General features: G+C 47.4%; 32 non-coding genes and 15 pseudogenes across 32 annotated transcripts; all 47 read left to right on the forward strand.

The window, feature by feature from the left end:
• Positions 1–485: 485 nt before the first annotated feature.
• On the forward strand, positions 486–661 carry LOC142689099 (U2 spliceosomal RNA; annotated as a pseudogene).
• Positions 662–6,892: 6,231 nt separating this feature from the next.
• On the forward strand, positions 6,893–7,075 carry LOC142689147 (U2 spliceosomal RNA). The gene has a single exon (XR_012858145.1). It is a non-coding gene; the product is annotated as a U2 spliceosomal RNA (small nuclear RNA).
• Positions 7,076–13,397: 6,322 nt separating this feature from the next.
• LOC142689230 (U2 spliceosomal RNA) lies at positions 13,398–13,601 on the forward strand (annotated as a pseudogene).
• A 1,290-nt stretch (positions 13,602–14,891) lies between these two features.
• LOC142689091 (U2 spliceosomal RNA) lies at positions 14,892–15,082 on the forward strand. The gene has a single exon (XR_012858112.1). It is a non-coding gene; the product is annotated as a U2 spliceosomal RNA (small nuclear RNA).
• A 6,322-nt stretch (positions 15,083–21,404) lies between these two features.
• On the forward strand, positions 21,405–21,599 carry LOC142689209 (U2 spliceosomal RNA). Its single transcript, XR_012858184.1, has one exon. It is a non-coding gene; the product is annotated as a U2 spliceosomal RNA (small nuclear RNA).
• A 1,288-nt stretch (positions 21,600–22,887) lies between these two features.
• LOC142689241 (U2 spliceosomal RNA) lies at positions 22,888–22,989 on the forward strand (annotated as a pseudogene).
• A 5,556-nt stretch (positions 22,990–28,545) lies between these two features.
• Positions 28,546–28,719, forward strand: LOC142689104 (U2 spliceosomal RNA; annotated as a pseudogene).
• Positions 28,720–30,007: 1,288 nt separating this feature from the next.
• Positions 30,008–30,077, forward strand: LOC142689272 (U2 spliceosomal RNA; annotated as a pseudogene).
• Positions 30,078–30,867: 790 nt separating this feature from the next.
• Positions 30,868–31,047, forward strand: LOC142689151 (U2 spliceosomal RNA; annotated as a pseudogene).
• Positions 31,048–37,900: 6,853 nt separating this feature from the next.
• On the forward strand, positions 37,901–38,075 carry LOC142689134 (U2 spliceosomal RNA; annotated as a pseudogene).
• Positions 38,076–39,363: 1,288 nt separating this feature from the next.
• Positions 39,364–39,554, forward strand: LOC142689041 (U2 spliceosomal RNA). The gene has a single exon (XR_012858066.1). It is a non-coding gene; the product is annotated as a U2 spliceosomal RNA (small nuclear RNA).
• A 1,288-nt stretch (positions 39,555–40,842) lies between these two features.
• On the forward strand, positions 40,843–40,944 carry LOC142689242 (U2 spliceosomal RNA; annotated as a pseudogene).
• A 5,536-nt stretch (positions 40,945–46,480) lies between these two features.
• Positions 46,481–46,668, forward strand: LOC142689111 (U2 spliceosomal RNA). The gene has a single exon (XR_012858119.1). It is a non-coding gene; the product is annotated as a U2 spliceosomal RNA (small nuclear RNA).
• Positions 46,669–47,956: 1,288 nt separating this feature from the next.
• LOC142689243 (U2 spliceosomal RNA) lies at positions 47,957–48,058 on the forward strand (annotated as a pseudogene).
• Positions 48,059–53,611: 5,553 nt separating this feature from the next.
• LOC142689116 (U2 spliceosomal RNA) lies at positions 53,612–53,800 on the forward strand. Its single transcript, XR_012858124.1, has one exon. It is a non-coding gene; the product is annotated as a U2 spliceosomal RNA (small nuclear RNA).
• Positions 53,801–60,100: 6,300 nt separating this feature from the next.
• LOC142689159 (U2 spliceosomal RNA) lies at positions 60,101–60,291 on the forward strand. Its single transcript, XR_012858151.1, has one exon. It is a non-coding gene; the product is annotated as a U2 spliceosomal RNA (small nuclear RNA).
• A 6,296-nt stretch (positions 60,292–66,587) lies between these two features.
• Positions 66,588–66,794, forward strand: LOC142689165 (U2 spliceosomal RNA; annotated as a pseudogene).
• Positions 66,795–68,082: 1,288 nt separating this feature from the next.
• LOC142689042 (U2 spliceosomal RNA) lies at positions 68,083–68,273 on the forward strand. Its single transcript, XR_012858067.1, has one exon. It is a non-coding gene; the product is annotated as a U2 spliceosomal RNA (small nuclear RNA).
• A 6,625-nt stretch (positions 68,274–74,898) lies between these two features.
• LOC142689207 (U2 spliceosomal RNA) lies at positions 74,899–75,093 on the forward strand. The gene has a single exon (XR_012858182.1). It is a non-coding gene; the product is annotated as a U2 spliceosomal RNA (small nuclear RNA).
• A 6,313-nt stretch (positions 75,094–81,406) lies between these two features.
• LOC142689122 (U2 spliceosomal RNA) lies at positions 81,407–81,592 on the forward strand. Its single transcript, XR_012858129.1, has one exon. It is a non-coding gene; the product is annotated as a U2 spliceosomal RNA (small nuclear RNA).
• Positions 81,593–82,880: 1,288 nt separating this feature from the next.
• On the forward strand, positions 82,881–83,071 carry LOC142689043 (U2 spliceosomal RNA). Its single transcript, XR_012858068.1, has one exon. It is a non-coding gene; the product is annotated as a U2 spliceosomal RNA (small nuclear RNA).
• A 1,288-nt stretch (positions 83,072–84,359) lies between these two features.
• LOC142689244 (U2 spliceosomal RNA) lies at positions 84,360–84,461 on the forward strand (annotated as a pseudogene).
• A 5,558-nt stretch (positions 84,462–90,019) lies between these two features.
• On the forward strand, positions 90,020–90,198 carry LOC142689138 (U2 spliceosomal RNA; annotated as a pseudogene).
• A 6,841-nt stretch (positions 90,199–97,039) lies between these two features.
• Positions 97,040–97,231, forward strand: LOC142689133 (U2 spliceosomal RNA). Its single transcript, XR_012858139.1, has one exon. It is a non-coding gene; the product is annotated as a U2 spliceosomal RNA (small nuclear RNA).
• Positions 97,232–98,519: 1,288 nt separating this feature from the next.
• LOC142689254 (U2 spliceosomal RNA) lies at positions 98,520–98,630 on the forward strand (annotated as a pseudogene).
• A 1,351-nt stretch (positions 98,631–99,981) lies between these two features.
• On the forward strand, positions 99,982–100,194 carry LOC142689160 (U2 spliceosomal RNA; annotated as a pseudogene).
• Positions 100,195–101,484: 1,290 nt separating this feature from the next.
• LOC142689044 (U2 spliceosomal RNA) lies at positions 101,485–101,675 on the forward strand. Its single transcript, XR_012858069.1, has one exon. It is a non-coding gene; the product is annotated as a U2 spliceosomal RNA (small nuclear RNA).
• Positions 101,676–102,965: 1,290 nt separating this feature from the next.
• Positions 102,966–103,156, forward strand: LOC142689045 (U2 spliceosomal RNA). Its single transcript, XR_012858070.1, has one exon. It is a non-coding gene; the product is annotated as a U2 spliceosomal RNA (small nuclear RNA).
• Positions 103,157–104,446: 1,290 nt separating this feature from the next.
• On the forward strand, positions 104,447–104,637 carry LOC142689046 (U2 spliceosomal RNA). Its single transcript, XR_012858071.1, has one exon. It is a non-coding gene; the product is annotated as a U2 spliceosomal RNA (small nuclear RNA).
• Positions 104,638–105,927: 1,290 nt separating this feature from the next.
• LOC142689047 (U2 spliceosomal RNA) lies at positions 105,928–106,118 on the forward strand. Its single transcript, XR_012858072.1, has one exon. It is a non-coding gene; the product is annotated as a U2 spliceosomal RNA (small nuclear RNA).
• Positions 106,119–107,412: 1,294 nt separating this feature from the next.
• Positions 107,413–107,603, forward strand: LOC142689048 (U2 spliceosomal RNA). Its single transcript, XR_012858073.1, has one exon. It is a non-coding gene; the product is annotated as a U2 spliceosomal RNA (small nuclear RNA).
• Positions 107,604–108,897: 1,294 nt separating this feature from the next.
• Positions 108,898–109,088, forward strand: LOC142689049 (U2 spliceosomal RNA). The gene has a single exon (XR_012858074.1). It is a non-coding gene; the product is annotated as a U2 spliceosomal RNA (small nuclear RNA).
• Positions 109,089–110,384: 1,296 nt separating this feature from the next.
• On the forward strand, positions 110,385–110,575 carry LOC142689050 (U2 spliceosomal RNA). Its single transcript, XR_012858075.1, has one exon. It is a non-coding gene; the product is annotated as a U2 spliceosomal RNA (small nuclear RNA).
• Positions 110,576–111,869: 1,294 nt separating this feature from the next.
• LOC142689053 (U2 spliceosomal RNA) lies at positions 111,870–112,060 on the forward strand. Its single transcript, XR_012858077.1, has one exon. It is a non-coding gene; the product is annotated as a U2 spliceosomal RNA (small nuclear RNA).
• Positions 112,061–113,354: 1,294 nt separating this feature from the next.
• On the forward strand, positions 113,355–113,545 carry LOC142689054 (U2 spliceosomal RNA). The gene has a single exon (XR_012858078.1). It is a non-coding gene; the product is annotated as a U2 spliceosomal RNA (small nuclear RNA).
• Positions 113,546–114,839: 1,294 nt separating this feature from the next.
• On the forward strand, positions 114,840–115,030 carry LOC142689055 (U2 spliceosomal RNA). Its single transcript, XR_012858079.1, has one exon. It is a non-coding gene; the product is annotated as a U2 spliceosomal RNA (small nuclear RNA).
• Positions 115,031–116,328: 1,298 nt separating this feature from the next.
• LOC142689056 (U2 spliceosomal RNA) lies at positions 116,329–116,519 on the forward strand. Its single transcript, XR_012858080.1, has one exon. It is a non-coding gene; the product is annotated as a U2 spliceosomal RNA (small nuclear RNA).
• Positions 116,520–117,809: 1,290 nt separating this feature from the next.
• Positions 117,810–118,000, forward strand: LOC142689057 (U2 spliceosomal RNA). Its single transcript, XR_012858081.1, has one exon. It is a non-coding gene; the product is annotated as a U2 spliceosomal RNA (small nuclear RNA).
• Positions 118,001–119,290: 1,290 nt separating this feature from the next.
• Positions 119,291–119,360, forward strand: LOC142689273 (U2 spliceosomal RNA; annotated as a pseudogene).
• Positions 119,361–125,778: 6,418 nt separating this feature from the next.
• On the forward strand, positions 125,779–125,966 carry LOC142689113 (U2 spliceosomal RNA). Its single transcript, XR_012858121.1, has one exon. It is a non-coding gene; the product is annotated as a U2 spliceosomal RNA (small nuclear RNA).
• A 1,290-nt stretch (positions 125,967–127,256) lies between these two features.
• On the forward strand, positions 127,257–127,447 carry LOC142689058 (U2 spliceosomal RNA). Its single transcript, XR_012858082.1, has one exon. It is a non-coding gene; the product is annotated as a U2 spliceosomal RNA (small nuclear RNA).
• Positions 127,448–128,737: 1,290 nt separating this feature from the next.
• On the forward strand, positions 128,738–128,928 carry LOC142689059 (U2 spliceosomal RNA). The gene has a single exon (XR_012858083.1). It is a non-coding gene; the product is annotated as a U2 spliceosomal RNA (small nuclear RNA).
• Positions 128,929–130,218: 1,290 nt separating this feature from the next.
• LOC142689060 (U2 spliceosomal RNA) lies at positions 130,219–130,409 on the forward strand. The gene has a single exon (XR_012858084.1). It is a non-coding gene; the product is annotated as a U2 spliceosomal RNA (small nuclear RNA).
• A 1,290-nt stretch (positions 130,410–131,699) lies between these two features.
• LOC142689061 (U2 spliceosomal RNA) lies at positions 131,700–131,890 on the forward strand. Its single transcript, XR_012858085.1, has one exon. It is a non-coding gene; the product is annotated as a U2 spliceosomal RNA (small nuclear RNA).
• A 1,290-nt stretch (positions 131,891–133,180) lies between these two features.
• LOC142689063 (U2 spliceosomal RNA) lies at positions 133,181–133,371 on the forward strand. Its single transcript, XR_012858086.1, has one exon. It is a non-coding gene; the product is annotated as a U2 spliceosomal RNA (small nuclear RNA).
• A 1,290-nt stretch (positions 133,372–134,661) lies between these two features.
• Positions 134,662–134,852, forward strand: LOC142689065 (U2 spliceosomal RNA). The gene has a single exon (XR_012858088.1). It is a non-coding gene; the product is annotated as a U2 spliceosomal RNA (small nuclear RNA).
• Positions 134,853–136,142: 1,290 nt separating this feature from the next.
• On the forward strand, positions 136,143–136,333 carry LOC142689066 (U2 spliceosomal RNA). The gene has a single exon (XR_012858089.1). It is a non-coding gene; the product is annotated as a U2 spliceosomal RNA (small nuclear RNA).
• Positions 136,334–136,955: the final 622 nt, after the last annotated feature.

Genomic DNA, 136,955 nt, shown 5'->3' on the forward strand with positions numbered 1-136,955 from the left:
AGGAAGCCTGGCGCCTTATGAACTGCTTTAAGGACGCTATATGGTTTGCCAGGAACCGTCTGATTTTGCGGAGAGAGAGTGTGTCCGTCCAGGACTGCCGCAGGCTGATCCACAGCCTGCTCAGAGACTATTCCACCTGGGACAGCCCGGACGTCGATGAGGAAGAGGACTGATACTCCCCTTCCCCCCACTCTCCCTTCTTGTGTGTTGTCTTTCAATAAAGCTTCGGGCCTGTGATTTCCCCCTTCCCTATCCCCTCCTACCCACTCCCCTATCCCATCACTTGTCTGTAATGCTTTGTTGTTTGGCTTTAGTGAATGCAAGAATGTTAGTGTAGCATGTGGTGTAATGTATAGCATAGGCTAGCCTGTACTGTGTATTATACTGTCATGTTATGTTTGACGACTGTTATTATTTATTATTTGCTGCTTCATGGCTTGCGCTGCGTCGCAGTAATGTTTGTATGATGACGATTGATTGTCAATAAAGCATTTTTCAATCAAAAAAATCTGTTCTTATCAGTTTAATATCTGATACGTCCCCTATCTGGGGACCATATATTAAATGGATTTTTAGAACAGGGAGATGGAAATAGAGCTTGCTCTGTCCACTCCACGCATTGACCTGGTATTGCAGTATTTCCAGGACCGGTGCACCCTTCCCTTATGTGTTGACTAAAATCAGATTCCAAAAGTGCTATTTGTGTTTGCTATTGTTTTTGTCTTTCTGATGGGATCTCCCCTTTTAATCCCATTATTTCAACACCTGTTGGACAATGCATTTGTACAGTCATGTGTGATAATGAGCTCATTTATTAAATGCAATTAATGAATACATTGCCACCTCTTGTTGTGTGTGTGTGTGTGTGTGTGTGTGTCTTCTGTGTTTCTGTGTTTCCGGCATTTCACATTGGAACAGCTCATTCACCTTCCTTGTCTTCTCTCCGCCCTCCCTCCTAGGTAAGTTAAAGAGCTGCACCTGAGCCAGCCACTGATTGATGCAGCACCACAGTCAAATAGTGGAGTGGAGTGGAGTAGGGGAACAGCAAACAGCCATTAAAGCAGCCAGCCGCCTACCCGCCACAATGGACCTACCTGTGTACACTAGATGGATGTGATGGAATGTACTGTCGTCCCTACATTTCAAGAAGAAGTAAGAATTGCAGTTGCAACAAACCCTTGCTTGCCTACAAAGAGAGCAGCAATTTGGATTTGTTACTTTGTTACCTGGAAGAATAACAAACTGTGCAAGGATGGAGGTTGTAGGAGCAAGGAGAAGTTGTCTGTAAAGTTGGTGGATGCTTATTTTCCATTTTGCAGTCCCTTGTCTCCCTCTTGTGGCCTCCTGGAGGCAAATAAATGTGCAAAAAAAAGACAGCCTGGCGGCCGGCTGTTGCAGTGTTGCCCTCTCAGGCAACACTGAGTGACTGACTGAGCCTCACCGTCTTATATAAAGTTCAGACGGAACTTTGCACGTGTCATAGTGGAGCCCTCAGGATTCCAGAGCCAGCTTTCTGACATCATAATGGGGCCTCAGAGATAGATAAAAGCCTGGGCCCAGGCAGTGTTGGTCAGTGCTGCTCAGCAGGCAGCACTGGACTGGATTAAAGCTGATACAAGGTGTGAAGGAACAAGGGGTGGCTGTGGGCATGCACTTGCTGCCGCTGCCAGTGTTTATCTGCATGGCAGGAGGGCATTTGGGCGTTGCCAGGAAGGCGTTTTTATGTAGATTCCTCCTCTTTCAGCACTGCATTGTGGTGCAAGCAAAAGAAGCAAATCCTGTGTAGCTTCCTCTCCGGCCTTTATTCACCTCCCTCCCGCTTAGTAGCTGTAAATGTGTGTGAGCCTGCAGGGCCCCATGGAATTGCCTAGGAGTAGGCTGAATCAATCGCTGCAAGGGGTGAACAGCAGTATGGGACAGGCTCGGGCAAGGCAAGGGCCGCTCGGGTTATCGCTTCTCGGCCTTTTGGCTAAGCTCAAGTGGCTAACCAGAGGCGTCCAGTGCTGAACTCTCGGCCCTGCAGCATCGCCCTTTGGGGCTTAAGCTGCTTGTTGCTATAGGGAGACAGCCAGTGGCAGGAAGGCGATCGACATGGGCGTTATTGTACGTCACGCTAAGGCCGGGGAAACCCGGGTCAAGTACGGCATTCGGATCGAAGTTGATGTTGGATCAGAGAAGACCCTGGACCTACGACACCTGGTGAACAACATCTTGTTTGGAATTTTGAAAGTGGAGCGGAAGAAAATCCTTTGTCTTCAGGAGCATAAGGTTGGTCATTTTACCTTGATATTGACGGATTTACCTGCCTGCCATACTTTCCATTACAATTTGATGCAAAGTGTTAACAATCCTGAGCTTGGAGGACTTACTTTTATCCTGCTGTATGATGAAGGAGAAGTCTTCCTGGTTGTTTTTCTCTACAATGCACATGTACCTTTGCAAGATATCACGGCATTCCTGTCTAGACATTGTGCATATGTTAAGTTTGAGAATAAAATCTTGAACACTGAAATGATCTGGAATGGGAAATACAAATTTCGGGTCCGGTTTCGGCAAGATATTGAGGAACCAGGAGGCTTCCATTTCCCTCCATCGAACTTCTCCATTGGAAGAGACAGGGGATATCTGTTTTTTCCCAGGTGTCCTCCCTTCTGCAGGAATTGTAAAGTTTTTGGCCACACAAGGGAAGGATGTCAAAATTCAGGGAAGTGTTCCAGATGTAACCAGGAGGGTCACAAAGCAAAAGAATGTGTCAACCGCATTGTTTGTAATCTCTGCGAGGTGGAAGGGCATACATTCAAAGACTGCCCTCTGCGGAAGAAGTCATATGCAGAGGCAGCCAGGAGCCAAGTGGCTGAGATGATAGCGAGAACTGGACGGTTGGGCGAGGAGGTACCCGCTGACTATCTGGCTTCTTTAAGCACATCTCCAGTAGAAGTACGTGTGGAGGAAGGGGCAGGCATGGAGGTAGCCCCGGTCGAGGAGGATCTTCCTCACCCATCCGATGCCCAGACTGGGCTACAGGGTGAGGGAGAAATTGAGGGCGACGTCCCCGTGACTCCTCCTGTTTCTTGGAGTCTGGATGAAGTGTTTCTGGAAGGAGTTGGAGGTCAAGGGGATTTTACCACTGTAGGCACCCGACCTGCAGACGAAATTCTGGATATGGGGGCTAAGAGAGCCAGGCTGGCCGCGTCACCCCCTGTAACCCCTGGAAGGGAGGAGGAATACCCCTCATCAGTGATTTCGTTTGATGAGCCTTTTCTAGAAGATCAAGGGACCAGTTTCTTCACATTAGGTTGCCAGCCTCCAGAAGGCAAAGGCTGAAGTGCAAATGGACAACCTGCGGTTATCTGGCTATGAAAATTAAAATATGGCATCCAAACCTACATTTGATGTCGTATCCTTAAATGTACGACTGATTCAATCTAAGCCCAGGAGGGCTGCAGTTCTGGATTTTTTAAAAAATTTAGGAGCTGATGTATATTGTTTGCAAGAATGCGGTATTAGGGAACCTGTGCCAGAACAGGAATGGCCATATGGCCAATGTATATGGTCTGGTTCTTCTATAAATAAAAATGATGGGGTAGGAATATTGCTAGGGAATAGGAATTTAAAATTAGAAAGTTATATTGTGGTGGAAGTGGGGAGGTGTATTTTGGCAGAGATAAATGTCAGAGGGTGGAGGGTAAGGGTAATTAATATATATGGAGCAACAAAAAAAGAAGAGAGGTTAGAGCTCCTAGAGAAGTTGTCCTTTTTTTTGCCAGGGAGAATTCCTACGATTTGGGTTGGGGACTTTAACTGTGTGACGGAAGGGGAAAAAATGGATGTATCTGGTAAAAAGTTGTACCAATTAATCAAAGATTTTTCTTTTATAGATGCTGCTGAGGTTCATTTGGGAAAGCCACCACCCGACACTTATAGGTCTGATAGAGGAGGGGTAACATCAAGGATAGATCGGGTGCTTTTCTCAAAAAATGTGGGGTGCATGAGTTTGCGGCAGCGCGATGTGACCTTTTCTGACCATGTGTGTATGTGTGCAACTTTTGAAGGGGATGTTCGTTTAGTGCGTGGTGCAGGGGTATGGAAGTTAAATGTAAGTTTATTAGAGGATGAAAGAATTGTGAAGGCTTTTATATATGCGTATAAAGGATGGAAATCGCGGCAGGAATCTTTTGGGAATGTGTTGGAGTGGTGGGATTGGATGAAGAATGAATGTAAAAGATTCTTTAAAAAATGGGGCTATAAAAAAGCAGCTATGCTAAGAAACCAATATAATGAGTTGAATGTTAGAATAGAATGGTTGAGAAAACTTGGCGAGCTTGGTGTGGATGTCAGTGATTTGATGAGGGACGCAAGGAATGAAAGTAGGCTTTTATTAGAGGAAAAAGGGAAAAAAATTATATATAGATCAAAAGTTGAGAACTTAGACAAAGATGAAAAATGTACAAGATTTTTTTTCAAAAAAATATGTGGTAAAAAGGATGATATGGATGAATTATTGAATGATAGGGGTGAGTGTGTTTCTGGAAAGGATGTGATGAGTGAAGTTGAAGGTTTTTATACCCAGTTGTATGGAGAGAAGTGGTATGATAAGGATTTGATGAATGAGGTTTTGAATGGGTTGGAAAATAAACTTGGAGAGGAAGATCGTGAGTCTCTGTGTGGTGATATTACCATGGATGAAGTGAGAAATGTGGTGATGAGTGCAAGTAAAAATAAAACACCTGGGAAGGATGGGATCCCAATTGAATTATATGTGAGGATGTGGGATATAATTGGTGGGGATTTGCTTGAGGTATGCCAGTATATGTGGAAGCATGGTGTGTTGAGCAAATCTATGAAAGAAGGTGTGGTTGTGCTGATATATAAAAAAGGTGAGAAGAAAAATTTGGCAAATTGGAGGCCAATTACTTTGTTGGATTCTGACTATAAGTGTTTTAGTAAAGTATTGGCCAATAGGATGCGTGAGGTTGTTGCTGAAGTGGTGAATGAAGATCAAGTGTGTGCAGTGCCTGGTAGAAGTATGACTGATAATTTGTTGTTACTAAGGGATATGATTGGGGACTGTATGGATAGAAAGCAGAAATGTATGGTCCTATCTGTGGATTTTGAAAAGGCATTTGATAGGGTGTCGCATGAGTTTATGTTTAGTGTGCTGTGTAAAATGGGTTTTCCGAGAAAGTTTGTGTATGCAGTGAAAGGTTTGTATGGGAACGTAACAAGTGAGTTTCTCGTAAATGGGTTTCTGAGTGGAAAAGTGGGGATAAGGTCAGGTGTCAGGCAGGGTTGTCCTATGTCCCCTGTCCTGTTCATTAGTGTGATTGAAGTGTTGTTGTGTATGGTTAGAAGGGAAAAATTTATGAGGGGGTTATTAATTCCTGGGAGTAATGGTAAGTTTCTGAAAGTATTGGGTTATATGGACGATGTGGTGATTGTTAGTGAAAGAGAGGCGGAGATAAATAGAGCGAGATTGTTGTTGAGTTTGTTTTGTAGTGCGTCTGCGTTTAAAGTGAATTGGGGTAAATGTAGCTTTAAGTGTTTTGGTGATAGGAGTGTGAGAATGGATGGGGTTAATTGTGAGATGGGTGCTATTAAAATATTGGGTGTGCAATTTAATGAGGATTTGAGAGGGAATGAAAGTTGGGATGAATGTGGTATGAGAATAGAACGAAAACTGAACTTTTGGAGACTGAGAAGTTTGACACTGACGGGAAAAATTTTGATAGTTAAATCTGTTGTGTTACCAATTTTACTTTTTTGTGCAGTTGTTTTCCCTTTTGCTACTCACAAAATTAAGAAGACGGAAAAGATGATTTTTACATTTTTTTGGGGGAGTAGAATGGAAAAATTGAAGAGAGAGTATGTGTATAAGATGTGTGTGAATGGTGGTTTGGATTTTCCAAATGTTGAGGTATTTTTGGCTTTGAATTATATCAAAGTGGTGTCTGTGTTAGTGCAGAGGAATAATAAGACTGGTTTCATGATTAGATACTTGGCTGGTTGGATGTTGTATGGTCTGAATTGGGTAAAGAGAGATGCAAGTGTGCCTGTGGCTTTCAAGTGTCCAGTGTGGTATATGAGGATTGAGGTTTTTGTGAGGAAAAATGACTTGCTTGCTGTGCCAATGAGTGAGTTTAAAAATAAGAATGCGGTGATGAAGAGAATACGTGCGAATGAAATTCCATGTGAAATTGCAGGTTTGAGGTCTAATGAAGTGCAGAGTGTATGGAGTAAATTGAAGGTGAGTGGTATGTCAAACAGACAGCGTGATATTGTATGGATGTCGCTGCATAATATCCTACCTGTTAGGCAAGTGCAGAGAAGAAGGGATCTTATTAGGTCTGAGGTTTGCCCGAGGAATGGATGTGGAGCAAGTGAGAGTGTGAGACATATGTTGTGGGATTGTGACTATTCGTATGAAGTATGGAAAGGGGTGGGTGGTTTGTGTAAAGAACTAGCGGGGGTAAAATTTGTTAATTGGAAAGTAGCAATGTTTGGAATGGGTGCAAGTAGTCGTATGAAAGATAGAATTATGTGGTTAATTATGGCATGTGTGATGGAAAGTTTGTGGGATGTGAGAAACTTGTTAGTGTTTAAAAGGAAATTAGTGCCTGTAAATGAGTGTATTAGGATGATTTTGTCTAGACTTTACGTCATGTATTTGTGGGATAGACAGCGTGGTGGTGGCCTAGATTCAGAGGGGATATGGAAGTTCAAAAAATGGAAATTCCTGATACGATGTAGGTAATATTGTTCTGTTTTTTTTGTGATTGTTTATGTAAATTGAAGAAAAAATAAAGAACAAACCAGAATGATGATAAGTTTGAAGCAACGTGGATTTGATTTTCAAGTTTTGAGAAACATTATAAGTTGCTTATAACTAACTGAAATGGTTTTAAAAAAAAAAAAAAAAAAAAAATCTGTTCTTATCAGTTTAATATCTGATACGTCCCCTATCTGGGGACCATATATTAAATGGATTTTTAGAACAGGGAGATGGAAATAGAGCTTGCTCTGTCCACTCCACGCATTGACCTGGTATTGCAGTATTTCCAGGACCGGTGCACCCTTCCCTTATGTGTTGACTAAAATCAGATTCCAAAAGTGCTATTTGTGTTTGCTATTGTTTTTGTCTTTCTGATGGGATCTCCCCTTTTAATCCCATTATTTCAACACCTGTTGGACAATGCATTTGTACAGTCATGTGTGATAATGAGCTCATTTATTAAATGCAATTAATGAATACATTGCCACCTCTTGTTGTGTGTGTGTGTGTGTGTGTGTGTGTCTTCTGTGTTTCTGTGTTTCCGGCATTTCACATTGGAACAGCTCATTCACCTTCCTTGTCTTCTCTCCGCCCTCCCTCCTAGGTAAGTTAAAGAGCTGCACCTGAGCCAGCCACTGATTGATGCAGCACCACAGTCAAATAGTGGAGTGGAGTGGAGTAGGGGAACAGCAAACAGCCATTAAAGCAGCCAGCCGCCTACCCGCCACAATGGACCTACCTGTGTACACTAGATGGATGTGATGGAATGTACTGTCGTCCCTACATTTCAAGAAGAAGTAAGAATTGCAGTTGCAACAAACCCTTGCTTGCCTACAAAGAGAGCAGCAATTTGGATTTGTTACTTTGTTACCTGGAAGAATAACAAACTGTGCAAGGATGGAGGTTGTAGGAGCAAGGAGAAGTTGTCTGTAAAGTTGGTGGATGCTTATTTTCCATTTTGCAGTCCCTTGTCTCCCTCTTGTGGCCTCCTGGAGGCAAATAAATGTGCAAAAAAAAGACAGCCTGGCGGCCGGCTGTTGCAGTGTTGCCCTCTCAGGCAACACTGAGTGACTGACTGAGCCTCACCGTCTTATATAAAGTTCAGACGGAACTTTGCACGTGTCATAGTGGAGCCCTCAGGATTCCAGAGCCAGCTTTCTGACATCATAATGGGGCCTCAGAGATAGATAAAAGCCTGGGCCCAGGCAGTGTTGGTCAGTGCTGCTCAGCAGGCAGCACTGGACTGGATTAAAGCTGATACAAGGTGTGAAGGAACAAGGGGTGGCTGTGGGCATGCACTTGCTGCCGCTGCCAGTGTTTATCTGCATGGCAGGAGGGCATTTGGGCGTTGCCAGGAAGGCGTTTTTATGTAGATTCCTCCTCTTTCAGCACTGCATTGTGGTGCAAGCAAAAGAAGCAAATCCTGTGTAGCTTCCTCTCCGGCCTTTATTCACCTCCCTCCCGCTTAGTAGCTGTAAATGTGTGTGAGCCTGCAGGGCCCCATGGAATTGCCTAGGAGTAGGCTGAATCAATCGCTGCAAGGGGTGAACAGCAGTATGGGACAGGCTCGGGCAAGGCAAGGGCCGCTCGGGTTATCGCTTCTCGGCCTTTTGGCTCAGATCAGGTTTATTGCCTGGTCTGGGCCGGGGGTTCGGTCTTTCGTGGAGTCCTCTCCGACGTTTTTGGGAGCGATCACCGTGCCGTTGGGCATTCCATATCAAGATGGCAGCTGTGCGGAATACTATTCGTTTTGTGGTAAATGAGCAGAGGAGAGACGAAGTGGATACTGGGCACATCATTGAGAACATCCTTCTGGACCTGGCTGGAGTTAAGTTGGTAGAGGTATTCTGTATCCAAGCTTTCAGTAATATTGCTACGTATGACGTATCCTTTTTTGAGGCCGCCTACTGTCTAAATGTTTTTCAGTTGCTCAAGGAGAAACACATGCATGAGGCTTTAACATCTATTGAAGTGCAACCTCTTTTTTCAGCAGTGGAGAAATGTATCACAATCCACATGTATAACCCATTTCTGGATAGAAGGCTGGTTAGGGCCTTTTTAGCTCACTACTGTACCCATGTTAGAGGTGGTGTGGAGCAGAAGAATCTATGGGGAGTTTTCAATGGTGATATCAAGTACTGGGTCAGGCTGAAACCTGACTCCAGCTGTATTGGAGGAGTGATGAATCCTCCTGCTAATTTTTCAATTGGTGGTAATAAGGGATATCTTTACTACCAAGATATGCCATGCTTTTGTAGATCATGTTTTTCCTACGGGCATACCAAAGATGCATGCAAAGGCAAGGTATGCAGGAATTGTAAAGAAACAGGACATGAGGCTAGTGCATGTATTTCCCCATCCAGGTGTGACATTTGTGGTTTGCCTGGTCATACCTGTAGAAAATGCCCAAAGGTGTTTCCCTTCTTAGGGCAAGAGAGAAGGACATGGGGCAGACAGGTGAGAACAACAGGTTCCCTTGCTGCCTCTTCTGATGTAATTTCAGAGCCTGCTGGCAGTGTTTCTGTGGCTGCTTCTCAGGACCCTGGGAAAGCTGGATTAGGAGAGGTTCTAACCTCACATACTGATAGCATGGAGTTGGGTGTGGTCCCTCCAGCAGAGCCAACTGTTGATGAGACACCTGTGGTTATACCTATGGAAGGTGAAGACACAGCGCCACCTAGTGGGTGTGCATACCCTGATAATGGTGCAAGTATGCAAATTTTGTCTTTCTCTAGCCCAGAGTCAAAAACGGAAGACTCAGCTAAAGTGGAGTGGTCAATATCGGAGGAGGACGAGAAGGAGGCCAGGATGCCTAGTGCCACTAGTGCGGAAATTTTCCACAAAGTTGTATCAAAAAGGGGGAAGTCTGGAAAGGCGGTGAAGAGACTGAAGATAGGTTTGTTGGAAGATTCTGCTCATGCAAATCCTTTCTCATTGCTGGACAGTGACTCTAGTTGTAGCCCTAAGTCATCTGATGTGGCCTCAGAAGTACCCAGCTCTCCTGGGGAAGGTTTCCTCAGTGAAGCCAATGTGGCGAATCTGGAAAGAGCTATGTATTTCCCTGGGACGTGATATGTTCTGGTTTTCTCATGGCTTTCTTTTCCACTAACCATACTATGCCCGCATGTCTTTGAGATTAAAGATTGTCTCACAAAATGTACGGGTGTTCTCCTCTGCTCACAAGCGTGCTGCAGTCCTGGACTTTTTGGCCTCTAAGGGCAGTGACATTGTTTGCGTACAAGAATGTGGTTTATCAAAAATGCCTAGGAAAGAAGAATGGAAGTTTGGGGAAGCAATTTGGTCCTTTTCTTCCACAAATAGGAATGATGGAATTGGTATTCTCTTCAAAAATAATGAGTTTGTCATCAAACAGACTCAAATCATTCAGGAAGGAAGATGTGTCTGTGTGTTACTATCCTATAAGGGATGGCAGTTTAGGCTTATCAATATCTATGGCCATGCTGTGAAATCTGATAGGTTGGCACTTTTTGATAGTTTAAAATTTTTTCTACATGGTAAAGTTCCTGTTATTATTGTCGGTGATATTAACTGTATCTTGGAGAAGCAGGCCCGAGCTGGATCCACAGAGTCTAATGTGGACGCTACCGGAAGTTTGTGGAATAAAATTTTGCAGGACTTTGCTTTGCAGGACGCTGTCACCAGGAAACCAGGTCCATTTACTTACCATGCCGATGACGGAAGAACGGATTCTCGTCTGGACTTTTTCTTTTTTTCTACTTCAGCAATGAAATGTGTCGATTATGCGCAGGAGAGAGTGTGGTTTTCAGATCACGAGTGTTTGTTGGGGGTTTTTGTTATAAATAATTTCTTTTATGGTAGAGGGGTATGGAAGATGAATGTCAGTTTTCTGAGTGATGAAAGGGTAAAAACTAGGTTTGGGAAAAAATATGGGTTTTGGGTTAGGAAGAAAAGTTCTTTCTCTAATGTGTGTGAATGGTGGGTATGGGTGAAAAAAAAGATTGGTGGGTTTTTTAGACAGATAGGATATAGAAGAGCGAGAAGGAAAAGATTGCAATATTCACGCTTTAATATGCGGATGACGTTCCTTCATCAATGTAAAAACTTGGGTATGGATGTAAGACACGATTTAGAAAAAACAAAAAAAGATATTAAGGAGTGGTTTCGTGAGAAAGGGAAAGAAATAATATTTAGGTCTAAGGTGGAGGTTAGAGATAATCACGAGAAATGCACTAGATTTTTCTTTAAAAAAATGTGTGGTGGAAAAAGTGGAATGAATGTGTTATTGGATAAGGATGATAAAGAGGTGTTTGGTAAGGATGTGATTGATGTGGTGTCTGATTTTTATAAAAAACTGTATGATGTGAAGAAATGTGATTTGGGTGATGATGAGGAGTTTTTGGATATTGTGTGTAATTTTGTTCCTGAAAGTGAATGTGCGTTTTTGCTTGGTGAGATTATGGATGGTGAAGTAAAAGATGTGGTGGGAAGTATGGCTAAAAATAAGTCTCCAGGGATCGATGGAATACCAGCTGATTTCTATGGGAAATATTGGGATATAATTGGGAAGGATGTTATAGATGTTATGAGAGTGTTGTTTTCTGGGACTAATATGTGTGATGTGATGAAGAAGGGTATGGTAGTTTTGTTGCATAAAAAAGGAGATAAGAGACGGTTAGAAAACTGGCGACCAATTACTTTGCTTAATACGGATTATAAAATTTTTGCCAAGCTGATTGCGAATCGTATGAGAGATGTGATTGGGTGTGTGATTGATGAGGATCAGGTATGTGCGGTACCGAAAAGGAAATTGCATGAAAATGTGGCGTTGGTGCGGGACATGCTTGAGGATTGTAAGGGTCGGAATAAGAAGGTGATTGTGTGTGCGTTAGATTTTGAGAAAGCGTTTGATCGTGTGGCGCATGTGTTTTTGTTCAAAGTATTAGGGAGAATGGGTTTTCCGGTTCAGTTTGTGAGTTTGTTGAAGAAATTATATGCGAATGCAAAGAGTTGTGTGCAGGTGAATGGGTTTTTTTCAGAATCATTTAGTATTATGTCTGGTGTGCGACAGGGTTGTCCGTTGTCTCCCATCCTTTTTATTTGTGCGATTGAACCATTGTTGCAAATGATTAGAAATGATAAGGTTGTGAAAGGTTTGGTGGTGCCCGGGTGTGATGGAAAGCGTGTGAAAGCTTTGGGATATATGGATGATATTTGTGTATTGTGTGATTCAGTGTATGATATGTCCAGAGTGAAGTTGATTGTAAATATGTTTTGTATTGCGTCTGCTTTTAAAATAAATTGGGGTAAGAGCAAATTTAAATTTTTTTTCAGTAATGAGCGGGTGAGTGATCCTGATATGGAACAGGTGAATAGTGTGAAAATTTTGGGTATTGTGTTTGATGATGAGTTGAAAGGGAGAGAAAGTTGGGATGAGTTAGGTGGTAGGATTGTGAGAAAGTTGGAAATGTGGAGAATGAGGGATCTTTCTTTTTCGGGGAAGGTTTTAATAGTCAAAAGCATTATTCTTCCTATGATTTTATATGTCGCTCTGGTTTTTCCTCCTGCTGTTGTTATGTTAAAAAAAGTGAATAGAGTTTTGTTCCTTTTTTTATGGGGGAGCGGGATTGAGAAGGCAAGGAGAGAAATTCTAATGAAAAGCAGACGTAATGGAGGCTTGGATTTCCCAAATTTGGAGATTTTCATTGGAATTAATTGTGTACGTTTTTTTGTAGAGCTTTTATTTAAAGAATCCAAGGCTTCCAGAATGTCGAAGTATTTAGCTGGAACGGTGATTCAGCGTCTAAGATGGGACAAACGTAATTTATGTAAACCAATTGCTTTTCAGTGCACAGGGTGGTATTTGTATGTTGAAAAATTTATTAAAAAGTTCCAGCTAGAGGATGTAAGAATGGAGAGATTTTTGAGTGAAAAGAATGTTGTGAGAAGTATGTGTATGAATAATGTGATGTGTTCTGTAAATGGTTTGAATTCGATGGAGTCTAAGTCTGTGTGGAAGAAGATTGTTACGTATGATGTGTCAAATAAGCAGAAAGATTTGTTATGGATGTCGGTACATGGTGTGTTGCCTGTAAGGAGTGTTCAGAAAAGAAGAGGTTTGGTTGCATCTGAAAGGTGTCCGAGAGAAGGTTGTGGGGATGATGAGGATGTGAGTCATGTGTTTTGGTCGTGTAAGCATGCAAAGGATGTTTGGAAAAAGTTGAGTGGGTTGTGTGAAGAATTGACTGGTTTGAAGGTTTTGACGTATGAAATTGTCTTGTTTGGTTTGTGTAGTTTGGGTAGTGAAAAGGATAGAGTGTTGTGGATTTTTTTGACTTGTGTGAAAGAGGTATTGTGGAATACACGGAATTTGAATGTGTATAAAAGAGAAGTATTTGAGATGGAGGATGTGGTTAGTATGGTATTGGCTAAGTTGTATTTTTATTATAAATGGGATCTAGAAAGAGGTATGGATGCGGAAGGGATATGGCGAATGTTGAAATGGAGGTATTTAGTTTGAGGAATTTTGTTTGATTTATCTTGTATTTGATGGAAAAATAAAATAATGAACCAGAGTGATGAGATTTTTTGAAAAATAGAGAGGTGGTTTGGACAACTACAGTTCTCGGTTTTATTCAAAAAAACCTGAATGGTTTAATAAAAAAAAAAAAAAAAAAAAAAAAAAAAAAAAAAAAAAAAATCTGTTCTTATCAGTTTAATATCTGATACGTCCCCTATCTGGGGACCATATATTAAATGGATTTTTAGAACAGGGAGATGGAAATAGAGCTTGCTCTGTCCACTCCACGCATTGACCTGGTATTGCAGTATTTCCAGGACCGGTGCACCCTTCCCTTATGTGTTGACTAAAATCAGATTCCAAAAGTGCTATTTGTGTTTGCTATTGTTTTTGTCTTTCTGATGGGATCTCCCCTTTTAATCCCATTATTTCAACACCTGTTGGACAATGCATTTGTACAGTCATGTGTGATAATGAGCTCATTTATTAAATGCAATTAATGAATACATTGCCACCTCTTGTTGTGTGTGTGTGTGTGTGTGTGTGTGTGTCTTCTGTGTTTCTGTGTTTCCGGCATTTCACATTGGAACAGCTCATTCACCTTCCTTGTCTTCTCTCCGCCCTCCCTCCTAGGTAAGTTAAAGAGCTGCACCTGAGCCAGCCACTGATTGATGCAGCACCACAGTCAAATAGTGGAGTGGAGTGGAGTAGGGGAACAGCAAACAGCCATTAAAGCAGCCAGCCGCCTACCCGCCACAATGGACCTACCTGTGTACACTAGATGGATGTGATGGAATGTACTGTCGTCCCTACATTTCAAGAAGAAGTAAGAATTGCAGTTGCAACAAACCCTTGCTTGCCTACAAAGAGAGCAGCAATTTGGATTTGTTACTTTGTTACCTGGAAGAATAACAAACTGTGCAAGGATGGAGGTTGTAGGAGCAAGGAGAAGTTGTCTGTAAAGTTGGTGGATGCTTATTTTCCATTTTGCAGTCCCTTGTCTCCCTCTTGTGGCCTCCTGGAGGCAAATAAATGTGCAAAAAAAAGACAGCCTGGCGGCCGGCTGTTGCAGTGTTGCCCTCTCAGGCAACACTGAGTGACTGACTGAGCCTCACCGTCTTATATAAAGTTCAGACGGAACTTTGCACGTGTCATAGTGGAGCCCTCAGGATTCCAGAGCCAGCTTTCTGACATCATAATGGGGCCTCAGAGATAGATAAAAGCCTGGGCCCAGGCAGTGTTGGTCAGTGCTGCTCAGCAGGCAGCACTGGACTGGATTAAAGCTGATACAAGGTGTGAAGGAACAAGGGGTGGCTGTGGGCATGCACTTGCTGCCGCTGCCAGTGTTTATCTGCATGGCAGGAGGGCATTTGGGCGTTGCCAGGAAGGCGTTTTTATGTAGATTCCTCCTCTTTCAGCACTGCATTGTGGTGCAAGCAAAAGAAGCAAATCCTGTGTAGCTTCCTCTCCGGCCTTTATTCACCTCCCTCCCGCTTAGTAGCTGTAAATGTGTGTGAGCCTGCAGGGCCCCATGGAATTGCCTAGGAGTAGGCTGAATCAATCGCTGCAAGGGGTGAACAGCAGTATGGGACAGGCTCGGGCAAGGCAAGGGCCGCTCGGGTTATCGCTTCTCGGCCTTTTGGCTAAGATCAAGTGTAGTATCTGTTCGTATCAGTTTAATATCTGATACGTCCCCTATCTGGGGACCATATATTAAATGGATTTTTAGAACAGGGAGATGGAAATAGAGCTTGCTCTGTCCACTCCACGCATTGACCTGGTATTGCAGTATTTCCAGGACCGGTGCACCCTTCCCTTATGTGTTGACTAAAATCAGATTCCAAAAGTGCTATTTGTGTTTGCTATTGTTTTTGTCTTTCTGATGGGATCTCCCCTTTTAATCCCATTATTTCAACACCTGTTGGACAATGCATTTGTACAGTCATGTGTGATAATGAGCTCATTTATTAAATGCAATTAATGAATACATTGCCACCTCTTGTTGTGTGTGTGTGTGTGTGTGTGTGTGTCTTCTGTGTTTCTGTGTTTCCGGCATTTCACATTGGAACAGCTCATTCACCTTCCTTGTCTTCTCTCCGCCCTCCCTCCTAGGTAAGTTAAAGAGCTGCACCTGAGCCAGCCACTGATTGATGCAGCACCACAGTCAAATAGTGGAGTGGAGTGGAGTAGGGGAACAGCAAACAGCCATTAAAGCAGCCAGCCGCCTACCCGCCACAATGGACCTACCTGTGTACACTAGATGGATGTGATGGAATGTACTGTCGTCCCTACATTTCAAGAAGAAGTAAGAATTGCAGTTGCAACAAACCCTTGCTTGCCTACAAAGAGAGCAGCAATTTGGATTTGTTACTTTGTTACCTGGAAGAATAACAAACTGTGCAAGGATGGAGGTTGTAGGAGCAAGGAGAAGTTGTCTGTAAAGTTGGTGGATGCTTATTTTCCATTTTGCAGTCCCTTGTCTCCCTCTTGTGGCCTCCTGGAGGCAAATAAATGTGCAAAAAAAAGACAGCCTGGCGGCCGGCTGTTGCAGTGTTGCCCTCTCAGGCAACACTGAGTGACTGACTGAGCCTCACCGTCTTATATAAAGTTCAGACGGAACTTTGCACGTGTCATAGTGGAGCCCTCAGGATTCCAGAGCCAGCTTTCTGACATCATAATGGGGCCTCAGAGATAGATAAAAGCCTGGGCCCAGGCAGTGTTGGTCAGTGCTGCTCAGCAGGCAGCACTGGACTGGATTAAAGCTGATACAAGGTGTGAAGGAACAAGGGGTGGCTGTGGGCATGCACTTGCTGCCGCTGCCAGTGTTTATCTGCATGGCAGGAGGGCATTTGGGCGTTGCCAGGAAGGCGTTTTTATGTAGATTCCTCCTCTTTCAGCACTGCATTGTGGTGCAAGCAAAAGAAGCAAATCCTGTGTAGCTTCCTCTCCGGCCTTTATTCACCTCCCTCCCGCTTAGTAGCTGTAAATGTGTGTGAGCCTGCAGGGCCCCATGGAATTGCCTAGGAGTAGGCTGAATCAATCGCTGCAAGGGGTGAACAGCAGTATGGGACAGGCTCGGGCAAGGCAAGGGCCGCTCGGGTTATCGCTTCTCGGCCTTTTGGCTCAGATCAGGTTTATTGCCTGGTCTGGGCCGGGGGTTCGGTCTTTCGTGGAGTCCTCTCCGACGTTTTTGGGAGCGATCACCGTGCCGTTGGGCATTCCATATCAAGATGGCAGCTGTGCGGAATACTATTCGTTTTGTGGTAAATGAGCAGAGGAGAGACGAAGTGGATACTGGGCACATCATTGAGAACATCCTTCTGGACCTGGCTGGAGTTAAGTTGGTAGAGGTATTCTGTATCCAAGCTTTCAGTAATATTGCTACGTATGACGTATCCTTTTTTGAGGCCGCCTACTGTCTAAATGTTTTTCAGTTGCTCAAGGAGAAACACATGCATGAGGCTTTAACATCTATTGAAGTGCAACCTCTTTTTTCAGCAGTGGAGAAATGTATCACAATCCACATGTATAACCCATTTCTGGATAGAAGGCTGGTTAGGGCCTTTTTAGCTCACTACTGTACCCATGTTAGAGGTGGTGTGGAGCAGAAGAATCTATGGGGAGTTTTCAATGGTGATATCAAGTACTGGGTCAGGCTGAAACCTGACTCCAGCTGTATTGGAGGAGTGATGAATCCTCCTGCTAATTTTTCAATTGGTGGTAATAAGGGATATCTTTACTACCAAGATATGCCATGCTTTTGTAGATCATGTTTTTCCTACGGGCATACCAAAGATGCATGCAAAGGCAAGGTATGCAGGAATTGTAAAGAAACAGGACATGAGGCTAGTGCATGTATTTCCCCATCCAGGTGTGACATTTGTGGTTTGCCTGGTCATACCTGTAGAAAATGCCCAAAGGTGTTTCCCTTCTTAGGGCAAGAGAGAAGGACATGGGGCAGACAGGTGAGAACAACAGGTTCCCTTGCTGCCTCTTCTGATGTAATTTCAGAGCCTGCTGGCAGTGTTTCTGTGGCTGCTTCTCAGGACCCTGGGAAAGCTGGATTTGGAGAGGTTCTAACCTCACATACTGATAGCATGGAGTTGGGTGTGGTCCCTCCTGCAGAGCCAACTGTTGATGAGACACCTGTGGTTATACCTATGGAAGGTGAAGACACAGCGCCACCTAGTGGGTGTGCATACCCTGATAATGGTGCAAGTATGCAAATTTTGTCTTTCTCTAGCCCAGAGTCAAAAACGGAAGACTCAGCTAAAGTGGAGTGGTCAATATCGGAGGAGGACGAGAAGGAGGCCAGGATGCCTAGTGCCACTAGTGCGGAAATTTTCCACAAAGTTGTCTCAAAAAGGGGGAAGTCTGGAAAGGCGGTGAAGAGACTGAAGATAGGTTTGTTGGAAGATTCTGCTCATGCAAATCCTTTCTCATTGCTGGACAGTGACTCTAGTTGTAGCCCTAAGTCATCTGAGGTGGCCTCAGAAGTACCCAGCTCTCCTGGGGAAGGTTTCCTCAGTGAAGCCAATGTGGCGAATCTGGAAAGAGCTATGTATTTCCCTGGGACGTGATATGTTCTGGTTTTCTCATGGCTTTCTTTTCCACTAACCATACTATGCCCGCATGTCTTTGAGATTAAAGATTGTCTCTCAAAATGTACGGGTGTTCTCCTCTGCTCACAAGCGTGCTGCAGTCCTGGACTTTTTGGCCTCTAAGGGCAGTGACATTGTTTGCGTACAAGAATGTGGTTTATCAAAAATGCCTAGGAAAGAAGAATGGAAGTTTGGGGAAGCAATTTGGTCCTTTTCTTCCACAAATAGGAATGATGGAATTGGTATTCTCTTCAAAAATAATGAGTTTGTCATCAAACAGACTCAAATCATTCAGGAAGGAAGATGTGTCTGTGTGTTACTATCCTATAAGGGGTGGCAGTTTAGGCTTATCAATATCTATGGCCATGCTGTGAAAACTGATAGGTTGGCACTTTTTGATAGTTTAAAATTTTTTCTACATGGTAAAGTTCCTGTTATTATTGTCGGTGATATTAACTGTATCCTGGAGAAGCAGGCCCGAGCTGGATCCACAGAGTCTAATGTGGACGCTACCGGAAGTTTGTGGAATAAAATTTTGCAGGACTTTGCTTTGCAGGACGCTGTCACCAGGAAACCAGGTCCATTTACTTACCATGCCGATGACGGAAGAACGGATTCTCGTCTGGACTTTTTCTTTTTTTCTACTTCAGCAATGAAATGTGTCGATTATGCGCAGGAGAGAGTGTGGTTTTCAGATCACGAGTGTTTGTTGGGGGTTTTTGTTATAAATAATTTCTTTTATGGTAGAGGGGTATGGAAGATGAATGTCAGTTTTCTGAGTGATGAAAGGGTAAAAACTAGGTTTGGGAAAAAATATGGGTTTTGGGTTAGGAAGAAAAGTTCTTTCTCTAATGTGTGTGAATGGTGGGTATGGGTGAAAAAAAAGATTGGTGGGTTTTTTAGACAGATAGGATATAGAAGAGCGAGAAGGAAAAGATTGCAATATTCACGCTTTAATATGCGGATGACGTTCCTTCATCAATGTAAAAATTTGGGTATGGATGTAAGACACGATTTAGAAAAAACAAAAAAAGATATTAAGGAGTGGTTCCGAGAGAAAGGGAAAGAAATAATATTTAGGTCTAAGGTGGAGGTTAGAGATAATCACGAGAAGTGCACTAGATTTTTCTTTAAAAAAATGTGTGGTGGGAAAAGTGGTATGAATGTGTTATTGGATAAGGATGATAAAGAGGTGTTTGGTAAGGATGTGATTGATGTGGTGTCTGATTTTTATAAACAACTGTATGATGTGAAGAAGTGTGATCTGGGTGATGATGAGGAGTTTTTGGATATTGTGTGTAATTTTGTTCCTGAAAGTGAATGTGAGCTTTTGCTTGGTGAGATTATGGATGGTGAAGTAAAGGATGTGGTGGGAAGTATGGCCAAAAATAAGTCTCCAGGGATCGATGGAATACCAGCTGATTTCTATGGGAAATATTGGGATATAATTGGGAAGGATGTTATTGATGTTATGAGAGTGTTGTTTTCTGGGACGAATATGTGTGATGTGATGAAGAAGGGTATGGTAGTTCTGTTGCATAAAAAAGGAGATAAGAGACGGTTAGAAAACTGGCGACCAATTACTTTGCTGAATACGGATTATAAAATTTTTGCCAAGCTGATTGCGAATCGTATGAGAGATGTGATTGGGTGTGTAATTGATGAGGATCAGGTATGTGCGGTACCGAAAAGGAAATTGCATGAGAACGTGGCGTTGGTGCGGGACATGCTTGAGGATTGTAAGGGTCGGAATAAGAAGGTGATTGTGTGTGCGTTAGATTTTGAGAAAGCGTTTGATCGTGTGGCGCATGTGTTTTTGTTCAAAGTATTAGGGAGAATGGGTTTTCCGGTTCAGTTTGTGAGTTTGTTGAAGAAATTATACGCGAATGCAAAGAGTTGTGTGCAGGTGAATGGGTTTTTTTCAGAATCATTTAGTATTATGTCTGGTGTGCGACAGGGTTGTCCGTTGTCTCCCATCCTTTTTATTTGTGCGATTGAACCATTGTTGCAAATGATTAGAAATGATAAGGTTGTGAAAGGTTTGGTGGTGCCCGGGTGTGATGGAAAGCGTGTGAAAGCTTTGGGATATATGGATGATATTTGTGTATTGTGTGATTCAGTGTATGATATGTCCAGAGTGAAGTTGATTGTAAATATGTTTTGTATTGCGTCTGCTTTTAAAATAAATTGGGGTAAGAGCAAATTTAAAATTTTTTTCAGTAATGAGCGAGTGAGTGATTCTGATATGGAACAGGTGAATGGTGTGAAAATTTTGGGTATTGTGTTTGATGATGAGCTGAAAGGGAAAGAAAGTTGGGATGAGTTAGGTGGTAGGATTGTGAGAAAGTTGGAAATGTGGAGAATGAGGGATCTTTCTTTTTCGGGGAAGGTTTTAATTGTCAAAAGTATTATTCTACCTATGATTTTATATGTTGCTCTGGTTTTTCCTCCTGCTGTTGCTATGTTAAAAAAAGTGAATAGAGTTTTGTTCCTTTTTCTATGGGGGAGCGGGATTGAGAAGGCAAGGAGAGAAATTCTAATGAAAAGCAGACGTAATGGAGGCCTTGATTTCCCAAATTTGGAGATTTTCATTGGAATTAATTGTGTACGTTTTTTTGTAGAGCTTTTATTTAAGGAATCCAAGGCTTCCAGAATGTCTAAGTATCTAGCTGGAACGGTGATTCAGCGTCTAAGTTGGGAAAAAAGAAATTTATGTAAACCAATTGCTTTCCAGTGCACGGGGTGGTATTTGTATGTAGAAAAATTTATCAAAAAGTTCCAGCTAGAGGATGTAAGAATGGAGAGATTTTTGAGAGAAAAGAATGTTGTGAGAAGTATGTGTATGAATAATGTGATGTGTTCTGTAAATGGTTTGAATTCGATGGAGTCTAAGTCTGTGTGGAAGAAGATTGTTACGTTTGATGTGTCAAATAAGCAGAAAGATTTGTTATGGATGTCGGTACATGGAGTGTTGCCTGTAAGGAGTGTTCAGAAAAGAAGAGGTTTGGTTGCGTCTGAAAGGTGTCCGAGAGAAGGTTGTGGGGATGATGAGGATGTGAGTCATGTGTTCTGGTCGTGTAAGCATGCAAAGGATGTTTGGAAAAAGTTGAGTGGGTTGTGTGAAGAATTGACTGGTTTGAAGGTTTTGACGTATGAAATTGTCTTGTTTGGTTTGTGTAGTTTGGGTAGTGAAAAGGATAGAGTGTTGTGGATTTTTCTGACTTGTGTGAAAGAAGTATTGTGGAATACGAGGAATTTGAATGTGTATAAAAGAGAAGTATTTGAGATGGAGGATGTGGTTAGTATGGTATTGGCTAAATTGTATTTTTATTATAAATGGGATCTAGAAAGAGGTATGGATGCGGAAGGGATATGGCGAATGTTAAAATGGAGGTATTTAGTTTGAGGAATTTTGTTTGATTTATCTTGTATTTGATGGAAAAATAAAATAATGAACCAGAGTGATGAGATTTTTTGAAAAATAGAGAGGTGGTTTGAACAACTACAGTTCTCGGTTTTATTCAAAAAAACCTGAATGGTTTAATAAAAAAAAAAAAAAAAAAAAAAAAAAAAAAAATCTGTTCTTATCAGTTTAATATCTGATACGTCCCCTATCTGGGGACCATATATTAAATGGATTTTTAGAACAGGGAGATGGAAATAGAGCTTGCTCTGTCCACTCCACGCATTGACCTGGTATTGCAGTATTTCCAGGACCGGTGCACCCTTCCCTTATGTGTTGACTAAAATCAGATTCCAAAAGTGCTATTTGTGTTTGCTATTGTTTTTGTCTTTCTGATGGGATCTCCCCTTTTAATCCCATTATTTCAACACCTGTTGGACAATGCATTTGTACAGTCATGTGTGATAATGAGCTCATTTATTAAATGCAATTAATGAATACATTGCCACCTCTTGTTGTGTGTGTGTGTGTGTGTGTGTGTGTCTTCTGTGTTTCTGTGTTTCCGGCATTTCACATTGGAACAGCTCATTCACCTTCCTTGTCTTCTCTCCGCCCTCCCTCCTAGGTAAGTTAAAGAGCTGCACCTGAGCCAGCCACTGATTGATGCAGCACCACAGTCAAATAGTGGAGTGGAGTGGAGTAGGGGAACAGCAAACAGCCATTAAAGCAGCCAGCCGCCTACCCGCCACAATGGACCTACCTGTGTACACTAGATGGATGTGATGGAATGTACTGTCGTCCCTACATTTCAAGAAGAAGTAAGAATTGCAGTTGCAACAAACCCTTGCTTGCCTACAAAGAGAGCAGCAATTTGGATTTGTTACTTTGTTACCTGGAAGAATAACAAACTGTGCAAGGATGGAGGTTGTAGGAGCAAGGAGAAGTTGTCTGTAAAGTTGGTGGATGCTTATTTTCCATTTTGCAGTCCCTTGTCTCCCTCTTGTGGCCTCCTGGAGGCAAATAAATGTGCAAAAAAAAGACAGCCTGGCGGCCGGCTGTTGCAGTGTTGCCCTCTCAGGCAACACTGAGTGACTGACTGAGCCTCACCGTCTTATATAAAGTTCAGACGGAACTTTGCACGTGTCATAGTGGAGCCCTCAGGATTCCAGAGCCAGCTTTCTGACATCATAATGGGGCCTCAGAGATAGATAAAAGCCTGGGCCCAGGCAGTGTTGGTCAGTGCTGCTCAGCAGGCAGCACTGGACTGGATTAAAGCTGATACAAGGTGTGAAGGAACAAGGGGTGGCTGTGGGCATGCACTTGCTGCCGCTGCCAGTGTTTATCTGCATGGCAGGAGGGCATTTGGGCGTTGCCAGGAAGGCGTTTTTATGTAGATTCCTCCTCTTTCAGCACTGCATTGTGGTGCAAGCAAAAGAAGCAAATCCTGTGTAGCTTCCTCTCCGGCCTTTATTCACCTCCCTCCCGCTTAGTAGCTGTAAATGTGTGTGAGCCTGCAGGGCCCCATGGAATTGCCTAGGAGTAGGCTGAATCAATCGCTGCAAGGGGTGAACAGCAGTATGGGACAGGCTCGGGCAAGGCAAGGGCCGCTCGGGTTATCGCTTCTCGGCCTTTTGGCTAAGATCAAGTGTAGTATCTGTTCTTATCAGTCCTTGTAAGGATAGATAGCTCGGAGAACCACTGGGGGCTATAAACACTAGCTTAGCGATCCAAGAGCGTTCCAGACGAAGCCGGCGACGAACTGCGGAGAAGAACCACCGAAGACGAAGATCCAGAAGGGAGAAGCCGCCATCGGGGAAGAAGCTCCGGGAGATCGCTGCCGGGAAGAAGGAGAACTGCGACAGAGACCTTCGGAGAAGAGCCGCTGCTGAAGGGGATCTTTGAAGAAGCTCGGCCGCAGAAGAAGCTCGACGAGGAACCGCTGCGGAAGAAATTTCGTGGAAGAACCTCGGCCAGCAAGGAGAAGATTTGCATAGCTCCGCCCCCTTCGGGAAAGAGCTATCGAAGATCCTCCCCAAGCGACAGGAACAGCTGGAAGAAGCCATGGCCTCAACCAGCAACCCTGCCACCCAGAAGGAGAAGGCTGATGGACCAGGTGAGCCGGCCCAGGCCAGGACATCTCCTCCTGAAGCCTCCTCAAGCGGACAGGCCACCAGGAAGCCGAACCAGGCTGCTCCAACCCTGGAGCCCTGGATGAAGCAGACGGTGGCCCTGAAGCTGAAGGAGGTGGACGGGAGAGTGCCGGACATGACGGAAGAAGTGTTCTGCCAGAAGATGCTCCTGGACCAGGGCTTCGCTAAGCCGGAGACCATCAGCATCCAGGCCTTCATGACCGGGATGTTCTTCGTGACCTTCGCTTCGATCAACATCTGCAGAAGGTACTGGGAGATGGTGAAAGCGGCGAGGCCTGAATCCCCTTTCTCTCGCTTTGTGGGCAACTGCCCTGTCCAAAGAGAGGAAAGGCGGGTGACGGTCTCAATGCGGAACCCACACACCCCCGGCAAAGACATCACCACGCTCCTGAAGCGGTTCTGCACAGTGGTGAGGGAACCCACCCACATCCTGAACGGACTCGGCTTCTGGACTGGCAAGTGGTCGGTAATCGTCCGACTGAACAAGGATTCCAGCGCGGAAGACGGCCTCCAACACCTGCCCCAGTCATTCTCGCTGGGCAACTCCTACGGCCTCATCTACTACCCGGACATGCCGCAGATCTGCAGGAGATGCAGCAAGAAGGGTCATTCGGTGAAGGACTGCAAGGAGGACGCCTGCAAGAACTGCCGGGTAACAGGACACGAGACCAAAGACTGCCCGAAACGGACAATGTGCAACCTCTGCGGACAAGCAGCCCACTCCTACAAGGACTGCCCGAAGAGGGATCGATCCTGGGCAACTGTAGCGGCGAAAGCTCCGGCCAGAGGGAACCCCGCCCCAGCCAGAGCTCCAGCGGCGCAGAAGACCGGGAATAAGAAGGATGGTAAGAAGACGACAGTCCCTCCCCCCCGTCTCCCGGCCCTCCCTCGCCCTACCCTTCCCACCCTCCCTCGCCCGGCCCTCCCCACCCCCCCGTCCCCAACCCCTGTCACCCCCACTGAGGCTCTCACCTTCTCCTACCCACCCATCTCAGTGGTCCTGTCACCTGCACCTCTCCCAACCCAGCCTCCCTTCTCCCCAGCTCCAGCAGCACTAACATCTTCCCCTCCAGCTGCTGGAGTCCTCTCCCTGGAGGATTTTCCCCCTCTTGTCTCCTCAGGTGCCATCCAGAGGAAGAGAAAGGTGAGGGACAGCCCAGCGGCTGAGTCCTCAAAGCGACAAGTCGTGGAAATCTGCGAAGACTCCCTTGCGCAGCAGGAGGAAATGGAGCAGATGGTGGAGGAACTCGTGTCTGAACCTGAGGTCATCGACTTCACAACAGACATCCAGGTGGCTACAATCCTGGAACAATTTCTGTCAGAGGGCCTGCTGGATCTTTCGGACCCGCCAGGCGAGGAGGATCCGCCCGACCGGACTGGTAACTAAGGTGTATCGTTTGCACTAACCTTCTTTATTCTCCCCCATGGCTGCTAAACTTAACATCTTTAGCCTCAATGTGAGGAGTGTTAGAGATAGGACTAGATGTCAGATGGTGCTAACTTTTCTTTCCAAGCAGTCGAGTGATGTATTTATGCTGCAGGAATGTACTCTCCCCTCTTCCAGGTCATACCATCATCTGGCCAGGCAGTGGACCCATGGCCCGTCCTACTGGTCTGGTGGGGGCGACTGTAAGTCTGCAGGGGTTGCCATCCTGATTAGGGGAGGCGTATTTACTGTTGACTCTGTCCAGGAGCTCGCCTGCGGCCGCTTGTTGGTCGTAGACGGTTCCTGGGCAGGAGAGCCGATTAGGCTCATCAACGTGTACGCCCCCCCTATGAAGGCTGAGCGCCTGGAACTATTCCAGACCCTGCGGACCCAGCTCGCCACCACTAGGGCAGTGGTGATGGCCGGGGACTTCAACTGCCCCATCGAAGAGGATGGACGAAGTTCCGGCACTTCAATCAAGCTGGATGTCAGTTCCAAACTGCTTATCGAGATGGTAACCGAAGCATCCTTGCAGGACGTTGTGGGCTCCATGGGGATCGGCTCTGTGAACTATTCATGGAGCCGACCCGATGGCTCACTTCGTTCTCGGATTGACTTTGTGTTCACCTCCCGGGCAGTCAAGCAGCATGGGCACTCCATGGTCCCCTGCTTCTTCTCTGACCACAGGGCCATTCTCTTCCAGGGTGCCATCGGCCACGGTTTTCCTCCCGGCCCTGGCTCCTGGAAGCTGAATTGTGCCCTGCTGGAAAGAGAGGAGGTACTGGCGGAACTTAGAGACGCCTATATTGTTTGGAGGAATGATAAAGTTTTCTTTGACAAAACCTGTGACTGGTGGGAATATGTTAAAGTTGAATTTCGTTGTTTCTTTCAGGCAAAAAGTCGCCAACAGGCGTGTGAGAGGAAGAGAGACTTCAGAGAGATGCAGCGTCAGCTGCGATCCCTGCAAGACCTCCTTCAATGTGGCTGGGACGTCAGGAAGGAGCTGGAGGAAGCCAAAAAGGGCCTGAAAGGGCACTTTGAGGAGGAATCCAAGCGAATTGTCTTTCGTTCCAAGGTGGAGAACCTGGAGAAGGGTGAGAAATGTAACTCGTTCTTTTTCAGGAAACTCCATGCCGGCCACACGCCCCTGAAGGAACTCCGAGATGAGACCGGAAACATGCATTCTGGGAAGAAGGAGGTGATGGGAGTCGTCACAGACTACTACCGAAGCCTCTACTCCCGGAAAACCACTGACCCCGAAGCCGCCGATAAATTCCTGTCAGGTATCACTAATCATCTTGATCCTGCAGGTACGGAGGCTATGGACGTACCCCTGACGGTGGAGGAACTGCTCTCTGCCGCTAAATCCTTCAGACCCGGCAGGACCCCGGGCAGTGATGGTCTCCCAGCAGAGCTCTATGTAGCGCTGGGGGACTTGATCTGTCCGGACCTGCTGGAGCTCTATGAGGAGATGGTGGTGGAGGGTAGAATGCCACCGTCCTTGAGAGAAGGCATGATCACGATCTTGTATAAGCGGAAGGGGGAGAGATGTGACCTGAAAAACTGGCGTCCCATCTCTCTCCTGAACGTGGACTACAAGATCCTCGCCAAAGTATTGACCAACAGACTGAAGGTTGTCATCGGACGGATCATCGGATCGGACCAAACCTGCGGCATTCCTGGCCGTAGGGTGGCCGACAGTCTTGCCCTGGTGAGGGACACGGTGCATTACATGCAAAGCCGCCGTACACACGCGGCCCTGGTCAGTCTGGATCAAGAGAAGGCTTTTGACCGGGTCTCTCACGAATTCATGGGTAAGGCTCTGCGTAGGCTGCGGCTTGGCAGGTTGTTCTGTTTGTATGTTAACCTGATGTATTGCGACATTTACAGCTCGGTGCTGGTGAACGGCTGGAAGACTGACCCCTTTCCTGTATCGTCTGGGGTTAGACAAGGCTGTCCTCTTTCACCTCTCCTTTTTGTTTGTGTTATAGAGCTCTTCGCAGAGGCTATCCGGCAGAATGGAGAGATCAGAGGGATCACCGCACCAGGTCCAGGACACTTCGAGGTCAAATGCTCGCTGTACATGGACGACGTGACCGTCTTCTGCACTGACCAGAGTTCGGTGACTGCACTCGTCCAGACCTGCGAGGAGTTCGGACGCGCTTCAGGGGCAAAAGTCAACTGCGGGAAGTCGGAAGCCATGCTCTTCGGAAAGTGGTACCTGCCTTCTCCTGCCTCCTTCCCTTTTACTATCAAGCCGGACTTCATCAAAATTCTGGGAGTCTGGTTCGGTAAGGAAGGTGCAGCCCTAAAGTCGTGGGAAGAACGCTTGGCCAAAGTCAACCAAAGGATCGGACTGTGGAGCCTCAGACAACTCACTATTGAGGGCAAAGCAATGGTCCTGCGTAACGAAGTCTTGCCTGTGCTACAATACACTGCACAGGCATGGCCCCCTCTTGCAACGGTCTCGAGGGCCATTACCAGGACTGTGTTTCGCTTCATCTGGGGCTCGAAAATGGACAGAGTAAAGCGGACTGTTATGTACAAGGAGCCCCGCAAAGGTGGGAAGGGTATACCCGACATTCCCACTCTGCTGCGGATCGCTTTTGCATGTGACTGTGTTCGTAGGACTCTGAGGACAGCAAACGGCTCTGCGGGCAAGGCCATGTCCCGCTACTTCCTCCTTCCCCTCTGGCGAGGTTTTGGCTGGGACAAGTGGGACAGCTCCTTCCCTTACAACTGGCACGCTCCCTGGTTCTACGGAGATGTTGTCCGGTTTGTGAGGGAGCATCAACTGGAGGGTCTTAAGCCCGACTTGTGGAAACCTAAGACGATCCACAAGCACATCAGAGCAAAGGACTCACTGGAGTTTGTTCCAGGGCTTCATGCCGACACGTTGGAGACTGTTTGGACTAACGTGTCATCTGGCAGGTTGACCAACGGGCACAAGGACATTTCATGGATGGCCATCCAGGGAGGACTGCCTCTTAGGTCATTCATGCATGCCCGCAACCTGTGCAAGACCCGGTACTGCCCCAGGTGCCCCTTCACGGAGGAAACATCTTTGCACATTTTCTGGCAGTGCCCCTTTGCACAGGGTCTGTTGAAAGCCTTGGAACATGAACTCAAGGACTCAGTACCCAGGAACAGACTGTCGTACCGCTCGGTACTTTATGGACTATTTCCTGGGAATACCACGGATGGAGCAATCCAGGAAGCCTGGCGCCTTATGAACTGCTTTAAGGACGCTATATGGTTTGCCAGAAACCGTCTGATTTTGCGGAGAGAGAGTGTGTCCGTCCAGGACTGCCGCAGGCTGATCCACAGCCTGCTCAGAGACTATTCCACCTGGGACAGCCCGGACGTCGATGAGGAAGAGGACTGATACTCCCCTTCCCCCCACTCTCCCTTCTTGTGTGTTGTCTTTCAATAAAGCTTCGGGCCTGTGATTTCCCCCTTCCCTACCCCCTCCTACCCACTCCCCTATCCCATCACTTGTCTGTAATGCTTTGTTGTTTGGCTTTAGTGAATGCAAGAATGTTAGTGTAGCATGTGGTGTAATGTATAGCATAGGCTAGCCTGTACTGTGTATTATACTGTCATGTTATGTTTGACGACTGTTATTATTTATTATTTGCTGCTTCATGGCTTGCGCTGTGTCGCAGTAATGTTTGTATGATGACGATTGATTGTCAATAAAGCATTTTTCAATCAAAAATCTGTTCTTATCAGTTTAATATCTGATACGTCCCCTATCTGGGGACCATATATTAAATGGATTTTTAGAACAGGGAGATGGAAATAGAGCTTGCTCTGTCCACTCCACGCATTGACCTGGTATTGCAGTATTTCCAGGACCGGTGCACCCTTCCCTTATGTGTTGACTAAAATCAGATTCCAAAAGTGCTATTTGTGTTTGCTATTGTTTTTGTCTTTCTGATGGGATCTCCCCTTTTAATCCCATTATTTCAACACCTGTTGGACAATGCATTTGTACAGTCATGTGTGATAATGAGCTCATTTATTAAATGCAATTAATGAATACATTGCCACCTCTTGTTGTGTGTGTGTGTGTGTGTGTGTGTGTCTTCTGTGTTTCTGTGTTTCCGGCATTTCACATTGGAACAGCTCATTCACCTTCCTTGTCTTCTCTCCGCCCTCCCTCCTAGGTAAGTTAAAGAGCTGCACCTGAGCCAGCCACTGATTGATGCAGCACCACAGTCAAATAGTGGAGTGGAGTGGAGTAGGGGAACAGCAAACAGCCATTAAAGCAGCCAGCCGCCTACCCGCCACAATGGACCTACCTGTGTACACTAGATGGATGTGATGGAATGTACTGTCGTCCCTACATTTCAAGAAGAAGTAAGAATTGCAGTTGCAACAAACCCTTGCTTGCCTACAAAGAGAGCAGCAATTTGGATTTGTTACTTTGTTACCTGGAAGAATAACAAACTGTGCAAGGATGGAGGTTGTAGGAGCAAGGAGAAGTTGTCTGTAAAGTTGGTGGATGCTTATTTTCCATTTTGCAGTCCCTTGTCTCCCTCTTGTGGCCTCCTGGAGGCAAATAAATGTGCAAAAAAAAGACAGCCTGGCGGCCGGCTGTTGCAGTGTTGCCCTCTCAGGCAACACTGAGTGACTGACTGAGCCTCACCGTCTTATATAAAGTTCAGACGGAACTTTGCACGTGTCATAGTGGAGCCCTCAGGATTCCAGAGCCAGCTTTCTGACATCATAATGGGGCCTCAGAGATAGATAAAAGCCTGGGCCCAGGCAGTGTTGGTCAGTGCTGCTCAGCAGGCAGCACTGGACTGGATTAAAGCTGATACAAGGTGTGAAGGAACAAGGGGTGGCTGTGGGCATGCACTTGCTGCCGCTGCCAGTGTTTATCTGCATGGCAGGAGGGCATTTGGGCGTTGCCAGGAAGGCGTTTTTATGTAGATTCCTCCTCTTTCAGCACTGCATTGTGGTGCAAGCAAAAGAAGCAAATCCTGTGTAGCTTCCTCTCCGGCCTTTATTCACCTCCCTCCCGCTTAGTAGCTGTAAATGTGTGTGAGCCTGCAGGGCCCCATGGAATTGCCTAGGAGTAGGCTGAATCAATCGCTGCAAGGGGTGAACAGCAGTATGGGACAGGCTCGGGCAAGGCAAGGGCCGCTCGGGTTATCGCTTCTCGGCCTTTTGGCTAAGATCAAGTGTAGTACCTGCTCAAGCTGAGGTTAGTAATCATCCCTGCCGGTGGTACGTGGGCCATCGTAGGGGGATGACAGAACGCCGAGGTGAGGGCAGGGAACCACAACGGTCATCGCTCTGGTGTACGCATTTGGTTTAAAGGTACCATTTGTAGGTGACCAGGCGACCGCCGGATCGAGGTCAGGAGGTCGGGTAGTTTGAAAGCCCGAGTTGCTATGTGCCCCAGGGCTGGTGACCCTGGGGTGCCCTAACTCACTGGGGGTGGGATCCCACTGAGTGAAGGCACACTTGCACGCACTCTTCTTTCACACTTTTAAGCACACACCTTTATTCTCCCGGCCTTCTGGCTGGGAGATGAGGAATTTTTATATACCTGGCGGATGTCCAGGCTGTATCACAGCGCACATCCACTTATTTAATTTTGTTTTTCACTGTGTGTTTGTCACGTTTGTCACAAGGATTTTGGGATGCGGTGCCCTTTTGGGACCCTCCTGAGGTCTAGGGGGAAAATGTGTGGCCTTCTGGTTCCTTTTTCCCCTGCAACCCGGCCTCCCTTCTTCGGAGGGGAGGTGCAACTAGGATGCAGGCTCCTAGGTGGACACTGGGGTGGCAGCCCAGGTAGAAGCCTAGGAGTGTGTTTGGGTCTCCCTAAGCTTCGGCGAGGGGGGACCATCGATCCTTGATCCTCTAGGCCTATGGTTTGGAGGGTCAGGGAATGGTTATGCGGGGCCTCTCTCTTTTAAGAGAAGGGCTGCGATAGACCGCATCCTTGTGCACTTTTTGTGTGGCACCTCTGCACTTTTTATGCACTTGGGTGATAGAAAGCACGGCTCGGGCTTTTAAAAAAAAAAAAAAAAAATCTGTTCTTATCAGTTTAATATCTGATACGTCCCCTATCTGGGGACCATATATTAAATGGATTTTTAGAACAGGGAGATGGAAATAGAGCTTGCTCTGTCCACTCCACGCATTGACCTGGTATTGCAGTATTTCCAGGACCGGTGCACCCTTCCCTTATGTGTTGACTAAAATCAGATTCCAAAAGTGCTATTTGTGTTTGCTATTGTTTTTGTCTTTCTGATGGGATCTCCCCTTTTAATCCCATTATTTCAACACCTGTTGGACAATGCATTTGTACAGTCATGTGTGATAATGAGCTCATTTATTAAATGCAATTAATGAATACATTGCCACCTCTTGTTGTGTGTGTGTGTGTGTGTGTGTGTGTCTTCTGTGTTTCTGTGTTTCCGGCATTTCACATTGGAACAGCTCATTCACCTTCCTTGTCTTCTCTCCGCCCTCCCTCCTAGGTAAGTTAAAGAGCTGCACCTGAGCCAGCCACTGATTGATGCAGCACCACAGTCAAATAGTGGAGTGGAGTGGAGTAGGGGAACAGCAAACAGCCATTAAAGCAGCCAGCCGCCTACCCGCCACAATGGACCTACCTGTGTACACTAGATGGATGTGATGGAATGTACTGTCGTCCCTACATTTCAAGAAGAAGTAAGAATTGCAGTTGCAACAAACCCTTGCTTGCCTACAAAGAGAGCAGCAATTTGGATTTGTTACTTTGTTACCTGGAAGAATAACAAACTGTGCAAGGATGGAGGTTGTAGGAGCAAGGAGAAGTTGTCTGTAAAGTTGGTGGATGCTTATTTTCCATTTTGCAGTCCCTTGTCTCCCTCTTGTGGCCTCCTGGAGGCAAATAAATGTGCAAAAAAAAGACAGCCTGGCGGCCGGCTGTTGCAGTGTTGCCCTCTCAGGCAACACTGAGTGACTGACTGAGCCTCACCGTCTTATATAAAGTTCAGACGGAACTTTGCACGTGTCATAGTGGAGCCCTCAGGATTCCAGAGCCAGCTTTCTGACATCATAATGGGGCCTCAGAGATAGATAAAAGCCTGGGCCCAGGCAGTGTTGGTCAGTGCTGCTCAGCAGGCAGCACTGGACTGGATTAAAGCTGATACAAGGTGTGAAGGAACAAGGGGTGGCTGTGGGCATGCACTTGCTGCCGCTGCCAGTGTTTATCTGCATGGCAGGAGGGCATTTGGGCGTTGCCAGGAAGGCGTTTTTATGTAGATTCCTCCTCTTTCAGCACTGCATTGTGGTGCAAGCAAAAGAAGCAAATCCTGTGTAGCTTCCTCTCCGGCCTTTATTCACCTCCCTCCCGCTTAGTAGCTGTAAATGTGTGTGAGCCTGCAGGGCCCCATGGAATTGCCTAGGAGTAGGCTGAATCAATCGCTGCAAGGGGTGAACAGCAGTATGGGACAGGCTCGGGCAAGGCAAGGGCCGCTCGGGTTATCGCTTCTCGGCCTTTTGGCTAAGACCAAGTGTATTTATACAGGAGGTTTTGTCAGAAGGTGCCTGGGGTACCCGGCTACTTGGCCTGGGGGGATCGTCACAGGTTTATCGCCTTGACTTCACCCCCCTGCAGCTATTGGGTAGTCGGACTAGTCCTCAGGCAACGAGAAGGGATCACTAGGCGGACGGCTTGCGCCGGACGGCCTAGAAGGGCGAATCCTTGTCGGGACAAGCTGAAAATGCCGTTTGCGTACGGATTCGTGACTGGGGAAACCCAGTTGCGACAATCTATCCGGATTGAGGTCGAGGAGAAACATCGCCAGCGGAAGAACCTGAAGTTCATAGTAGGGGAAATCCTGCTTGGCTTCTTCGGCCTCAGACGGGAGAACATCCTGTGTCTTAATGACCAGGAAGGCCGCGGACGATATACCATCTCCTTTTGTACCGCGGCCTGCTGCGACACCATCTGTGCAGCCCTGTCTGGTGCGGACCAGACAGAAGAGCGCCTGGACGGGCTCTATTTCGCATTCCTCTACGGGGAGGAATCTATTCCACTTGTCGTGGTGATGCACAGCCCGTTTGTCCCTGCCAGGGACATTGAGATCTTTCTTGGGCGATACTGTCGAGAAATCCACTTCAGCCATGAAGTTAAAAATGCGGAAGGCTTCTGGAATGGAAAGCGGAAGTATTTTGTGAAATTCTTCCAAGACCCAAATGGCATACGAGGCTTTATACATCCGCCAGCCAACTTTGCCATTGGGAGGAACCGGGGATATCTCTTTTACCCCCAGATGCCTCGGTTCTGCTGGAACTGCCAGTCGTATGGACATACGAAAGACGCATGCAGTGAGGGTCATGTCATACGCTGTAATAAATGTGGAGGCCTTGGGCACGTGGCCTCCAAATGCAGTTCCAGCACCATGTGTAACCTGTGCGGGGAGACAGGACACATGTACAAAGAATGTCCAAAGAGAACGCAGTCATTGAGGGGTGAACCCAAACCTGGGCCACCCCGACCGGGGCCAGGGCAGCAGCCTGCAACAGGTGCGGGCACTGCTGGTAATGCCCCGGGACCCACCGAAGGGTCAGGGCCAATACCCTCCGGGCCACGTGTGGAGGGTGGTCCTAGGGATTCCAAGGGGGCCGAGCAGGGCTGTTCTAGCTCTGTAATGAAGGCCCCAAGCTCCAACCCGGAGCCGGTCGGCAAAAAGTCTCGCCGGTCCTCGATACCCACAAAAGGGGACTGGGCAGAGACGGCGGCTGGTGAAGAGCCAAATAAGGAGTCCAGACGTAGGGGCTCCTTGCGGGATACCCCAAGCACCAGCCGCCGCCGATCGGCCGGGCAGCTAGAGTCGGTCCCTCTTGTCACGCCAATAGAGGGTCGGATGCTGACGGCTTTAGATGCAGTAGGCGGAATGATAAGGAAGAAGGAAGGGACCTCACAGGCTCCTGAGCAACCCAAGACGACCAGCGATCCGGAGGAACCTGTAGCCGCACCTGAGGTAGCAGTGGCCGGAGATCGTGACGGAGATGACATCAGCCAGGAGACCGAGGTGACGTCGAGTGAGGAGGACGAGGACGAGACGACGATGGATTTATCCAGTACGGGGAAGAGGTCAAGAGAGGAGGAGGTGTCTACAATAAAGAGGAAAACGTTATGCCGCAGTTCGGACGAAAGCGAATTCAGGGGAAGGGTCGGGTCGAAACATCTGTCCGGCTCTGACCCTGTGAACATCGTGGAGTTCGCGTCCCCGGATGCGGGGCAGCCTGACTCCCAGAGTATATCGGAGTCGGGCTCCTCAGAAGTGGACACTGACTCTCCATAAACTATGCCTTGTAGTACCCTAAAATTCTCCTCACTGAATGTGAGGTCCCTAAAGAGCCCTGTTCGCAGGGCTGCTTTGTTTTCTTACCTTGAGACTATGGACTTTGATTTTTGCCTACTGCAGGAGTGTGGAATCCCTAACAGCATGGACTATATGGATCTAAAACAAGATTGGAAGCTGGGCCCTTCGGTGTGGTCTGGAGCCAATGACTGTCGTTCTACAGGTGTGGGATTACTCTGCCGTGGCCATTTTATTTCTATACAAAATGTGATTGAGATTATGCCCGGCAGAGCTGTTTTAACCCACCTGCACATTAATGGACTTTTAATTCGTATTTTAAATGTGTATGCCCCTCCTGACAAACAGGAGCGGGCAGAACTTTTTAATATTTTACCACTGTTTTGTGTTGGGTCTGCCCCCCTGCTGGTAGGGGGTGATTTTAACTGCATAAGAGAAGGAGAGTGCCGGCAGGGGGGTGATGCAAATAGGAAAGACCACACTACCTACCTGCTCAAAAATTTTATTGATGATTTTAAATTACGCGATTGCTGGAAGGATCTCTTGCCAGGAGACGCAGGCGCCACATGGTCTAATGGAAGAGTGAGCTCCAGAATCGATTTTATTTTTGCCTCCCATGATTTTACCCCTCAAAAATGCATGCTTTTAAATAACATCTTTTCAGATCATAAACTCCTAAATGTGTCTCTGGAGCTGGAGGGAGAGCAAAAAGTAAGTAAGGGCCTCTGGAGGTTGAACGCCACGCTCCTGGAGGACCCTGAAATTAAAAATGAGTTTGTGCGGACCTACCAGTGCTGGCAATTACAGAGAAAACCCCACGGGACCATGCTGCACTGGTGGGAGGGCATTAAACCAAAAATTAAATTATTTTTTATCCGAGCAGGTAGGAAGAAAGCCAGAGAAAAGAAACAGTGGTTTTATGTTCTTAATAAGCGTCTACATGTGCTTTTTAAATTGAAGGATGTTGGGTTTGATGTGGATTCTGATATTTTAAACTTAAAAGCTGAAATAAAAAAATGTCTTGATGATAAAGGTAAACAAATAATTTTTAACTCCCACGTGAAGCATCTAGAAGAAGACGAGAAGTGCTCCCGATTCTTTTTTAAAAAGGTAAACGACAAAAGAGACGCTATTTTAAACCTAGAAGGGGAGACTTCCGTGGGAGGAATGTTAAAGGCAGCTTTTAATTTTTACCAACTCCTTTTTAGTAAAAAAGCCATTGATGAATCCTTTTTAAATCATGCTCTTAACTCCCTTGATTTTAAGTTAGATACTTTGGACCAGGAGGTTTTATCCCGGGATCTTAATTTGGAGGAACTTTTATTTGTTTTTAAAAGTTTTTCAGCGGGAAAGGCCCCTGGGGAGGATGGGTTGCCTATTGAATTTTATCTAACTTTTTGGGATGTTTTAAAAGAGGATATGATTTTATTATATAAAGAGGCTTTTATTGTAGAAGAGCTGCCCCCTTCTTGGAGAAGGGGGATTGTGTCCCTAATTTTTAAAAATAAGGGTGGAAAGGACCAGCTCAAAAATTGGCGCCCGATTACGCTTTTAAATGTAGATTATAAAATTTTAGCCAAACTGATAGCGGTCCGTTTTAAACCTTTTATCAGTAAATTAATCCACCCAAATCAGGTCTGTGGGGTACCTGGTAGATCTATCACTGAGTCCCTTAATATTTTAAGAGATGTTATTTGGTATTTTAAAGATCGAGGCCAAAACCTTGCTATTTTATCCCTTGATTTTGAAAAGGCCTTTGATAGAGTGTCCCATGAGTTCCTTTTTATGGTGCTTAAAAAAATGGCGGTGCCTGATTTTATTATAAGTCGTGTTATGCTTTTATATCGGTCCTGTTTTAGTGAGATTTCTATAAATGGATTTTTAACTAGTGGTGTTCCTCTTTTATCTGGAGTCAAGCAAGGGTGCCCATTGTCTCCCCTACTATTTATTTGCGCAATGGAGCCCCTTTTAGCCATGCTCAGGAACGATAAAGTTATTAGAGGCGCCCCAATACCTGGTGGGAGGGGCAACCAAGTAAAGGTATTAAGCTACATGGATGATGTGACAATTCTGTGCCCCGATTCATCATCCATGAGGAGGGCGCTGAGGAACACCACCTTTTTCTGCGAAGCTTCTGGTTTTAAACTTAATATTGATAAATGTGAGTGTTTTAATATAGGAGGCTGGGATTCCTCCCTGACCCCAGGAGTCAGAATGCAGAAGGACCAGATTAAAATTTTAGGGATTGTTTTTAATCAGGCGAACAATGGGACCTCTAACTGGGACTCAGTGATAGCAAAAATAGAGAAGAAGGTTTTAATGTGGAATCTTAGGAGCCTCACGATGGAGGGGAAAATTTTAATCATAAAAATGGTTTTAATCCCAATAATGCTCTATGTGGCCATGGTTTTCCCTCCATCCATTTTATATATTAAAAAGCTAACACGCATTTGTTTTATGTTTCTGTGGGGCTCCAAGATGGAAAAATTAAAGCGTGATTTTATGTATAAAGGTAAAGACAATGGCGGGAGAGATGTTCCTAACCTTTTTACATTTTTTTATATCAAATATTTCTGCTTCTGTTTTAAAATGTTTAAATCCGATGGCATTTTTAGCTGCTTTTTAAAATACGCAGCGGGCATGGTTTTTAAACGTTGGGCTCGTATCTCCCTAAATTCTCCTGTGCTTCTGTGTCCCCCAAAACACTATGTGGTGCTAGAAAAGACTGTTAGGCTCCTGAGCCTCCAAGAATTGGAGCCTGACATATTGGGGGACCAGAGAAAGGTGTCGATGGCGTGCAGACACGGAGAAGAGACAGTGGCAGTGTCCAATTTCTCGCAGGCAAGGTCCAAGCAAGTGTGGCGAAATGTGTACGGGAAATATCTTGCAAATGTGCATAAGGACCTTGCCTGGGCAATCGTCCACCAGTGCCTCCCTACACGTGCATTCCAACATAGGCGAGGACTGGTGGCGAGAGCCAAGTGCCCACGAGATAGGTGCGGAAATGATGAAACAGTAATGCACTTGTTCTGGAACTGCCACTATGCACAGGAGGTATGGAGGAAAGCCGGCCTTTTACTAAAATGGATCTGTGGTCTTAAAGATTTTAAGTACGAATACGTTTTTTATGGCCTTTTTACCTGCCCATCATTCAGACAGCAGATGATCTGCTGGATGATTATTAATTGTTTTAAAAATGCCATCTGGAAGGTTAGGAACATTCTTCTTTTTAAACGTGATTTTATTGACATTACAGACTGTGTCAAGATTGCGTTAAGTGAGCTGTATGTATACTACCTCAGAGACAAAAAAAATCTAGGAGCAAAAGAAGCGGCATCCATGTGGTGTCTGTCTCTGTGGAACACGATTACCATGTAAATAATTTATGTATTTGTAATTGTGATTTTACTGCTTGTTTTATCCTGCCATTGTCAGATTTTTAAAGAAACCTTCTTCTCGTTAAAAATTTATTGCTTTTATCATTTTAATGAAATGTATTAAAAATAAACATTTTATTACTGAAGTTATTTTACAAAAAGGTTTTAATGAAATGAATTAAAAAACATTTTGTTACTGAATTTTATTAAAGAAAAATGTACAAACATATAATTTATTACAGAATTGAATTACACAAAAATTATTTTTTGAAATGTACAACAAGCATTTTATTACTGAATTTTATTTTATGAAAATGTATTCTCTGTATATATATATGTGTCAATAAAATTTTGTTGAAACCTTATCTGTTCTTATCAGTTTAATATCTGATACGTCCCCTATCTGGGGACCATATATTAAATGGATTTTTAGAACAGGGAGATGGAAATAGAGCTTGCTCTGTCCACTCCACGCATTGACCTGGTATTGCAGTATTTCCAGGACCGGTGCACCCTTCCCTTATGTGTTGACTAAAATCAGATTCCAAAAGTGCTATTTGTGTTTGCTATTGTTTTTGTCTTTCTGATGGGATCTCCCCTTTTAATCCCATTATTTCAACACCTGTTGGACAATGCATTTGTACAGTCATGTGTGATAATGAGCTCATTTATTAAATGCAATTAATGAATACATTGCCACCTCTTGTTGTGTGTGTGTGTGTGTGTGTGTGTGTCTTCTGTGTTTCTGTGTTTCCGGCATTTCACATTGGAACAGCTCATTCACCTTCCTTGTCTTCTCTCCGCCCTCCCTCCTAGGTAAGTTAAAGAGCTGCACCTGAGCCAGCCACTGATTGATGCAGCACCACAGTCAAATAGTGGAGTGGAGTGGAGTAGGGGAACAGCAAACAGCCATTAAAGCAGCCAGCCGCCTACCCGCCACAATGGACCTACCTGTGTACACTAGATGGATGTGATGGAATGTACTGTCGTCCCTACATTTCAAGAAGAAGTAAGAATTGCAGTTGCAACAAACCCTTGCTTGCCTACAAAGAGAGCAGCAATTTGGATTTGTTACTTTGTTACCTGGAAGAATAACAAACTGTGCAAGGATGGAGGTTGTAGGAGCAAGGAGAAGTTGTCTGTAAAGTTGGTGGATGCTTATTTTCCATTTTGCAGTCCCTTGTCTCCCTCTTGTGGCCTCCTGGAGGCAAATAAATGTGCAAAAAAAAGACAGCCTGGCGGCCGGCTGTTGCAGTGTTGCCCTCTCAGGCAACACTGAGTGACTGACTGAGCCTCACCGTCTTATATAAAGTTCAGACGGAACTTTGCACGTGTCATAGTGGAGCCCTCAGGATTCCAGAGCCAGCTTTCTGACATCATAATGGGGCCTCAGAGATAGATAAAAGCCTGGGCCCAGGCAGTGTTGGTCAGTGCTGCTCAGCAGGCAGCACTGGACTGGATTAAAGCTGATACAAGGTGTGAAGGAACAAGGGGTGGCTGTGGGCATGCACTTGCTGCCGCTGCCAGTGTTTATCTGCATGGCAGGAGGGCATTTGGGCGTTGCCAGGAAGGCGTTTTTATGTAGATTCCTCCTCTTTCAGCACTGCATTGTGGTGCAAGCAAAAGAAGCAAATCCTGTGTAGCTTCCTCTCCGGCCTTTATTCACCTCCCTCCCGCTTAGTAGCTGTAAATGTGTGTGAGCCTGCAGGGCCCCATGGAATTGCCTAGGAGTAGGCTGAATCAATCGCTGCAAGGGGTGAACAGCAGTATGGGACAGGCTCGGGCAAGGCAAGGGCCGCTCGGGTTATCGCTTCTCGGCCTTTTGGCTAAGATCAAGTGTAGTATCTGTTCTTATCAGTTTAATATCTGATACGTCCCCTATCTGGGGACCATATATTAAATGGATTTTTAGAACAGGGAGATGGAAATAGAGCTTGCTCTGTCCACTCCACGCATTGACCTGGTATTGCAGTATTTCCAGGACCGGTGCACCCTTCCCTTATGTGTTGACTAAAATCAGATTCCAAAAGTGCTATTTGTGTTTGCTATTGTTTTTGTCTTTCTGATGGGATCTCCCCTTTTAATCCCATTATTTCAACACCTGTTGGACAATGCATTTGTACAGTCATGTGTGATAATGAGCTCATTTATTAAATGCAATTAATGAATACATTGCCACCTCTTGTTGTGTGTGTGTGTGTGTGTGTGTGTGTCTTCTGTGTTTCTGTGTTTCCGGCATTTCACATTGGAACAGCTCATTCACCTTCCTTGTCTTCTCTCCGCCCTCCCTCCTAGGTAAGTTAAAGAGCTGCACCTGAGCCAGCCACTGATTGATGCAGCACCACAGTCAAATAGTGGAGTGGAGTGGAGTAGGGGAACAGCAAACAGCCATTAAAGCAGCCAGCCGCCTACCCGCCACAATGGACCTACCTGTGTACACTAGATGGATGTGATGGAATGTACTGTCGTCCCTACATTTCAAGAAGAAGTAAGAATTGCAGTTGCAACAAACCCTTGCTTGCCTACAAAGAGAGCAGCAATTTGGATTTGTTACTTTGTTACCTGGAAGAATAACAAACTGTGCAAGGATGGAGGTTGTAGGAGCAAGGAGAAGTTGTCTGTAAAGTTGGTGGATGCTTATTTTCCATTTTGCAGTCCCTTGTCTCCCTCTTGTGGCCTCCTGGAGGCAAATAAATGTGCAAAAAAAAGACAGCCTGGCGGCCGGCTGTTGCAGTGTTGCCCTCTCAGGCAACACTGAGTGACTGACTGAGCCTCACCGTCTTATATAAAGTTCAGACGGAACTTTGCACGTGTCATAGTGGAGCCCTCAGGATTCCAGAGCCAGCTTTCTGACATCATAATGGGGCCTCAGAGATAGATAAAAGCCTGGGCCCAGGCAGTGTTGGTCAGTGCTGCTCAGCAGGCAGCACTGGACTGGATTAAAGCTGATACAAGGTGTGAAGGAACAAGGGGTGGCTGTGGGCATGCACTTGCTGCCGCTGCCAGTGTTTATCTGCATGGCAGGAGGGCATTTGGGCGTTGCCAGGAAGGCGTTTTTATGTAGATTCCTCCTCTTTCAGCACTGCATTGTGGTGCAAGCAAAAGAAGCAAATCCTGTGTAGCTTCCTCTCCGGCCTTTATTCACCTCCCTCCCGCTTAGTAGCTGTAAATGTGTGTGAGCCTGCAGGGCCCCATGGAATTGCCTAGGAGTAGGCTGAATCAATCGCTGCAAGGGGTGAACAGCAGTATGGGACAGGCTCGGGCAAGGCAAGGGCCGCTCGGGTTATCGCTTCTCGGCCTTTTGGCTAAGATCAAGTGTAGTATCTGTTCTTATCAGTCCTTGTAAGGATAGATAGCTCGGAGAACCACTGGGGGCTATAAACACTAGCTTAGCGATCCAAGAGCGTTCCAGACGAAGCCGGCGACGAACTGCGGAGAAGAACCAGCGAAGACGACGATCCAGAAGGGAGAAGCCGCCATCGGGGAAGAAGCTCCGGGAGATCGCTGCCGGGAAGAAGAAGGAGAACTTCGGAGAAGAGCCGCTGCTGAAGGGGATCTTCGAAGAAGCTCGGCCGCAGAAGAAGAAGCTCGACGAGGAACTGCTGCGGAAGAAATTTCGTGGAAGAACCTCGGCCAGCAAGGAGAAGATTTGCATAGCTCCGCCCCCTTCGGGAAAGAGCTATCGAAGATCCTCCCCAAGCGACAGGAACAGCTGGAAGAAGCCATGGCCTCAACCAGCAACCCTGCCACCCAGAAGAAGAAGGCTGATGGACCAGGTGAGCCGACCCAGGCCAGGACATCTCCTCCTGAAGCCTCCTCAAGCCAACAGGCCACCAGGAAGCCGAACCAGGCTGCTCCAACCCTGGAGCCCTGGATGAAGCAGACGGTGGCCCTGAAGCTGAAGGAGGTGGACGGGAGAGTGCCGGACATGACGGAAGAAGTGTTCTGCCAGAAGATGCTCCTGGACCAGGGCTTCGCTAAGCCGGAGACCATCAGCATCCAGGCCTTCATGACCGGGATGTTCTTCGTGACCTTCGCTTCGATCAACATCTGCAGAAGGTACTGGGAGATGGTGAAAGCGGCGAGGCCTGAATCCCCTTTCTCTCGCTTTGTGGGCAACTGCCCTGTCCAAAGAGAGGAAAGGCGGGTGACGGTCTCAATGCGGAACCCACACACCCCCGGCAAAGACATCACCACGCTCCTGAAGCGGTTCTGCACAGTGGTGAGGGAACCCACCCACATCCTGAACGGACTCGGCTTCTGGACTGGCAAGTGGTCGGTAATCGTCCGACTGAACAAGGATTCGAGCGCGGAAGACGGCCTCCAGCACCTGCCCCAGTCATTCTCGCTGGGCAACTCCTACGGCCTCATCTACTACCCGGACATGCCGCAGATCTGCAGGAGATGCAGCAAGAAGGGTCATTCGGTGAAGGACTGCAAGGAGGACGCCTGCAAGAACTGCCGGGTAACAGGACACGAGACCAAAGACTGCCCGAAACGGACAATGTGCAACCTCTGCGGACAAGCAGCCCACTCCTACAAGGACTGCCCGAAGAGGGATCGATCCTGGGCAACTGTAGCGGCGAAAGCTCCGGCCAGAGGGAACCCCGCCCCAGCCAGAGCTCCAGCGGCGCAGAAGACCGGGAATAAGAAGGATGGTAAGAAGACGACAGTCCCTCCCCCCCGTCTCCCGGCCCTCCCTCGCCCTACCCTTCCCACCCTCCCTCGCCCGGCCCTCCCCACCCCCCCGTCCCCAACCCCTGTCACCCCCACTGAGGCTCTAACCTTCTCCTACCCACCCATCTCAGTGGTCCTGTCACCTGCACCTCTCCCAACCCAGCCTCCCTTCTCCCCAGCTCCAGCAGCACTAACATCTTCCCCTCCAGCTGCTGGAGTCCTCTCCCTGGAGGATTTTCCCCCTCTTGTCTCCTCAGGTGCCATCCAGAGGAAGAGAAAGGTGAGGGACAGCCCAGCTGCTGAGTCCTCAAAGCGACAAGTCGTAGAAATCTGCGAAGATTCCCTTGCGCAGCAGGAGGAAATGGAGCAGATGGTGGAGGAACTCGTGTCTGAACCTGAGGTCATCGACTTCACAACAGACATCCAGGTGGCTACAATCCTGGAACAATTTTTGTCAGAGGGCCTGCTGGATCTTTCGGACCCGCCAGGAGAGGAGGATCCGCCCGACCGGACTGGTAACTAAGGTGTATCGTTTGCACTAACCTTCTTTATTCTCCCCCATGGCTGCTAAACTTAACATCTTTAGCCTCAATGTGAGGAGTGTTAGAGATAGGACTAGATGTCAGATGGTGCTAACTTTTCTTTCCAAGCAGTCGAGTGATGTATTTATGCTGCAGGAATGTACTCTCCCCTCTTCCAGGTCATACCATCATCTGGCCAGGCAGTGGACCCATGGCCCGTCCTACTGGTCTGGTGGGGGCGACTGTAAGTCTGCAGGGGTTGCCATCCTGATTAGGGGAAGCGTATTTACTGTTGACTCTGTCCAGGAGCTCGCCTGCGGCCGCTTGTTGGTCGTAGACGGTTCCTGGGCAGGAGAGCCGATTAGGCTCATCAACGTGTACGCTCCCCCTATGAAGGCTGAGCGCCTGGAACTATTCCAGACCCTGCGGACCCAGCTCGCCACCACTAGGGCAGTGGTGATGGCCGGGGACTTCAACTGCCCCATCGAAGAGGATGGACGAAGTTCCGGCACTTCAAACAAACTGGATGTCAGTTCCAAACTGCTTATCGAGATGGTAGCCGAAGCATCCTTGCAGGACGTTGTGGGCTCCATGGGGATCGGCTCTGTGAACTATTCATGGAGCCGACCCGATGGCTCACTTCGTTCTCGGATTGACTTTGTGTTCACCTCCCGGGCAGTCAAGCAGCATGGGCACTCCATGGTCCCCTGCTTCTTCTCTGACCACAGGGCCATTCTCTTCCAGGGTGCCATCGGCCACGGTTTTCCTCCCGGCCCTGGCTCCTGGAAGCTGAATTGTGCCCTGCTGGAAAGAGAGGAGGTACTGGCGGAACTTAGAGACGCCTATATTGTTTGGAGGAATGATAAAGTTTTCTTTGACAAAACCTGTGACTGGTGGGAATATGTTAAAGTTGAATTTCGTTGTTTCTTTCAGGCAAAAAGTCGCCAACAGGCGTGTGAGAGGAAGAGAGACTTCAGAGAGATGCAGCGTCAGCTGCGATCCCTGCAAGACCTCCTTCAATGCGGCTGGGACGTCAGGAAGGAGCTGGAGGAAGCCAAAAAGGGCCTGAAAAGGCACTTTGAGGAGGAATCCAAGCGAATTGTCTTTCGTTCCAAGGTGGAGAACCTGGAGAAGGGTGAGAAATGTAACTCGTTCTTTTTCAGGAAACTCCATGCCGGCCACACGCCCCTGAAGGAACTCCGAGATGAGACCGGAAACATGCATTCTGGGAAGAAGGAGGTGATGGGAGTCGTCACAGACTACTACCGAAGCCTCTACTCCCGGAAAACCACTGACCCCGAAGCCGCCGATAAATTCCTGTCAGGTATCACTAATCATCTTGATCCTGCAGGTACGGAGGCTATGGACGTACCCCTGACGGTGGAGGAACTGCTCTCTGCCGCTAAATCCTTCAGACCCGGCAGGACCCCGGGCAGTGATGGTCTCCCAGCAGAGCTCTATGTAGCGCTGGGGGACTTGATCTGTCCGGACCTGCTGGAGCTCTATGAGGAGATGGTGGTGGAGGGTAGAATGCCACCGTCCTTGAGAGAAGGCATGATCACGATCTTGTATAAGCGGAAGGGGGAGAGATGTGACCTGAAAAACTGGCGTCCCATCTCTCTCCTGAACGTGGACTACAAGATCCTCGCCAAAGTATTGGCCAACAGACTGAAGGTTGTCATCGGACGGATCATCGGATCGGACCAAACCTGCGGCATTCCTGGCCGTAGGGTGGCCGACAGTCTTGCCCTGGTGAGGGACACGGTGCATTACATGCAAAGCCGCCGTACACACGCGGCCCTGGTCAGTCTGGATCAGGAGAAGGCTTTTGACCGGGTCTCTCACGAATTCATGGGTAAGGCTCTGCGTAGGCTGCGGCTTGGCAGGTTGTTCTGTTTGTATGTTAACCTGATGTATTGCGACATTTACAGCTCGGTGCTGGTGAACGGCTGGAAGACTGACCCCTTTCCTGTATCGTCGGGGGTTAGACAAGGCTGTCCTCTTTCACCTCTCCTTTTTGTTTGTGTTATAGAGCTCTTCGCAGAGGCTATCCGGCAGAATGGAGAGATCAGAGGGATCACCGCACCAGGTCCAGGACACTTCGAGGTCAAATGCTCGCTGTACATGGACGACGTGACCGTCTTCTGCACTGACCAGAGTTCGGTGACTGCACTCGTCCAGACCTGCGAGGAGTTCGGACGCGCTTCAGGGGCAAAAGTCAACTGCGGGAAGTCGGAAGCCATGCTCTTCGGAAAGTGGTACCTGCCTTCTCCTGCCTCCTTCCCGTTTACTATCAAGCCGGACTTCATCAAAATTCTGGGAGTCTGGTTCGGTAAGGAAGGTGCAGCCCTAAAGTCGTGGGAAGAACGCTTGGCCAAAGTCAACCAAAGGATCGGACTGTGGAGCCTCAGACAACTCACTATTGAGGGCAAAGCAATGGTCCTGCGTAACGAAGTCTTGCCTGTGCTACAATACACTGCACAGGCATGGCCCCCTCTTGCCACCGTCTCGAGGGCCATTACCAGGACTGTGTTTCGCTTCATCTGGGGCTCGAAAATGGACAGAGTAAAGCGGACTGTTATGTACAAGGAGCCCCGCAAAGGTGGGAAGGGTATACCCGACATTCCCACTCTGCTGCGGATCGCTTTTGTATGTGACTGTGTTCGTAGGACTCTGAGGACAGCAAACGGCTCTGCGGGCAAGGCCATGTCCCGCTACTTCCTCCTTCCCCTCTGGCGAGGTTTTGGCTGGGACAAGTGGGACAGCTCCTTCCCCTACAACTGGCACGCTCCCTGGTTCTACGGAGATGTCGTCCGGTTTGTGAGGGAGCATCAACTGGAGGGTCTTAAGCCCGACTTGTGGAAACCTAAGACGATCCACAAGCACATCAGAGCAAAGGACTCACTGGAGTCTGTTCCAGGGCTTCATGCCGACACGTTGGAGACTGTTTGGACTAACGTGTCATCTGGCAGGTTGACCAACGGGCACAAGGACATTTCATGGATGGCCATCCAGGGAGGACTGCCTCTTAGGTCATTCATGCATGCCCGCAACCTGTGCAAGACCCGGTACTGCCCCAGGTGCCCCTTCACGGAGGAAACATCTTTGCACATTTTCTGGCAGTGCCCCTTTGCACAGGGTCTGTTGAAAGCCTTGGAACATGAACTCAAGGACTCAGTACCCAGGAACAGACTGTCGTACCGCTCGGTACTTTATGGACTATTTCCTGGGAATACCACGGATGGAGCAATCCAGGAAGCCTGGCGCCTTATGAACTGCTTTAAGGACGCTATATGGTTTGCCAGGAACCGTCTGATTTTGCGGAGAGAGAGTGTGTCCGTCCAGGACTGCCGCAGGCTGATCCACAGCCTGCTCAGAGACTATTCCACCTGGGACAGCCCGGACGTCGATGAGGAAGAGGACTGATACTCCCCTTCCCCCCACTCTCCCTTCTTGTGTGTTGTCTTTCAATAAAGCTTCGGGCCTGTGATTTCCCCCTTTCCTATCCCCTCCTACCCACTCCCCTATCCCATCACTTGTCTGTAATGCTTTGTTGTTTGGCGTTAGTGAATGCAAGAATTTTAGTGTAGCATGTGGTGTAATGTATAGCATAGGCTAGCCTGTACTGTGTATTATACTGTCATGTTATGTTTGACGACTGTTATTATTTATTATTTACTGCTTCATGGCTTGCGCTGCGTCGCAGTAATGTTTGTATGATGACGATTGATTGTCAATAAAGCAATTTTCAATCAAAAAATCTGTTCTTATCAGTTTAATATCTGATACGTCCCCTATCTGGGGACCATATATTAAATGGATTTTTAGAACAGGGAGATGGAAATAGAGCTTGCTCTGTCCACTCCACGCATTGACCTGGTATTGCAGTATTTCCAGGACCGGTGCACCCTTCCCTTATGTGTTGACTAAAATCAGATTCCAAAAGTGCTATTTGTGTTTGCTATTGTTTTTGTCTTTCTGATGGGATCTCCCCTTTTAATCCCATTATTTCAACACCTGTTGGACAATGCATTTGTACAGTCATGTGTGATAATGAGCTCATTTATTAAATGCAATTAATGAATACATTGCCACCTCTTGTTGTGTGTGTGTGTGTGTGTGTGTGTGTCTTCTGTGTTTCTGTGTTTCCGGCATTTCACATTGGAACAGCTCATTCACCTTCCTTGTCTTCTCTCCGCCCTCCCTCCTAGGTAAGTTAAAGAGCTGCACCTGAGCCAGCCACTGATTGATGCAGCACCACAGTCAAATAGTGGAGTGGAGTGGAGTAGGGGAACAGCAAACAGCCATTAAAGCAGCCAGCCGCCTACCCGCCACAATGGACCTACCTGTGTACACTAGATGGATGTGATGGAATGTACTGTCGTCCCTACATTTCAAGAAGAAGTAAGAATTGCAGTTGCAACAAACCCTTGCTTGCCTACAAAGAGAGCAGCAATTTGGATTTGTTACTTTGTTACCTGGAAGAATAACAAACTGTGCAAGGATGGAGGTTGTAGGAGCAAGGAGAAGTTGTCTGTAAAGTTGGTGGATGCTTATTTTCCATTTTGCAGTCCCTTGTCTCCCTCTTGTGGCCTCCTGGAGGCAAATAAATGTGCAAAAAAAAGACAGCCTGGCGGCCGGCTGTTGCAGTGTTGCCCTCTCAGGCAACACTGAGTGACTGACTGAGCCTCACCGTCTTATATAAAGTTCAGACGGAACTTTGCACGTGTCATAGTGGAGCCCTCAGGATTCCAGAGCCAGCTTTCTGACATCATAATGGGGCCTCAGAGATAGATAAAAGCCTGGGCCCAGGCAGTGTTGGTCAGTGCTGCTCAGCAGGCAGCACTGGACTGGATTAAAGCTGATACAAGGTGTGAAGGAACAAGGGGTGGCTGTGGGCATGCACTTGCTGCCGCTGCCAGTGTTTATCTGCATGGCAGGAGGGCATTTGGGCGTTGCCAGGAAGGCGTTTTTATGTAGATTCCTCCTCTTTCAGCACTGCATTGTGGTGCAAGCAAAAGAAGCAAATCCTGTGTAGCTTCCTCTCCGGCCTTTATTCACCTCCCTCCCGCTTAGTAGCTGTAAATGTGTGTGAGCCTGCAGGGCCCCATGGAATTGCCTAGGAGTAGGCTGAATCAATCGCTGCAAGGGGTGAACAGCAGTATGGGACAGGCTCGGGCAAGGCAAGGGCCGCTCGGGTTATCGCTTCTCGGCCTTTTGGCTAAGATCAAGTGTAGTATCTGTTCTTATCAGTCCTTGTAAGGATAGATAGCTCGGAGAACCACTGGGGGCTATAAACACTAGCTTAGCGATCCAAGAGCGTTCCAGACGAAGCCGGCGACGAACTGCGGAGAAGAACCAGCGAAGACGACGATCCAGAAGGGAGAAGCCGCCATCGGGGAAGAAGCTCCGGGAGATCGCTGCCGGGAAGAAGAAGGAGAACTGCGACAGAGACCTTCGGAGAAGAGCCGCTGCTGAAGGGGATCTTTGAAGAAGCTCGGCCGCAGAAGAAGCTCGACGAGGAACCGCTGCGGAAGAAATTTCGTGGAAGAACCTCGGCCAGCAAGGAGAAGATTTGCATAGCTCCGCCCCCTTCGGGAAAGAGCTATCGAAGATCCTCCCCAAGCGACAGGAACAGCTGGAAGAAGCCATGGCCTCAACCAGCAACCCTGCCACCCAGAAGAAGAAGGCTGATGGACCAGGTGAGCCGGCCCAGGCCAGGACATCTCCTCCTGAAGCCTCCTCAGGCGAACAGGCCACCAGGAAGCCGAACCAGGCTGCTCCAACCCTGGAGCCCTGGATGAAGCAGACGGTGGCCCTGAAGCTGAAGGAGGTGGACGGGAGAGTGCCGGACATGACGGAAGAAGTGTTCTGCCAGAAGATGCTCCTGGACCAGGGCTTCGCTAAGCCGGAGACCATCAGCATCCAGGCCTTCATGACCGGGATGTTCTTCGTGACCTTCGCTTCGATCAACATCTGCAGAAGGTACTGGGAGATGGTGAAAGCGGCGAGGCCTGAATCCCCTTTCTCTCGCTTTGTGGGCAACTGCCCTGTCCAAAGAGAGGAAAGGCGGGTGACGGTCTCAATGCGGAACCCACACACCCCCGGCAAAGACATCACCACGCTCCTGAAGCGGTTCTGCACAGTGGTGAGGGAACCCACCCACATCCTGAACGGACTCGGCTTCTGGACTGGCAAGTGGTCGGTAATCGTCCGACTGAACAAGGATTCCAGCGCGGAAGACGGCCTCCAGCACCTGCCCCAGTCATTCTCGCTGGGCAACTCCTACGGCCTCATCTATTACCCGGACATGCCGCAGATCTGCAGGAGATGCAGCAAGAAGGGTCATTCGGTGAAGGACTGCAAGGAGGACGCCTGCAAGAACTGCCGGGTAACAGGACACGAGACCAAAGACTGCCCGAAACGGACAATGTGCAACCTCTGCGGACAAGCAGCCCACTCTTACAAGGACTGCCCGAAGAGGGATCGATCCTGGGCAACTGTAGCAGCAAAAGCTCCGGCCAGAGGGAACCCCGCCCCAGCCAGAGCTCCAGCGGCACAGAAGACCGGGAAAAAGAAGGATGGTAAGAAGACGACAGTCCCTCCCCCCCCTCTCCCGGCCCTCCCTCGCCCTACCCTTCCCACCCTCCCTCGCCCGGCCCTCCCCACCCCCCCCGTCCCCAACCCCTGTCACCCCCACTGAGGCTCTCACCTTCTCCTACCCACCCATCTCAGTGGTCCTGTCACCTGCACCTCTCCCAACCCAGCCTCCCTTCTCCCCAGCTCCAGCAGCACTAACATCTTCCCCTCCAGCTGCTGGAGTCCTCTCCCTGGAGGATTTTCCCCCTCTTGTCTCCTCAGGTGCCATCCAGAGGAAGAGAAAGGTGAGGGACAGCCCAGCTGCTGAGTCCTCAAAGCGACAAGTCGTGGAAATCTGCGAAGATTCCCTTGCGCAGCAGGAGGAAATGGAGCAGATGGTGGAGGAACTCGTGTCTGAACCTGAGGTCATCGACTTCACAACAGACATCCAGGTGGCTACAATCCTGGAACAATTTTTGTCAGAGGGCCTGCTGGATCTTCCGGACCCGCCAGGCTCCAGAGAGGAGGATCCGCCCGACCGGACTGGTAACTAAGGTGTATCGTTTGCACTAACCTTCTTTATTCTCCCCCATGGCTGCTGAACTTAACATCTTTAGCCTCAATGTGAGGAGTGTTAGAGATAGGACTAGATGTCAGATGGTGCTAACTTTTCTTTCCAAGCAGTCGAGTGATGTATTTATGCTGCAGGAATGTACTCTCCCCTCTTCCAGGTCATACCATCATCTGGCCAGGCAGTGGACCCATGGCCCGTCCTACTGGTCTGGTGGGGGCGACTGTAAGTCTGCAGGGGTTGCCATCCTGATTAGGGGAAGCGTATTTACTGTTGACTCTGTCCAGGAGCTCGTCTGCGGCCGCTTGTTGGTCGTAGACGGTTCCTGGGCGGGAGAGCCGATTAGGCTCATCAACGTGTACGCTCCCCCTATGAAGGCTGAGCGCCTGGAACTATTCCAGACCCTGCGGACCCAGCTCGCCACCACTAGGGCAGTGGTGATGGCCGGGGACTTCAACTGCCCCATCGAAGAGGATGGACGAAGTTCCGGCACTTCAATCAAGCTGGATGTCAGTTCCAAACTGCTTATCGAGATGGTAACCGAAGCATCCTTGCAGGACGTGGTGGGCTCCATGGGGATCGGCTCTGTGAACTATTCATGGAGCCGACCCGATGGCTCACTTCGTTCTCGGATTGACTTTGTGTTCACCTCCCGGGCAGTCAAGCAGCATGGGCACTCCATGATCCCCTGCTTCTTCTCTGACCACAGGGCCATTCTCTTCCAGGGTGCCATCGGCCACGGTTTTCCTCCCGGCCCTGGCTCCTGGAAGCTGAATTGTGCCCTGCTGGAAAGAGAGGAGGTACTGGCGGAGCTTAGAGACGCCTATATTGTTTGGAGGAATGATAAAGTTTTCTTTGACAAAACCTGTGACTGGTGGGAATATGTTAAAGTTGAATTTCGTTGTTTCTTTCAGGCAAAAAGTCGTCAACAGGCGTGTGAGAGGAAGAGAGACTTCAGAGAGATGCAGCGTCAGCTGCGATCCCTGCAAGACCTCCTTCAATGCGGCTGGGACGTCAGGAAGGAGCTGGAGGAAGCCAAAAAGGGCCTGAAAAGGCACTTTGAGGAGGAATCCAAGCGAATTGTCTTTCGTTCCAAGGTGGAGAACCTGGAGAAGGGTGAGAAATGTAACTCGTTCTTTTTCAGGAAACTCCATGCCGGCCACACGCCCCTGAAGGAACTTCGAGATGAGACCGGAAACATGCATTCTGGGAAGAAGGAGGTGATGGGAGTCGTCACAGACTACTACCGAAGCCTCTACTCCCGGAAAACCACTGACCCCGAAGCCGCCGATAAATTCCTGTCAGGTATCACTAATCATCTTGATCCTGCAGGTACGGAGGCTATGGATGTACCCCTGACGGTGGAGGAACTGCTCTCTGCCGCTAAATCCTTCAGACCCGGCAGGACCCCGGGCAGTGATGGTCTCCCAGCAGAGCTCTATGTAGCGCTGGGGGACTTGATCTGTCCGGACCTGCTGGAGCTCTATGAGGAGATGGTGGTGGAGGGTAGAATGCCACCGTCCTTGAGAGAAGGCATGATCACGATCTTGTATAAGCGGAAGGGGGAGAGATGTGACCTGAAAAACTGGCGTCCCATCTCTCTCCTGAACGTGGACTACAAGATCCTCGCCAAAGTATTGGCCAACAGACTGAAGGTTGTCATCGGACGGATCATCGGATCGGACCAAACCTGCGGCATTCCTGGCCGTAGGGTGGCCGACAGTCTTGCCCTGGTGAGGGACACGGTGCATTACATGCAAAGCCGCCGTACACACGCGGCCCTGGTCAGTCTGGATCAGGAGAAGGCTTTTGACCGGGTCTCTCACGAATTCATGGGTAAGGCTCTGCGTAGGCTGCGGCTTGGCAGGTTGTTCTGTTTGTATGTTAACCTGATGTATTGCGACATTTACAGCTCGGTGCTGGTGAACGGCTGGAAGACTGACCCCTTTCCTGTATCGTCGGGGGTTAGACAAGGCTGTCCTCTTTCACCTCTCCTTTTTGTTTGTGTTATAGAGCTCTTCGCAGAGGCTATCCGGCAGAATGGAGAGATCAGAGGGATCACCGCACCAGGTCCAGGACACTTCGAGGTCAAATGCTCGCTGTACATGGACGACGTGACCGTCTTCTGCGCTGACCAGAGTTCGGTGACTGCACTCGTCCAGACCTGCGAGGAGTTCGGACGCGCTTCAGGGGCAAAAGTCAACTGCGGGAAGTCGGAAGCCATGCTCTTCGGAAAGTGGTACCTGCCTTCTCCTGCCTCCTTCCCGTTTACTATCAAGCCGGACTTCATCAAAATTCTGGGAGTCTGGTTCGGTAAGGAAGGTGCAGCCCTAAAGTCGTGGGAAGAACGCTTGGCCAAAGTCAACCAAAGGATCGGACTGTGGAGCCTCAGACAACTCACTATTGAGGGCAAAGCAATGGTCCTGCGTAACGAAGTCTTGCCTGTGCTACAATACACTGCACAGGCATGGCCCCCTCTTGCCACCGTCTCGAGGGCCATTACCAGGACTGTGTTTCGCTTCATCTGGGGCTCGAAAATGGACAGAGTAAAGCGGACTGTTATGTACAAGGAGCCCCGCAAAGGTGGGAAGGGTATACCCGACATTCCCACTCTGCTGCGGATCGCTTTTGTATGTGACTGTGTTCGTAGGACTCTGAGGACAGCAAACGGCTCTGCGGGCAAGGCCATGTCCCGCTACTTCCTCCTTCCCCTCTGGCGAGGTTTTGGCTGGGACAAGTGGGACAGCTCCTTCCCTTACAACTGGCACGCTCCCTGGTTCTACGGAGATGTCGTCCGGTTTGTGAGGGAGCATCAACTGGAGGGTCTTAAGCCCGACTTGTGGAAACCTAAGACGATCCACAAGCACATCAGAGCAAAGGACTCACTGGAGTCTGTTCCAGGGCTTCATGCCGACACGTTGGAGACTGTTTGGACTAACGTGTCATCTGGCAGGTTGACCAACGGGCACAAGGACATTTCATGGATGGCCATCCAGGGAGGACTGCCTCTTAGGTCATTCATGCATGCCCGCAACCTGTGCAAGACCCGGTACTGCCCCAGGTGCCCCTTCACGGAGGAAACATCTTTGCACATTTTCTGGCAGTGCCCCTTTGCACAGGGTCTGTTGAAAGCCTTGGAACATGAACTCAAGGACTCAGTACCCAGGAACAGACTGTCGTACCGCTCGGTACTTTATGGACTATTTCCTGGGAATACCACGGATGGAGCAATCCAGGAAGCCTGGCGCCTTATGAACTGCTTTAAGGACGCTATATGGTTTGCCAGGAACCGTCTGATTTTGCGGAGAGAGAGTGTGTCCGTCCAGGACTGCCGCAGGCTGATCCACAGCCTGCTCAGAGACTATTCCACCTGGGACAGCCCGGACGTCGATGAGGAAGAGGACTGATACTCCCCTTCCCCCCACTCTCCCTTCTTGTGTGTTGTCTTTCAATAAAGCTTCGGGCCTGTGATTTCCCCCTTCCCTATCCCCTCCTACCCACTCCCCTATCCCATCACTTGTCTGTAATGCTTTGTTGTTTGGCGTTAGTGAATGCAAGAATGTTAGTGTAGCATGTGGTGTAATGTATAGCATAGGCTAGCCTGTACTGTGTATTATACTGTCATGTTATGTTTGACGACTGTTATTATTTATTATTTACTGCTTCATGGCTTGCGCTGCGTCGCAGTAATGTTTGTATGATGACGATTGATTGTCAATAAAGCAATTTTCAATCAAAAAAATCTGTTCTTATCAGTTTAATATCTGATACGTCCCCTATCTGGGGACCATATATTAAATGGATTTTTAGAACAGGGAGATGGAAATAGAGCTTGCTCTGTCCACTCCACGCATTGACCTGGTATTGCAGTATTTCCAGGACCGGTGCACCCTTCCCTTATGTGTTGACTAAAATCAGATTCCAAAAGTGCTATTTGTGTTTGCTATTGTTTTTGTCTTTCTGATGGGATCTCCCCTTTTAATCCCATTATTTCAACACCTGTTGGACAATGCATTTGTACAGTCATGTGTGATAATGAGCTCATTTATTAAATGCAATTAATGAATACATTGCCACCTCTTGTTGTGTGTGTGTGTGTGTGTGTGTGTGTCTTCTGTGTTTCTGTGTTTCCGGCATTTCACATTGGAACAGCTCATTCACCTTCCTTGTCTTCTCTCCGCCCTCCCTCCTAGGTAAGTTAAAGAGCTGCACCTGAGCCAGCCACTGATTGATGCAGCACCACAGTCAAATAGTGGAGTGGAGTGGAGTAGGGGAACAGCAAACAGCCATTAAAGCAGCCAGCCGCCTACCCGCCACAATGGACCTACCTGTGTACACTAGATGGATGTGATGGAATGTACTGTCGTCCCTACATTTCAAGAAGAAGTAAGAATTGCAGTTGCAACAAACCCTTGCTTGCCTACAAAGAGAGCAGCAATTTGGATTTGTTACTTTGTTACCTGGAAGAATAACAAACTGTGCAAGGATGGAGGTTGTAGGAGCAAGGAGAAGTTGTCTGTAAAGTTGGTGGATGCTTATTTTCCATTTTGCAGTCCCTTGTCTCCCTCTTGTGGCCTCCTGGAGGCAAATAAATGTGCAAAAAAAAGACAGCCTGGCGGCCGGCTGTTGCAGTGTTGCCCTCTCAGGCAACACTGAGTGACTGACTGAGCCTCACCGTCTTATATAAAGTTCAGACGGAACTTTGCACGTGTCATAGTGGAGCCCTCAGGATTCCAGAGCCAGCTTTCTGACATCATAATGGGGCCTCAGAGATAGATAAAAGCCTGGGCCCAGGCAGTGTTGGTCAGTGCTGCTCAGCAGGCAGCACTGGACTGGATTAAAGCTGATACAAGGTGTGAAGGAACAAGGGGTGGCTGTGGGCATGCACTTGCTGCCGCTGCCAGTGTTTATCTGCATGGCAGGAGGGCATTTGGGCGTTGCCAGGAAGGCGTTTTTATGTAGATTCCTCCTCTTTCAGCACTGCATTGTGGTGCAAGCAAAAGAAGCAAATCCTGTGTAGCTTCCTCTCCGGCCTTTATTCACCTCCCTCCCGCTTAGTAGCTGTAAATGTGTGTGAGCCTGCAGGGCCCCATGGAATTGCCTAGGAGTAGGCTGAATCAATCGCTGCAAGGGGTGAACAGCAGTATGGGACAGGCTCGGGCAAGGCAAGGGCCGCTCGGGTTATCGCTTCTCGGCCTTTTGGCACGATCCCGTGTCAAGAGGAGGTCAGCATGTCATGCCCTTGGCCTTTTGGCATCGCCACTTCGGTGGCTTAAGCCAACTGCTGCTATAAGGGGGTAGGCTGGGTGATCAACTGTCGAGCGATCATGGGAGCTAGGCTTCGATACGCTGGGATCGGGGAAACCCGGATCAAGAATGGATTTGGCATTGACGTACCCTTGAACAAGAAGGACCTTTTTTCATTGAAACACCTGGTGAATGAAGTCATTTTCAAGACCCTCAACGTGAGTAGGAACGACATCCTTTGTCTTCAAGATCCCAGAGGTAATCGCTTCACTTTGGTTCTTAAAAGTTTGAATGCTTGTTACAACTTGTATGCCGCGATTAATGCTAACTTGCAAAACCCTGGGTTGGATGGACTTATCTTCACCGTTTTATATAACAACGATGTTCCACTGGTTGTTTTGATGTACAATCCTTATGTGATGGTGGATGATATTACTTCCTTCTTAAAGAAGTACTGCTCTTACGTCAGCTATTCTCACCAGGTGTTAAATGCTGAGTCCCTCTGGACAGGGAAGCATAAATTTTTTGTGAGATTTGAGGAGGATCCTTCAGGGCCTCTGGGTGTGAAATACCCTCCTAGGAATTTTGCCATCGGCCGGGACAAAGGCTACTTATTTTTTCCCCAGCCTCCTGTGTTTTGCAGGAAATGTAAAAGGTATGGCCATGTTCACGAAGATTGTACGCAAGAAGGTGTTACCTGTAACAAATGTAATCAGGACGGTCACCTGGCCAAGGATTGCAAAAACCCAATTGTGTGTAACATGTGCAGCATTGTGGGTCATGCCTTTAAAGACTGTCCAGAGCGTGCTAAAAACAGAAGGGTTAGGACTCTGGCGGAAGTAGTTGCAGGTGAACCTGGCAGTATGAGGTCTAATGTGATTCAGGGCCCAGCTGCCCAGGGAACTGAGGAGTCGGTGCCTGCCCTGGTGTCTGATGGGACTCTCCTTGAGTTAAATCGGTCTGGAAATACGCTGGCTGATGAAATGGAGGTAGCACCTGTTGAGAAAGACCTGCCTCACCCCTCTGATGACCTGACTGGGTTGAGAGGTGATGGGGAAGTGGATGGTTCTATATCCAAATCGCCTGTCTTTTCCTGGGAAGGAATTCTGGTGGAACAACAAGGTGAAGGTGGTCAAGGGGACTTTTCAACTGCACTTGTGAGGCCTTCTGAGGAGGAGGAAGGAGGTTCATCTTCTAAGAGACTTCGCACCATGTTGTCTCCTCTGAGTGAAGATGGAGTGAGCCCGGATAGGGGAGTCTACCCCATTTCTCACTTTCCTGAGGACTTTCCTTTTTTAGGAGAAGACGTGGACAAAGCTATCTTTGTGTCCGGTTGTCAGCCACCAGGAGGTGTAGGCTGATTAAACAGTGGGGTATTGGTGGATATCTACGGAAAAAGATCAAAATATGGACCCCAAAATTACACTTAATGTCTTATCCTTGAATGTCAGGCAAATTACATCAAAGCCTAGACGTGCTGTTGTGCTGGACTATGTTAGGAATCTTGGGGCAGAGATCATATGCCTGCAAGAGTGTGGTATATCTGAGTCACTGGGGGAGGGGGATTGGCCATATGGGCAGTATGTCTGGTCAGGATCTACTTCCAATAAGAATGATGGGGTGGGGATCCTATTAGGAAATATGGGTATGGATCTGGAGAGTTATACAGTGGTGGAAACAGGTAGATGTGTAATTGCAGTGGTATGTTGCAGGGGAGTTAGGGTTAGGGTGGTGAATACTTATTGTCCTATAGATAGAGCAAAAAGGCTGGCGTTGTTGGAAAAGCTAAGTTTGTTCTTACCTGGAAGGATTCCTACCTTTTTTTTGGGAGACTTTAATTGTTCTTTTGATGGGGATGGTCTGGATGTAACTGGGAAAAAGCTTAACCAACTTATATCTGATTTTTCTTTTATAGATGCAGCCGAATTGTCATTGGGTAAACCACCACCGCCAACATATAAATCAGATAGAGGGGGTATTGAGTCAAGAATTGATCGTATTTGCATATCTAAGGGTTTAGTGTGTAATAAGATGGTTCAGAATGAGGTACCTTTTTCAGACCATGTATATTTACGGGTATGGGTGGAGGTAAGTAGTAAATTTTGTTTTGGGAAAGGGGTGTGGAAGTTGAATACTAGATTATTGGAGGATGTTGAAGTGATGGATGAGTTCAAACGAAAGTATGATGTGTGGAAGGGAGAAAAAGATAGTTTTGTGGATGTGCTTAAATGGTGGGATTGGATGAAAGGGCAGATTAAAAATTTTTTTGTGAGATGGGGATACAAGCAGGCTGCTAGGAAACGTAACCAGTATAAGGAATTGAATATTAGGATAGAATGGTTGCGGAAGATGGGTGAGAAGGGAATTGATTTGAGTGATTTGCTAGAGGAGGCAAGGAACGAGTTAAAGCAAGTTTTGGAAAGAAAGGGAAAGGAGATTATTTTTAGGTCTAAAGTGGAGTTCTTAGATAAAAATGAAAAATGCACAAGGTTTTTTTTCAAGAAAATGTGTGGTAAGAAAGATGATATGGATGAAATTGTTAATGCGAAGGGGGAGCGTATAGTGGGTATGGATGTGTTAAAAGTGGTGGAATCGTTTTATTCAGAACTATATGGCAAAAAGTGGATTGATATCGGGTTGATGGATGAAGTTTTGAATGGTTTGGAAAATGTTCTTAGAGAGGAGGATTGTGTGGGGTTGAATGAGGATGTAACGTCTGAAGAAGTAAAGAAAGTGATAATGAGTGCGGGGAAAAATAAAACACCTGGTAAAGATGGCATTCCTGTGGAATTTTATGTGAAGGCCTGGGAGATAATAGGGTTGGATTTGGTGGAAGTATGTAAGTTTATATGGGATAAGGGGGTTTTGTGTGAGTCTATGAAAGAGGGTGTGATTGTTTTGATTTATAAGAAAGGGGATAAGAAGTGTTTGGGTAATTGGAGACCGATTTCACTGCTGAATGTGGATTATAAATGTTTTAGTAAAATTTTGGCTAATCGTATGCGTGAGGTGGTAGGAAAGGTTGTGGGTGAAGACCAAGTCTGTGCTGTGCCAGGTAGGAGTATGTCTGATAATTTGGTTTTGCTGAGAGATTTGATTGGGGACTGTATGAGTAGGAAACAGAAGTGTATGATGCTTGCGTTAGATTTCGAAAAGGCGTTTGATAGAGTGTCGCATGTGTTTATGTTTGCTGTACTTGTTAGGATGGGCTTCCCAGTGAGGTTTTTGGAAGGTGTGAAGTGTTTGTATAGGGATGTGTCAAGTGAAGTGTTGGTGAATGGTAATTTAAGTTCAAAAGTATGTGTGAGATCTGGGGTAAGACAGGGGTGCCCTATGTCCCCAGTTTTGTTTATTTGTGTGATCGAAAGTTTGATGTGTTTGGTAAGAAAAGATAAAGTGGTGAAAGGTTTTTTGATCCCAGGGAGTGGAGGTAAATACGTTAAAATTCTGGGTTATATGGATGATGTTGTGGTTATGAGTGATTGTATGGCTGGGTTGAATAGAGCAAAATTATGGTTGGATTTTTTTTGTGGGGCATCAGCTTTTAAGGTGAATTGGGATAAGTGTGTCTTTAAGTGCTTTGGGGATAGGAGGGTAAGTATGGAGGGAGTGAGGAATGAAGTGGGTGCAGTAAAAGTGTTGGGGATACAGTTTAATGAGGACTTGAGAGGGAATGAGAGTTGGGATGAATGTGGCAAGAGGATTGAGAAGAAATTGAATTTTTGGAGACTTAGAGACCTGACTTTATCAGGGAAGGTGTTGATAATTAAGACAGTGATTTTGCCTATTTTGGTTTTTGTGGCTAGTATTTTTCCCTCCGCTAGTAGGAAAATCAAAAAGTCAGAGAAAATGGTGTTTACCTTTCTGTGGGGAAGTCAAATGGAAAAGTTGAAGCGTGAGTATGTTTATAAGTCTTGTGAGAATGGAGGTTTGGATTTTCCGAATGTGGAGGTCTTTCTTGGGTTAAATTATATTAAAACAGTGGTGGGGCTCTTGGGGAAAGGAAATAAGAGTGCGTATATGGTAAGGTATATGGCCGGTTGGATGCTTTATGGGTTAAATTGGTTTAAGAGAGACGCTACTGTGCCTGTTGCTTATGTATGTCCGGTATGGTATGTTGTGATTGAAAGGTTCATTAGGAAATATGATTTGATTGCAGTGCCTATGGGTGGGTTTCTGGATAAGAAGGCTGTGCTAAAAAGATTGTGTGTGAATGAGGTTGTGTGTAACATTGTGGGTTTGCGAGGAGAGGATGTTGTGGATACTTGGAAGAAGTTAGGCGTGAGAGGTATGTCCAATAGACAAAAGGACATAGTGTGGATGGCGTTGCATGATATATTGCCTGTTAGAGATGTGCAGAGGAGGAGAATGCTAGTTAGATTTGAGGTGTGTCCAAGGGTTGGGTGTAATTCACGGGAGACTGTTAGGCATCTTTTTTGGGACTGCAATTATTCGTATGAGGTATGGAGGAGGATGGGTGGCGTCTGTAAGGAGTTAGCTGGGGTGAAGTTTGTGGATTGGAAGGTTGCGATGTTTGCTATAGGGGCTTGTAACAGAGTAAGTGATAGGATTTTATGGTTGATTATGGTGTGTATAATGGAAAGCTTATGGGATGTACGTAATTTAGGTGTTTTCAAACATAAGTGGGTACCCATTGGTGAGTGTGTGAGGATGGTTTTGTCAAGACTATACGTAGTCTATCGTTGGGATAGTCAGTGCGGTGGTGGTATAGACGCAGAGGGGATATGGAAATTTAAGAAGTGGAGGAGGTTGGTGAAATATAGCTAATTGATAAGATTTATTCCTGTTTTATTTTTGTTCTTCACAATCCTTTCTGTGTCTTGATTATTATTGTTTGGAATAAAATAGCCATGATGATGTACGACTAAGGCAACTTATGCCTTAAAATGCAAAATGGTTTGTGTACTGTTGCTTTAAGTTAAACTGAATGGTTTTAAAAAAAAAAAAAAAAAAAAAAAAAAAAAATCTGTTCTTATCAGTTTAATATCTGATACGTCCCCTATCTGGGGACCATATATTAAATGGATTTTTAGAACAGGGAGATGGAAATAGAGCTTGCTCTGTCCACTCCACGCATTGACCTGGTATTGCAGTATTTCCAGGACCGGTGCACCCTTCCCTTATGTGTTGACTAAAATCAGATTCCAAAAGTGCTATTTGTGTTTGCTATTGTTTTTGTCTTTCTGATGGGATCTCCCCTTTTAATCCCATTATTTCAACACCTGTTGGACAATGCATTTGTACAGTCATGTGTGATAATGAGCTCATTTATTAAATGCAATTAATGAATACATTGCCACCTCTTGTTGTGTGTGTGTGTGTGTGTGTGTGTGTCTTCTGTGTTTCTGTGTTTCCGGCATTTCACATTGGAACAGCTCATTCACCTTCCTTGTCTTCTCTCCGCCCTCCCTCCTAGGTAAGTTAAAGAGCTGCACCTGAGCCAGCCACTGATTGATGCAGCACCACAGTCAAATAGTGGAGTGGAGTGGAGTAGGGGAACAGCAAACAGCCATTAAAGCAGCCAGCCGCCTACCCGCCACAATGGACCTACCTGTGTACACTAGATGGATGTGATGGAATGTACTGTCGTCCCTACATTTCAAGAAGAAGTAAGAATTGCAGTTGCAACAAACCCTTGCTTGCCTACAAAGAGAGCAGCAATTTGGATTTGTTACTTTGTTACCTGGAAGAATAACAAACTGTGCAAGGATGGAGGTTGTAGGAGCAAGGAGAAGTTGTCTGTAAAGTTGGTGGATGCTTATTTTCCATTTTGCAGTCCCTTGTCTCCCTCTTGTGGCCTCCTGGAGGCAAATAAATGTGCAAAAAAAAGACAGCCTGGCGGCCGGCTGTTGCAGTGTTGCCCTCTCAGGCAACACTGAGTGACTGACTGAGCCTCACCGTCTTATATAAAGTTCAGACGGAACTTTGCACGTGTCATAGTGGAGCCCTCAGGATTCCAGAGCCAGCTTTCTGACATCATAATGGGGCCTCAGAGATAGATAAAAGCCTGGGCCCAGGCAGTGTTGGTCAGTGCTGCTCAGCAGGCAGCACTGGACTGGATTAAAGCTGATACAAGGTGTGAAGGAACAAGGGGTGGCTGTGGGCATGCACTTGCTGCCGCTGCCAGTGTTTATCTGCATGGCAGGAGGGCATTTGGGCGTTGCCAGGAAGGCGTTTTTATGTAGATTCCTCCTCTTTCAGCACTGCATTGTGGTGCAAGCAAAAGAAGCAAATCCTGTGTAGCTTCCTCTCCGGCCTTTATTCACCTCCCTCCCGCTTAGTAGCTGTAAATGTGTGTGAGCCTGCAGGGCCCCATGGAATTGCCTAGGAGTAGGCTGAATCAATCGCTGCAAGGGGTGAACAGCAGTATGGGACAGGCTCGGGCAAGGCAAGGGCCGCTCGGGTTATCGCTTCTCGGCCTTTTGGCTCAGATCAGGTTTATTGCCTGGTCTGGGCCGGGGGTTCGGTCTTTCGTGGAGTCCTCTCCGACGTTTTTGGGAGCGATCACCGTGCCGTTGGGCATTCCATATCAAGATGGCAGCAGTGCGGAATACTATTCGTTTTGTGGTAAATGAGCAGAGGAGAGACGAAGTGGATACTGGGCACATCATTGAGAACATCCTTCTGGACCTGGCTGGAGTTAAGTTGGTAGAGGTATTCTGTATCCAAGCTTTCAGCAATATTGCTACGTATGATGTATCCTTTTTTGAGGCCGCCTACTGTCTAAATGTTTTTCAGTTGCTCAAGGAGAAACACATGCATGAGGCTTTAACATCTATTGAAGTGCAACCTCTTTTTTCAGCAGTGGAGAAATGTATTACCATCCACATGTATAACCCATTTCTGGATAGAAGGCTGGTCAGGGCCTTTTTAGCTCACTACTGTACCCATGTTAGAGGTGGTGTGGAGCAGAAGAATCTATGGGGAGTTTTCAATGGTGATATCAAGTACTGGGTCAGGCTGAAACCTGACTCCAGCTGTATTGGAGGAGTGATGAATCCTCCTGCTAATTTTTCAATTGGTGGTAATAAGGGGTATCTGTATTACCAAGATATGCCATGCTTTTGCAGATCATGTTTTTCCTACGGGCATACCAAAGATGCATGTAAAGGCAAGGTTTGCAGAAATTGCAAGGAAACCGGACATGAGGCTAGTGCATGTATTTCCCCATCCAGGTGTGATATTTGTGGTTTGCCTGGCCATACCTGTAGGAAATGTCCAAAGGTGTTTCCTTTCTTAGGACAAGAGAGAAGAACATGGGGCAGACAGGTGAGAACAACAAGTTCCCTTGCTGCCTCTTCTGAGGAAATTTCAGAGCCTGCTGGCAGTGTTTCTGTGTCTGCTTGTCAGGACCCAGGGAAAGCTGTATTAGGAGAGGTTCTAACCTCACATACTAACAGCATGGAGTTGGGTGTGGTCCCTCCTGCAGAGCAAAGTGTTGATGAAGCACCTGGGGTTATACCTATGGAAGGTGAAGACACAGCGCCACCTATTGGGTGTGCTTCCCCTGATGATGGTGCAAGTATGCAAATTTTGTCTTTTTCTAGCCCAGAGTCAAAAATGGAAGACTCAGCTAAAGTGGAGTGGTCAATATCGGAGGAGGACGAGAAGGAGGCCAGGATGCCTAGTGCCACTAGTGCGGAAATCTTCCATAAAGTTGTCTCAAAAAGGGGGAAGTCTGGAAAAGCGGTGAAGAGACTGAAGATAGGCTTGTTGGAAGATTCGGCTCATGCAAATCCTTTCTCATTGTTGGACAGTGACTCTAGTTCTAGCCCTAAGTCATCTGAGGTGGCCTCAGAAGTACCCAGCTCTCCTGGGGAAGGTTTCCTCAGTGAAGTCAATGTGGCGAATCTGGAAAGAGCGATGTATTTCCCTGGGACGTGATATGTTCTGGTTCTTCATGGCTTTCCATTGCACTAACCATACTATGCCCGCATGTCTTTGAGATTAAAAATTGTCTCACAAAATGTACGGGTGTTCTCCTCTGCTCACAAGCGTGCTGCAGTCCTGGACTTTTTGGCCTCTAAGGGCAGTGACATTGTTTGCGTACAAGAATGTGGTTTATCAAAAATGCCTAGGAAAGAAGAATGGAAGTTTGGGGAAGCAATTTGGTCTTTTTCTTCCACAAATAGGAATGATGGAATTGGTATCCTCTTCAAAAATAATGAGTTTGTCATCAAACAGACTCAAATTATACAGGAAGGAAGATGTGTCTGCGTGTTACTAGCCTATAAGGGGTGGCAGTTTAGGCTAATCAATATCTATGGCCATGCTGTGAAAACTGATAGGTTGGCACTTTTTGATAGTTTAAAATTTTTTCTACACGGTAAAGTTCCTGTCATTATTGTTGGTGACATTAACTGTATCCTGGAGAAGCAGGCCCGAGCTGGGTCCACAGAGTCTAATGTGGATGTCACTGGAGTTTTGTGGAATAAAATTTTGCAGGACTTTGCTTTGCAGGACGCTGTCACCAGGAAACCAGGTCCATTTACCTATCATGCCGATGACGGAAGAACGGATTCTCGTCTGGATTTTTTCTTTTTTTCTACCTCTGCAATGAAATGTGTAGATTATGCGCAGGAGAGAGTGTGGTTTTCAGATCACGAGTGTTTGTTGGGGGTTTTTGTTATAAATAATTTCTTTTATGGTAGAGGGGTATGGAAGATGAATGTCAGTTTTCTGTGTGATGAAAGGGTAAAAACTAGGTTTGGGAAAAAATATGGTTTTTGGGCTAGAAAGAAAAGTTCTTTCTCTAATGTGTGTGAATGGTGGGTATGGGTGAAAAAAAAGATTGGTGGGTTTTTTAGACAGATAGGATATAGAAGAGCGAGAAGGAAAAGATTGCAATATTTACGCTTTAACATGCGGATGACGTTCCTTCAACAATGTAAAAATTTGGGTATGGATGTAAGACACGATTTGGAAAAAACAAAAAAAGATATTAAGGAGTGGTTCCGAGAAAAAGGGAAAGAAATAATATTTAGGTCTAAGGTGGAGGTTAGAGATAATCACGAGAAATGTACTAGATTTTTCTTTAAAAAAATGTGTGGTGGAAAAAGTGGAATGAATGTGTTACTGGATAAGGATGATAAAGAGGTGTTTGGTAAGGATGTGATTGATGTGGTGTCTGATTTTTATAAACAACTGTATGATGTGAAGAAGTGTGATTTGGGTGATGATGAGGAGTTTCTGGATATTGTGTGTAATTTTGTTCCTGAAAGTGAATGTGAGGTTTTGCTTGGTGAGATTATGGATGGTGAAATAAAGGATGTGGTGGGAAGTATGGCTAAAAATAAGTCTCCAGGGATCGATGGAATACCAGCTGAGTTCTATGGGAAATATTGGGACATAATTGGGAAGGATGTTATAGATGTTATGAGAGTGTTGTTTTCTGGGACGAATATGTGTGATGTGATGAAGAAGGGTATGGTAGTTCTGTTGCATAAAAAAGGAGATAAGAGGCGTTTAGAAAACTGGCGACCAATTACTTTGCTGAATACGGATTATAAAATTTTTGCCAAGCTGATTGCGAATCGTATGAGAAATGTGATTGGGTGTGTGATTGATGAGGATCAGGTATGTGCGGTACCAAAAAGGAAATTGCATGAGAATATGGCGTTGGTGCGGGATATGCTTGAGGATTGTAAGGGTCGGAATAAGAAGGTGATTGTGTGTGCGTTAGATTTTGAGAAAGCGTTTGATCGTGTGGCGCATGTGTTTTTGTTTAAAGTGTTAGAGAGAATGGGTTTTCCGGTTCAGTTTGTGAGTTTGTTGAAGAATTTATACGCGAATGCAAAGAGTTGTGTGCAGGTGAATGGGTTTTTTTCCGAATCATTTAGTATTATGTCTGGTGTGCGACAGGGTTGTCCGTTGTCTCCCATCCTATTTATTTGTGCGATTGAACCATTGTTGCAAATGATTAGAAATGATAAGGTTGTGAAAGGTTTGGTGGTGCCCGGGTGTGATGGAAAACGTGTGAAAGCTTTGGGATATATGGATGATATTTGTGTATTGTGTGATTCTGTGTATGATATGTCCAGAGTGAAGTTGATTGTAAACATGTTTTGTATTGCGTCTGCTTTTAAAATAAATTGGGGTAAGAGCAAATTTAAATTTTTTTTCAGTAATGAGCGAGTGAGTGATTCTGATATGGAACAGGTGGATGGTGTGAAAATTTTGGGTATTGTGTTTGATGATGAGTTGAAAGGGAGAGAAAGTTGGGATGAGTTAGGTGGTAGGATTGTGAGAAAGTTGGAAATGTGGAGAATGAGGGATCTTTCTTTTTCGGGGAAGGTTTTAATTGTCAAAAGTATTATTCTACCTATGATTTTATATGTTGCTCTGGTTTTTCCTCCTGCTGTTGATATGTTAAAAAAAGTGAATAGAGTTTTGTTCCTTTTTTTATGGGGGAGCGGGATTGAGAAGGCAAAGAGAGAAATTCTAATGAAAAGCAGACGAAATGGAGGCCTTGATTTCCCAAATTTGGAGATCTTCATTGGAATTAATTGTGTACGGTTTTTTGTAGAGCTTTTATTTAAAGAATCCAAGGCTTCCAGAATGTCGAAGTATCTAGCTGGAACGGTGATTCAGCGTCTAAGGTGGGAAAAACGTAATTTATGTAAACCAATTGCTTTTCAGTGCACAGGGTGGTATTTGTATGTTGAAAAATTTATTAAAAAGTTCCAGCTAGAGGATGTAAGAATGGAGAGATTTTTGAGCGAAAAGAATGTTGTGAGAAGTATGTGTATGAATAATGTGATGTGTTCTGTAAATGGTTTGAATTCGATGGAGTCTAAGTCTGTGTGGAAGAAGATTGTTACGTATGATGTGTCAAATAAGCAGAAAGATTTGTTATGGATGTCGGTACATGGAGTGTTGCCTGTAAGGAGTGTGCAGAAAAGAAGAGGTTTGGTTGCATCTGAAAGGTGTCCGAGAGAAGGTTGTGGGGATGATGAGGATGTGAGTCATGTGTTTTGGTCGTGTAAGCATGCAAAGGATGTTTGGAAAAAGTTGAGTGGGTTGTGCGAAGAATTGACTGGTTTGAAGAGTTTGACGTATGAAATTGTCTTGTTTGGTTTGTGTAGTTTGGGTAGTGAAAAGGATAGAGTGTTGTGGATTTTTTTGACTTGTGTGAAAGAGGTATTGTGGAATACGAGGAATTTGAATGTGTATAAAAGAGAAGTATTTGAGATGGAGGATGTGGTTAGTATGGTATTGGCTAAATTGTATTTTTATTATAAATGGGATCTAGAAAAAGGTATGGATGCGGAAGGGATATGGCGAATGTTAAAATGGAGGTATTTAGTTTGAGGAATTTTGTTTGACTTATCTTGTATTTGATGGAAAAATAAAATAATGAACCAGAGTGATGAGATTTTTTGAAAAATAGAGAGGTGGTTTGAACAACTACAGTTCTCGGTTTTATTCAAAAAAACCTGAATGGTTTAATAAAAAAAAAAAAAAAAAAATCTGTTCTTATCAGTTTAATATCTGATACGTCCCCTATCTGGGGACCATATATTAAATGGATTTTTAGAACAGGGAGATGGAAATAGAGCTTGCTCTGTCCACTCCACGCATTGACCTGGTATTGCAGTATTTCCAGGACCGGTGCACCCTTCCCTTATGTGTTGACTAAAATCAGATTCCAAAAGTGCTATTTGTGTTTGCTATTGTTTTTGTCTTTCTGATGGGATCTCCCCTTTTAATCCCATTATTTCAACACCTGTTGGACAATGCATTTGTACAGTCATGTGTGATAATGAGCTCATTTATTAAATGCAATTAATGAATACATTGCCACCTCTTGTTGTGTGTGTGTGTGTGTGTGTGTGTGTCTTCTGTGTTTCTGTGTTTCCGGCATTTCACATTGGAACAGCTCATTCACCTTCCTTGTCTTCTCTCCGCCCTCCCTCCTAGGTAAGTTAAAGAGCTGCACCTGAGCCAGCCACTGATTGATGCAGCACCACAGTCAAATAGTGGAGTGGAGTGGAGTAGGGGAACAGCAAACAGCCATTAAAGCAGCCAGCCGCCTACCCGCCACAATGGACCTACCTGTGTACACTAGATGGATGTGATGGAATGTACTGTCGTCCCTACATTTCAAGAAGAAGTAAGAATTGCAGTTGCAACAAACCCTTGCTTGCCTACAAAGAGAGCAGCAATTTGGATTTGTTACTTTGTTACCTGGAAGAATAACAAACTGTGCAAGGATGGAGGTTGTAGGAGCAAGGAGAAGTTGTCTGTAAAGTTGGTGGATGCTTATTTTCCATTTTGCAGTCCCTTGTCTCCCTCTTGTGGCCTCCTGGAGGCAAATAAATGTGCAAAAAAAAGACAGCCTGGCGGCCGGCTGTTGCAGTGTTGCCCTCTCAGGCAACACTGAGTGACTGACTGAGCCTCACCGTCTTATATAAAGTTCAGACGGAACTTTGCACGTGTCATAGTGGAGCCCTCAGGATTCCAGAGCCAGCTTTCTGACATCATAATGGGGCCTCAGAGATAGATAAAAGCCTGGGCCCAGGCAGTGTTGGTCAGTGCTGCTCAGCAGGCAGCACTGGACTGGATTAAAGCTGATACAAGGTGTGAAGGAACAAGGGGTGGCTGTGGGCATGCACTTGCTGCCGCTGCCAGTGTTTATCTGCATGGCAGGAGGGCATTTGGGCGTTGCCAGGAAGGCGTTTTTATGTAGATTCCTCCTCTTTCAGCACTGCATTGTGGTGCAAGCAAAAGAAGCAAATCCTGTGTAGCTTCCTCTCCGGCCTTTATTCACCTCCCTCCCGCTTAGTAGCTGTAAATGTGTGTGAGCCTGCAGGGCCCCATGGAATTGCCTAGGAGTAGGCTGAATCAATCGCTGCAAGGGGTGAACAGCAGTATGGGACAGGCTCGGGCAAGGCAAGGGCCGCTCGGGTTATCGCTTCTCGGCCTTTTGGCTAAGATCAAGTGTAGTATCTGTTCTTATCAGTTTAATATCTGATACGTCCCCTATCTGGGGACCATATATTAAATGGATTTTTAGAACAGGGAGATGGAAATAGAGCTTGCTCTGTCCACTCCACGCATTGACCTGGTATTGCAGTATTTCCAGGACCGGTGCACCCTTCCCTTATGTGTTGACTAAAATCAGATTCCAAAAGTGCTATTTGTGTTTGCTATTGTTTTTGTCTTTCTGATGGGATCTCCCCTTTTAATCCCATTATTTCAACACCTGTTGGACAATGCATTTGTACAGTCATGTGTGATAATGAGCTCATTTATTAAATGCAATTAATGAATACATTGCCACCTCTTGTTGTGTGTGTGTGTGTGTGTGTGTGTGTGTGTCTTCTGTGTTTCTGTGTTTCCGGCATTTCACATTGGAACAGCTCATTCACCTTCCTTGTCTTCTCTCCGCCCTCCCTCCTAGGTAAGTTAAAGAGCTGCACCTGAGCCAGCCACTGATTGATGCAGCACCACAGTCAAATAGTGGAGTGGAGTGGAGTAGGGGAACAGCAAACAGCCATTAAAGCAGCCAGCCGCCTACCCGCCACAATGGACCTACCTGTGTACACTAGATGGATGTGATGGAATGTACTGTCGTCCCTACATTTCAAGAAGAAGTAAGAATTGCAGTTGCAACAAACCCTTGCTTGCCTACAAAGAGAGCAGCAATTTGGATTTGTTACTTTGTTACCTGGAAGAATAACAAACTGTGCAAGGATGGAGGTTGTAGGAGCAAGGAGAAGTTGTCTGTAAAGTTGGTGGATGCTTATTTTCCATTTTGCAGTCCCTTGTCTCCCTCTTGTGGCCTCCTGGAGGCAAATAAATGTGCAAAAAAAAGACAGCCTGGCGGCCGGCTGTTGCAGTGTTGCCCTCTCAGGCAACACTGAGTGACTGACTGAGCCTCACCGTCTTATATAAAGTTCAGACGGAACTTTGCACGTGTCATAGTGGAGCCCTCAGGATTCCAGAGCCAGCTTTCTGACATCATAATGGGGCCTCAGAGATAGATAAAAGCCTGGGCCCAGGCAGTGTTGGTCAGTGCTGCTCAGCAGGCAGCACTGGACTGGATTAAAGCTGATACAAGGTGTGAAGGAACAAGGGGTGGCTGTGGGCATGCACTTGCTGCCGCTGCCAGTGTTTATCTGCATGGCAGGAGGGCATTTGGGCGTTGCCAGGAAGGCGTTTTTATGTAGATTCCTCCTCTTTCAGCACTGCATTGTGGTGCAAGCAAAAGAAGCAAATCCTGTGTAGCTTCCTCTCCGGCCTTTATTCACCTCCCTCCCGCTTAGTAGCTGTAAATGTGTGTGAGCCTGCAGGGCCCCATGGAATTGCCTAGGAGTAGGCTGAATCAATCGCTGCAAGGGGTGAACAGCAGTATGGGACAGGCTCGGGCAAGGCAAGGGCCGCTCGGGTTATCGCTTCTCGGCCTTTTGGCTAAGACCAAGTGTATTTATACAGGAGGTTTTTAGTCAGAAGGTGCTCAGGTACCCTCTCTCTCGGCCTCGGGGGATCGTCCAGGTTCGCCTGGACTTCACCCCCGTGCTGCTATTTGGGAGAGAGGCTTAGTCCTGAGCAACGAGTTGCGATCCCCCCCCCCCAGCCCTTTGGTGTGTCTCCTTAAAGCCAAAGGGCGCAGCGCAAGCTGTGCGGTACCGACCTGGCCACGCAAATGGCAGGCGGACCTGATGCGGTGCCGGTATACGCCCGGTTGAGGAATACTGCAAGATTTATCTTGGCAGAGGGTGGAGGCGGTCCTCGTGGTCTCAAGTTCCTTGTCCACGATATTTTGGAAAAGCGGTTGGCGGTCCACAAGAACGAGATTTTGGCGATCCAGGACTACCCAAGGCGTGGAGTGTACGACGTGACCTTTATGGGAGAAGGAATCCTCCGTGATGCCATGGGAAAAGCTGAGAGGCAACAAGGTGAACTCATGGCCTTGGGAGTCCAGGTAATTGAACACGCTTTTGAAGTAACCAAACTCGTAGTGATTAAAATGTATTCCCCATACGTGAAAGATCAGGAAGTGGCGGCGTTTCTTGCTGCATACTTTAAGAACGTTAAGCTGCTGGGGAGAGTTATGAACGAGTGCGGTGTGTGGACCGTCAAATGGAAATTTATTGTTACGCTAATAAAGGACCCCTCCACCCAAGAAACGAAGCTACCACCTGCTCGTTTTAAACTTGGGAATGTGAATGGCGACCTCTATTTCTCAGGAATGCCAAACTTCTGCAGGGCCTGCGGTACCTATGGACATACCAGTTTTAACTGCGATGTCACCTGCAGGAACTGTGGAAGTAAACAACACACAATGAGGGAATGTACAGAAGAGAAAAAATGTAATTTTTGTCAAAAAACTGGTCATCTTTATTATGCTTGTCCACATAGGTACCGAGGCGAAGAAGATGAGCAACCCGAGGTGCCCCCACGTGCTCCACCAGCAGAGCAGTCCCGTCCTCAAGGAGGAGAGCAAGCTGTTGCGGCGAAAGAGCAGAGAGGTACCTGGGCTTCAAGGGTACGGCCAGCCGAAGCCAAAACAGGTGCCTCTCAGCCAGCGACCTCAGGGGATAAAAATGAGCCCAGCGCGAAGGAAAAACGGCAGGCCAAGAGGAAGGCAGAAAAGGAGCAGGCCATCGATGAACCTGTGGCATCCCAGACGGCTGGTTGCTCAGGCGGTGCCGGGCCTGCTCCTAATCCTGGGTCTCTAGAGACCGACTCGGAAGGAGAAGACTGGGTACAGGTGGGTCCCCGTAAAAAGGGGAAGCAAGAACGTGCCAGTAGGAGGGAGACAGGGGAGGAGCAGATGGATACGTCCGTGCGGAAAGATGTGGCTCCTCCTGGGACCCCCTCCTCGCCTGCACTGGTGAGGAGGACGGGCACTGCTCCCTCCGTATTATCGGACACCCCGCCATGCGCACAACCTCCCCCTCTAGACCGGCCTTCACGGGCCCAGGGGGGAGAGGCGGGGCCCTTGGGGGACCCACCAGACATGGACCCAGTCGGTCAACCGAGAGAGACCCAGGTGAGGCTGTGCGAGTCTGGGCTCCCCGTGTACGAGGTGAGTGTTGCTGGCTCAGCTCTCAGCGACAGTAGTTCTTCTCCTGCCTCGTCCCTCTTTTCAGTTGAGTCGGATGAGGGCGGGGCCATGAGTTCAAGTGAGGTTTCGGGTATTGCTGGTGGAGGAGCAATCTGATTTTAAGTACGCCTATTATTTATTATTTTAAAATCAGAATTTTGCTTTTACTCTCCACGATGTCTGAGCTCATGGGAATCTCCCTCAACGTGAGGGGCGCCAAGTCAAAAGTGAGAAGGGTTGCTCTCTTCAATTTTTTATCTTGCCTGGCAGCCTCTGTATTTTTCCTGCAGGAGTGCGGCATTCCCCATACAATGAGATATGAAAATTACAAAAAGGATTGGAAGTATGGTCCATCCGTCTGGTCTGGATCCAACGAGTCCAGATCAGCAGGGGTCGCCATTCTTTTTAAGGGAAACGTTTTAATTGATTTTATTCAAGAAATCTTACCAGGACGTATTTTAATGGTTAAAGCTTTTATTGATGGTGTAAAGTGGCAGTTTTTAAATTTTTACGGATCACCAGAAAAGAACGAAAGAGCGAGGATGCTGGAGATTTTACCGCTTTTTATCAACACATCTGAGCCTTTTATCCTCGCAGGTGATTTTAATTGTATCCTGAGAGGAGAACGCCGGCTTACCAACAGTACAAGTAGGAACTATGACAAGACCTCTGGACTGCTCAAGGATATCGTGACTGATTTTAAATTAAAAGACATATACAAAGAATGTAACAGGAGCAGTCCAGAGGAAGCCGGCGTTACCTGGAGCAACGCCACCTGTAGCTCCAGGATTGATTTTATCTTTTGTTCTGAAAATTTACTGCCTTTTAATTGTGAAGTTTTAACCAATGTGTTTTCAGATCACAGGCTTTTATCTTTTAAAGTAAAGCATGATCTTAATAATATTGTATGTAAAAAGTCCTGGAAGATGAATGTTTCCCTTTTAGACGATCCACAGGTTTTAGCAGATTTTATTGAATTTTACCAAGAAAGCAGGCGGGTAAGAGATACACGTACTCCCATCAGTGCATGGTGGGAGAAAATGAAAAAGAAAATTAAAGATTTTTTTATTAAGAAAAGCGTGGCGAAAGCCAAAGAGAAATACGCTTTTTTTAAAATTCTCAATACCCGTCTGCAGACCCTGTACAAAATGCAAGATCATGACATAGACGTTAAAGATGACATCACCAATTTGAAAAAGGAGATAGCCCAGTGCCTGGAGCAGAAAGGTAAAGAGATTATATTCCGTTCAAAAATACAACATGTGGAGGAGAACGAGACCTGCTCCAGGTACTTTTTTAAGAAAATAAATAACAAAAAGGCAATTATCAAAAATATAGAAGGGGTGTCAGATGTACAGGGTCTTTTAAGTAAAGTTCATGAGTTTTACACTGACCTTTTTAATGTTAAGACTGTGGATCATAATTTTATGCGTGACTCACTGAAGGAGATTACTACTGTTTTAGACCCTGTCTCCCAGAATTTTTTATTACAGGAGCTGACGGAGCAGGAGGTTTTAGAAACTGTCAAAAGTTTTAAAACAGGGAAAGTTCCCGGACCGGACGGTATACCCAGTGAGTTTTATGTAAAATTTTATGACATTTTAAAAGAGGATCTTTTTAACCTTTTTTCTGATGTTTTTAATTCCAAGATGCTGCCTAAGTCCTGGCGGAAGGGTGAGGTCTCCCTGCTGTATAAGACGGGTGACATCGCAGTTTTAAAGAATTGGAGACCAATAACCCTTCTAAATAGCGACTATAAAATTATGGCTAAAATATGTGCAAATAGATTAAAAGCCATAATACCCCACATTATACACTCTGACCAGGTGTGTGGGGTGCCAGGCCGCAGCATCTGGGATAATTTAAACCTAATAAAAGACGTGATTGAGGACACGAGGTCTAGAAAAGGTAAACTAGCCATTTTATCTATAGACTTTGAGAAGGCGTTCGACCGTGTCTCTCATTTTTATCTTTTTAAGGTTTTAGAACGTATGGGTATACCTGAAGGTTTTTTATTATCTATTAAAGCCTTTTACAGAGAATGCACCAGCAAAATTTTAGTGAATGGTTTTAAGACACAGGACATATTTTTAAACTCTGGGGTGAAGCAGGGGTGTCCCTTGTCCCCACTGCTTTTTATATGTGCATTGGAGCCTCTGTTATGCGCAATTCGCCGCGATAAGTGTATCCGTGGAGTCCCCCTGCCCGGGGGAGGCGGCGTAGAGGCCAAAGCAGTGGGGTACATGGATGATGTGGCGGTTTTATGTAGGGACGCCCTGTCGCTTCAGAGAACCCTTAGGCAAATCGAGTTTTATTGCTGTGCTTCCGGTTTTAAGGTAAACTTCAGCAAGAGTAATATTTTAAACATAGGAAGCATGGCTCTTAGAGATATACCGGTTCCTGTGTCTGATAATATTAAAATTTTAGGTGTCTCCTTCAGTGAGTACGACAATGGTTTTATCAGTTGGGACATGGTGGCGCAGAAGGTAAATCAAAAAATATGCATGTGGAACATGAGGAAGCTTACCATGGAGGGAAAAATTTTAATAATTAAAATGATAATTTTACCTTTGCTTTTATACTTAAGCATGGTTTTCCCTCCTCCCACGGTTTTATTAAGAAAAATTACTAAAGCTTGTTTTACCTTCTTTTGGAGTTCCAGAATGGAGAAACTTAAACGTGAGACGGTAATGAAAATCAAACCAAAGGGTGGCAAAGACTTTCCAGATTTTAATAGGTTTCTTTTAATCAAGTACTTTTGTTTCTGTCTTAATTCTCTTTTTAAACAACATCATTGGTCTTATTTTCTACGTTTTAATACTGGGTTTTTTATGCGAAGGATGGGGTGGTTTGAAATTGTTTTAACCTCACCTTATGCTTTTAATCTACCAGCAAATTACGTGATTTTAGAGAAAATAGTGGCCTTGTTTAATTTTAAAGGGAAAAATTTTAATGACATGATAAACAGTAAGAAACTTATAAAAGACATAAGAGGAAATGAAGTCGTCACTAATATTGAAAATTTTAATAATGAACGCTGTGCTTTTATCTTCAAAATGGTTAATGTGTTTTATCTTTTTAATACACAGATGGACCTGGCCTGGAGCTGCGTTCATCAATGTCTTCCATGCCGGGCATTCCAATTCAGGAGAGGATTCACGAGGTCTGCTATCTGTCCGAGGGAAGGCTGCCAGGCTGAGGAGACCGTGCGTCATATTTTTTGGAGTTGCGATTTTACTAAACATATTTGGATAAAGATATTCCCTCTAATGAAGAAGATGGCAGACCTAAAGGACTTGAGTTACGAAATGATTTTATATGGACTCTTTGGATGCCCAACCGCGAACCAAAAGACTATTGCATGGAAGACGATGAACTGCGTAAAAGAAGCTCTGTGGAAGGCCAGGAACATCCTGATTTTTAAGCACGATGTTTTATCTGTTGACGATGTTTTAGGTCTTTGTTTTAGCGAGATGTACATTTATTATTTATTAGATAAAAAAAGAAATGCCACCCTTTCAAATAAATGGTTTGTAAAAGAATGGAACTCCAATATATAAGAATTTGCCACCATGTCCCCTTTTATGTGTTTTTATGTAAATTGATTTTATTACTGTAATTCATTGTAAAAAAGCTGTAATTTATTGTAAATGTTTTTGAATTTTAAGTAATAAATCATTGACACCCCCGCGAGGGGGTAGCCAACTGAAAAAAAATCTGTTCTTATCAGTTTAATATCTGATACGTCCCCTATCTGGGGACCATATATTAAATGGATTTTTAGAACAGGGAGATGGAAATAGAGCTTGCTCTGTCCACTCCACGCATTGACCTGGTATTGCAGTATTTCCAGGACCGGTGCACCCTTCCCTTATGTGTTGACTAAAATCAGATTCCAAAAGTGCTATTTGTGTTTGCTATTGTTTTTGTCTTTCTGATGGGATCTCCCCTTTTAATCCCATTATTTCAACACCTGTTGGACAATGCATTTGTACAGTCATGTGTGATAATGAGCTCATTTATTAAATGCAATTAATGAATACATTGCCACCTCTTGTTGTGTGTGTGTGTGTGTGTGTGTGTGTCTTCTGTGTTTCTGTGTTTCCGGCATTTCACATTGGAACAGCTCATTCACCTTCCTTGTCTTCTCTCCGCCCTCCCTCCTAGGTAAGTTAAAGAGCTGCACCTGAGCCAGCCACTGATTGATGCAGCACCACAGTCAAATAGTGGAGTGGAGTGGAGTAGGGGAACAGCAAACAGCCATTAAAGCAGCCAGCCGCCTACCCGCCACAATGGACCTACCTGTGTACACTAGATGGATGTGATGGAATGTACTGTCGTCCCTACATTTCAAGAAGAAGTAAGAATTGCAGTTGCAACAAACCCTTGCTTGCCTACAAAGAGAGCAGCAATTTGGATTTGTTACTTTGTTACCTGGAAGAATAACAAACTGTGCAAGGATGGAGGTTGTAGGAGCAAGGAGAAGTTGTCTGTAAAGTTGGTGGATGCTTATTTTCCATTTTGCAGTCCCTTGTCTCCCTCTTGTGGCCTCCTGGAGGCAAATAAATGTGCAAAAAAAAGACAGCCTGGCGGCCGGCTGTTGCAGTGTTGCCCTCTCAGGCAACACTGAGTGACTGACTGAGCCTCACCGTCTTATATAAAGTTCAGACGGAACTTTGCACGTGTCATAGTGGAGCCCTCAGGATTCCAGAGCCAGCTTTCTGACATCATAATGGGGCCTCAGAGATAGATAAAAGCCTGGGCCCAGGCAGTGTTGGTCAGTGCTGCTCAGCAGGCAGCACTGGACTGGATTAAAGCTGATACAAGGTGTGAAGGAACAAGGGGTGGCTGTGGGCATGCACTTGCTGCCGCTGCCAGTGTTTATCTGCATGGCAGGAGGGCATTTGGGCGTTGCCAGGAAGGCGTTTTTATGTAGATTCCTCCTCTTTCAGCACTGCATTGTGGTGCAAGCAAAAGAAGCAAATCCTGTGTAGCTTCCTCTCCGGCCTTTATTCACCTCCCTCCCGCTTAGTAGCTGTAAATGTGTGTGAGCCTGCAGGGCCCCATGGAATTGCCTAGGAGTAGGCTGAATCAATCGCTGCAAGGGGTGAACAGCAGTATGGGACAGGCTCGGGCAAGGCAAGGGCCGCTCGGGTTATCGCTTCTCGGCCTTTTGGCTAAGATAGTGGATCGAACTTCACTGGCTGGTGATATGGAGGCTCAGGGGATCCGAAATACCATCCGCTTCCTGGTAAAGCCAGACTGCAACCGAAGATATGAGCTTGGACCTTTCGTTCAGACCGTCCTTTTCAGGATGCTGAAACTCAGAGCGACTGACATTTTCTGCCTTCAAGACAGTGCTGCCCAAGGCTTTTTCGATGTCTCTTTTGAGACAAACGGACAATGCCTGACTGTCTTTGAAAAAAGCAAAAAGCTGCTAACTGAGCCGGAGCTGACGGATTTCCTCCTGATACCGCTGTTCCAGATGGATGAGAAGCCGATTACCCTCCACCTCTTCAACCCCTTCACGGAGCTGGCGCATGTGGTGGCCTTCCTGCAGCGATACTGTAGCAGCGTCAGAGGAGGCAACAAGCTGAGGAACGTCTTCGGGATCCCCAACGGCAAGCTTCGTTTCTGGGTGAGATTTCGTCCAGACCCTGAGGGAATCGGTGGAGTTTGTCACCCTCCTGCCTCCTTCTCCCTTGGAGGAAACAGAGGATATCTGGTCTACCCAGGCCAGCCCAAGTACTGCAGGCAGTGTCTCAACTTCGGGCACACCAAGGAGTCCTGCCCGACTGGTCGCTGCTGCCGGAACTGTGGAAGCGCGAGCCATGATGCTGGGCACTGTTCCCAACCTCGCACCTGTGACCTGTGTGGCTCCAAAGAACATTTGGTGCGAGCCTGCCCCAGAGGAATGATGACGAATCGTAGCTACGCTGATGCCGCCCGATCGGGACGAGGGCCCATCTTCCTGGAGGTCCAGCTGGCAGAGGCAGAGCCTGAGGCACCCGCAAATGAGCTACCTATGGCCCAGGCTCTGACCCTCTTGCCGCCTCTGAATTGTCCTGGCCTGGTGCCAGCTTCTACATCAGATTCTCTGAAGGACTTGCCTGCTGTTTCCCAGACGGATGCTGTTCCAGCTTCTTCTTCGTTGAGCCAGGTTACAGAGCTGCAGAAGCCGGCTGAGGTCTCCCCTGCTCCAAGGGTTGAGGCTCCCTCGCCACAGCACACCGCATCATCTGCTACAGAGATTGAAGAGTTCCTTTCTTCTTTCCAGTCCGACACAGAGGAAAGTGGCATGACCATCGTATGGGCGGATACAGAGCCGGCGGGTATGGACCTCTCTGCACCCACTACCTCTGGGTCTGTGATATCACCTACTCCCCATCAGGATCTAGATCGATCTGTTTTCTCCGTTGTGAAGGCCCGTCGCAAGCCTGGTAAGGACGGAGCAGGCCCTCCAAAGAAAAAGATGATGGACTCCATTGCCAGTCCCAACCGCTACAGTGCCTTATCCTGCTCTTCTGAAGAGGACACGGCTCTTCCGCATCACCAGGACCCGCCTCTAATTTCCCCGTCTTCCGAATTTCTGGACTCCGTTGGCGTTCAACTTCTACAGGAGGTATGTGGCTTTTCCGAAGGCCCTCCTTGACTGGTTTAGTACTTTTTAACTGTATATAGTTTATTCTAATGTTACGGGTACTTTCCCTAAATGTCAGGGGTATTGCCTCGACAAACAGACGGGCTGCTGTTTTAGACTTTTTACGTACTCAGCCTGTGGACCTGATTTGCCTCCAGGAATGTGCTTTAAATGTTATGCCCTCTAATTTGGAGTGGCAAGCTGGGCCAGCTTACTGGGCTCCTTCAGACTTAACTAGAAATACTGGAGTCGGGGTTCTTCTCAAATCTTCTGTGATAAACTGTTTCCATCATACTGTTTTAATACCAGGTCGGCTTCAGCAACTCGACATGGACTTGTCCGGGACTCCTTTTCGATTATTTAATGTTTATGCCCCTGCAAACAAGGCTGACCGTTTAGAATTTTTTCATAATTTAAAGGTTTTCCTGCCAGGTACTTTACCAACTGTACTTGCAGGAGATTTCAATAGTATCATTGACACTAGAGGGCGCTGTGGTACTACAAATAACTGTAAACTGGACAGCACTGGAACTTTGCTAAATTCTATCTTACAGGATTTCTCCTTAAAGGACATTTGTGCTGTTCCACATCACTCTGACCCTATTTACACCTACTATGCTGATCATGGCAAGGTGAAATCACGCATTGACTTTATGTTTTGCACATCTCATTTTACAGTTATGCAATTTTCCATTGTTAATGTTGGTTTTTCTGACCATGTGGGTTTATTATGTGATGTGTCCTTACAAGGTGCCATTGTGCAAGGCAAGGGGTTTTGGAAACTCAACAACTTACTTTTAGGGGAACCCGATGTTCATAAATTGTTTGAAATGCAATTTAATGTATGGGTTTCAAAGGAAACCTCCTTCGCCTCACCTCTGTTGTGGTGGGATTGGATAAAAGTAAATGTTGCCTCCTTCTTCCAGCGTTACGGCAGAAGTTTGGCCAAGCAGCATAGAAGGCAATATACCAAACTAATCAACAACCTTGTGGTTTTGGGGAAATTACAAAGAGAAGGGATTGATGTTTATGACGAATTACAAACTGCCAAACAGGCTTTCAATGACACCCTTGCCCGACGGGGTAAAAGCATTATGTTTCGTGCTAAGGTGCAGCATATGGAGGAAAATGAGTGCTGCACCAGGTATTTCTTTAAAAAATCTGTTCGTGTTCATTCTGTGTTCAAAACTGTTTTAGATGACCAAGGCAATGAGGTGCAGGGCCCAGGTGTGGGACCTGTTATATCTAACTTTTACTCTGCATTGTATTCTAATCGTGATGCTGCTTCAAGTGAAGAAATTGATGACTATTGTTCTGTCCTTGATAAGCAGGTCCATGATACCGCTGTCCCCTCCTTAGTGGCACCTGTGACGGAGGAAGAAGTTCTGAATACCTTAAAGTCCATGCAGAATAATAAGACCCCAGGTTTAGATGGATTATCTAAGGAATTTTATATTACCTTTTGGGACATCATCAAAATAGTTTTTGTCCAAATCATTCACTTGATTATTTCTACAGGGGAATTATCTGCTTCTATGAAGAATGGAGTGATTACTTTATTGTATAAGAAGGGTGACCGTAGGGATGTCAAAAACTGGCGCCCTATTACATTACTCAATGTTGATTATAAGGTGGTGGCGAAAATTCTCACATCCAGACTTAGCGCTGTGTTACCAGATCTTATCGGGCCTGCTCAGACATGTGCAGTGCCTGGTAGGCGTATTCATGAAAACCTTTTGCTAGTTAGGGATATTATTCATATGTCTTTATCTAATCGTTCGCTATTAGTTCTTACTTCCATTGATCTGCAAAAAGCGTATGACACAGTTTCACATCAATTTTTATTTTCTGTTTTACGTGCTTTTGGTATCCCTGCACAGATGCTGCGAGTCATTCAAAGTATGTATTCGGAGGTTACTAGCTGTGTTCAAGTTAATGGTTCCCTAGGCGACCCTTTTACGGTTTCTTCTGGGGTGCGGCAGGGGTGCCCTTTGTCGCCAGTACTTTTCATAAGTGTCATGGAAACTTTTATTCAGTCTGTTATTAAAGATAAAATAATAAAAGGTTTCTTTCTCCCAGGGTCTCAAGGTGAGGCAGTAAAATTACTGGCCTATATGGATGATGTGGTGTTGGTTAACACATCCCAAGCGGACCTGAATAGAGCAAAATTACATTTACGTATTTTCTGTAATGTGTCTGCCATGTCTGTAAACTGGGATAAATGCAAATACTCAACGTTTGCGGCTGTCACACCTGTACAAGACACACAGGTGCCCCATGACCCACAGGGACTGACTATTCTGGGGGTTCATTATGATCAGGCGTTAAAAGGTAGCCAATCCTTTCAGAAGTTGGGTGAAAGAGTAACACAGAAGCTGAACTTCTATAAGACCAGGCAAATGTCTCTTTTTGGGAAGGTGCTCATAATAAAGGCAGTCATCTTGCCCATGATTTTTTATCTCACCTGTGTTTTCACTCCCTCCAGCAGGTGGATACAGCAAATGACCAGAATATTGTGTATCTTTCTATGGGGGTCAAAAGCTGAGAAAGTTGCTCGTGTCAAATGTCTGAAATTACCCATTAACGGTGGTCTACATTTTCCTGACATTGCTTTTCTATCTCACATGCACTCCTGGTTATTAATACACAAGTTAGTACTATCTAAAAGATGGGCCGGTCACATGATCCGATATTTGGGTGGCTGGATGTTTCATAAATGGGGTTGGTTACCGTTAGATAGAACCAAACCTTGGGCCTTTGTTGCGCCTCCTTTTTACTTTGCACTACAATATTTCAAGAATAAATATAATCTAGAATCCTTGGGATTATTAAGCACCAGTAAAATTCATATTCTGAAATGGTACCGGAAGGATGAAATTGTAACGAACATAGCTGACCTGTCTAGCTCTCAGGCTAAAAATGCATGGAAAATGGTCAGTGCTTTGCCAGTGTCACCCAAACAAAGGGAGGTGACATGGTTATCCTTTCATGAGGCTCTTCCAACAAAGGCGTTCTTAAAACGCAGAGATATGGCGCCATCTGAACAGTGTCCGAGGGAAAATTGCGGTGACATAGAAACCGTATTTCACTTGCTTTATGGTTGTCCCTATGCCAAACAGGTCATTGCTAAGTTAAAGCGTTTGTTTTTAGAACTTACTGGCATCTCTTCTGCCTCTGTCAGCATGTTACTTTATGGGGTAGGCCTTACAATGTCTGTGCAACACAGACTAGTGTGGATGTTCACTATTGCCCTGCGTGAAACTTTATGGGACTCACGAAATATTCTGGTTTATAAAAAAGACAAAATGTCTGTTGATGACTGTATTAAATTGTTTCTCAGTAGATTGTATTTTATGTACAAGCTTGATTGTAAACGTTCTGGGTCAGATTCTGAGGGGATCTGGAAGGTTAAGAAATGGAAACATTGGGTGTGATTATTTTGTACATTACTTGTGTGAACTGAAACGATTGTATGACACTGACATTGTTCTGATTGTATTATGATGTATATTGTACTTGTATTTTGTTTCAATTGATAAATAAAAACTTTTGTAAAAAAAAAAAAAAAAAAAAAATCTGTTCTTATCAGTTTAATATCTGATACGTCCCCTATCTGGGGACCATATATTAAATGGATTTTTAGAACAGGGAGATGGAAATAGAGCTTGCTCTGTCCACTCCACGCATTGACCTGGTATTGCAGTATTTCCAGGACCGGTGCACCCTTCCCTTATGTGTTGACTAAAATCAGATTCCAAAAGTGCTATTTGTGTTTGCTATTGTTTTTGTCTTTCTGATGGGATCTCCCCTTTTAATCCCATTATTTCAACACCTGTTGGACAATGCATTTGTACAGTCATGTGTGATAATGAGCTCATTTATTAAATGCAATTAATGAATACATTGCCACCTCTTGTTGTGTGTGTGTGTGTGTGTGTGTGTGTCTTCTGTGTTTCTGTGTTTCCGGCATTTCACATTGGAACAGCTCATTCACCTTCCTTGTCTTCTCTCCGCCCTCCCTCCTAGGTAAGTTAAAGAGCTGCACCTGAGCCAGCCACTGATTGATGCAGCACCACAGTCAAATAGTGGAGTGGAGTGGAGTAGGGGAACAGCAAACAGCCATTAAAGCAGCCAGCCGCCTACCCGCCACAATGGACCTACCTGTGTACACTAGATGGATGTGATGGAATGTACTGTCGTCCCTACATTTCAAGAAGAAGTAAGAATTGCAGTTGCAACAAACCCTTGCTTGCCTACAAAGAGAGCAGCAATTTGGATTTGTTACTTTGTTACCTGGAAGAATAACAAACTGTGCAAGGATGGAGGTTGTAGGAGCAAGGAGAAGTTGTCTGTAAAGTTGGTGGATGCTTATTTTCCATTTTGCAGTCCCTTGTCTCCCTCTTGTGGCCTCCTGGAGGCAAATAAATGTGCAAAAAAAAGACAGCCTGGCGGCCGGCTGTTGCAGTGTTGCCCTCTCAGGCAACACTGAGTGACTGACTGAGCCTCACCGTCTTATATAAAGTTCAGACGGAACTTTGCACGTGTCATAGTGGAGCCCTCAGGATTCCAGAGCCAGCTTTCTGACATCATAATGGGGCCTCAGAGATAGATAAAAGCCTGGGCCCAGGCAGTGTTGGTCAGTGCTGCTCAGCAGGCAGCACTGGACTGGATTAAAGCTGATACAAGGTGTGAAGGAACAAGGGGTGGCTGTGGGCATGCACTTGCTGCCGCTGCCAGTGTTTATCTGCATGGCAGGAGGGCATTTGGGCGTTGCCAGGAAGGCGTTTTTATGTAGATTCCTCCTCTTTCAGCACTGCATTGTGGTGCAAGCAAAAGAAGCAAATCCTGTGTAGCTTCCTCTCCGGCCTTTATTCACCTCCCTCCCGCTTAGTAGCTGTAAATGTGTGTGAGCCTGCAGGGCCCCATGGAATTGCCTAGGAGTAGGCTGAATCAATCGCTGCAAGGGGTGAACAGCAGTATGGGACAGGCTCGGGCAAGGCAAGGGCCGCTCGGGTTATCGCTTCTCGGCCTTTTGGCTAAGATCAAGTGTAGTATCTGTTCTTATCAGTTTAATATCTGATACGTCCCCTATCTGGGGACCATATATTAAATGGATTTTTAGAACAGGGAGATGGAAATAGAGCTTGCTCTGTCCACTCCACGCATTGACCTGGTATTGCAGTATTTCCAGGACCGGTGCACCCTTCCCTTATGTGTTGACTAAAATCAGATTCCAAAAGTGCTATTTGTGTTTGCTATTGTTTTTGTCTTTCTGATGGGATCTCCCCTTTTAATCCCATTATTTCAACACCTGTTGGACAATGCATTTGTACAGTCATGTGTGATAATGAGCTCATTTATTAAATGCAATTAATGAATACATTGCCACCTCTTGTTGTGTGTGTGTGTGTGTGTGTGTGTGTCTTCTGTGTTTCTGTGTTTCCGGCATTTCACATTGGAACAGCTCATTCACCTTCCTTGTCTTCTCTCCGCCCTCCCTCCTAGGTAAGTTAAAGAGCTGCACCTGAGCCAGCCACTGATTGATGCAGCACCACAGTCAAATAGTGGAGTGGAGTGGAGTAGGGGAACAGCAAACAGCCATTAAAGCAGCCAGCCGCCTACCCGCCACAATGGACCTACCTGTGTACACTAGATGGATGTGATGGAATGTACTGTCGTCCCTACATTTCAAGAAGAAGTAAGAATTGCAGTTGCAACAAACCCTTGCTTGCCTACAAAGAGAGCAGCAATTTGGATTTGTTACTTTGTTACCTGGAAGAATAACAAACTGTGCAAGGATGGAGGTTGTAGGAGCAAGGAGAAGTTGTCTGTAAAGTTGGTGGATGCTTATTTTCCATTTTGCAGTCCCTTGTCTCCCTCTTGTGGCCTCCTGGAGGCAAATAAATGTGCAAAAAAAAGACAGCCTGGCGGCCGGCTGTTGCAGTGTTGCCCTCTCAGGCAACACTGAGTGACTGACTGAGCCTCACCGTCTTATATAAAGTTCAGACGGAACTTTGCACGTGTCATAGTGGAGCCCTCAGGATTCCAGAGCCAGCTTTCTGACATCATAATGGGGCCTCAGAGATAGATAAAAGCCTGGGCCCAGGCAGTGTTGGTCAGTGCTGCTCAGCAGGCAGCACTGGACTGGATTAAAGCTGATACAAGGTGTGAAGGAACAAGGGGTGGCTGTGGGCATGCACTTGCTGCCGCTGCCAGTGTTTATCTGCATGGCAGGAGGGCATTTGGGCGTTGCCAGGAAGGCGTTTTTATGTAGATTCCTCCTCTTTCAGCACTGCATTGTGGTGCAAGCAAAAGAAGCAAATCCTGTGTAGCTTCCTCTCCGGCCTTTATTCACCTCCCTCCCGCTTAGTAGCTGTAAATGTGTGTGAGCCTGCAGGGCCCCATGGAATTGCCTAGGAGTAGGCTGAATCAATCGCTGCAAGGGGTGAACAGCAGTATGGGACAGGCTCGGGCAAGGCAAGGGCCGCTCGGGTTATCGCTTCTCGGCCTTTTGGCTAAGATCAAGTGTAGTATCTGTTCTTATCAGTCCTTGTAAGGATAGATAGCTCGGAGAACCACTGGGGGCTATAAACACTAGCTTAGCGATCCAAGAGCGTTCCAGACGAAGCCGGCGACGAACTGCGGAGAAGAACCACCGAAGACGAAGATCCAGAAGGGAGAAGCCGCCATCGGGGAAGAAGCTCCGGGAGATCGCTGCCGGGAAGAAGGAGAACTGCGACAGAGACCTTCGGAGAAGAGCCGCTGCTGAAGGGGATCTTTGAAGAAGCTCGGCCGCAGAAGAAGCTCGACGAGGAACCGCTGCGGAAGAAATTTCGTGGAAGAACCTCGGCCAGCAAGGAGAAGATTTGCATAGCTCCGCCCCCTTCGGGAAAGAGCTATCGAAGATCCTCCCCAAGCGACAGGAACAGCTGGAAGAAGCCATGGCCTCAACCAGCAACCCTGCCACCCAGAAGAAGAAGGCTGATGGACCAGGTGAGCCGACCCAGGCCAGGACATCTCCTCCTGAAGCCTCCTCAAGCCAACAGGCCACCAGGAAGCCGAACCAGGCTGCTCCAACCCTGGAGCCCTGGATGAAGCAGACTGTGGCCCTGAAGCTGAAGGAGGTGGACGGGAGAGTGCCGGACATGACGGAAGAAGTGTTCTGCCAGAAGATGCTCCTGGACCAGGGCTTCGCTAAGCCGGAGACCATCAGCATCCAGGCCTTCATGACCGGGATGTTCTTCGTGACCTTCGCTTCGATCAACATCTGCAGAAGGTACTGGGAGATGGTGAAAGCGGCGAGGCCTGAATCCCCTTTCTCTCGCTTTGTGGGCAACTGCCCTGTCCAAAGAGAGGAAAGGCGGGTGACGGTCTCAATGCGGAACCCACACACCCCCGGCAAAGACATCACCACGCTCCTGAAGCGGTTCTGCACAGTGGTGAGGGAACCCACCCACATCCTGAACGGACTCGGCTTCTGGACTGGCAAGTGGTCGGTAATCGTCCGACTGAACAAGGATTCGAGCGCGGAAGACGGCCTCCAGCACCTGCCCCAGTCATTCTCGCTGGGCAACTCCTACGGCCTCATCTACTACCCGGACATGCCGCAGATCTGCAGGAGATGCAGCAAGAAGGGTCATTCGGTGAAGGACTGCAAGGAGGACGCCTGCAAGAACTGCCGGGTAACAGGACACGAGACCAAAGACTGCCCGAAACGGACAATGTGCAACCTCTGCGGACAAGCAGCCCACTCCTACAAAGACTGCCCGAAGAGGGATCGATCCTGGGCAACTGTAGCGGCGAAAGCTCCGGCCAGAGGGAACCCCGCCCCAGCCAGAGCTCCAGCGGCGCAGAAGACCGGGAATAAGAAGGATGGTAAGAAGACGACAGTCCCTCCCCCCCGTCTCCCGGCCCTCCCTCGCCCTACCCTTCCCACCCTCCCTCGCCCGGCCCTCCCCACCCCCCCGTCCCCAACCCCTGTCACCCCCACTGAGGCTCTCACCTTCTCCTACCCACCCATCTCAGTGGTCCTGTCACCTGCACCTCTCCCAACCCAGCCTCCCTTCTCCCCAGCTCCAGCAGCACTAACATCTTCCCCTCCAGCTGCTGGAGTCCTCTCCCTGGAGGATTTTCCCCCTCTTGTCTCCTCAGGTGCCATCCAGAGGAAGAGAAAGGTGAGGGACAGCCCAGCTGCTGAGTCCTCAAAGCGACAAGTCGTAGAAATCTGCGAAGATTCCCTTGCGCAGCAGGAGGAAATGGAGCAGATGGTGGAGGAACTCGTGTCTGAACCTGAGGTCATCGACTTCACAACAGACATCCAGGTGGCTACAATCCTGGAACAATTTTTGTCAGAGGGCCTGCTGGATCTTTCGGACCCGCCAGGAGAGGAGGATCCGCCCGACCGGACTGGTAACTAAGGTGTATCGTTTGCACTGACCTTCTTTATTCTCCCCCATGGCTGCTAAACTTAACATCTTTAGCCTCAATGTGAGGAGTGTTAGAGATAGGACTAGATGTCAGATGGTGCTAACTTTTCTTTCCAAGCAGTCGAGTGATGTATTTATGCTGCAGGAATGTACTCTCCCCTCTTCCAGGTCATACCATCATCTGGCCAGGCAGTGGACCCATGGCCCGTCCTACTGGTCTGGTGGGGGCGACTGTAAGTCTGCAGGGGTTGCCATCCTGATTAGGGGAGGCGTATTTACTGTTGACTCTGTCCAGGAGCTCGCCTGCGGCCGCTTGTTGGTCGTAGACGGTTCCTGGGCAGGAGAGCCGATTAGGCTCATCAACGTGTACGCTCCCCCTATGAAGGCTGAGCGCCTGGAACTATTCCAGACCCTGCGGACCCAGCTCGCCACCACTAGGGCAGTGGTGATGGCCGGGGACTTCAACTGCCCCATCGAAGAGGATGGACGAAGTTCCGGCACTTCAATCAAACTGGATGTCAGTTCCAAACTGCTTATCGAGATGGTAACCGAAGCATCCTTGCAGGACGTTGTGGGCTCCATGGGGATCGGCTCTGTGAACTATTCATGGAGCCGACCCGATGGCTCACTTCGTTCTCGGATTGACTTTGTGTTCACCTCCCGGGCAGTCAAGCAGCATGGGCACTCCATGGTCCCCTGCTTCTTCTCCGACCACAGGGCCATTCTCTTCCAGGGTGCCATCGGCCACGGTTTTCCTCCCGGCCCTGGCTCCTGGAAGCTGAATTGTGCCCTGCTGGAAAGAGAGGAGGTACTGGCGGAACTTAGAGACGCCTATATTGTTTGGAGGAATGATAAAGTTTTCTTTGACAAAACCTGTGACTGGTGGGAATATGTTAAAGTTGAATTTCGTTGTTTCTTTCAGGCAAAAAGTCGTCAACAGGCGTGTGAGAGGAAGAGAGACTTCAGAGAGATGCAGCGTCAGCTGCGATCCCTGCAAGACCTCCTTCAATGCGGCTGGGACGTCAGGAAGGAGCTGGAGGAAGCCAAAAAGGGCCTGAAAAGGCACTTTGAGGAGGAATCCAAGCGAATTGTCTTTCGTTCCAAGGTGGAGAACCTGGAGAAGGGTGAGAAATGTAACTCGTTCTTTTTCAGGAAACTCCATGCCGGCCACACGCCCCTGAAGGAACTTCGAGATGAGACCGGAAACATGCATTCTGGGAAGAAGGAGGTGATGGGAGTCGTCACAGACTACTACCGAAGCCTCTACTCCCGGAAAACCACTGACCCCGAAGCCGCCGATAAATTCCTGTCAGGTATCACTAATCATCTTGATCCTGCAGGTACGGAGGCTATGGATGTACCCCTGACGGTGGAGGAACTGCTCTCTGCCGCTAAATCCTTCAGACCCGGCAGGACCCCGGGCAGTGATGGTCTCCCAGCAGAGCTCTATGTAGCGCTGGGGGACTTGATCTGTCCGGACCTGCTGGAGCTCTATGAGGAGATGGTGGTGGAGGGTAGAATGCCACCGTCCTTGAGAGAAGGCATGATCACGATCTTGTATAAGCGGAAGGGGGAGAGATGTGACCTGAAAAACTGGCGTCCCATCTCTCTCCTGAACGTGGACTACAAGATCCTCGCCAAAGTATTGGCCAACAGACTGAAGGTTGTCATCGGACAGATCATCGGATCGGACCAAACCTGCGGCATTCCTGGCCGTAGGGTGGCCGACAGTCTTGCCCTGGTGAGGGACACGGTGCATTACATGCAAAGCCGCCGTACACACGCGGCCCTGGTCAGTCTGGATCAGGAGAAGGCTTTTGACCGGGTCTCTCACGAATTCATGGGTAAGGCTCTGCGTAGGCTGCGGCTTGGCAGGTTGTTCTGTTTGTATGTTAACCTGATGTATTGCGACATTTACAGCTCGGTGCTGGTGAACGGCTGGAAGACTGACCCCTTTCCTGTATCGTCGGGGGTTAGACAAGGCTGTCCTCTTTCACCTCTCCTTTTTGTTTGTGTTATAGAGCTCTTCGCAGAGGCTATCCGGCAGAATGGAGAGATCAGAGGGATCACCGCACCAGGTCCAGGACACTTCGAGGTCAAATGCTCGCTGTACATGGACGACGTGACCGTCTTCTGCGCTGACCAGAGTTCGGTGACTGCACTCGTCCAGACCTGCGAGGAGTTCGGACGCGCTTCAGGGGCAAAAGTCAACTGCGGGAAGTCGGAAGCCATGCTCTTCGGAAAGTGGTACCTGCCTTCTCCTGCCTCCTTCCCGTTTACTATCAAGCCGGACTTCATCAAAATTCTGGGAGTCTGGTTCGGTAAGGAAGGTGCAGCCCTAAAGTCGTGGGAAGAACGCTTGGCCAAAGTCAACCAAAGGATCGGACTGTGGAGCCTCAGACAACTCACTATTGAGGGCAAAGCAATGGTCCTGCGTAACGAAGTCTTGCCTGTGCTACAATACACTGCACAGGCATGGCCCCCTCTTGCCACCGTCTCGAGGGCCATTACCAGGACTGTGTTTCGCTTCATCTGGGGCTCGAAAATGGACAGAGTAAAGCGGACTGTTATGTACAAGGAGCCCCGCAAAGGTGGGAAGGGTATACCCGACATTCCCACTCTGCTGCGGATCGCTTTTGTATGTGACTGTGTTCGTAGGACTCTGAGGACAGCAAACGGCTCTGCGGGCAAGGCCATGTCCCGCTACTTCCTCCTTCCCCTCTGGCGAGGTTTTGGCTGGGACAAGTGGGACAGCTCCTTCCCTTACAACTGGCACGCTCCCTGGTTCTACGGAGATGTCGTCCGGTTTGTGAGGGAGCATCAACTGGAGGGTCTTAAGCCCGACTTGTGGAAACCTAAGACGATCCACAAGCACATCAGAGCAAAGGACCCACTGGAGTCTGTTCCAGGGCTTCATGCCGACACGTTGGAGACTGTTTGGACTAACGTGTCATCTGGCAGGTTGACCAACGGGCACAAGGACATTTCATGGATGGCCATCCAGGGAGGACTGCCTCTTAGGTCATTCATGCATGCCCGCAACCTGTGCAAGACCCGGTACTGCCCCAGGTGCCCCTTCACGGAGGAAACATCTTTGCACATTTTCTGGCAGTGCCCCTTTGCACAGGGTCTGTTGAAAGCCTTGGAACATGAACTCAAGGACTCAGTACCCAGGAACAGACTGTCGTACCGCTCGGTACTTTATGGACTATTTCCTGGGAATACCACGGATGGAGCAATCCAGGAAGCCTGGCGCCTTATGAACTGCTTTAAGGACGCTATATGGTTTGCCAGGAACCGTCTGATTTTGCGGAGAGAGAGTGTGTCCGTCCAGGACTGCCGCAGGCTGATCCACAGCCTGCTCAGAGACTATTCCACCTGGGACAGCCCGGACGTCGATGAGGAAGAGGACTGATACTCCCCTTCCCCCCACTCTCCCTTCTTGTGTGTTGTCTTTCAATAAAGCTTCGGGCCTGTGATTTCCCCCTTCCCTATCCCCTCCTACCCACTCCCCTATCCCATCACTTGTCTGTAATGCTTTGTTGTTTGGCGTTAGTGAATGCAAGAATGTTAGTGTAGCATGTGGTGTAATGTATAGCATAGGCTAGCCTGTACTGTGTATTATACTGTCATGTTATGTTTGACGACTGTTATTATTTATTATTTACTGCTTCATGGCTTGCGCTGCGTCGCAGTAATGTTTGTATGATGACGATTGATTGTCAATAAAGCAATTTTCAATCAAAAAAAAAAAATCTGTTCTTATCAGTTTAATATCTGATACGTCCCCTATCTGGGGACCATATATTAAATGGATTTTTAGAACAGGGAGATGGAAATAGAGCTTGCTCTGTCCACTCCACGCATTGACCTGGTATTGCAGTATTTCCAGGACCGGTGCACCCTTCCCTTATGTGTTGACTAAAATCAGATTCCAAAAGTGCTATTTGTGTTTGCTATTGTTTTTGTCTTTCTGATGGGATCTCCCCTTTTAATCCCATTATTTCAACACCTGTTGGACAATGCATTTGTACAGTCATGTGTGATAATGAGCTCATTTATTAAATGCAATTAATGAATACATTGCCACCTCTTGTTGTGTGTGTGTGTGTGTGTGTGTGTGTCTTCTGTGTTTCTGTGTTTCCGGCATTTCACATTGGAACAGCTCATTCACCTTCCTTGTCTTCTCTCCGCCCTCCCTCCTAGGTAAGTTAAAGAGCTGCACCTGAGCCAGCCACTGATTGATGCAGCACCACAGTCAAATAGTGGAGTGGAGTGGAGTAGGGGAACAGCAAACAGCCATTAAAGCAGCCAGCCGCCTACCCGCCACAATGGACCTACCTGTGTACACTAGATGGATGTGATGGAATGTACTGTCGTCCCTACATTTCAAGAAGAAGTAAGAATTGCAGTTGCAACAAACCCTTGCTTGCCTACAAAGAGAGCAGCAATTTGGATTTGTTACTTTGTTACCTGGAAGAATAACAAACTGTGCAAGGATGGAGGTTGTAGGAGCAAGGAGAAGTTGTCTGTAAAGTTGGTGGATGCTTATTTTCCATTTTGCAGTCCCTTGTCTCCCTCTTGTGGCCTCCTGGAGGCAAATAAATGTGCAAAAAAAAGACAGCCTGGCGGCCGGCTGTTGCAGTGTTGCCCTCTCAGGCAACACTGAGTGACTGACTGAGCCTCACCGTCTTATATAAAGTTCAGACGGAACTTTGCACGTGTCATAGTGGAGCCCTCAGGATTCCAGAGCCAGCTTTCTGACATCATAATGGGGCCTCAGAGATAGATAAAAGCCTGGGCCCAGGCAGTGTTGGTCAGTGCTGCTCAGCAGGCAGCACTGGACTGGATTAAAGCTGATACAAGGTGTGAAGGAACAAGGGGTGGCTGTGGGCATGCACTTGCTGCCGCTGCCAGTGTTTATCTGCATGGCAGGAGGGCATTTGGGCGTTGCCAGGAAGGCGTTTTTATGTAGATTCCTCCTCTTTCAGCACTGCATTGTGGTGCAAGCAAAAGAAGCAAATCCTGTGTAGCTTCCTCTCCGGCCTTTATTCACCTCCCTCCCGCTTAGTAGCTGTAAATGTGTGTGAGCCTGCAGGGCCCCATGGAATTGCCTAGGAGTAGGCTGAATCAATCGCTGCAAGGGGTGAACAGCAGTATGGGACAGGCTCGGGCAAGGCAAGGGCCGCTCGGGTTATCGCTTCTCGGCCTTTTGGCAAGATCAGGTGTAGTATTTCTGCATCTGGTTTTGTTGGGAGGTGTCCGGGGTACCCTGCTCCTTGGCCTTGGGGGATCGTCTCTTTTCACAGAGAGACTTCACCCCCTTGCTGCTATTTGGGGAGTGGGCTTAGCCCCCGGACAACGAGTTGCGATCGCGCCTTACCCAAGAGGTCAACCGGCCTTGAGGCGTTTTTCTAAGAGCGTTCCGAGGGCGTTTATCGGGCTTCGTAGGTGTCTGGGGTACCCTAATCCTTGGCCTTGGGGGAGGGTTCCACTTAATTGTGGAATCTGAGCCCTTGCTGCTATAAGGGACAGGCTTAGCCCCCAGGCACTGAAAATGCCATATACATTTGGATTTGCATCCGGGGACACCCGGTTGCGCCAGTCCGTCCGCATCGAGGTGGAAGAAGGCCATCGCCAGCGGAAGAACCTTCGCTTCATTGTGGAGGTGATTCTGCTGGACTTCCTGGGGCTCAAGCGGGCGGACATCCTGTGTCTCAACGACCAGGAAAGCCGCGGTCGGTACACCGTATCCTTTACGGCCGCGGCATGTTGCGACAACATGCACAAAAGATTGTCTGATGCGGACCAGAGTGAGGAGCGGCTAAATGGACTGAACTTTTTATTCCTCTACGGGGAGGAAGAAGTCCCGCTCGTGATGTGCATGTTCAGTCCATTTGTCTCAGAGTGTGACATTGAAACCTTCCTCAGTCGTTACTGCAGGGAGGTCCGCTTCTCACATAAAATCTTGAACACCCAGAGCTTCTGGAATGGCAAAAGAAAATATTGGGTGAAGTTCCGCCAGGATCCCAATGGCATTGGAGGCTTACATCACCCACCCCAGAACTTTGCCATTGGGAAGAATCGAGGATTCCTATTTTACCCCCAGATGCCAATAGCCTGCCGGAACTGCTTGAGATATGGCCACACCAGAGAACATTGTGACCGGCCCCATGTGGTGCAGTGTAACAGGTGTGGCCAGGTTGGACACGTAGCGGCAAAATGCAGTTCCGAGGTGTTGTGCAATCTGTGCGGCATGACTGGGCATGCTTTTAAAGATTGCCCCCGCAGAGCGAAATCTGGGCCACCCAGACCAGGGCCAGAGCGGCAGTTTGCAACATGTGCAGACGCCGCTGGTAATGCCCCAAAACGAGCATTGACGACTGAGGGGTCCAGGCCAAAGTCCTTCACAGCTCCATCGGGGGGCCCACCGATGTCAGCCTCGAGGGACGGCCATAGGGATTCCACCGGGTCCAGGCAGAGCAGGAGGAATTCTGACTCTGCTGGACATAAGTTGACCGGCACCTCTGCAAACAGGTCCTCTGCTCCGCCTGCAGTGGACCCTGTTGAGGCAGTGGTTAGCGACAGGCGTCGTGGCTCCGTAGGTTCTGCAGTAGGACCTGACGCCTGTCCCAAGAGTGTGGGCATGGAGCGGAGACACTCTGTGTCAGACGAGGGCTCCATTAAGAAAACCCTAAAATATGCTGGATTGGAGCCTCGTTTTGACCATTTCCGGTCAACGGGGGGGTCGGAGCAAAGTTCCTCCACTGCGGTTGTGGAGGGGCTTGCGATGAAGGCTCCCCGTAAGCAGGCAAAGGTTGCCAAGAGCGATGGGACCTCACAGGCCCCTGTGCAGCTGCCCAGGAAGGACATCAGCGATATCTTCAGCCAGGGGCCAGAGATGGGTGAGAGCGACTTCGAGGAGATGGATAGGAGCCATTCTGCAAAGAGACAGCGAGAGGAAGAGGAGTCCGGAGTTCGGAGGAAAGCTGCCTATCGGAGTTCGGATGAGAGCAGTGTGGGGGTTGGAGCCGCCCACGTATCTGGCTCTGACCCTACCAACATCCAAGATTTATTGACCCCTCAAAAAGGGGGTCCAGACTCGCAGCTGATCTCCGAGTACGACTCTTCTGGTTCGGACCCTGACCTCAACTAAGACTATGTTGGTTCCTATCAAAGTCGCCTCACTAAATGTGAGGTCCCTAAAGAGCCCTGTCCGCAGGACTGCTTTATTTTCATTTTTAGAGACTGTGGACTTTGACCTTTGCCTGCTTCAAGAATGTGGAATCCCTAATGACTTGGAATATCAAGATTTAAAGATGGACTGGAAACTAGGCCCCTCAGTCTGGTCTGGTGGAAATGACTGTCGCTCTGCGGGGGTTGGATTGCTCTGCCGAGGTCGTTTTATCTCCATCCAAACAGTGACTGAAATCATGCCCGGCAGAGCTATTTTAATACATTTGCTTTTTAATGGAACTTTAATTCGTGTTTTAAACGTTTATGCCCCTCCTACCAAACAGGAGAGGGCAGAACTATTAGAGATTTTACCATTGTTTTGTGTTGGGTCTACCCCCCTGCTGGTGGGTGGTGATTTTAACTGTGTGCGAGATGGAGAACACCGCCAGGGTGGGGATTTTAATCGAAAAATTGACCGTACTTCTTACCTGCTCAAGAATTTTATTGGTGATTTTAAATTGAAAGATTGCTGGAGGGAACTCTTGCCTGCGGACCCAGGCCCCACCTGGTCCAATGGAAGAGTGAGCTCCAGAATTGATTTTATTTTCACTTCTAATAGTTTTATTCCCAAAAAATGTTTGCTTTTAACAAATATTTTATCTGATCACAAGCTCCTTTCAGTGCACCTGGAGCTAGAGGGAGAGCAAAAAGCTTGTAGGGGTCCCTGGAGACTAAACACCACACTCCTGGAGGACCCCATCATTAAAGAGGAGTTTGTGCGGACCTACCAGTGTTGGCAGTCCCATAGAGCGCCCAGTCAGCCTATGCTACACTGGTGGGAGGGCATTAAACCCAAAATCAGAGCTTTTTTTATTCGAGCAGGTAAGAAGAAAGCAAAAGAGAAAAAACAATGGTTTTATGTTCTTAATAAACGTTTACATGTACTTTTTAAATTGAAGGAGATTGGTATGGATGTTGATGATGATATCTTAAATCTTAAAGCTGAAATAAAATATGCCATAGAAGAGAAAGGGAAACAAATAATTTTTAATTCACATGTAAAGCACCTCGAGGATGGCGAGAAGTGTTCCCGGTTCTTCTTCAAAAAGGTAATGGATAAACGAGATGTCATTTTAAACCTTGAAGGAGAAACCACTATGGTCGGCATTTTAAATTCTGCTTTTAATTTCTACCAATCTCTTTTTAACAAGAAAAATATTGATCCTTCCTTTTTAGAACATGTTCTTAATTCCCTTGATGCCAAGCTAGATATTTTAGACCAGGAAGTTTTATCCCGTAATATTACCTTGGAGGAACTTTTATTTGCTTTTAAAAGTTTTTCTAATGGGAAAGCTCCTGGGGAAGATGGTCTGCCCATCGAATTTTATCATGCTTTTTGGGAAATTTTAAAGAATGACATGTTTTTATTGTATAAGGAAGTTTTTATTACTGAAGAGCTGCCCCCTTCCTGGAGGAGGGGGATTGTGTCCTTAATTTTTAAAAAAGGTGAGAGGGACCAGTTAAAAAACTGGCGCCCTATTACTCTTTTAAACGTTGATTGTAAAATTTTAGCTAAACTAATAACAATCCGTTTTAAACCTTTTATTCATAAATTAATCCATCCAAACCAGGTATGTGGGGTACCTGGGAGGTCAATTACTGAGTCCCTGAATATTTTACGTGACATCATTTGGTATTTTAAAGAAAGGGGTCAAAGCCTTGCTATTTTATCCTTAGATTTCGAGAAGGCTTTTGACCGGGTCTCCCATGAATATCTTTTTATGGTTCTTAAAAAGATGGCTGTTCCTGAAATTATTTTAACACGTATTAAGCTTTTATATCGATCCTGTTTTAGCCAAATTTCTATCAACGGATTTTTAACTAAAGGTGTTCCTCTTTTATCAGGGGTGAAACAGGGGTGCCCGTTGTCTCCGCTCCTTTTTATTTGTGCCATAGAACCTCTGTTCACCCTAATAAGAGATGATAAAGTCATCAGAGGCGTGCCCATACCTGGAGGAAGGGGGAACCAGGTAAAAATCCTAGGCTATATGGATGACGCCACCGTCCTATGCCCAGACGCCGCTTCTATGAGACGGGCATTGAGGAACACCGGTTTTTTTTGTGAAGCCTCTGGTTTTAAATTAAACGTTGATAAGTGTGACTGTTTTTATACTGGTGTATGGGATTCCTCTGTGACACCAGGAGTTAACATGCAGCAGGATCAGATAAAAATTTTAGGAATTGTTTTTAATCAAGAAAACGATGGGAGACCCAATTGGGATTCAGTAATTGCCAAAATGGAAAAAAAGGTTTTAATGTGGAATTTGAGAAATCTCACCATGGAGGGAAAAGTTTTAATAATTAAATCTGTTTTATTACCCATAATGCTTTATGTAGCTATGGTTTTCCCTCCAACAATTTTATATATTAAAAAAGTGACCAGGATCTGTTTTATGTTTTTATGGGGTTCCAAAATGGAAAAACTAAAACGTGATTTTATGTACAGATGTAAGGACAATGGCGGGAGAGATGTTCCTAACCTTTTTAACTTCTTTTACATTAAATACTTTTGCTTCTGTTTTAAAATGTATAATTCTGATGGTATTTTTAGCTACTTTTTAAAGTACGCTACGGGCATGATTTTTAAACGATGGTTTCGTGTCCCTTTGAATTCTCCTGTGCTTCTGTGTCCCCCAAAACAATATGCGGTGCTCGAAAAAACTGTCAGGCTCCTAGGTCTCCAAGAATTGGAGCCTGACATATTGGGGGACCAGAAAAAAGTGTCACTCTCCTGTAGGCGGCAGGAGGATACACTGGCAGTTTCAAATTTCTCACAGGCAAGGTCCAAGGTGGTGTGGCGGAACGTTTTCGGGAAATTTATGGCAAATGTGCACAAGGACCTTGCCTGGGCAATCGTTCACCAGTGCCTCCCTACTCGTGAATTCCAGCATAGGCGAGGACTGGTGGCGAGAGCCAAGTGCCCGAGAGACAGGTGTGGTGACGACGAGACGATAATGCACCTGTTTTGGAACTGCCCATATGCACAGGAGGTTTGGAGGAAGGTAGGCCCATTGCTGAAATGGGCCTGCGGTCTTAAAGATCTTAAATTTGAATACGTGTTTTATGGTCTTTTTAACTGCCCAAGTTTTAAACAGCAAATGGTCTGTTGGATCATTTTAAACTGTTTTAAGAATGCCATTTGGAAGGTTAGGAACATTCTGCTTTTTAAACATGATTTTATTGACGTTAAAAATTGTGTGAAATATGCCCTAAGTGAAATGTATATTTATTATCTTAGGGACAAAAAGCAGCTAGGGGTAAAAGAAGCAACATCCATGTGGTGTTTGCAAATGTGGAATACCATAACATTGTAAATAAAAATGGTTTTATTCTTTTATGTCTTTTATGCCCTGTATAAATTTTATCCTGCTATTGTTCTGTACTTTTATTATAACATCTGTATTAATGGTCTTATTATTATTACTTTTGTATTCATTTAAATGTATGAATATTCATGTATTATGCTGTTGATTTTATCTTGTGGTTTCAATTTTAAAAAAAAGTCTGTAAAATATATTATTTTTGCCAATAAAAAACTTTGTTGAAACCTTATCTGTTCTTATCAGTTTAATATCTGATACGTCCCCTATCTGGGGACCATATATTAAATGGATTTTTAGAACAGGGAGATGGAAATAGAGCTTGCTCTGTCCACTCCACGCATTGACCTGGTATTGCAGTATTTCCAGGACCGGTGCACCCTTCCCTTATGTGTTGACTAAAATCAGATTCCAAAAGTGCTATTTGTGTTTGCTATTGTTTTTGTCTTTCTGATGGGATCTCCCCTTTTAATCCCATTATTTCAACACCTGTTGGACAATGCATTTGTACAGTCATGTGTGATAATGAGCTCATTTATTAAATGCAATTAATGAATACATTGCCACCTCTTGTTGTGTGTGTGTGTGTGTGTGTGTGTGTCTTCTGTGTTTCTGTGTTTCCGGCATTTCACATTGGAACAGCTCATTCACCTTCCTTGTCTTCTCTCCGCCCTCCCTCCTAGGTAAGTTAAAGAGCTGCACCTGAGCCAGCCACTGATTGATGCAGCACCACAGTCAAATAGTGGAGTGGAGTGGAGTAGGGGAACAGCAAACAGCCATTAAAGCAGCCAGCCGCCTACCCGCCACAATGGACCTACCTGTGTACACTAGATGGATGTGATGGAATGTACTGTCGTCCCTACATTTCAAGAAGAAGTAAGAATTGCAGTTGCAACAAACCCTTGCTTGCCTACAAAGAGAGCAGCAATTTGGATTTGTTACTTTGTTACCTGGAAGAATAACAAACTGTGCAAGGATGGAGGTTGTAGGAGCAAGGAGAAGTTGTCTGTAAAGTTGGTGGATGCTTATTTTCCATTTTGCAGTCCCTTGTCTCCCTCTTGTGGCCTCCTGGAGGCAAATAAATGTGCAAAAAAAAGACAGCCTGGCGGCCGGCTGTTGCAGTGTTGCCCTCTCAGGCAACACTGAGTGACTGACTGAGCCTCACCGTCTTATATAAAGTTCAGACGGAACTTTGCACGTGTCATAGTGGAGCCCTCAGGATTCCAGAGCCAGCTTTCTGACATCATAATGGGGCCTCAGAGATAGATAAAAGCCTGGGCCCAGGCAGTGTTGGTCAGTGCTGCTCAGCAGGCAGCACTGGACTGGATTAAAGCTGATACAAGGTGTGAAGGAACAAGGGGTGGCTGTGGGCATGCACTTGCTGCCGCTGCCAGTGTTTATCTGCATGGCAGGAGGGCATTTGGGCGTTGCCAGGAAGGCGTTTTTATGTAGATTCCTCCTCTTTCAGCACTGCATTGTGGTGCAAGCAAAAGAAGCAAATCCTGTGTAGCTTCCTCTCCGGCCTTTATTCACCTCCCTCCCGCTTAGTAGCTGTAAATGTGTGTGAGCCTGCAGGGCCCCATGGAATTGCCTAGGAGTAGGCTGAATCAATCGCTGCAAGGGGTGAACAGCAGTATGGGACAGGCTCGGGCAAGGCAAGGGCCGCTCGGGTTATCGCTTCTCGGCCTTTTGGCTAAGATCAAGTGTAGTACTTTAGGGTATTGCCTTGTTTCTTGGTCAGGAGGTGCCCTGGTACCCTTTTCCTTGGCCTGGGGGGATCGTTTCTCTTAGGAGAGACTTCACCCCTCTGCTGCTATTGGGGAGGAGGATTAGTCCAGGGCAACGGGGAGCGATCACCTGCCTGGTACTCCGGTACTGAAGGTATTTCTTTGGAGATTGCTGGAATTCTTTTGGAGCAGGATGGAGGAAATTCCCGAACATATGCGAACCAGGAATGCGGTCCGGTTTTTCGTGGAGGAATCTGAGAGGCAAAGGAAGGATTTGGAGTTCATCACGAAGGTCCTTTTGTTGGATTTCTTTCAGCTGGAGAGATCGTGCATTTTGGCGGTGATGGACTATCCGAGGAGAGGGTGCTTTGACGTTACCTTCGCTACAGAAGAAATTTATTCTGATTTTTTGGAACGCTTGAAGGAAGGTAAAAGGGACCCAAGACTTGTGGGTGTGAAGGTAACACCACATTTTGTGCCAAACAAGAAGTTGGTGGTCGTAAAGATGTTTTCGCCTTACGTGGAAGAAGAGGACATTAAGTCATTTCTCACTAAGTTTTGTGAGGAGGTGGTGGGAAAGGGGAAAGTGTTTAACCCCTTTGGATTTTGGACTGGGAAATGGAAATTTCTTTGTAAATTTGCAAGAATTGGTGAATCTGGAAACCTATTGTTTCCTCCAGCGCGGTTTAAGATTGGAAGTGCATGTGGAAATTTATTTTTTTTGGGAATGGATATGTTTTGTTTGAATTGTAAAGATTATGGTCATGAGAGAGAAACGTGTGAGAAAGTAATGTGTACAAAATGTCTGCAAGAGGGACATAAGTATAATGAATGTCAGAAAGGGAAAGTATGTAATATGTGTGGAGAGGAGGGGCACATATTCAAATCATGCCCAAAGAAAAGCAAACGTGAGGTACAAGACGAAAATAAGAAGATAGTCAAAAGAAAGGAAGCGGAAGTTAGTTTGGAAGAAGGAAAGCTTCAGAAATTGGAAGGAAGTGGGCAAAGTGATGAGAAAAAAAGGAAAAAAGCAGAGAGAAAGAAAAAAAGTGTCATTTCAGAAGAGGAAAGAGCAGAAAGAGACAGGTTACTGGAAGAAGTAGAGCAGTTACGTAGTAAAATTAATTTTGAAAAAATGCGGAGAAGGGTGCGGCTCTGTGTAAGAGAAAATTTACCAGGGTTTCTTGAACGGTATGGTGTGCCAACGTGGTTAGCGTGCATTGTAAACTGTGAATGGGATGGTAATGATTTGCAGGAACATTTAGTGGATATGTTAGGAACTATTGCTGTTAAAAAAGGAATGTTTTTTTGATTTCTTAAAAGGAAAAAAGGAAAGAGGAAAACAAAAGTTAATTATACGTTTTCAGTTTTCATTGTGATGATCTAAGTCTTTTTTATTTTGAATTTTATGATTTTTAAGACGTGATCTGAATGATTAAAAAAAAAAAAAAAAAAAAAAAAAAAAAAATCTGTTCTTATCAGTTTAATATCTGATACGTCCCCTATCTGGGGACCATATATTAAATGGATTTTTAGAACAGGGAGATGGAAATAGAGCTTGCTCTGTCCACTCCACGCATTGACCTGGTATTGCAGTATTTCCAGGACCGGTGCACCCTTCCCTTATGTGTTGACTAAAATCAGATTCCAAAAGTGTTTTTTCTCTTTGCCATTGTTTCTGTCTTTCTGAAGGGATCTCCCCTTTTAATCCCATTATTTCAACACCTGTTGGACAATGCATTTGTACAGTCATGTGTGATAATGAGCTCATTTATTAAATGCAATTAATGAATACATTGCCACCTCTTGTTGTGTGTGTGTGTGTGTGTGTGTGTGTGTCTTCTGTGTTTCTGTGTTTCCGGCATTTCACATTGGAACAGCTCATTCACCTTCCTTGTCTTCTCTCCGCCCTCCCTCCCTCCCTCCTAGGTAAGTTAAAGAGCTGCACCTGAGCCAGCCACTGATTGATGCAGCACCACAGTCAAATAGTGGAGTGGAGTGGAGTAGGGGAACAGCAAACAGCCATTAAAGCAGCCAGCCGCCTACCCGCCACAATGGACCTACCTGTGTACACTAGGTGGATGTGATGGAATGTACTGTCGTCCCTACATTTCAAGAAGAAGTAAGAATTGCAGTTGCAACAAACCCTTGCTTGCCTACAAAGAGAGCAGCAATTTGGATTTGTTACTATGTTACCTGGAAGAATAACAAACTGTGCAAGGATGGAGGTTGTAGGAGCAAAGAGAAGTTGTCTGTAAAGTTGGTGGATGCCTATTTTCCATTTTGCAGTCCCTTGTCTCCCTCTTGTGGCCTCCTGGAGGCAAATAAATGTGCAAAAAAAAGACAGCCTGGCGGCCGGCTGTTGCAGTGTTGCCCTCTCAGGCAACACTGAGTGACTGACTGAGCCTCACAGTCTTATATAAAGTTCAGACGGAACTTTGCACGTGTCATAGTGGAGCCCTCAGGATTCCAGAGCCAGCTTTCTGACATCATAATGGGGCCTGCCTCAGAGATAAAAGCCTGGGCCCAGGCAGTGTTGTTCAGTGCTGCTCAGCAGGCAGCACAGGACTGGATTAAAGCTGATACAAGGTGTGAAGGAACAAGGGGTGGCTGTGGGCATGCACTTGCTGCCGCTGCCAGTGTTTATCTGCATGGCAGGAGGGCATTTGGGCGTTGCCAGGAAGGCGTTTTTATGTAGATTCCTCCTCTTTCAGCACTGCATTGTGGTGCAAGCAAAAGAAGCAAATCCTGTCTGGCTTCCTCTCCGGCCTTTATTCACCTCCCGCTTAGTAGCTGTAAATGTGTGTGAGCCTGCAGGGCCCCATGGAATTGCCTAGGAGTAGGCTGAATCGCTGCAAGGGGTGAACAGCAGTATGGGACAGGCTCGGGCAAGGCAAGGGCCGCTCGGGTTATCGCTTCTCGGCCTTTTGGCTAAGATCAAGTGTAGTATCTGTTCTTATCAGTTTAATATCTGATACGTCCCCTATCTGGGGACCATATATTAAATGGATTTTTAGAACAGGGAGATGGAAATAGAGCTTGCTCTGTCCACTCCACGCATTGACCTGGTATTGCAGTATTTCCAGGACCGGTGCACCCTTCCCTTATGTGTTGACTAAAATCAGATTCCAAAAGTGTTTTTTCTCTTTGCCATTGTTTCTGTCTTTCTGAAGGGATCTCCCCTTTTAATCCCATTATTTCAACACCTGTTGGACAATGCATTTGTACAGTCATGTGTGATAATGAGCTCATTTATTAAATGCAATTAATGAATACATTGCCACCTCTTGTTGTGTGTGTGTGTGTGTGTGTGTGTGTGTCTTCTGTGTTTCTGTGTTTCCGGCATTTCACATTGGAACAGCTCATTCACCTTCCTTGTCTTCTCTCCGCCCTCCCTCCCTCCCTCCTAGGTAAGTTAAAGAGCTGCACCTGAGCCAGCCACTGATTGATGCAGCACCACAGTCAAATAGTGGAGTGGAGTGGAGTAGGGGAACAGCAAACAGCCATTAAAGCAGCCAGCCGCCTACCCGCCACAATGGACCTACCTGTGTACACTAGGTGGATGTGATGGAATGTACTGTCGTCCCTACATTTCAAGAAGAAGTAAGAATTGCAGTTGCAACAAACCCTTGCTTGCCTACAAAGAGAGCAGCAATTTGGATTTGTTACTATGTTACCTGGAAGAATAACAAACTGTGCAAGGATGGAGGTTGTAGGAGCAAAGAGAAGTTGTCTGTAAAGTTGGTGGATGCCTATTTTCCATTTTGCAGTCCCTTGTCTCCCTCTTGTGGCCTCCTGGAGGCAAATAAATGTGCAAAAAAAAGACAGCCTGGCGGCCGGCTGTTGCAGTGTTGCCCTCTCAGGCAACACTGAGTGACTGACTGAGCCTCACAGTCTTATATAAAGTTCAGACGGAACTTTGCACGTGTCATAGTGGAGCCCTCAGGATTCCAGAGCCAGCTTTCTGACATCATAATGGGGCCTGCCTCAGAGATAAAAGCCTGGGCCCAGGCAGTGTTGTTCAGTGCTGCTCAGCAGGCAGCACAGGACTGGATTAAAGCTGATACAAGGTGTGAAGGAACAAGGGGTGGCTGTGGGCATGCACTTGCTGCCGCTGCCAGTGTTTATCTGCATGGCAGGAGGGCATTTGGGCGTTGCCAGGAAGGCGTTTTTATGTAGATTCCTCCTCTTTCAGCACTGCATTGTGGTGCAAGCAAAAGAAGCAAATCCTGTCTGGCTTCCTCTCCGGCCTTTATTCACCTCCCGCTTAGTAGCTGTAAATGTGTGTGAGCCTGCAGGGCCCCATGGAATTGCCTAGGAGTAGGCTGAATCGCTGCAAGGGGTGAACAGCAGTATGGGACAGGCTCGGGCAAGGCAAGGGCCGCTCGGGTTATCGCTTCTCGGCCTTTTGGCTAAGATCAAGTGTAGTATCTGTTCTTATCAGTTTAATATCTGATACGTCCCCTATCTGGGGACCATATATTAAATGGATTTTTAGAACAGGGAGATGGAAATAGAGCTTGCTCTGTCCACTCCACGCATTGACCTGGTATTGCAGTATTTCCAGGACCGGTGCACCCTTCCCTTATGTGTTGACTAAAATCAGATTCCAAAAGTGTTTTTTCTCTTTGCCATTGTTTCTGTCTTTCTGAAGGGATCTCCCCTTTTAATCCCATTATTTCAACACCTGTTGGACAATGCATTTGTACAGTCATGTGTGATAATGAGCTCATTTATTAAATGCAATTAATGAATACATTGCCACCTCTTGTTGTGTGTGTGTGTGTGTGTGTGTGTGTGTCTTCTGTGTTTCTGTGTTTCCGGCATTTCACATTGGAACAGCTCATTCACCTTCCTTGTCTTCTCTCCGCCCTCCCTCCCTCCCTCCTAGGTAAGTTAAAGAGCTGCACCTGAGCCAGCCACTGATTGATGCAGCACCACAGTCAAATAGTGGAGTGGAGTGGAGTAGGGGAACAGCAAACAGCCATTAAAGCAGCCAGCCGCCTACCCGCCACAATGGACCTACCTGTGTACACTAGGTGGATGTGATGGAATGTACTGTCGTCCCTACATTTCAAGAAGAAGTAAGAATTGCAGTTGCAACAAACCCTTGCTTGCCTACAAAGAGAGCAGCAATTTGGATTTGTTACTATGTTACCTGGAAGAATAACAAACTGTGCAAGGATGGAGGTTGTAGGAGCAAAGAGAAGTTGTCTGTAAAGTTGGTGGATGCCTATTTTCCATTTTGCAGTCCCTTGTCTCCCTCTTGTGGCCTCCTGGAGGCAAATAAATGTGCAAAAAAAAGACAGCCTGGCGGCCGGCTGTTGCAGTGTTGCCCTCTCAGGCAACACTGAGTGACTGACTGAGCCTCACAGTCTTATATAAAGTTCAGACGGAACTTTGCACGTGTCATAGTGGAGCCCTCAGGATTCCAGAGCCAGCTTTCTGACATCATAATGGGGCCTGCCTCAGAGATAAAAGCCTGGGCCCAGGCAGTGTTGTTCAGTGCTGCTCAGCAGGCAGCACAGGACTGGATTAAAGCTGATACAAGGTGTGAAGGAACAAGGGGTGGCTGTGGGCATGCACTTGCTGCCGCTGCCAGTGTTTATCTGCATGGCAGGAGGGCATTTGGGCGTTGCCAGGAAGGCGTTTTTATGTAGATTCCTCCTCTTTCAGCACTGCATTGTGGTGCAAGCAAAAGAAGCAAATCCTGTCTGGCTTCCTCTCCGGCCTTTATTCACCTCCCGCTTAGTAGCTGTAAATGTGTGTGAGCCTGCAGGGCCCCATGGAATTGCCTAGGAGTAGGCTGAATCGCTGCAAGGGGTGAACAGCAGTATGGGACAGGCTCGGGCAAGGCAAGGGCCGCTCGGGTTATCGCTTCTCGGCCTTTTGGCTAAGATCAAGTGTAGTATCTGTTCTTATCAGTTTAATATCTGATACGTCCCCTATCTGGGGACCATATATTAAATGGATTTTTAGAACAGGGAGATGGAAATAGAGCTTGCTCTGTCCACTCCACGCATTGACCTGGTATTGCAGTATTTCCAGGACCGGTGCACCCTTCCCTTATGTGTTGACTAAAATCAGATTCCAAAAGTGTTTTTTCTCTTTGCCATTGTTTCTGTCTTTCTGAAGGGATCTCCCCTTTTAATCCCATTATTTCAACACCTGTTGGACAATGCATTTGTACAGTCATGTGTGATAATGAGCTCATTTATTAAATGCAATTAATGAATACATTGCCACCTCTTGTTGTGTGTGTGTGTGTGTGTGTGTGTGTGTCTTCTGTGTTTCTGTGTTTCCGGCATTTCACATTGGAACAGCTCATTCACCTTCCTTGTCTTCTCTCCGCCCTCCCTCCCTCCCTCCTAGGTAAGTTAAAGAGCTGCACCTGAGCCAGCCACTGATTGATGCAGCACCACAGTCAAATAGTGGAGTGGAGTGGAGTAGGGGAACAGCAAACAGCCATTAAAGCAGCCAGCCGCCTACCCGCCACAATGGACCTACCTGTGTACACTAGGTGGATGTGATGGAATGTACTGTCGTCCCTACATTTCAAGAAGAAGTAAGAATTGCAGTTGCAACAAACCCTTGCTTGCCTACAAAGAGAGCAGCAATTTGGATTTGTTACTATGTTACCTGGAAGAATAACAAACTGTGCAAGGATGGAGGTTGTAGGAGCAAAGAGAAGTTGTCTGTAAAGTTGGTGGATGCCTATTTTCCATTTTGCAGTCCCTTGTCTCCCTCTTGTGGCCTCCTGGAGGCAAATAAATGTGCAAAAAAAAGACAGCCTGGCGGCCGGCTGTTGCAGTGTTGCCCTCTCAGGCAACACTGAGTGACTGACTGAGCCTCACAGTCTTATATAAAGTTCAGACGGAACTTTGCACGTGTCATAGTGGAGCCCTCAGGATTCCAGAGCCAGCTTTCTGACATCATAATGGGGCCTGCCTCAGAGATAAAAGCCTGGGCCCAGGCAGTGTTGTTCAGTGCTGCTCAGCAGGCAGCACAGGACTGGATTAAAGCTGATACAAGGTGTGAAGGAACAAGGGGTGGCTGTGGGCATGCACTTGCTGCCGCTGCCAGTGTTTATCTGCATGGCAGGAGGGCATTTGGGCGTTGCCAGGAAGGCGTTTTTATGTAGATTCCTCCTCTTTCAGCACTGCATTGTGGTGCAAGCAAAAGAAGCAAATCCTGTCTGGCTTCCTCTCCGGCCTTTATTCACCTCCCGCTTAGTAGCTGTAAATGTGTGTGAGCCTGCAGGGCCCCATGGAATTGCCTAGGAGTAGGCTGAATCGCTGCAAGGGGTGAACAGCAGTATGGGACAGGCTCGGGCAAGGCAAGGGCCGCTCGGGTTATCGCTTCTCGGCCTTTTGGCTAAGATCAAGTGTAGTATCTGTTCTTATCAGTTTAATATCTGATACGTCCCCTATCTGGGGACCATATATTAAATGGATTTTTAGAACAGGGAGATGGAAATAGAGCTTGCTCTGTCCACTCCACGCATTGACCTGGTATTGCAGTATTTCCAGGACCGGTGCACCCTTCCCTTATGTGTTGACTAAAATCAGATTCCAAAAGTGTTTTTTCTCTTTGCCATTGTTTCTGTCTTTCTGAAGGGATCTCCCCTTTTAATCCCATTATTTCAACACCTGTTGGACAATGCATTTGTACAGTCATGTGTGATAATGAGCTCATTTATTAAATGCAATTAATGAATACATTGCCACCTCTTGTTGTGTGTGTGTGTGTGTGTGTGTGTGTGTCTTCTGTGTTTCTGTGTTTCCGGCATTTCACATTGGAACAGCTCATTCACCTTCCTTGTCTTCTCTCCGCCCTCCCTCCCTCCCTCCCTCCTAGGTAAGTTAAAGAGCTGCACCTGAGCCAGCCACTGATTGATGCAGCACCACAGTCAAATAGTGGAGTGGAGTGGAGTAGGGGAACAGCAAACAGCCATTAAAGCAGCCAGCCGCCTACCCGCCACAATGGACCTACCTGTGTACACTAGGTGGATGTGATGGAATGTACTGTCGTCCCTACATTTCAAGAAGAAGTAAGAATTGCAGTTGCAACAAACCCTTGCTTGCCTACAAAGAGAGCAGCAATTTGGATTTGTTACTATGTTACCTGGAAGAATAACAAACTGTGCAAGGATGGAGGTTGTAGGAGCAAAGAGAAGTTGTCTGTAAAGTTGGTGGATGCCTATTTTCCATTTTGCAGTCCCTTGTCTCCCTCTTGTGGCCTCCTGGAGGCAAATAAATGTGCAAAAAAAAGACAGCCTGGCGGCCGGCTGTTGCAGTGTTGCCCTCTCAGGCAACACTGAGTGACTGACTGAGCCTCACAGTCTTATATAAAGTTCAGACGGAACTTTGCACGTGTCATAGTGGAGCCCTCAGGATTCCAGAGCCAGCTTTCTGACATCATAATGGGGCCTGCCTCAGAGATAAAAGCCTGGGCCCAGGCAGTGTTGTTCAGTGCTGCTCAGCAGGCAGCACAGGACTGGATTAAAGCTGATACAAGGTGTGAAGGAACAAGGGGTGGCTGTGGGCATGCACTTGCTGCCGCTGCCAGTGTTTATCTGCATGGCAGGAGGGCATTTGGGCGTTGCCAGGAAGGCGTTTTTATGTAGATTCCTCCTCTTTCAGCACTGCATTGTGGTGCAAGCAAAAGAAGCAAATCCTGTCTGGCTTCCTCTCCGGCCTTTATTCACCTCCCGCTTAGTAGCTGTAAATGTGTGTGAGCCTGCAGGGCCCCATGGAATTGCCTAGGAGTAGGCTGAATCGCTGCAAGGGGTGAACAGCAGTATGGGACAGGCTCGGGCAAGGCAAGGGCCGCTCGGGTTATCGCTTCTCGGCCTTTTGGCTAAGATCAAGTGTAGTATCTGTTCTTATCAGTTTAATATCTGATACGTCCCCTATCTGGGGACCATATATTAAATGGATTTTTAGAACAGGGAGATGGAAATAGAGCTTGCTCTGTCCACTCCACGCATTGACCTGGTATTGCAGTATTTCCAGGACCGGTGCACCCTTCCCTTATGTGTTGACTAAAATCAGATTCCAAAAGTGTTTTTTCTCTTTGCCATTGTTTCTGTCTTTCTGAAGGGATCTCCCCTTTTAATCCCATTATTTCAACACCTGTTGGACAATGCATTTGTACAGTCATGTGTGATAATGAGCTCATTTATTAAATGCAATTAATGAATACATTGCCACCTCTTGTTGTGTGTGTGTGTGTGTGTGTGTGTGTGTCTTCTGTGTTTCTGTGTTTCCGGCATTTCACATTGGAACAGCTCATTCACCTTCCTTGTCTTCTCTCCGCCCTCCCTCCCTCCCTCCCTCCTAGGTAAGTTAAAGAGCTGCACCTGAGCCAGCCACTGATTGATGCAGCACCACAGTCAAATAGTGGAGTGGAGTGGAGTAGGGGAACAGCAAACAGCCATTAAAGCAGCCAGCCGCCTACCCGCCACAATGGACCTACCTGTGTACACTAGGTGGATGTGATGGAATGTACTGTCGTCCCTACATTTCAAGAAGAAGTAAGAATTGCAGTTGCAACAAACCCTTGCTTGCCTACAAAGAGAGCAGCAATTTGGATTTGTTACTATGTTACCTGGAAGAATAACAAACTGTGCAAGGATGGAGGTTGTAGGAGCAAAGAGAAGTTGTCTGTAAAGTTGGTGGATGCCTATTTTCCATTTTGCAGTCCCTTGTCTCCCTCTTGTGGCCTCCTGGAGGCAAATAAATGTGCAAAAAAAAGACAGCCTGGCGGCCGGCTGTTGCAGTGTTGCCCTCTCAGGCAACACTGAGTGACTGACTGAGCCTCACAGTCTTATATAAAGTTCAGACGGAACTTTGCACGTGTCATAGTGGAGCCCTCAGGATTCCAGAGCCAGCTTTCTGACATCATAATGGGGCCTGCCTCAGAGATAAAAGCCTGGGCCCAGGCAGTGTTGTTCAGTGCTGCTCAGCAGGCAGCACAGGACTGGATTAAAGCTGATACAAGGTGTGAAGGAACAAGGGGTGGCTGTGGGCATGCACTTGCTGCCGCTGCCAGTGTTTATCTGCATGGCAGGAGGGCATTTGGGCGTTGCCAGGAAGGCGTTTTTATGTAGATTCCTCCTCTTTCAGCACTGCATTGTGGTGCAAGCAAAAGAAGCAAATCCTGTCTGGCTTCCTCTCCGGCCTTTATTCACCTCCCGCTTAGTAGCTGTAAATGTGTGTGAGCCTGCAGGGCCCCATGGAATTGCCTAGGAGTAGGCTGAATCGCTGCAAGGGGTGAACAGCAGTATGGGACAGGCTCGGGCAAGGCAAGGGCCGCTCGGGTTATCGCTTCTCGGCCTTTTGGCTAAGATCAAGTGTAGTATCTGTTCTTATCAGTTTAATATCTGATACGTCCCCTATCTGGGGACCATATATTAAATGGATTTTTAGAACAGGGAGATGGAAATAGAGCTTGCTCTGTCCACTCCACGCATTGACCTGGTATTGCAGTATTTCCAGGACCGGTGCACCCTTCCCTTATGTGTTGACTAAAATCAGATTCCAAAAGTGTTTTTTCTCTTTGCCATTGTTTCTGTCTTTCTGAAGGGATCTCCCCTTTTAATCCCATTATTTCAACACCTGTTGGACAATGCATTTGTACAGTCATGTGTGATAATGAGCTCATTTATTAAATGCAATTAATGAATACATTGCCACCTCTTGTTGTGTGTGTGTGTGTGTGTGTGTGTGTGTGTCTTCTGTGTTTCTGTGTTTCCGGCATTTCACATTGGAACAGCTCATTCACCTTCCTTGTCTTCTCTCCGCCCTCCCTCCCTCCCTCCCTCCTAGGTAAGTTAAAGAGCTGCACCTGAGCCAGCCACTGATTGATGCAGCACCACAGTCAAATAGTGGAGTGGAGTGGAGTAGGGGAACAGCAAACAGCCATTAAAGCAGCCAGCCGCCTACCCGCCACAATGGACCTACCTGTGTACACTAGGTGGATGTGATGGAATGTACTGTCGTCCCTACATTTCAAGAAGAAGTAAGAATTGCAGTTGCAACAAACCCTTGCTTGCCTACAAAGAGAGCAGCAATTTGGATTTGTTACTATGTTACCTGGAAGAATAACAAACTGTGCAAGGATGGAGGTTGTAGGAGCAAAGAGAAGTTGTCTGTAAAGTTGGTGGATGCCTATTTTCCATTTTGCAGTCCCTTGTCTCCCTCTTGTGGCCTCCTGGAGGCAAATAAATGTGCAAAAAAAAGACAGCCTGGCGGCCGGCTGTTGCAGTGTTGCCCTCTCAGGCAACACTGAGTGACTGACTGAGCCTCACAGTCTTATATAAAGTTCAGACGGAACTTTGCACGTGTCATAGTGGAGCCCTCAGGATTCCAGAGCCAGCTTTCTGACATCATAATGGGGCCTGCCTCAGAGATAAAAGCCTGGGCCCAGGCAGTGTTGTTCAGTGCTGCTCAGCAGGCAGCACAGGACTGGATTAAAGCTGATACAAGGTGTGAAGGAACAAGGGGTGGCTGTGGGCATGCACTTGCTGCCGCTGCCAGTGTTTATCTGCATGGCAGGAGGGCATTTGGGCGTTGCCAGGAAGGCGTTTTTATGTAGATTCCTCCTCTTTCAGCACTGCATTGTGGTGCAAGCAAAAGAAGCAAATCCTGTCTGGCTTCCTCTCCGGCCTTTATTCACCTCCCGCTTAGTAGCTGTAAATGTGTGTGAGCCTGCAGGGCCCCATGGAATTGCCTAGGAGTAGGCTGAATCGCTGCAAGGGGTGAACAGCAGTATGGGACAGGCTCGGGCAAGGCAAGGGCCGCTCGGGTTATCGCTTCTCGGCCTTTTGGCTAAGATCAAGTGTAGTATCTGTTCTTATCAGTTTAATATCTGATACGTCCCCTATCTGGGGACCATATATTAAATGGATTTTTAGAACAGGGAGATGGAAATAGAGCTTGCTCTGTCCACTCCACGCATTGACCTGGTATTGCAGTATTTCCAGGACCGGTGCACCCTTCCCTTATGTGTTGACTAAAATCAGATTCCAAAAGTGTTTTTTCTCTTTGCCATTGTTTCTGTCTTTCTGAAGGGATCTCCCCTTTTAATCCCATTATTTCAACACCTGTTGGACAATGCATTTGTACAGTCATGTGTGATAATGAGCTCATTTATTAAATGCAATTAATGAATACATTGCCACCTCTTGTTGTGTGTGTGTGTGTGTGTGTGTGTGTGTCTTCTGTGTTTCTGTGTTTCCGGCATTTCACATTGGAACAGCTCATTCACCTTCCTTGTCTTCTCTCCGCCCTCCCTCCCTCCCTCCCTCCTAGGTAAGTTAAAGAGCTGCACCTGAGCCAGCCACTGATTGATGCAGCACCACAGTCAAATAGTGGAGTGGAGTGGAGTAGGGGAACAGCAAACAGCCATTAAAGCAGCCAGCCGCCTACCCGCCACAATGGACCTACCTGTGTACACTAGGTGGATGTGATGGAATGTACTGTCGTCCCTACATTTCAAGAAGAAGTAAGAATTGCAGTTGCAACAAACCCTTGCTTGCCTACAAAGAGAGCAGCAATTTGGATTTGTTACTATGTTACCTGGAAGAATAACAAACTGTGCAAGGATGGAGGTTGTAGGAGCAAAGAGAAGTTGTCTGTAAAGTTGGTGGATGCCTATTTTCCATTTTGCAGTCCCTTGTCTCCCTCTTGTGGCCTCCTGGAGGCAAATAAATGTGCAAAAAAAAGACAGCCTGGCGGCCGGCTGTTGCAGTGTTGCCCTCTCAGGCAACACTGAGTGACTGACTGAGCCTCACAGTCTTATATAAAGTTCAGACGGAACTTTGCACGTGTCATAGTGGAGCCCTCAGGATTCCAGAGCCAGCTTTCTGACATCATAATGGGGCCTGCCTCAGAGATAAAAGCCTGGGCCCAGGCAGTGTTGTTCAGTGCTGCTCAGCAGGCAGCACAGGACTGGATTAAAGCTGATACAAGGTGTGAAGGAACAAGGGGTGGCTGTGGGCATGCACTTGCTGCCGCTGCCAGTGTTTATCTGCATGGCAGGAGGGCATTTGGGCGTTGCCAGGAAGGCGTTTTTATGTAGATTCCTCCTCTTTCAGCACTGCATTGTGGTGCAAGCAAAAGAAGCAAATCCTGTCTGGCTTCCTCTCCGGCCTTTATTCACCTCCCGCTTAGTAGCTGTAAATGTGTGTGAGCCTGCAGGGCCCCATGGAATTGCCTAGGAGTAGGCTGAATCGCTGCAAGGGGTGAACAGCAGTATGGGACAGGCTCGGGCAAGGCAAGGGCCGCTCGGGTTATCGCTTCTCGGCCTTTTGGCTAAGATCAAGTGTAGTATCTGTTCTTATCAGTTTAATATCTGATACGTCCCCTATCTGGGGACCATATATTAAATGGATTTTTAGAACAGGGAGATGGAAATAGAGCTTGCTCTGTCCACTCCACGCATTGACCTGGTATTGCAGTATTTCCAGGACCGGTGCACCCTTCCCTTATGTGTTGACTAAAATCAGATTCCAAAAGTGTTTTTTCTCTTTGCCATTGTTTCTGTCTTTCTGAAGGGATCTCCCCTTTTAATCCCATTATTTCAACACCTGTTGGACAATGCATTTGTACAGTCATGTGTGATAATGAGCTCATTTATTAAATGCAATTAATGAATACATTGCCACCTCTTGTTGTGTGTGTGTGTGTGTGTGTGTGTGTGTCTTCTGTGTTTCTGTGTTTCCGGCATTTCACATTGGAACAGCTCATTCACCTTCCTTGTCTTCTCTCCGCCCTCCCTCCCTCCCTCCCTCCTAGGTAAGTTAAAGAGCTGCACCTGAGCCAGCCACTGATTGATGCAGCACCACAGTCAAATAGTGGAGTGGAGTGGAGTAGGGGAACAGCAAACAGCCATTAAAGCAGCCAGCCGCCTACCCGCCACAATGGACCTACCTGTGTACACTAGGTGGATGTGATGGAATGTACTGTCGTCCCTACATTTCAAGAAGAAGTAAGAATTGCAGTTGCAACAAACCCTTGCTTGCCTACAAAGAGAGCAGCAATTTGGATTTGTTACTATGTTACCTGGAAGAATAACAAACTGTGCAAGGATGGAGGTTGTAGGAGCAAAGAGAAGTTGTCTGTAAAGTTGGTGGATGCCTATTTTCCATTTTGCAGTCCCTTGTCTCCCTCTTGTGGCCTCCTGGAGGCAAATAAATGTGCAAAAAAAAGACAGCCTGGCGGCCGGCTGTTGCAGTGTTGCCCTCTCAGGCAACACTGAGTGACTGACTGAGCCTCACAGTCTTATATAAAGTTCAGACGGAACTTTGCACGTGTCATAGTGGAGCCCTCAGGATTCCAGAGCCAGCTTTCTGACATCATAATGGGGCCTGCCTCAGAGATAAAAGCCTGGGCCCAGGCAGTGTTGTTCAGTGCTGCTCAGCAGGCAGCACAGGACTGGATTAAAGCTGATACAAGGTGTGAAGGAACAAGGGGTGGCTGTGGGCATGCACTTGCTGCCGCTGCCAGTGTTTATCTGCATGGCAGGAGGGCATTTGGGCGTTGCCAGGAAGGCGTTTTTATGTAGATTCCTCCTCTTTCAGCACTGCATTGTGGTGCAAGCAAAAGAAGCAAATCCTGTCTGGCTTCCTCTCCGGCCTTTATTCACCTCCCGCTTAGTAGCTGTAAATGTGTGTGAGCCTGCAGGGCCCCATGGAATTGCCTAGGAGTAGGCTGAATCGCTGCAAGGGGTGAACAGCAGTATGGGACAGGCTCGGGCAAGGCAAGGGCCGCTCGGGTTATCGCTTCTCGGCCTTTTGGCTAAGATCAAGTGTAGTATCTGTTCTTATCAGTTTAATATCTGATACGTCCCCTATCTGGGGACCATATATTAAATGGATTTTTAGAACAGGGAGATGGAAATAGAGCTTGCTCTGTCCACTCCACGCATTGACCTGGTATTGCAGTATTTCCAGGACCGGTGCACCCTTCCCTTATGTGTTGACTAAAATCAGATTCCAAAAGTGTTTTTTCTCTTTGCCATTGTTTCTGTCTTTCTGAAGGGATCTCCCCTTTTAATCCCATTATTTCAACACCTGTTGGACAATGCATTTGTACAGTCATGTGTGATAATGAGCTCATTTATTAAATGCAATTAATGAATACATTGCCACCTCTTGTTGTGTGTGTGTGTGTGTGTGTGTGTGTGTCTTCTGTGTTTCTGTGTTTCCGGCATTTCACATTGGAACAGCTCATTCACCTTCCTTGTCTTCTCTCCGCCCTCCCTCCCTCCCTCCCTCCTAGGTAAGTTAAAGAGCTGCACCTGAGCCAGCCACTGATTGATGCAGCACCACAGTCAAATAGTGGAGTGGAGTGGAGTAGGGGAACAGCAAACAGCCATTAAAGCAGCCAGCCGCCTACCCGCCACAATGGACCTACCTGTGTACACTAGGTGGATGTGATGGAATGTACTGTCGTCCCTACATTTCAAGAAGAAGTAAGAATTGCAGTTGCAACAAACCCTTGCTTGCCTACAAAGAGAGCAGCAATTTGGATTTGTTACTATGTTACCTGGAAGAATAACAAACTGTGCAAGGATGGAGGTTGTAGGAGCAAAGAGAAGTTGTCTGTAAAGTTGGTGGATGCCTATTTTCCATTTTGCAGTCCCTTGTCTCCCTCTTGTGGCCTCCTGGAGGCAAATAAATGTGCAAAAAAAAGACAGCCTGGCGGCCGGCTGTTGCAGTGTTGCCCTCTCAGGCAACACTGAGTGACTGACTGAGCCTCACAGTCTTATATAAAGTTCAGACGGAACTTTGCACGTGTCATAGTGGAGCCCTCAGGATTCCAGAGCCAGCTTTCTGACATCATAATGGGGCCTGCCTCAGAGATAAAAGCCTGGGCCCAGGCAGTGTTGTTCAGTGCTGCTCAGCAGGCAGCACAGGACTGGATTAAAGCTGATACAAGGTGTGAAGGAACAAGGGGTGGCTGTGGGCATGCACTTGCTGCCGCTGCCAGTGTTTATCTGCATGGCAGGAGGGCATTTGGGCGTTGCCAGGAAGGCGTTTTTATGTAGATTCCTCCTCTTTCAGCACTGCATTGTGGTGCAAGCAAAAGAAGCAAATCCTGTCTGGCTTCCTCTCCGGCCTTTATTCACCTCCCGCTTAGTAGCTGTAAATGTGTGTGAGCCTGCAGGGCCCCATGGAATTGCCTAGGAGTAGGCTGAATCGCTGCAAGGGGTGAACAGCAGTATGGGACAGGCTCGGGCAAGGCAAGGGCCGCTCGGGTTATCGCTTCTCGGCCTTTTGGCTAAGATCAAGTGTAGTATCTGTTCTTATCAGTTTAATATCTGATACGTCCCCTATCTGGGGACCATATATTAAATGGATTTTTAGAACAGGGAGATGGAAATAGAGCTTGCTCTGTCCACTCCACGCATTGACCTGGTATTGCAGTATTTCCAGGACCGGTGCACCCTTCCCTTATGTGTTGACTAAAATCAGATTCCAAAAGTGTTTTTTCTCTTTGCCATTGTTTCTGTCTTTCTGAAGGGATCTCCCCTTTTAATCCCATTATTTCAACACCTGTTGGACAATGCATTTGTACAGTCATGTGTGATAATGAGCTCATTTATTAAATGCAATTAATGAATACATTGCCACCTCTTGTTGTGTGTGTGTGTGTGTGTGTGTGTGTGTCTTCTGTGTTTCTGTGTTTCCGGCATTTCACATTGGAACAGCTCATTCACCTTCCTTGTCTTCTCTCCGCCCTCCCTCCCTCCCTCCCTCCTAGGTAAGTTAAAGAGCTGCACCTGAGCCAGCCACTGATTGATGCAGCACCACAGTCAAATAGTGGAGTGGAGTGGAGTAGGGGAACAGCAAACAGCCATTAAAGCAGCCAGCCGCCTACCCGCCACAATGGACCTACCTGTGTACACTAGGTGGATGTGATGGAATGTACTGTCGTCCCTACATTTCAAGAAGAAGTAAGAATTGCAGTTGCAACAAACCCTTGCTTGCCTACAAAGAGAGCAGCAATTTGGATTTGTTACTATGTTACCTGGAAGAATAACAAACTGTGCAAGGATGGAGGTTGTAGGAGCAAAGAGAAGTTGTCTGTAAAGTTGGTGGATGCCTATTTTCCATTTTTTTTGCAGTCCCTTGTCTCCCTCTTGTGGCCTCCTGGAGGCAAATAAATGTGCAAAAAAAAGACAGCCTGGCGGCCGGCTGTTGCAGTGTTGCCCTCTCAGGCAACACTGAGTGACTGACTGAGCCTCACAGTCTTATATAAAGTTCAGACGGAACTTTGCACGTGTCATAGTGGAGCCCTCAGGATTCCAGAGCCAGCTTTCTGACATCATAATGGGGCCTGCCTCAGAGATAAAAGCCTGGGCCCAGGCAGTGTTGTTCAGTGCTGCTCAGCAGGCAGCACAGGACTGGATTAAAGCTGATACAAGGTGTGAAGGAACAAGGGGTGGCTGTGGGCATGCACTTGCTGCCGCTGCCAGTGTTTATCTGCATGGCAGGAGGGCATTTGGGCGTTGCCAGGAAGGCGTTTTTATGTAGATTCCTCCTCTTTCAGCACTGCATTGTGGTGCAAGCAAAAGAAGCAAATCCTGTCTGGCTTCCTCTCCGGCCTTTATTCACCTCCCGCTTAGTAGCTGTAAATGTGTGTGAGCCTGCAGGGCCCCATGGAATTGCCTAGGAGTAGGCTGAATCGCTGCAAGGGGTGAACAGCAGTATGGGACAGGCTCGGGCAAGGCAAGGGCCGCTCGGGTTATCGCTTCTCGGCCTTTTGGCTAAGATCAAGTGTAGTATCTGTTCTTATCAGTTTAATATCTGATACGTCCCCTATCTGGGGACCATATATTAAATGGATTTTTAGAACAGGGAGATGGAAATAGAGCTTGCTCTGTCCACTCCACGCATTGACCTGGTATTGCAGTATTTCCAGGACCGGTGCACCCTTCCCTTATGTGTTGACTAAAATCAGATTCCAAAAGTGTTTTTTCTCTTTGCCATTGTTTCTGTCTTTCTGAAGGGATCTCCCCTTTTAATCCCATTATTTCAACACCTGTTGGACAATGCATTTGTACAGTCATGTGTGATAATGAGCTCATTTATTAAATGCAATTAATGAATACATTGCCACCTCTTGTTGTGTGTGTGTGTGTGTGTGTGTGTGTGTCTTCTGTGTTTCTGTGTTTCCGGCATTTCACATTGGAACAGCTCATTCACCTTCCTTGTCTTCTCTCCGCCCTCCCTCCCTCCCTCCTAGGTAAGTTAAAGAGCTGCACCTGAGCCAGCCACTGATTGATGCAGCACCACAGTCAAATAGTGGAGTGGAGTGGAGTAGGGGAACAGCAAACAGCCATTAAAGCAGCCAGCCGCCTACCCGCCACAATGGACCTACCTGTGTACACTAGGTGGATGTGATGGAATGTACTGTCGTCCCTACATTTCAAGAAGAAGTAAGAATTGCAGTTGCAACAAACCCTTGCTTGCCTACAAAGAGAGCAGCAATTTGGATTTGTTACTATGTTACCTGGAAGAATAACAAACTGTGCAAGGATGGAGGTTGTAGGAGCAAAGAGAAGTTGTCTGTAAAGTTGGTGGATGCCTATTTTCCATTTTGCAGTCCCTTGTCTCCCTCTTGTGGCCTCCTGGAGGCAAATAAATGTGCAAAAAAAAGACAGCCTGGCGGCCGGCTGTTGCAGTGTTGCCCTCTCAGGCAACACTGAGTGACTGACTGAGCCTCACAGTCTTATATAAAGTTCAGACGGAACTTTGCACGTGTCATAGTGGAGCCCTCAGGATTCCAGAGCCAGCTTTCTGACATCATAATGGGGCCTGCCTCAGAGATAAAAGCCTGGGCCCAGGCAGTGTTGTTCAGTGCTGCTCAGCAGGCAGCACAGGACTGGATTAAAGCTGATACAAGGTGTGAAGGAACAAGGGGTGGCTGTGGGCATGCACTTGCTGCCGCTGCCAGTGTTTATCTGCATGGCAGGAGGGCATTTGGGCGTTGCCAGGAAGGCGTTTTTATGTAGATTCCTCCTCTTTCAGCACTGCATTGTGGTGCAAGCAAAAGAAGCAAATCCTGTCTGGCTTCCTCTCCGGCCTTTATTCACCTCCCGCTTAGTAGCTGTAAATGTGTGTGAGCCTGCAGGGCCCCATGGAATTGCCTAGGAGTAGGCTGAATCGCTGCAAGGGGTGAACAGCAGTATGGGACAGGCTCGGGCAAGGCAAGGGCCGCTCGGGTTATCGCTTCTCGGCCTTTTGGCTAAGATCAAGTGTAGTATCTGTTCTTATCAGTTTAATATCTGATACGTCCCCTATCTGGGGACCATATATTAAATGGATTTTTAGAACAGGGAGATGGAAATAGAGCTTGCTCTGTCCACTCCACGCATTGACCTGGTATTGCAGTATTTCCAGGACCGGTGCACCCTTCCCTTATGTGTTGACTAAAATCAGATTCCAAAAGTGTTTTTTCTCTTTGCCATTGTTTCTGTCTTTCTGAAGGGATCTCCCCTTTTAATCCCATTATTTCAACACCTGTTGGACAATGCATTTGTACAGTCATGTGTGATAATGAGCTCATTTATTAAATGCAATTAATGAATACATTGCCACCTCTTGTTGTGTGTGTGTGTGTGTGTGTGTGTGTGTCTTCTGTGTTTCTGTGTTTCCGGCATTTCACATTGGAACAGCTCATTCACCTTCCTTGTCTTCTCTCCGCCCTCCCTCCCTCCCTCCTAGGTAAGTTAAAGAGCTGCACCTGAGCCAGCCACTGATTGATGCAGCACCACAGTCAAATAGTGGAGTGGAGTGGAGTAGGGGAACAGCAAACAGCCATTAAAGCAGCCAGCCGCCTACCCGCCACAATGGACCTACCTGTGTACACTAGGTGGATGTGATGGAATGTACTGTCGTCCCTACATTTCAAGAAGAAGTAAGAATTGCAGTTGCAACAAACCCTTGCTTGCCTACAAAGAGAGCAGCAATTTGGATTTGTTACTATGTTACCTGGAAGAATAACAAACTGTGCAAGGATGGAGGTTGTAGGAGCAAAGAGAAGTTGTCTGTAAAGTTGGTGGATGCCTATTTTCCATTTTGCAGTCCCTTGTCTCCCTCTTGTGGCCTCCTGGAGGCAAATAAATGTGCAAAAAAAAGACAGCCTGGCGGCCGGCTGTTGCAGTGTTGCCCTCTCAGGCAACACTGAGTGACTGACTGAGCCTCACAGTCTTATATAAAGTTCAGACGGAACTTTGCACGTGTCATAGTGGAGCCCTCAGGATTCCAGAGCCAGCTTTCTGACATCATAATGGGGCCTGCCTCAGAGATAAAAGCCTGGGCCCAGGCAGTGTTGTTCAGTGCTGCTCAGCAGGCAGCACAGGACTGGATTAAAGCTGATACAAGGTGTGAAGGAACAAGGGGTGGCTGTGGGCATGCACTTGCTGCCGCTGCCAGTGTTTATCTGCATGGCAGGAGGGCATTTGGGCGTTGCCAGGAAGGCGTTTTTATGTAGATTCCTCCTCTTTCAGCACTGCATTGTGGTGCAAGCAAAAGAAGCAAATCCTGTCTGGCTTCCTCTCCGGCCTTTATTCACCTCCCGCTTAGTAGCTGTAAATGTGTGTGAGCCTGCAGGGCCCCATGGAATTGCCTAGGAGTAGGCTGAATCGCTGCAAGGGGTGAACAGCAGTATGGGACAGGCTCGGGCAAGGCAAGGGCCGCTCGGGTTATCGCTTCTCGGCCTTTTGGCTAAGATCAAGTGTAGTACCTGCTCAAGCTGAGGTTAGTAATCATCCCTGCCGGTGGTACGTGGGCCATCGTAGGGGGATGACAGAACGCCGAGGTGAGGGCAGGGAACCACAACGGTCATCGCTCTGGTGTACGCATTTGGTTTAAAGGTACCATTTGTAGGTGACCAGGCGACCGCCGGATCGAGGTCATTAGGCCGGGTAGTTTGGAAGCCCGAGTTGCTATGTGCCCCAGGGCTGGTGACCCTGGGGTGCCCTAACTCACTGGGGGTGGGATCCCACTGAGTGAAGGCACACTTGCACGCACTCTCTTTCACGCTATATGAGCACACACCTTTATTCTCCCGGCCTTCTGGCTGGGAGATGAGGAATTTTTTTATACCTGGCGGATGTCCAGGCTGTATCACAGCGCACATCCACTTATTTAATTTTGTTTTTCACTGTGTGTTTGTCACGTTTGTCACAAGGATTTTGGGATGCGGTGCCCTTTTGGGACCCTCCTGAGGTCTAGGGGGAAAATGTGTGGCCTTCTGGTTCCTTTTTCCCCTGCAACCCGGCCTCCCTTCTTCGGAGGGGAGGTGCAACTAGGATGCAGGCTCCTAGGTGGACACTGGGGTGGCAGCCCAGGTAGAAGCCTAGGAGTGTGTTTGGGTCTCCCTAAGCTTCGGCGAGGGGGGACCATCGATCCTTGATCCTCTAGGCCTATGGTTTGGAGGGTCAGGGAATGGTTATGCGGGGCCTCTCTCTTTTAAGAGAAGGGCTGCGATAGACCGCATCCTTGTGCACTTTTTGTGTGGCACCTCTGCACTTTTTATGCACTTGGGTGATAGAAAGCACGACTCGGGCTTTTAAAAAAAAAAAAAAAAAAATCTGTTCTTATCAGTCCTTGTAAGGATAGATAGCTCGGAGAACCACTGGGGGCTATAAACACTAGCTTAGCGATCCAAGAGCGTTCCAGACGAAGCCGGCGACGAACTGCGGAGAAGAACCAGCGAAGACGACGATCCAGAAGGGAGAAGCCGCCATCGAGGAAGAAGCTCCGGGAGATCGCTGCCGGGAAGAAGAAGGAGAACTTCGGAGAAGAGCCGCTGCTGAAGGGGATCTTCGAAGAAGCTCGGCCGCAGAAGAAGAAGCTCGACGAGGAACCGCTGCGGAAGAAATTTCGTGGAAGAAACTCGGCCAGCAAGGAGAAGATTTGCATAGCTCCGCCCCCTTCGGGAAAGAGCTATCGAAGATCCTCCCCAAGCGACAGGAACAGCTGGAAGAAGCCATGGCCTCAACCAGCAACCCTGCCACCCAGAAGGAGAAGGCTGATGGACCAGGTGAGCCGGCCCAGGCCAGGACATCTCCTCCTGAAGCCTCCTCAAGCCAACAGGCCACCAGGAAGCCGAACCAGGCTGCTCCAACCCTGGAGCCCTGGATGAAGCAGACGGTGGCCCTGAAGCTCAAGGAGGTGGACGGGAGAGTGCCGGACATGACGGAAGAAGTGTTCTGCCAGAAGATGCTCCTGGATCAGGGCTTCGCTAAGCCGGAGACCATCAGTATCCAGGCCTTCATGACCGGGATGTTCTTCGTGACCTTCGCTTCGATCAACATCTGCAGAAGGTACTGGGAGATGGTGAAAGCGGCGAGGCCTGAATCCCCTTTCTCTCGCTTTGTGGGCAACTGCCCTGTCCAAAGAGAGGAAAGGCGGGTGACGGTCTCAATGCGGAACCCACACACCCCCGGCAAAGACATCACCACGCTCCTGAAGCGGTTCTGCACAGTGGTGAGGGAACCCACCCACATCCTGAACGGACTCGGCTTCTGGACTGGCAAGTGGTCGGTAATCGTCCGACTGAACAAGGATTCGAGCGCGGAAGACGGCCTCCAGCACCTGCCCCAGTCATTCTCGCTGGGCAACTCCTACGGCCTCATCTATTACCCGGACATGCCGCAGATCTGCAGGAGATGCAGCAAGAAGGGTCATTCGGTGAGGGACTGCAAGGAGGACGCCTGCAAGAACTGCCGGGTAACAGGACACGAGACCAAAGACTGCCCGAAACGGACAATGTGCAACCTCTGCGGACAAGCAGCCCACTCTTACAAGGACTGCCCGAAGAGGGATCGATCCTGGGCAACTGTAGCAGCGAAAGCTCCAGCCAGAGGGAACCCCGCCCCAGCCAGAGCTCCAGCGGCACAGAAGACCGGGAAAAAGAAGGATGGTAAGAAGACGACAGTCCCTCCCCCCCCTCTCCCGGCCCTCCCTCGCCCTACCCTTCCCACCCTCCCTCGCCCGGCCCTCCCCACCCCCCCGTCCCCAACCCCTGTCACCCCCACTGAGGCTCTCACCTTCTCCTACCCACCCATCTCAGTGGTCCTGTCACCTGCACCTCTCCCAACCCAGCCTCCCTTCTCCCCAGCTCCAGCAGCACTAACATCTTCCCCTCCAGCTGCTGGAGTCCTCTCCCTGGAGGATTTTCCCCCTCTTGTCTCCTCAGGTGCCATCCAGAGGAAGAGAAAGGTGAGGGACAGCCCAGCTGCTGAGTCCTCAAAGCGACAAGTCGTGGAAATCTGCGAAGATTCCCTTGCGCAGCAGGAGGAAATGGAGCAGATGGTAGAGGAACTCGTGTCTGAACCTGAGGTCATCGACTTCACAACAGACATCCAGGTGGCTACAATCCTGGAACAATTTCTGTCAGAGGGCCTGCTGGATCTTTCGGACCCGCCAGGCGAGGAGGATCCGCCCGACCGGACTGGTAACTAAGGTGTATCGTTTGCACTAACCTTCTTTATTCTCCCCCATGGCTGCTAAACTTAACATCTTTAGCCTCAATGTGAGGAGTGTTAGAGATAGGACTAGATGTCAGATGGTGCTAACTTTTCTTTCCAAGCAGTCGAGTGATGTATTTATGCTGCAGGAATGTACTCTCCCCTCTTCCAGGTCATACCATCATCTGGCCAGGCAGTGGACCCATGGCCCGTCCTACTGGTCTGGTGGGGGCGACTGTAAGTCTGCAGGGGTTGCCATCCTGATTAGGGGAAGCGTATTTACTGTTGACTCTGTCCAGGAGCTCGCCTGCGGCCGCTTGTTGGTCGTAGACGGTTCCTGGGCAGGAGAGCCGATTAGGCTCATCAACGTATACGCTCCCCCTATGAAGGCTGAGCGCCTGGAACTATTCCAGACCCTGCGGACCCAGCTCGCCACCACTAGGGCAGTGGTGATGGCCGGGGACTTCAACTGCCCCATCGAAGAGGATGGACGAAGTTCCGGCACTTCAATCAAACTGGATGTCAGTTCCAAACTGCTTATCGAGATGGTAACCGAAGCATCCTTGCAGGACGTTGTGGGCTCCATGGGGATCGGCTCTGTGAACTATTCATGGAGCCGACCCGATGGCTCACTTCGTTCTCGGATTGACTTTGTGTTCACCTCCCGGGCAGTCAAGCAGCATGGGCACTCCATGATCCCCTGCTTCTTCTCTGACCACAGGGCCATTCTCTTCCGGGGTGCCATTGGCCACGGTTTTCCTCCCGGCCCTGGCTCCTGGAAGCTGAATTGTGCCCTGCTGGAAAGAGAGGAGGTACTGGCGGAACTTAGAGACGCCTATATTGTTTGGAGGAATGATAAAGTTTTCTTTGACAAAACCTGTGACTGGTGGGAATATGTTAAAGTTGAATTTCGTTGTTTCTTTCAGGCAAAAAGTCGTCAACAGGCGTGTGAGAGGAAGAGAGACTTCAGAGAGATGCAGCGTCAGCTGCGATCCCTGCAAGACCTCCTTCAATGCGGCTGGGACGTCAGGAAGGAGCTGGAGGAAGCCAAAAAGGGCCTGAAAAGGCACTTTGAGGAGGAATCCAAGCGAATTGTCTTTCGTTCCAAGGTGGAGAACCTGGAGAAGGGTGAGAAATGTAACTCGTTCTTTTTCAGGAAACTCCATGCCGGCCACACGCCCCTGAAGGAACTCCGAGATGAGACCGGAAACATGCATTCTGGGAAGAAGGAGGTGATGGGAGTCGTCACAGACTACTACCGAAGCCTCTACTCCCGGAAAACCACTGACCCCGAAGCCGCCGATAAATTCCTGTCAGGTATCACTAATCATCTTGATCCTGCAGGTACGGAGGCTATGGATGTACCCCTGACGGTGGAGGAACTGCTCTCTGCCGCTAAATCCTTCAGACCCGGCAGGACCCCGGGCAGTGATGGTCTCCCAGCAGAGCTCTATGTAGCGCTGGGGGACTTGATCTGTCCGGACCTGCTGGAGCTCTATGAGGAGATGGTGGTGGAGGGTAGAATGCCACCGTCCTTGAGAGAAGGCATGATCACGATCTTGTATAAACGGAAGGGGGAGAGATGTGACCTGAAAAACTGGCGTCCCATCTCTCTCCTGAACGTGGACTACAAGATCCTCGCCAAAGTATTGACCAACAGACTGAAGGTTGTCATCGGACAGATCATCGGATCGGACCAAACCTGCGGCATTCCTGGCCGTAGGGTGGCCGACAGTCTTGCCCTGGTGAGGGACACGGTGCATTACATGCAAAGCCGCCGTACACACGCGGCCCTGGTCAGTCTGGATCAGGAGAAGGCTTTTGACCGGGTCTCTCACGAATTCATGGGTAAGGCTCTGCGTAGGCTGCGGCTTGGCAGGTTGTTCTGTTTGTATGTTAACCTGATGTATTGCGACATTTACAGCTCGGTGCTGGTGAACGGCTGGAAGACTGACCCCTTTCCTGTATCGTCGGGGGTTAGACAAGGCTGTCCTCTTTCACCTCTCCTTTTTGTTTGTGTTATAGAGCTCTTCGCAGAGGCTATCCGGCAGAATGGAGAGATCAGAGGGATCACCGCACCAGGTCCAGGACACTTCGAGGTCAAATGCTCGCTGTACATGGACGACGTGACCGTCTTCTGCGCTGACCAGAGTTCGGTGACTGCACTCGTCCAGACCTGTGAGGAGTTCGGACGCGCTTCAGGGGCAAAAGTCAACTGCGGGAAGTCGGAAGCCATGCTCTTCGGAAAGTGGTACCTGCCTTCTCCTGCCTCCTTCCCGTTTACTATCAAGCCGGACTTCATCAAAATTCTGGGAGTCTGGTTCGGTAAGGAAGGTGCAGCCCTAAAGTCGTGGGAAGAACGCTTGGCCAAAGTCAACCAAAGGATCGGACTGTGGAGCCTCAGACAACTCACTATTGAGGGCAAAGCAATGGTCCTGCGTAACGAAGTCTTGCCTGTGCTACAATACACTGCACAGGCATGGCCCCCTCTTGCAACGGTCTCGAGGGCCATTACCAGGACTGTGTTTCGCTTCATCTGGGGCTCGAAAATGGACAGAGTAAAGCGGACTGTTATGTACAAGGAGCCCCGCAAAGGTGGGAAGGGTATACCCGACATTCCCACTCTGCTGCGGATCGCTTTTGTATGTGACTGTGTTCGTAGGACTCTGAGGACAGCAAACGGCTCTGCGGGCAAGGCCATGTCCCGCTACTTCCTCCTTCCCCTCTGGCGAGGTTTTGGCTGGGATAAGTGGGACAGCTCCTTCCCTTACAACTGGCACGCTCCCTGGTTCTACGGAGATGTCGTCCGGTTTGTGAGGGAGCATCAACTGGAGGGTCTTAAGCCCGACTTGTGGAAACCTAAGACGATCCACAAGCACATCAGAGCAAAGGACTCACTGGAGTTTGTTCCAGGGCTTCATGCCGACACGTTGGAGACTGTTTGGACTAACGTGTCATCTGACAGGTTGACCAACGGGCACAAGGACATTTCATGGATGGCCATCCAGGGAGGACTGCCTCTTAGGTCATTCATGCATGCCCGCAACCTGTGCAAGACCCGGTACTGCCCCAGGTGCCCCTTCACGGAGGAAACATCTTTGCACATTTTCTGGCAGTGCCCCTTTGCACAGGGTCTGTTGAAAGCCTTGGAACACGAACTCAAGGACTCAGTTCCCAGGAACAGACTGTCGTACCGCTCGGTACTTTATGGACTATTTCCTGGGAATACCACGGATGGAGCAATCCAGGAAGCCTGGCGCCTTATGAACTGTTTTAAGGACGCTATATGGTTCGCCAGGAATCGTCTGATTTTGCGGAGAGAGAGTGTGTCCGTCCAGGACTGCCGCAGGCTGATCCACAGCCTGCTCAGAGACTATTCCACCTGGGACAGCCCGGACGTCGATGAGGAAGAGGACTGATACTCCCCTTCCCCCCACTCTCCCTTCTTGTGTGTTGTCTTTCAATAAAGCTTCGGGCCTGTGATTTCCCCCTTCCCTATCCCCTCCTACCCACTCCCCTATCCCATCACTTGTCTGTAATGCTTTGTTGTTTGGCGTTAGTGAATGCAAGAATGTTAGTGTAGCATGTGGTGTAATGTATAGCATAGGCTAGCCTGTACTGTGTATTATACTGCCATGTTATGTTTGACGACTGTTATTATTTATTATTTGCTGCTTCATGGCTTGCGCTGCGTCGCAGTAATGTTTGTATGATGACGATTGATTGTCAATAAAGCAATTTTCAATCAAAAAATCTGTTCTTATCAGTTTAATATCTGATACGTCCCCTATCTGGGGACCATATATTAAATGGATTTTTAGAACAGGGAGATGGAAATAGAGCTTGCTCTGTCCACTCCACGCATTGACCTGGTATTGCAGTATTTCCAGGACCGGTGCACCCTTCCCTTATGTGTTGACTAAAATCAGATTCCAAAAGTGTTTTTTCTCTTTGCCATTGTTTCTGTCTTTCTGAAGGGATCTCCCCTTTTAATCCCATTATTTCAACACCTGTTGGACAATGCATTTGTACAGTCATGTGTGATAATGAGCTCATTTATTAAATGCAATTAATGAATACATTGCCACCTCTTGTTGTGTGTGTGTGTGTGTGTGTGTGTGTGTCTTCTGTGTTTCTGTGTTTCCGGCATTTCACATTGGAACAGCTCATTCACCTTCCTTGTCTTCTCTCCGCCCTCCCTCCCTCCCTCCTAGGTAAGTTAAAGAGCTGCACCTGAGCCAGCCACTGATTGATGCAGCACCACAGTCAAATAGTGGAGTGGAGTGGAGTAGGGGAACAGCAAACAGCCATTAAAGCAGCCAGCCGCCTACCCGCCACAATGGACCTACCTGTGTACACTAGGTGGATGTGATGGAATGTACTGTCGTCCCTACATTTCAAGAAGAAGTAAGAATTGCAGTTGCAACAAACCCTTGCTTGCCTACAAAGAGAGCAGCAATTTGGATTTGTTACTATGTTACCTGGAAGAATAACAAACTGTGCAAGGATGGAGGTTGTAGGAGCAAAGAGAAGTTGTCTGTAAAGTTGGTGGATGCCTATTTTCCATTTTGCAGTCCCTTGTCTCCCTCTTGTGGCCTCCTGGAGGCAAATAAATGTGCAAAAAAAAGACAGCCTGGCGGCCGGCTGTTGCAGTGTTGCCCTCTCAGGCAACACTGAGTGACTGACTGAGCCTCACAGTCTTATATAAAGTTCAGACGGAACTTTGCACGTGTCATAGTGGAGCCCTCAGGATTCCAGAGCCAGCTTTCTGACATCATAATGGGGCCTGCCTCAGAGATAAAAGCCTGGGCCCAGGCAGTGTTGTTCAGTGCTGCTCAGCAGGCAGCACAGGACTGGATTAAAGCTGATACAAGGTGTGAAGGAACAAGGGGTGGCTGTGGGCATGCACTTGCTGCCGCTGCCAGTGTTTATCTGCATGGCAGGAGGGCATTTGGGCGTTGCCAGGAAGGCGTTTTTATGTAGATTCCTCCTCTTTCAGCACTGCATTGTGGTGCAAGCAAAAGAAGCAAATCCTGTCTGGCTTCCTCTCCGGCCTTTATTCACCTCCCGCTTAGTAGCTGTAAATGTGTGTGAGCCTGCAGGGCCCCATGGAATTGCCTAGGAGTAGGCTGAATCGCTGCAAGGGGTGAACAGCAGTATGGGACAGGCTCGGGCAAGGCAAGGGCCGCTCGGGTTATCGCTTCTCGGCCTTTTGGCTAAGATCAAGTGTAGTATCTGTTCTTATCAGTTTAATATCTGATACGTCCCCTATCTGGGGACCATATATTAAATGGATTTTTAGAACAGGGAGATGGAAATAGAGCTTGCTCTGTCCACTCCACGCATTGACCTGGTATTGCAGTATTTCCAGGACCGGTGCACCCTTCCCTTATGTGTTGACTAAAATCAGATTCCAAAAGTGTTTTTTCTCTTTGCCATTGTTTCTGTCTTTCTGAAGGGATCTCCCCTTTTAATCCCATTATTTCAACACCTGTTGGACAATGCATTTGTACAGTCATGTGTGATAATGAGCTCATTTATTAAATGCAATTAATGAATACATTGCCACCTCTTGTTGTGTGTGTGTGTGTGTGTGTGTGTGTGTCTTCTGTGTTTCTGTGTTTCCGGCATTTCACATTGGAACAGCTCATTCACCTTCCTTGTCTTCTCTCCGCCCTCCCTCCCTCCCTCCTAGGTAAGTTAAAGAGCTGCACCTGAGCCAGCCACTGATTGATGCAGCACCACAGTCAAATAGTGGAGTGGAGTGGAGTAGGGGAACAGCAAACAGCCATTAAAGCAGCCAGCCGCCTACCCGCCACAATGGACCTACCTGTGTACACTAGGTGGATGTGATGGAATGTACTGTCGTCCCTACATTTCAAGAAGAAGTAAGAATTGCAGTTGCAACAAACCCTTGCTTGCCTACAAAGAGAGCAGCAATTTGGATTTGTTACTATGTTACCTGGAAGAATAACAAACTGTGCAAGGATGGAGGTTGTAGGAGCAAAGAGAAGTTGTCTGTAAAGTTGGTGGATGCCTATTTTCCATTTTGCAGTCCCTTGTCTCCCTCTTGTGGCCTCCTGGAGGCAAATAAATGTGCAAAAAAAAGACAGCCTGGCGGCCGGCTGTTGCAGTGTTGCCCTCTCAGGCAACACTGAGTGACTGACTGAGCCTCACAGTCTTATATAAAGTTCAGACGGAACTTTGCACGTGTCATAGTGGAGCCCTCAGGATTCCAGAGCCAGCTTTCTGACATCATAATGGGGCCTGCCTCAGAGATAAAAGCCTGGGCCCAGGCAGTGTTGTTCAGTGCTGCTCAGCAGGCAGCACAGGACTGGATTAAAGCTGATACAAGGTGTGAAGGAACAAGGGGTGGCTGTGGGCATGCACTTGCTGCCGCTGCCAGTGTTTATCTGCATGGCAGGAGGGCATTTGGGCGTTGCCAGGAAGGCGTTTTTATGTAGATTCCTCCTCTTTCAGCACTGCATTGTGGTGCAAGCAAAAGAAGCAAATCCTGTCTGGCTTCCTCTCCGGCCTTTATTCACCTCCCGCTTAGTAGCTGTAAATGTGTGTGAGCCTGCAGGGCCCCATGGAATTGCCTAGGAGTAGGCTGAATCGCTGCAAGGGGTGAACAGCAGTATGGGACAGGCTCGGGCAAGGCAAGGGCCGCTCGGGTTATCGCTTCTCGGCCTTTTGGCTAAGATCAAGTGTAGTATCTGTTCTTATCAGTTTAATATCTGATACGTCCCCTATCTGGGGACCATATATTAAATGGATTTTTAGAACAGGGAGATGGAAATAGAGCTTGCTCTGTCCACTCCACGCATTGACCTGGTATTGCAGTATTTCCAGGACCGGTGCACCCTTCCCTTATGTGTTGACTAAAATCAGATTCCAAAAGTGTTTTTTCTCTTTGCCATTGTTTCTGTCTTTCTGAAGGGATCTCCCCTTTTAATCCCATTATTTCAACACCTGTTGGACAATGCATTTGTACAGTCATGTGTGATAATGAGCTCATTTATTAAATGCAATTAATGAATACATTGCCACCTCTTGTTGTGTGTGTGTGTGTGTGTGTGTGTGTGTCTTCTGTGTTTCTGTGTTTCCGGCATTTCACATTGGAACAGCTCATTCACCTTCCTTGTCTTCTCTCCGCCCTCCCTCCCTCCCTCCTAGGTAAGTTAAAGAGCTGCACCTGAGCCAGCCACTGATTGATGCAGCACCACAGTCAAATAGTGGAGTGGAGTGGAGTAGGGGAACAGCAAACAGCCATTAAAGCAGCCAGCCGCCTACCCGCCACAATGGACCTACCTGTGTACACTAGGTGGATGTGATGGAATGTACTGTCGTCCCTACATTTCAAGAAGAAGTAAGAATTGCAGTTGCAACAAACCCTTGCTTGCCTACAAAGAGAGCAGCAATTTGGATTTGTTACTATGTTACCTGGAAGAATAACAAACTGTGCAAGGATGGAGGTTGTAGGAGCAAAGAGAAGTTGTCTGTAAAGTTGGTGGATGCCTATTTTCCATTTTGCAGTCCCTTGTCTCCCTCTTGTGGCCTCCTGGAGGCAAATAAATGTGCAAAAAAAAGACAGCCTGGCGGCCGGCTGTTGCAGTGTTGCCCTCTCAGGCAACACTGAGTGACTGACTGAGCCTCACAGTCTTATATAAAGTTCAGACGGAACTTTGCACGTGTCATAGTGGAGCCCTCAGGATTCCAGAGCCAGCTTTCTGACATCATAATGGGGCCTGCCTCAGAGATAAAAGCCTGGGCCCAGGCAGTGTTGTTCAGTGCTGCTCAGCAGGCAGCACAGGACTGGATTAAAGCTGATACAAGGTGTGAAGGAACAAGGGGTGGCTGTGGGCATGCACTTGCTGCCGCTGCCAGTGTTTATCTGCATGGCAGGAGGGCATTTGGGCGTTGCCAGGAAGGCGTTTTTATGTAGATTCCTCCTCTTTCAGCACTGCATTGTGGTGCAAGCAAAAGAAGCAAATCCTGTCTGGCTTCCTCTCCGGCCTTTATTCACCTCCCGCTTAGTAGCTGTAAATGTGTGTGAGCCTGCAGGGCCCCATGGAATTGCCTAGGAGTAGGCTGAATCGCTGCAAGGGGTGAACAGCAGTATGGGACAGGCTCGGGCAAGGCAAGGGCCGCTCGGGTTATCGCTTCTCGGCCTTTTGGCTAAGATCAAGTGTAGTATCTGTTCTTATCAGTTTAATATCTGATACGTCCCCTATCTGGGGACCATATATTAAATGGATTTTTAGAACAGGGAGATGGAAATAGAGCTTGCTCTGTCCACTCCACGCATTGACCTGGTATTGCAGTATTTCCAGGACCGGTGCACCCTTCCCTTATGTGTTGACTAAAATCAGATTCCAAAAGTGTTTTTTCTCTTTGCCATTGTTTCTGTCTTTCTGAAGGGATCTCCCCTTTTAATCCCATTATTTCAACACCTGTTGGACAATGCATTTGTACAGTCATGTGTGATAATGAGCTCATTTATTAAATGCAATTAATGAATACATTGCCACCTCTTGTTGTGTGTGTGTGTGTGTGTGTGTGTGTGTCTTCTGTGTTTCTGTGTTTCCGGCATTTCACATTGGAACAGCTCATTCACCTTCCTTGTCTTCTCTCCGCCCTCCCTCCCTCCCTCCTAGGTAAGTTAAAGAGCTGCACCTGAGCCAGCCACTGATTGATGCAGCACCACAGTCAAATAGTGGAGTGGAGTGGAGTAGGGGAACAGCAAACAGCCATTAAAGCAGCCAGCCGCCTACCCGCCACAATGGACCTACCTGTGTACACTAGGTGGATGTGATGGAATGTACTGTCGTCCCTACATTTCAAGAAGAAGTAAGAATTGCAGTTGCAACAAACCCTTGCTTGCCTACAAAGAGAGCAGCAATTTGGATTTGTTACTATGTTACCTGGAAGAATAACAAACTGTGCAAGGATGGAGGTTGTAGGAGCAAAGAGAAGTTGTCTGTAAAGTTGGTGGATGCCTATTTTCCATTTTGCAGTCCCTTGTCTCCCTCTTGTGGCCTCCTGGAGGCAAATAAATGTGCAAAAAAAAGACAGCCTGGCGGCCGGCTGTTGCAGTGTTGCCCTCTCAGGCAACACTGAGTGACTGACTGAGCCTCACAGTCTTATATAAAGTTCAGACGGAACTTTGCACGTGTCATAGTGGAGCCCTCAGGATTCCAGAGCCAGCTTTCTGACATCATAATGGGGCCTGCCTCAGAGATAAAAGCCTGGGCCCAGGCAGTGTTGTTCAGTGCTGCTCAGCAGGCAGCACAGGACTGGATTAAAGCTGATACAAGGTGTGAAGGAACAAGGGGTGGCTGTGGGCATGCACTTGCTGCCGCTGCCAGTGTTTATCTGCATGGCAGGAGGGCATTTGGGCGTTGCCAGGAAGGCGTTTTTATGTAGATTCCTCCTCTTTCAGCACTGCATTGTGGTGCAAGCAAAAGAAGCAAATCCTGTCTGGCTTCCTCTCCGGCCTTTATTCACCTCCCGCTTAGTAGCTGTAAATGTGTGTGAGCCTGCAGGGCCCCATGGAATTGCCTAGGAGTAGGCTGAATCGCTGCAAGGGGTGAACAGCAGTATGGGACAGGCTCGGGCAAGGCAAGGGCCGCTCGGGTTATCGCTTCTCGGCCTTTTGGCTAAGATCAAGTGTAGTATCTGTTCTTATCAGTTTAATATCTGATACGTCCCCTATCTGGGGACCATATATTAAATGGATTTTTAGAACAGGGAGATGGAAATAGAGCTTGCTCTGTCCACTCCACGCATTGACCTGGTATTGCAGTATTTCCAGGACCGGTGCACCCTTCCCTTATGTGTTGACTAAAATCAGATTCCAAAAGTGTTTTTTCTCTTTGCCATTGTTTCTGTCTTTCTGAAGGGATCTCCCCTTTTAATCCCATTATTTCAACACCTGTTGGACAATGCATTTGTACAGTCATGTGTGATAATGAGCTCATTTATTAAATGCAATTAATGAATACATTGCCACCTCTTGTTGTGTGTGTGTGTGTGTGTGTGTGTGTGTCTTCTGTGTTTCTGTGTTTCCGGCATTTCACATTGGAACAGCTCATTCACCTTCCTTGTCTTCTCTCCGCCCTCCCTCCCTCCCTCCTAGGTAAGTTAAAGAGCTGCACCTGAGCCAGCCACTGATTGATGCAGCACCACAGTCAAATAGTGGAGTGGAGTGGAGTAGGGGAACAGCAAACAGCCATTAAAGCAGCCAGCCGCCTACCCGCCACAATGGACCTACCTGTGTACACTAGGTGGATGTGATGGAATGTACTGTCGTCCCTACATTTCAAGAAGAAGTAAGAATTGCAGTTGCAACAAACCCTTGCTTGCCTACAAAGAGAGCAGCAATTTGGATTTGTTACTATGTTACCTGGAAGAATAACAAACTGTGCAAGGATGGAGGTTGTAGGAGCAAAGAGAAGTTGTCTGTAAAGTTGGTGGATGCCTATTTTCCATTTTGCAGTCCCTTGTCTCCCTCTTGTGGCCTCCTGGAGGCAAATAAATGTGCAAAAAAAAGACAGCCTGGCGGCCGGCTGTTGCAGTGTTGCCCTCTCAGGCAACACTGAGTGACTGACTGAGCCTCACAGTCTTATATAAAGTTCAGACGGAACTTTGCACGTGTCATAGTGGAGCCCTCAGGATTCCAGAGCCAGCTTTCTGACATCATAATGGGGCCTGCCTCAGAGATAAAAGCCTGGGCCCAGGCAGTGTTGTTCAGTGCTGCTCAGCAGGCAGCACAGGACTGGATTAAAGCTGATACAAGGTGTGAAGGAACAAGGGGTGGCTGTGGGCATGCACTTGCTGCCGCTGCCAGTGTTTATCTGCATGGCAGGAGGGCATTTGGGCGTTGCCAGGAAGGCGTTTTTATGTAGATTCCTCCTCTTTCAGCACTGCATTGTGGTGCAAGCAAAAGAAGCAAATCCTGTCTGGCTTCCTCTCCGGCCTTTATTCACCTCCCGCTTAGTAGCTGTAAATGTGTGTGAGCCTGCAGGGCCCCATGGAATTGCCTAGGAGTAGGCTGAATCGCTGCAAGGGGTGAACAGCAGTATGGGACAGGCTCGGGCAAGGCAAGGGCCGCTCGGGTTATCGCTTCTCGGCCTTTTGGCTAAGATCAAGTGTAGTATCTGTTCTTATCAGTTTAATATCTGATACGTCCCCTATCTGGGGACCATATATTAAATGGATTTTTAGAACAGGGAGATGGAAATAGAGCTTGCTCTGTCCACTCCACGCATTGACCTGGTATTGCAGTATTTCCAGGACCGGTGCACCCTTCCCTTATGTGTTGACTAAAATCAGATTCCAAAAGTGTTTTTTCTCTTTGCCATTGTTTCTGTCTTTCTGAAGGGATCTCCCCTTTTAATCCCATTATTTCAACACCTGTTGGACAATGCATTTGTACAGTCATGTGTGATAATGAGCTCATTTATTAAATGCAATTAATGAATACATTGCCACCTCTTGTTGTGTGTGTGTGTGTGTGTGTGTGTGTGTCTTCTGTGTTTCTGTGTTTCCGGCATTTCACATTGGAACAGCTCATTCACCTTCCTTGTCTTCTCTCCGCCCTCCCTCCCTCCCTCCTAGGTAAGTTAAAGAGCTGCACCTGAGCCAGCCACTGATTGATGCAGCACCACAGTCAAATAGTGGAGTGGAGTGGAGTAGGGGAACAGCAAACAGCCATTAAAGCAGCCAGCCGCCTACCCGCCACAATGGACCTACCTGTGTACACTAGGTGGATGTGATGGAATGTACTGTCGTCCCTACATTTCAAGAAGAAGTAAGAATTGCAGTTGCAACAAACCCTTGCTTGCCTACAAAGAGAGCAGCAATTTGGATTTGTTACTATGTTACCTGGAAGAATAACAAACTGTGCAAGGATGGAGGTTGTAGGAGCAAAGAGAAGTTGTCTGTAAAGTTGGTGGATGCCTATTTTCCATTTTGCAGTCCCTTGTCTCCCTCTTGTGGCCTCCTGGAGGCAAATAAATGTGCAAAAAAAAGACAGCCTGGCGGCCGGCTGTTGCAGTGTTGCCCTCTCAGGCAACACTGAGTGACTGACTGAGCCTCACAGTCTTATATAAAGTTCAGACGGAACTTTGCACGTGTCATAGTGGAGCCCTCAGGATTCCAGAGCCAGCTTTCTGACATCATAATGGGGCCTGCCTCAGAGATAAAAGCCTGGGCCCAGGCAGTGTTGTTCAGTGCTGCTCAGCAGGCAGCACAGGACTGGATTAAAGCTGATACAAGGTGTGAAGGAACAAGGGGTGGCTGTGGGCATGCACTTGCTGCCGCTGCCAGTGTTTATCTGCATGGCAGGAGGGCATTTGGGCGTTGCCAGGAAGGCGTTTTTATGTAGATTCCTCCTCTTTCAGCACTGCATTGTGGTGCAAGCAAAAGAAGCAAATCCTGTCTGGCTTCCTCTCCGGCCTTTATTCACCTCCCGCTTAGTAGCTGTAAATGTGTGTGAGCCTGCAGGGCCCCATGGAATTGCCTAGGAGTAGGCTGAATCGCTGCAAGGGGTGAACAGCAGTATGGGACAGGCTCGGGCAAGGCAAGGGCCGCTCGGGTTATCGCTTCTCGGCCTTTTGGCTAAGATCAAGTGTAGTATCTGTTCTTATCAGTTTAATATCTGATACGTCCCCTATCTGGGGACCATATATTAAATGGATTTTTAGAACAGGGAGATGGAAATAGAGCTTGCTCTGTCCACTCCACGCATTGACCTGGTATTGCAGTATTTCCAGGACCGGTGCACCCTTCCCTTATGTGTTGACTAAAATCAGATTCCAAAAGTGTTTTTTCTCTTTGCCATTGTTTCTGTCTTTCTGAAGGGATCTCCCCTTTTAATCCCATTATTTCAACACCTGTTGGACAATGCATTTGTACAGTCATGTGTGATAATGAGCTCATTTATTAAATGCAATTAATGAATACATTGCCACCTCTTGTTGTGTGTGTGTGTGTGTGTGTGTGTGTGTCTTCTGTGTTTCTGTGTTTCCGGCATTTCACATTGGAACAGCTCATTCACCTTCCTTGTCTTCTCTCCGCCCTCCCTCCCTCCCTCCTAGGTAAGTTAAAGAGCTGCACCTGAGCCAGCCACTGATTGATGCAGCACCACAGTCAAATAGTGGAGTGGAGTGGAGTAGGGGAACAGCAAACAGCCATTAAAGCAGCCAGCCGCCTACCCGCCACAATGGACCTACCTGTGTACACTAGGTGGATGTGATGGAATGTACTGTCGTCCCTACATTTCAAGAAGAAGTAAGAATTGCAGTTGCAACAAACCCTTGCTTGCCTACAAAGAGAGCAGCAATTTGGATTTGTTACTATGTTACCTGGAAGAATAACAAACTGTGCAAGGATGGAGGTTGTAGGAGCAAAGAGAAGTTGTCTGTAAAGTTGGTGGATGCCTATTTTCCATTTTGCAGTCCCTTGTCTCCCTCTTGTGGCCTCCTGGAGGCAAATAAATGTGCAAAAAAAAGACAGCCTGGCGGCCGGCTGTTGCAGTGTTGCCCTCTCAGGCAACACTGAGTGACTGACTGAGCCTCACAGTCTTATATAAAGTTCAGACGGAACTTTGCACGTGTCATAGTGGAGCCCTCAGGATTCCAGAGCCAGCTTTCTGACATCATAATGGGGCCTGCCTCAGAGATAAAAGCCTGGGCCCAGGCAGTGTTGTTCAGTGCTGCTCAGCAGGCAGCACAGGACTGGATTAAAGCTGATACAAGGTGTGAAGGAACAAGGGGTGGCTGTGGGCATGCACTTGCTGCCGCTGCCAGTGTTTATCTGCATGGCAGGAGGGCATTTGGGCGTTGCCAGGAAGGCGTTTTTATGTAGATTCCTCCTCTTTCAGCACTGCATTGTGGTGCAAGCAAAAGAAGCAAATCCTGTCTGGCTTCCTCTCCGGCCTTTATTCACCTCCCGCTTAGTAGCTGTAAATGTGTGTGAGCCTGCAGGGCCCCATGGAATTGCCTAGGAGTAGGCTGAATCGCTGCAAGGGGTGAACAGCAGTATGGGACAGGCTCGGGCAAGGCAAGGGCCGCTCGGGTTATCGCTTCTCGGCCTTTTGGCTAAGATCAAGTGTAGTATCTGTTCTTATCAGTTTAATATCTGATACGTCCCCTATCTGGGGACCATATATTAAATGGATTTTTAGAACAGGGAGATGGAAATAGAGCTTGCTCTGTCCACTCCACGCATTGACCTGGTATTGCAGTATTTCCAGGACCGGTGCACCCTTCCCTTATGTGTTGACTAAAATCAGATTCCAAAAGTGTTTTTTCTCTTTGCCATTGTTTCTGTCTTTCTGAAGGGATCTCCCCTTTTAATCCCATTATTTCAACACCTGTTGGACAATGCATTTGTACAGTCATGTGTGATAATGAGCTCATTTATTAAATGCAATTAATGAATACATTGCCACCTCTTGTTGTGTGTGTGTGTGTGTGTGTGTGTGTGTCTTCTGTGTTTCTGTGTTTCCGGCATTTCACATTGGAACAGCTCATTCACCTTCCTTGTCTTCTCTCCGCCCTCCCTCCCTCCCTCCTAGGTAAGTTAAAGAGCTGCACCTGAGCCAGCCACTGATTGATGCAGCACCACAGTCAAATAGTGGAGTGGAGTGGAGTAGGGGAACAGCAAACAGCCATTAAAGCAGCCAGCCGCCTACCCGCCACAATGGACCTACCTGTGTACACTAGGTGGATGTGATGGAATGTACTGTCGTCCCTACATTTCAAGAAGAAGTAAGAATTGCAGTTGCAACAAACCCTTGCTTGCCTACAAAGAGAGCAGCAATTTGGATTTGTTACTATGTTACCTGGAAGAATAACAAACTGTGCAAGGATGGAGGTTGTAGGAGCAAAG

Source organism: Rhinoderma darwinii (genome assembly GCF_050947455.1).
Source record: "Rhinoderma darwinii isolate aRhiDar2 chromosome 5 unlocalized genomic scaffold, aRhiDar2.hap1 SUPER_5_unloc_28, whole genome shotgun sequence".
Classification (NCBI taxonomy): domain Eukaryota; kingdom Metazoa; phylum Chordata; class Amphibia; order Anura; family Rhinodermatidae; genus Rhinoderma; species Rhinoderma darwinii.